General features: G+C 45.6%; 2 protein-coding genes across 4 annotated transcripts in view; one reads left to right on the top strand and one right to left on the bottom strand.

Moving 5' to 3' along the window:
• The window catches only part of NMNAT2 (nicotinamide nucleotide adenylyltransferase 2), a 225,398-nt gene extending 154,565 nt beyond the window's left edge, over positions 1–70,833 (top strand). For both annotated transcript variants that reach the window (XM_027565547.1, XM_027565546.1), the window contains 10 exons: positions 33,076–33,164; positions 33,952–34,019; positions 36,198–36,276; positions 39,917–40,043; positions 41,287–41,367; positions 42,507–42,551; positions 47,700–47,776; positions 63,283–63,384; positions 63,522–63,589; positions 66,146–70,833. In XM_027565547.1, the coding sequence (XP_027421348.1) occupies positions 33,076–33,164; positions 33,952–34,019; positions 36,198–36,276; positions 39,917–40,043; positions 41,287–41,367; positions 42,507–42,551; positions 47,700–47,776; positions 63,283–63,384; positions 63,522–63,589; positions 66,146–66,248 (839 nt within the window). In that variant the 3' untranslated portion in view covers positions 66,249–70,833. The remainder of the gene's footprint in view (positions 1–33,075; positions 33,165–33,951; positions 34,020–36,197; positions 36,277–39,916; positions 40,044–41,286; positions 41,368–42,506; positions 42,552–47,699; positions 47,777–63,282; positions 63,385–63,521; positions 63,590–66,145) is intronic.
• A 1,935-nt stretch (positions 70,834–72,768) lies between these two features.
• LAMC2 (laminin subunit gamma 2) lies at positions 72,769–140,514 on the bottom strand. Of its 2 annotated transcripts, XM_027565543.1 has the most exons (24): positions 140,427–140,514; positions 140,096–140,313; positions 117,870–118,058; positions 111,388–111,523; positions 108,315–108,413; positions 104,696–104,832; positions 103,781–103,903; positions 101,741–101,930; positions 98,385–98,497; positions 95,512–95,730; positions 94,691–94,873; positions 93,586–93,831; positions 91,183–91,328; positions 87,484–87,640; positions 86,979–87,184; positions 85,719–85,798; positions 83,831–83,980; positions 83,166–83,310; positions 82,328–82,477; positions 81,552–81,666; positions 79,979–80,178; positions 77,955–78,113; positions 77,762–77,861; positions 72,772–74,760 (listed from the first exon to the last, which is right to left on the bottom strand). In XM_027565543.1, exons 2-24 carry the CDS (start codon positions 140,172–140,174, stop codon positions 74,507–74,509), a joined length of 3,576 nt encoding a protein of 1,191 aa, XP_027421344.1. In that variant the 5' UTR covers positions 140,175–140,313; positions 140,427–140,514; the 3' UTR covers positions 72,772–74,506. The 2 variants fall into 2 exon arrangements, with proteins under 2 accessions (XP_027421343.1, XP_027421344.1); XM_027565542.1 differs by lacking the exon at positions 140,427–140,514 and having other exon boundaries at positions 72,769–74,760; positions 140,096–140,423.
• Positions 140,515–144,179: the final 3,665 nt, after the last annotated feature.

Here is a 144,179-nt window from a genome sequence, read left to right as displayed (position 1 = left end):
TCACAGAAAGCAAGGCTGCCTCGTGACCCAGTCCTGACACGGTGATGTACTCAGGGAAACAACTGTCAGATAGACAAAAAGTAATTCACAAAGAAATCTTAGTCTCAGCTAAAATCCCTCAAAGAATACCAAAACTGCATTCAGCTCAAAATAGAGCAACACTTTTAAAAAAATCTGTCTCACCATGTACATTTCATATACAACTCTCTCTCTCAAGAACCATCACCTCTCTCCACACTCCTAAAATTCTCCCTAAGCCCAAATACTCGCATTTTTCCTTTCTTCTCATCTCACTCTCAGGGTCTTTTTATTTCTCTTCCACCAGTAACACAGAGAGTTACTTTCCAGAGGAAATCAATCTACCCAGTCTGGTTTCTCTAAACTCCCTCCTTTCCCTTTACCCCAATTCAGCAGAGAATACAGTGTTGTCCCAGAATTCTCCATGATAGGCAGAGAAGAGGAGAGGCTGTTATTAGAGATGAGTAATGATTTTCCTATTACATTGGGACATATCCAGGAAAATGCGAGAGCATGGGAACTCCTTCACATCGCAGACACTCAAAGACAGAGCAGATGGTGGAAAACTCTCTCTGAGGTCTTCTTAGGTTGTATATCATCCTGAACTCCCCAGATGAAAAGTTCCCCAGTTGCTTACTGTTGTCGGATGGGTCCCGCCACCAAGGACCTCTCTGGACACACATAGAACAGTGGAAGAAGGAAGGAAAGAAAGAAAGGAAGGGAGGAAGGAGAAAAAGGGAAGAAAAGGATGGCCCTGTCACCATCCTAGGTGGATGGAGGCACTGCTGAGAGGGAAGAACTGCTTTGAGATTCTCTGCAAGAGTTTCCCATCCTGTTCTTGTTTCTCCTTCCACTCCTAAGAGAGCTGGCTCAGCCTCGGGGAGATCCGGGTAACCCTTGGCTTTGCTCAACGCTTGCATGTATCATCTCATCTCAACTTTAGTACCGCCTGGGCATTGTGTAGACACTGCACTGAGATGATCTGTGGGTGAGTCTTTCTTCCACACTGGTATATAAACTACTCTTGGCAGGACTTTGATTTTGTAGATCCTTGCATTCCTGGCACTCAGCCTAGCCCACTGGCACATAATAGTAGATGCTCCATGCTGGTGGAATTAAAGTAAGCAGAGCAAATATTTTTTAAGTGAGTCAACTGAAATCCAGAGCCACCAACCAGTTTCAGGCTGGGTCATATCGTGTAGAGGTGTGCACACACCTGCATCCCAGTGCACGGGCTTCTGAGTCCAGACTTGGTGTGATTCCTGACTCTGACACTTAAAGCAAGTCTTTAGCTTCTCATTTGTAAACTGTGCTTAATGATCCCTGTCCCAGTAGAGCAGATGTGATGATAAAATAAACAGTAACAACAAGAAGGTGATTTTAAAAATCCTTAGCAGAGGACTTCCCTGGTGGTCCATTGGCTAAGACTCCCAGTGTAAGGGGGCCCAGGTTCGATCCCTGGTCAGGGAATTAAATCCTACATGCCACAACTAAGAGATCCTGTGTGCTGCAACAGAAACCTGGCACAGCCAAATAGTAAAAATAAATATTTTAAAAATCTTGGACTTCCCCTGGTGGCGCAGTAGCTAAGAATATGCCTGCCAATGCAGGGGACGTGGGTTTGATCCTTGGTCTGAGAAGATTCCATATGCCTCGGAGGAACTAAGCCCGTGCACCGCAACTACTGAGCCCACGTGCAGCTGTCGGAGCCCGTGTGCCCCAGAGCCCACACACTGCAATGAAGAGTAGCCCTTGCTCACTATGACAAGAGAAAGCCCGTGCAAAGCAATGAAGACCCAGTGCAGCCAAAAAAAATTATGAAAAAAAAAAAATTCCTTAGCAGCTTTCCACTTCTTGGCCCTTCCCTCCTTCACCCCAGGCACCCGGACCCCAGAACACACTGTTCTGTGTCTGGATGACCAACACCCTCTGTTCCTGGATCTGATTTTAGAAAGTCCAGTGAAGGTAAAAGTAGAGATCAGCAGTTTGGGGCTCGTCCGGTGGTATGTGTATCTACAAGGTCTCAGCAGATGGAGCCCGCGGCCTCTGGCTCACCCAAGGCAAGACGGACTTAGGCCTTTTCCCAGGGGGAGGAGGCTGGACTGTGTTCTGCTGCCCTTTCTTTCCCCAGCCCTCCCTTCCCTGATCAGGAGATGCCCGGCCCTCAGAAATTCCGCCCCCTCCACCCTCTTTGGGGGATTTCCTTTCTCAAGGAAAGCAAGATGACCTCGCTCCGGTTTTGGAATTCCAAAATCAAGCGGGAATAAATCTTCCAGAGCTGACCTGTCTTCTAAACACAGAACTCAATGCAAATGCTCCTTTCCTTTGGGCATCACCTCTGCACGCCACCCCCCACCCCCACCAAGTAAGAAGCCAGCTCCAAAGACGCCCTGATTCTCCATCTGACCCGGGCTTTTCTCTCACAGACCGGGCTAGTGTCTGCAGATAGGTAGGAGAGCTTCATGATGGGGGACCAGAAGGCCCAATAAAGTCAGAGTGAAGGGAGCTCTTGGGATCCAGGGCTGGGATCCTGGGGCCTGCAGGATAGGTAAGGCAGCAACAGGGTTAACCTGGGCCCAGTGCCCAGGATTAGAGGCTCAATTCCCTGCTGTCAGTGGCACTCAGCTCCCATAGCTCCAGGAGCTCACCTCTGTCATTAAAATAGTGATTGTAAAGCCTGTAGCACAGCGCTGGGCACATATTCAACACTCGGAAACCTGGCCTGTTGTCATGACTCTTACAACACTTGCTGTGCTTGTCTATTATGTATCTCTCGCCCACACTGGGTGCTCTGTTTGTATCTCTTGCGCTTAGCAGAGTATCCAGCTCACAGTTGATACTAATTAAAACAAAATATTTTGGGACACTAGTCAAGACTCTTTGAGTAACTCTTAGCATTGACTTGGGCAGAGGCCTGTCCCTTGACGAGTGACGGCATTTCTGGGGTTAATGAAAGGTAGGGAAACTGAGTCAACCCTAGCAGGGCTTCCCTGATTCCAGAGACTGTCTGAAGGTGAGTTGATTGCAGGTGGTAAGGGCTGGGGAATCTGAGTTTTTAGAAAACCAGGGGTCAGGCTAACGCGGGGGTTGGGGATATGAGGCTGAGAAATGCAGGGTGAAGCTGGGACGACTGTGTGTAGTTAAAGGGCTGACCAGCCTGGCCACACAGCCCTGTGGCTGCTACTTTTGAGATATGACCCAAGGGCCCCAATTTCTAGAGAGAGCTGCCTCACCTTGGCACAGGTTCCTGAATTTCCCATTGTAGAGTCACTTTTCTAGAGAGAGACGCCTGAGGGCTCTTGTCAAAATATATGTGTTACAGATGGATTGGGTAACATTTATGAAATCCACACCTGTCTAGTGATTAGCAGTTCCAGAATCCTGGGTGGCCACTAGCCAGGCCAGAGGGAGGCTCTGAGGTCTGGATCATGGCACCCACCCAAGAAGGTGAATGAAATTCCAACATGCAGAGCCAGGGCCCAGCGTGAGAACTGCTGTGAAAAACCTCAGTTTCCTCAGGTGGGAGGAAGGAGGATCAGAGTGGGCACTATTTCCAACTAGTGTACAATATACTGGTTTCCCAGGTAGCACAATGGTGAGAACCCACCTGTCGATGTGGGCAAGGAGACACAGGAGACACAGGTTCAATCCCCGGGTCGGGAAGAGCCTCTGGAGGAGGAAATGGCAACCCACTCCAGTATACTTGCCTGGAGAATTCCATGATGGAGAAGCCTGGTGGGCTGCAGTCCACGGGGTCACAGAGTCGGACATGACTGAGTGCACACACACACACACACACACACACACACACACAGTATACTGTATCCCCATAGGGCCGTGCGTGCTAAGTTGCTCAGTCATGTCTGACTCTTTGTGACCCCATGGACTGTGTAGCTCGCCAGGCTCCCGTGTCCGTGGTATTCTCCTTGCCTTCCTCCAGGGGGTCTTCCCGACCCAGGGACTGAACCTCTGTCTCTTTCGTCTCTTGAATTTATTCCCTCCCTCCCCCACCCCCTTAGTGTTGGGTGTCAATACTGAAGATGATCTGCTGAAGGCTGGGGGTGGGTGGGCAAGGCGGCGAGCCCGATGAGATCCAGTCCTGCCCTCCAGAGCACAAGTGCAGCATCAGCAGTCCTGGACACTCCATCGGAGACCCGTGGCCGACCAGCTCCAAGGCCCAGGATGCCCAGCGGAGCTGGCCTGCCCTGGGTCTGCGGCTGATATTAACAGCAGCCTGGGAGGAAATCCGGGGCTGTTTTTTGGCTCAGCACATGATCTTCACAGACACAAAAGAGAAAAATGGGTCAGGAGGAATGCACTTGGTGTGAATCCACTCCCTTTTCAAGCTGGAGAGCCTGCAGGAGAGAAGGGGCCAGCCCCGCTCCCCGCTCCCCTCTGCTCCCATTCCACAGTGGGGCTGCTGGTCTCAGGGAGGAGTTAGGGAGACAGACGCTCAGCCAGCGCCCACTCCCTCCTCGTTGTTCACATGGCTCTCCATGACCTGTGTCATAATGAGTTCCAGATTCCAAGGGGGACATCCCTGGGAACCCGAGCACACGGTGTCAGAGGGGACCCTGGGCCTGTGATGTCACCAACATTCCCAAGGAAAGCTGCCTCCAGCCCCCACCTGCAGATGGTGTCAGGATGGGCGGAAACTGAGCCCAGGAAGAGAAAAATAGGCTGAATCCTCCCCCAGAGCGGGCCTTCTTTCACTAATCACTGAATTAGAAACCTCCATGTATCAAAGATTAAAGGCTCTGGTTACTCTGAATTTGGTGGTTCGCTCAGTTCATAGGCTCCTCTCGTATATTAAAAGCCGTCAGGATGTGATGTCTTTAATTTGCCTTGAGTTAAATGCACACACACTCCCACAGTAGCTGTCCTCAGTGGTACAGCGCCCACTAAAGGACCGCGGGACTAGTCACATACGTGCTACCAAACGCATGATGCACGGACGTGTTCGCACGGAGATGCTGTGTCAGTGGGGAACTTGGTGCTTATCCTTTATTCTGTTAAAACAGTTGAAATATAAATGGACCCTTTGAAAAGCATGTGCAAAAGCATTTTGTTTCTGTCTTTCTGTCTGCCCCGAGTGATTTCAGCCAGGGGCAGATGGTCATCACAGTATGAGGGATAGTCCATTAAATATGCTCTTCTATTTTTTTTAAATGATAAGCAGCATCTTTTTGTTGAGGTAGGCGAATGTTCTAGATAACAAGAGAAAAAACTTGGATAGAATATTAAGATAGAGTGTTAATTTAAACTTTTGACTGAATTATTATAGTTTTTAATCTCTTAAAATCTGTATGATGTGATATTAGGATTTTAAGTTCTCAAAACTATCATGTACAAAGTATAGAATTTTGGTAATTTTCACTTTCAGACTGGAAATTCTAGTTTTTAGGTGCTTGCACTTTTATCTATATCTGTGCTGCAATTCCGCTCAGAGCTGTGTATATGACGAGTATCTAAGAGTAGTATCAAGTGTTTCAGTTGGTAAGGAGGGGCCAGGTACATAGAGATGTAAAAAAAGAGTAAACCATAGCCCTAAACTACAGTTTCACCAAAGAAAATGGGATCAGACTTGTTATTGGTGATATACACAGAGCTGTGGAAAGAATGAATTTTGCTACTAAAGGCCCAAGGAGGTGGCGAGGTGAATTGGACTTTGAAGGGTGGGCAGGTGTTACCAGCAGGGGAAGGACATCTGAGGCAGAAGGAACACAGGGGTGAAGGGGCTGTGTTCACGGATCCACATCGCTGGGGACGAGGGCATGCCTGAGGCTGCAGCAGAAGCAGAGGAGGAGGGTTCATATTTAAGGGCCAGATAGGCTCTACTTGGGAGTCTGGGCCTCATCCTGCAGGCAAGTTGTGAAAAGTTTGAAGGCATACTGAAGGCTGAATGGGTGACCCTGGAGACTGTTAAAAGGTCCCACATGGGACACCCTGCAGGCAGCTTCTGACTTTCAGCCCAGATCGCTGCCTGCAGAGTCTGCCTCATAAACAGAAGGCCCAGAGCTGTAGCTCAGCACAAACCACCCGTTCCCCATAGCTGCTCACCCAGCAGGGCCCTGGAGAGAAAACCCAGCCGTGGCTGGCGCCAAACCACAGCTTTCTGATTCAAGGTGTTTCTTCCAGCCTTCCCCTTTGGGGCTGCCGTTCGTAATAATTAGTGATTAACTCATACGCGATTGTTGTTGGATTTTAAGAGGTATGTTTCTCAAAAGGAGATGCTTGAAAGTAGAAATATCTAAGTATCTTGTGAAAATGGCAGGAACACAGAATGTTTTGAACATTGTGTGTGTGTGTGTGTGTGTGTGTGTGCACGTGCGCTCATGTATATGTGTGTGGGCACTCAGTCATGTCTGACTCTTTAAGACCCCATGGACGACCGTAGCCTGCCCGGATCCTCTGTCCATGGAATTTCCCAGGCAAGAATACTGGAGTGGGTTACCATTTCCTTCTCCAGGGGATCTTCTTGACCCAAAGATTGAACCTCCTCTCCTGCATCTTTTGCCTTGGCAGGCAGGTTGTTTGCCACTGCACCATATGGGAAGCCCCATATTTTAAACATTAGTTTTCTTTTTTCCTTACTAACCAAATACCAAGTTATCCATGCCTAGAGAAAGACAGTAAGTACCACTAGTTACCCAAATATCCAGAAGCCGGGTATCTCAGTCTCTTTGTTGGTAATTACTCACATTGCTGTCTGTTGCTCCTTAAAAGATGTGATCAAAGACATGCTTGAATCTCTGTGGCTGTCCCACTTTAAAGCACAGTATTTTTATAACTTTACAAGAAATGAGTTTTGTTCTTTTCTATTCCATAGTATGCTCATAAATTTCTAAATTTGTCATAGTTAAATTGAACAGAGCACTGATGGGGGTGTGTGTGTGTGTGTTGGGGGAGGGTCGCTGGCAGTGGAGAGGGAGAAATTAGGACAGTTATACATTTGTTGCCAGTGTCATCAATGAAAACTGTGGGATTGGGTTTCATAGGAAAGGACCCTGGTTGGAGAATAGCTGGCAAGTAACCATTCTGAATAATTACAAGCAAAAGCACTATTGTTATTGAGCTTTGTGTCACTTTAAAATAGATTATTTCTCAATAATATTTGCATGCTCAGCCTGTCCACTATAGGCCTATTCTGTGACTTAGTCCATTTGATCCTCATACCAACCTGTGAAAGAGATGCTGGCACTGTCTCCATTTTATAGATAAAGAAACTGAGACTTCAGAAAGTAGTCATATTCCTGGAGAGCAGTAAAGCCAGGGTTAGGACCCAGATATTCCAGGAGATCCTTGGAAAAGACTGTTTTGCAGGTTCAGTCTTTGAAACCACATTCAGCCTTCCTTCAACAGGAAAAATAGGAGTTTAATTGTCACTAAAATGTCCTTTTTGTTGGGAAATAGTTGGTGTTCTTTGGAAGGAATGATGCTAAAGCTGAAACTCCAGTACTTTGGCCACCTCATGCGAAGAGTTGACTCATTGGAAAAGACTCTGATGCTGGGAGGGATTGGGGGCAGGAGGAGAAGGGGACGACAGAGGATGAGATGGCTGGATGGCATCACTGACTCGATGGACATGAGTCTGAGTGAACTCCAGGAGTTGGTGATGTACAGGGAGGCCTGGTGTGCTGCAATTCATGGGGTCGCAGAGTCAGACACGACTGAACGACTGAACTGAACTGAACTGAACTGAGACATCAATGTATTTAGGAGAGCAAAAAGGCAACTTACTATCAAAAAGTTTAAAAAGTAATAATACTATGCTTGCTCCTTGGAAGAAAAGCTATGACAAACCTCAACAGCACATTAAAAAGCAGAGACATCACTTTGCTGACAAAGGCCCGTACAGTTAAAATATGATTTTTCCAGTAGTCATGTATGAATGTGAGAGTTGGACCATAAGGAGGCTGAGTGCCAAAGAATGGATGCTTTTGAACTGGTCCTGGAGAAGTCTCTTAAGAGTCCCTTCGATTGCAAGATCAAACCAGTCAATTCTAAAGGAAATGAACCCTGAATATTCATTGGAAGAACTGAAGCTGAAGCTGCACTACTTTGGCCACTTGATGCAAAGAGCCAACTCATTAGAAAAGACACTGATGCTGGGAAAGAATGAAGGCAGGAGGAGAAGGGGATGACAGGGGATGAGATGGTTGGATGGCGTCACCAGTTCAATGGACATGAGTTTGAGCAAACTCTGGGAGATAGTGAAGGACAGGGAAGCCTGGCGTGCTGTAGTCTATAGGGTTGCAAAGAGTCAGACACAACTTAGCAACTGAACAACAATACTATGAATATACAGAAAGAAAAAGTAATAAAGCAAATGTGGTAAGATATTAACAAGTAAGGAATCTGGGCGAATGGTATATGGAGTTCGTTGTACTATTCCTACAACTTGTTTCTAAGTCTGAAATTAAAATTTTTAAAAACTACACCAAAACAACACAAGCCTGTGGCTAACATGCCTAGAAAAAATAATTCTGTCTTTTTCTGTTTTATAAAATGCTCGAGGGTTTCTAAATGTGTTTGGTTGAACTGGGCAGAACACCAAGATGATAACGGTGATGGCGATGATGGTGGTGATGAAGGTGGTGCGTGGACGTAGGGCCTGAAGTCTAAGATGTATCATACAACTGCTTACTCTGATCTGGGCAGCAGCCCACTTCTTGGGGTCCACGTGACAAAAAAAAGTCATAACTACATTTCACGGCTGTTAGTCATCAGATTATAAAGCAGCCCTTCTGTCCTCCAACCCGAGACAGAGTCAGTAAGCAGGTCCTTCTGGGGAGCCTCCCTAGGGACAGGCCTCTTTGTCCACTCCTGCCAAGAGGGTGCAAAGAGGTTCATGTCATTTGAACTTTCAAAAGAAAAATTCGTTACCAGGAGTGTGCTAGGAAATAGTGCAGTTCGGTTAGCCTGATGATTATATAATATTATTTTCAGTCTAGAAAATAGGTTGCTGAAAATTCCTTTCGATGCTGCTTGTCTGAACTATTCCCTCACAACTTTTCATAAAGAGCCAATTAATTAATTAGGACTTGCAAGGAGAAAGGGTCTCTCTCCCTTGATCTCTAGCTAGGAGTCCCTAAATCTTTGCTTCTTCCAAAATCCTGTGCTCTTTAACTACTGTGCACAGAAGCCATTCGTCTGTCAGCTCAGGGGGATATTTGAAGCTGAGATGCAGGACTCCCTAGAGGAATTCAGTTTATGAGAGCAAAGGGGATGGAGCTAATAGAGAGGAAGAAGGAAGGCAGGTGAACAGAACAAAGCGTGTCCCAGATCCCTGTCCTTCACTCTAGCAGGGACGAATCTCTACGTGCAGCCTCTTGGGGTGAGCAGGAATCGTAGGCCTAATCACACAAAACCCTCCTGAATGGCTTGGAAATCCCTTTGTCACGCAGGATTTTGTCATAATGGTATTTGACTTGGTTGTTTTTTCCAATAACGGTCCCTTGTGCTAAAACCAGCAGAAAGGCAGACTGAAATCCCATCGCCTTTTTTTTAGCCTCTTGGGGTTGTAATTTTTCCACCTGGGTTACCATTGTTAGTTTCTACTTTACCAAAACAGAGGCCTTGTTTTGTTTATCTAGAACAGCTTTCTCAACCTTGGTACTAATGATATATTGGACCAGGTCATTCTTTGTTGTAGGAGGTGATCCTGTGCATTGCAAGATGTTTAGCAGCTCCCTTAGCCTCTACCAACTAAAAGCCAGCAATCCCCTCTTTCCCAGTGTTGTTGTTCAGTCGCTCAGGCATGTTCAACTTTTGTGACCCCATGGACTGCAGCACGCCAGGCTTCCCTGTCCTTCACTGTCTCCCAGAGTTTGCTCAAACTCATGTCTATTGAGTCAGTGATGCCATCCAACCATCTCATCCTTTGTCACCCTCTTCTCCTCCTGCCTTCAGTCTTTCCCAGCATCAGGGTATTTTTCAAGAAACTGACTCTTCATATCAGGTGGCCAAAGTGTTGGAGCTTCAGCTTCAGCTTCAGCATCAGTCCTTCTAATGAATATTCAAGGTGGATTTCCTTTAGGATTGACAGGTTTGATCTCCTTGCTGTCCAAGGGACTCTCAAGAGCCTTCTCCAGCACCACAGTTGGAAAGTATCAGTTCTTCAGCGCTCAGCCCTCTTTATGGTGCCACTCTCACGTATGTACCTAACTACTGGGAAAACCACCACTTTAGCCATGTCACACCTTCCAAGTGTGATGATCAACAAATGTCTCCTGGGAGCAAAATCAACCCCAGTTATAAACAACTAATCTAGAAACCTCCATAAGAATCAGGGTCTTTCTGACCTTCTTGGGAAACCACTGGGGACAGGCGAGGGACGGGAGCAAATTGGAGGGAGTTTGATTCAAGGTTGGGCTAATGAGGGGGGAGAGGAATAGCTGTGACTTGGTATCAGAGGCATTCTGGAAGTCGGGGTTTGCTGTATGACACTGAGTCCTGGTTCTAAAGCATTAGGGCGGTGTCATATTCTGCACTGGCTGTTCACACGGTGTTGGAAAGAGGTCCTGGGAGCAGGGCGGTATGGGAAGCTGACTTAGACATACTGAGATTCAGATTGCCAGGTCAAGGGTTTTGAATAATCAGAAATATGGCATCTTAAGAATGTTTGGGAGAGTCCATCTGAACCCCACCTAGGTTGATTGCAGATTTACCTGATTTTGGTGGGCTCTTTCCTCTCTAATTAGAGCTGCCTTCTCTGTGGAAGATCACGAAACTCATCTTTTACATTCCAAGAACAGAGCTATGGGCCACCCGGGGTGAATTTCTATGATTCTTTGAATGTCTGCTTTATATTTTCAGAAAAGTGCTGAGAAGGTTCATCCAAGAGAAAGTATTGGCTATGCTTAAAACTAGGATTAAAAAAAAAAAAAAGTCTGGCCTTCTAGAGGGCACTGTAACTTTAGCTAAAAAAAAGGAACAGAAGCCAGAGAAGTATGCTTAAGCTCATACAGAGTGCATGCAGTTAAGAGCATGAGACTGTGGGACTTAGGAATTTTGTACAGGTTTTCCTAAGTCCTGGGGTCTCCTTTTGTTTTTGTTTGGGCTTTAATATTTATTTATGTGGCTTCACCAGTCTTAGCTGCAGCCTGTGGGATCTAGTTTCCTGACCAGGGATCAAACCCGGGCCCCTGTGTTGGGAGAATGGAGTCCTAGCCACTAGATCACCAAGGAAGTCCCCTGGGGTCCCTTTTGACTCTTGGGTTAGGGGAACAGTCCTGCTACCCATTTCATAAACTAACAATATAATATCAGGTTGTTGAATAAATTGCTGTGTTCTGGGGAAAGGATTTGACCAGATCAAGATAGGGTCCTAACAAAATAATCTGCGTAATTGATTAACAAAATTTAATTCTCCTATATTATTTTCCTATAATTATTACTATAATTCTCCCATAATATTTCTCTCCACTTAACATAGGTCTTTTTACTTTTAAAAATAATATTGTAGTTACCAACAGCCTTGTAAGATGCAGACGAACATATCTCTTCCAGAAGTACATGACAGGAACCCTGGTGGTTGGCAGGGCCGTGTCTCCTTCTCACCTGGACTCCTGTGGCTGTCGCTTAATTGGCCTCACTGACTCCACTCTTGCCCCCTCACTATTCATTTTCCACCCAACAGCCGATCCGTAAACTTTCAAAAATGTGACTCAGATTGTTCTCCTGCCCACAGGCCTCCTGCCCACAGGCCTCCAAGTACTTAGCATAAAAGCCCAAATGTCTTCCCTACTTACAAGGCCCTTCCCCGTGGGTCTCCCTCAAACCTTCTGACTTCAGCATCAGCCTGGCTGTTCCATTTCCAGGGCTTTGTACCAGCTGCTCTCTCTGCTCTGCCACACACTCCTTCCAGATCTTTGTGTGGCGGATGCCTTGGCATTCACTTCTCTGCCCCATTGTTACTTCTGCGGAGAAGCTGCCCTGCACCATACCCTCTCTGTTTCATCTTCTTCCCTTCTCTCCTCATCATTAGCTGAATTTAGTTTACACTCCTAGAGTCTAATTCAAATGTCACCATACTCTAGGGATCGTTCTGTGCCTTAGTTTCCCCACCCCCAACAATGTGTCTTAGAGAGCTTCCATGTCGGACTGGATAGGCCAACTTCATTCTTTTAAATGGCTGCATAGTATTCCTTTTACTGTACCTCCACCACCGTAATTTGTCTGACATCTTCCATACAGATTTCTGATTTTTTACTGTTGCAAATAATGCTAAAGTGGAACATCTTTTTGAACAAATCTCTGTGCACATGTGCAAGTTTTTTCCATAGTATGAGTTCTTTGAGGTGGAATTGTCAGGTCAAAGGTTATGTCCATTTGTCCTTTTGATAGATGCTGACTGCCGTATTGCTTCCTAAAAGGCTTTATTAAATTATCCTCCCACTAACAGTGTGTTAGAATGCATACCTCCCTTCATCCTCCCTGACATGAATTAGTATCATTTTTTTAAATTGCCTTGAGGGACATACAGCAATGGTGTCTTATTTCACATCAGAGTCCTAACAGCCATTTTAAGATTGCTTCATGCTGGTGTCCCCTGGAGTCATGCCTCCAAGTCAGCTCAGGGAGAAGCAGCAAAAATCTCTGTGAGCTCTGAACCTTTTAGAATAGTCTCATCCATTGCACCAGAAGCCTCTGTCCTCCCCGCCGGCAGGGCTTAATCAATAACCTGGAGAGCAGTGGGCCAACCTGACATTTCCTGCACGCAGCTCCCTCTCCCATCCATCATCCGAACACACCGGCAACGCAGCTAATGCTCTACAGTGAGTGAAAATCTGCCCAAGAGAGGTGATGAGCACCAAGAGAAGCATCTAACGGGGCACCGACAAGCACTGCAGGTCAAAAGGAAGACCTCTTAGACTTCCTACTCCCATGTTGGCAAGCTGCGTATTTTCAGAGATTTTGAATTTTCCTTGTCCTGGCCTCACTTTGGCTATAAGGAAAAGTCTCAGTTTTCCACATTCCTATATAGGGGAATATCTGATTCTTCTCTGCTATGAGACCATTCCTTCCTTCCTTGTGTGTCTCCTTTACTCCTCGTACAAAACATACTTCTGCCACTTCTGGTGAGCAAATGTCTGCAGGGTTTTCTCCACAACCAGCAGTTCCTGCTACACCAGACTGATATCTTACAATGTATCTCGCTTCTGACGCTACCCGTCCTGAGAGAGCAGCTCCCACAGGTTAAGGGCTCAGTCCCACCAGAGTGTCCCCTCCCTGCAAGCGCCAACCCTCCCCTGTCCCCCACATACTTCAAACACCAGTAGAAAGCTCAGATGCTTTCGACCAAACTCTACAGATGGGAGGTTCTAAAAACTCCCTCCTTAGTTTCAATTAATTTGCTACAGTGGCTCACAGAGCTCAGGGAAGCGCTTACGTAAGGTTTACTAGCTTATTAAAGAATACGATAAAGGATACAGATGAACAGCCAGGTGAAGAGATACATTGGGTGAGATCAGGGTCAGTCCTGAGTGAAGGATCTTCTGTCTCCGTGGAGTTGGGGTGCGACACCCTCCTCCCGGTGATGTGTTCTGGCTTGAAAGTTCTCCGAACCCCCTACTGCTGGGATTTTTATGGTGGCTTCTTCACTTGAAGTGAAAGTGAAAGTGAAGTCGCTCTGTCGTGTCCAACTCTTTGCGACCCCATGGACTGTAACCTACCAGGATCCTCTGTCCATGGGATTTTCAGGCAAGAGTATTGGAGTGGATTGCCATTTCCTTCTCCAGGGGATCTTGCTGACCCAGGGATTGAAGCCAGGTCTCCCGCACTGTGGGCAGATGCTTTACCATCTGAGCCACCAGGGCACAATCAATTATTGACTCTGTTTCCAGCCCCTATCCCCTCTCTGGAGGATAGGGTTGGGGTGGAACTGAACCTTCTAAGCTTTTAATCTTGGCTTCGTCTTCCTGGTGATCAGCCCCAACGCAGGAGTCATCTGGGAACTCACCTGGACTAGAGTCACCTCATTGGAACAAAAGATGGGGACTTTCCTGGTGGTCCAGTGGTTAAGAATCTGCCTTGCAATGCAGGGCACATGGGTTCGATCCCTGGTCAGGGAACTGAGATCTCACGTAGGGGCAACTAAGCCCACTCACTGCAACCACTGAGCCCCCACACTCTAGAGCCCACATACCATGGCTAAAGAAGTCCGTGTAGGGTGGGGGTGGAGAATAGAAGATGTTACTTGTGCTCTTATTGCTTAGGCATTTACAAGGGTTTTAAGAGCCCAGTGTCAGGGACAGGGTCAAGGACAAAGAGCGTACAAAACGTGCAAACCGACTTTTTGAGCAACTCAATAGCACCAAAGATGCTCCTAGTTTTCCCATCACCTAAGAAATTACAAGGATTTTAGGAGCTCTGTGCCAGGAGTGGGGGCGCAGACCAATATATGTATTTTCTATTATCTCACACTTTCCTCCCCAAAGGAATGCTTAGGCTTCCCCAGGCAAGAAAAGCGTGGCCACTGTTTCCTGATACTGGTGCTCTCCTGAGCTCTCTGCACCTATTGTCTAACAGCCCCATGAGCTGGATAATGCTATTATATTCAGCTTAGAGATGAGTTGGCAGCCAGAGCAGTTGAGTAACTCACCCAGCTAGTAATGCCTGGAGTGGGATTTGAACCTAGAGCCTATAAGCTTGTGCTCTATTGCCTCCTAGGTGGGCTCTGTATCTTAATTTAGGGAATTATAAAGGCTTTATTTTGGGGTGTTTATAAATTATTGTACATTTCTTTACTTATGCTGCTGCTGCTACTAAGTCACTTCAGTCATGTCCTGCTCTGTGCGACCCCGTAGACGGCAGCCTACCAGGCTCCCCTGTCCCTGGGGTTCTCCAGGCAAGAACACTGGAGTGGGTTGCCATTTCCTTCTCCAATGCATGAAAGTGAAAAGTGAAAGTGAAGTTGCTCAGTCATGTCTGACTCTTCACAACCCCATGGACTGCAGCCCACCAGGCTCCTCCGTCCATGGAATTTTCCAGGCAAGAGTACTGGAGTGGGGTGCCATTGCCTTCTCCATTCTTTACTTGTAAGTGTCTTTAAAGAGAAAATTCAAAATAACAGTGGAATTGCTGTAACAGTGTGTCCTTTCTGTGACCCTGGAAAAGTCCAACACGTACATCTTTTGCGAGCCGATTTCTTTTCTCTACGTCTGTGGGAGCTGATACTTGTTCTTTGGCCCGTGTATATGAAAGGAACAAGATGGCATGGTTCAGTGGTTCACCAGGCACCCTGATCATTGCAGGGGCAGGGTGACAACTGTATTGATTCACTTCTGTTGCTATAATCAATTATCACGAACTTCTAGGCTTAAAGAAACACGAATTTATTACCGGATAGTCTGGAAGTCCTAAAATTAAGGTGTGTTCTTCCTGGAAGCTCTGAGGGAGATCTGCTACTTTGCCTTTTCCAGCTTCCAGAGGCTGTCTGCACTCCTGGCCCCATGGTCCCTTCCTGCATCTTCAAATCTCTTTCTGCTCTCTGTTTCTGTTGTCACATCTCCTCTGAGTCTGACCCTGCTGCCTTCCCTCTGTGATTTCATTGGACTCACTTGGATAATCCAGGATAATCTCCCTATCTCAAGATTCTTAATTCAAGTCACATCTGCAGAATCCCTTTTGCCACAATAGGGTAACATATTTTCAGGCTCCGGGGATTAGGACATGAACATCTTTGGAAGGCCCTGATTTAGCATTGCACACAGACCATCGCCATTTGCTGGGGACCGAATGGTCTTCCCAATGATAGAACTTTTAGTGCTAAAATCAGGAAAGTTTTGGGCAAAACTGGGCAGCCAGTTGCCCTTAGCTAAGCGCACCTTGGTTCCAGAAGGTATTTCTGCTAACTCTTGGGGAAGTGGAAAGGGAAGATGAACATAGATAAGCTGTAAAGGTAACAGCATTTAGCAGTAATGATCTTTAGGACAAAAGCAACCTTTAACCTTTAAGAAATCTCACCCTGCACCCCCTCAGCAGGACCACATCCTTAAAACAAGATGTTCTCCACTTGGTTGTTTTTGGGCTGCACTGGATCTTAGTTGTGGCGTGTGGGATCCAGCTCCCCGGCCAGGAATGAACCTGGGCCCCTGCATTGGGAGCGTGGAGCCCCAGCCCCTGGATCACCAGGGAAGTCCCCTCCGGTAGATCTACCTGATAAAGGCAAAGCTATTTCCTCAACAAACTCCACTGCAAAGCCTGGATTATCCTTGAATAGGAAGCCTGTTTGGCGAACTTACATTCAAAAAGGTTAATGGTTCCTACAGTGTGGAGTAACAGACTTCTAGTTAAAAATAGAGCCTGATTCCATGCAAATGACAGAGACTTGTCACCTGGATATGAAGCCACAGCGGGTTTTCTACATCATGTGTCCTCTTCCTGCCTTTTTTCCTTCCCCCTCACCTTCCAGTCTACCCACCCTCCCCCGCCCCAGTCCACCCACCCAGTTATATTTAGTGTTACAGTCTGTGGGTTTCTGAAATAATTCTCTCATGTGTTTATGAGTCTCACTGAAGGGGAGGCCGGTTCATGCCATATTTTTATGTATATATCTAGCTCTCTGCTTCTGAGGAAATAAATAGAAATGAGTCTTTTTCAATAATAGGTGAATTCCAAGAAGCTTGTAGCCCGATTTGAGAAGGGTGATGGATGGCGATCTGGGAGGGGAGGGGGTGGTTTCCAGTGGAAAGGATTTGAATGGAGAGCCCTAGGGTGGCACATGGCACTTGGGGAGTATGAGAGGGTCACCCTGCATGGTCCGTCAGAAGTGACAGTTGAAGTGAAGATCATGAATCATTTCCCAGCTGTGAAGACAGAGGAACAGAAATCCTCCCAAGCCAGAGGCAGTGGAGCCAGTAAGATGAATGGGAAAGAGGGTGCCCGTGCTACTCTACTTCTCCCCGACGACCAGTTCAGGGACGCAAAAGCCAGACGAATGGATGGAAAGCCAGGGACTAGAGGAAAGCCAGGCATGCAGAGGCATCTGGGAAGCACTGGTGACGTTCCTTGGTCAGTGCAACCTGACGCATGCTCAGTGGGGGTGGGGGCAGCTGGTGGGAGTTGACCGATGGTCACCAGGAGACTCTTATGTCCAGGGGAGCTTTTCAAGGTTTGCAGGGAAGCTCCGCACATGAGCCTGCTCAGGGAGCTCAGCTTTATCCCCATGTGGATCCAAGCTCAGACCACCCCTTCTGCTGGCCAGACACTGAGCAGAAGAATGCACTGGATCCGGGCCCTCTACCATCCCCTCGGGAAATGTAATTTCCATCACATGCCTTCCTGAGTCTCAGTGGCAGGACTAAGATGCTGTCTTTCACTGTGAGGAAAAATCTATGCTCTCATGACCTCAAGGGGCTTCATATGTCATTGCTTCTCCTAGAGTTGCAGGTAAAGGGCATGAAGGAAGGGAGAGACCTCTGTCCTGGGAAATCCACATCCTCTCCCCTGGTTCTGCTGAGGTGTGATGGCAAGCGTTTGTAGGTGGCTGGTGAGGGCAGGGCTGATTTAAGAAGAGCTAAGCTAATTGCTCCCTGCAGGAGGTCGTCTATAACTAGTCTGCAATTATTATAGGGGGCTCTCAACCCGTTCAACTAATGATGTCCAAGGGATGGCATGGTGGGCTCCCATGGTCCCACTCATGGATCAACGTCAAAGGCAATGCCACCCTTTCATACCCATTTCAGACTCAAGTAGCTGTCTTATGGCTCGGAGAGGAGCTGGTATGATTGACTGTCTCACTCAGCCAGGGGAATGTGATCACCCAGCCTCTGCTTCCCAGATGGATTGAGACTGGAGAATTTTGGACTAGAGGAAGATCCAGAAATATGCCCAGGCTGAGGGATGATCAGACATGCTTAGTGTGGGTGAATGAAAGGGGTATCATGTCTTTTCAAAGAAGCCAAGCCATAGAGCCTGGAGACTCCGTTCCTGACTCAGTTCACCTGCTCAACATTGCCTTGTGCCCCTGGAATGAGTGCCTTCCTTCTGTTTCAAAATGTAGCCTTCACTACTATTTAGATGTGGCAAGACCTACAGATTAGGAGATGATTGCCATTGAAAAGTGGAGAAGGCAATGGCACTCCAGTACTCTTGCCTGGAAAATCCCATGGACAGAGGAGCCTGGTAGGCTGCAGTCCATGGGGTCGGGAAGAGTCAGACATGACTGAGCAACTTCACTTTCACTTTTCACTTTCATGAATTGAGAAGGAAATGGCAACCCACTCCAGTGTTCTTGCCTGGAGAATCCCAGGGACAGGGGAGCCTGGTGGGCTGCTGTCTATGGGGTCTCACAGAGTTGGACACGACTAAAGCGACTTAGCAGCAGCGGCAGCCATTGAAAAGATACGTATACTCACAGATCCCAAGAGGAGAGGACATGACATGCTGAGGGGTGGGGACCACTCAGGGAAACACCAGGGCCAGTCAGGAGGCAGACAGATGCGGGAACATGGGTAAGAGCCTTTACTGTGGTTTCTGTAGGAAGAAATGGTGGGGGTGGGGATCTGGGTAAGCAGGCTTAGGATTGACTATGTCTGTATGTTATTCGCTCAGTCATGTCTGACTCTTTGCGACCCCGTGGACTATAGCCCACCAGGCTCCTCTATCCATGGATTTCCCAGGCAAGAATACTGAAGTGGGTTGCCATGTCCTTCTTCGGGGGATCTTCCTGACCCAGGGATCAAACCCACATCTCCTACATTGCAGGCAGATTCTTTACCTCTGAGCCACTTGGGAAGCCCTTGGGGGTGATTAGGGCAGGGCAATAGTGGCCCTGAGTGTGAGAACCAGATGGAGGAGGGGGTAGGGGATGGGTGCAATCTAGAGTTTTCTATCTCTAGGATAAGTTGTTTATTATCTCTAAGAATTGATGAACTCTTGGAGAGTGGCCCTTCCAAGGTCAGCAAGGCCACAGATGTTAAAGCATCAGAAAACAGAAAATAAAGAGTAAATAATCCTCTTCTCTGCTGTCAGAACCTAGCTCAAGTCTCATCTGTTCTAGGAAAGTTCCCAGGCTGTTAACCAACCAAGATTCTTGGCCTTCCCCAATCAATAGAAATTGATCAGAGGCTAGACAAGAAAATCAGCCACGGCTTTTCTGGGGCCTCTGCCGCAGCAGCAGGGAACAAGAACAAACAACAGTTTCCCTTGCTGCTCTCTCTCCAAGGTGGGGGGTGAACTTCCTTATATGGTATCCCATATAGGGGAGTGTGAGGGGAAAGACCAAGGGGTGACTTAGGTGGTGTGCCCACCCATTAGGTGGTGTTATGTGTAGGGGGCATGCACAGCACCCGGCTTTTGCTCTCAACACCATGTTTTTGCTCCAGGCTCTTCAAAAGTGCCAGTTGGGTTTTTTGATCACTTTGTATCTTTCGCATCCAGAATTTGCCCCAACTGGGCTTGCAGGCAGTTATTTTTAGTCCCATATAATTTCCTTGTATTTTTTTTTTTGCTCCCTGAGAAGTATAGTAGTAGTAGTGTTAGTCGCTCAGTCATCTCCAACTCTTTGCAACCCCATGGGACTGTAGGTCTCCAGGCTCCTCTGTCCACAGAATTCTCCAGGCAAGAATACTGGAGTAGGTAGCCATTCCCTTCTCCAGGGGATCTTCCCAACCCAGGGACTGAACCCCGGTCTCCTGCATTGCAGGTGGATTCTTTACCATCTGAGCCATGTGCAAGCATTGCAGCACTGCAGGGAAGGGTCTGAGGTCCCAGGCCTGTCTCAAGGGTACTGCATTCCACAGGGATTTCCGCCCCCCGCTCCCCAAAGTCCTATAACACTTAAGGTCTCAGCTGTTCATTTTGGTATTGATTAAGCAAAGGATGCTGTGTGTATTGGAAACCTAAGCTCCCTGGAGGAGGGCATTGTGTCTTTTACTTCTCTGTGTCCTGAATAACACCTGGTACAGAGCCTTGAACGTAATACACACTTCATTACATTTTTGTCAGGGAATGCCTAAGGTTCAGTTTGCTAGGCCACAGGATGGTTCCTTTAAAAATCACATATTTTTAACCCCTGATGAGGAATAACTCTGCCCAGAGGGATTCACTCTTTGGCTTCTTCCTTTATTAGCCAAAGCTTTCTAAGACTTAGAATGTTTACAAATCCAGACTGCCTCTGTGAAATTCACAAACAAGGCAAATGCCAGCAGCTTCAACTGTGAATACAGCTCAGAAGGGGTCATTTCTGATTGCAGCTGAAAAGGAAAAATCAGGTTAGTGTAGATATCCTGACCACAGTGTTTCCTCCATTAACTTCCCGGAAGAGGAGAGTAGATCACACACCATCCAGGCTCACTGAGCAGCCAGGAGGCAGACGAGACATGTCTGTCTCATGAGTTATTATTAATGGGCAAATCATCCGTGTTGTGTCTATCCTCGTCTGGTGGGTCCAGCACAACCTGTCAGGAAGGGAGATTTACCTGGTTCCAAGCGGCCTGGAATGAGTTGTGAGACACAGTGGATCCTTGGGTAGCGAGGACAGGACGTGACGATGCTACTGGCAGCTTCGGCTCCTCCTCTGTGAGGATAGGAGCAAGAAAGGTGGATCAAATGGAGGGCGGGTCAGACCTGAGTGTAAAATCTGAGAATGATTTGGCTGTGTCCCTGGAACAGAGCTGATGGACAAAAATAGACCACATCTTGGGAAGCTTGGCATGAAATTAAATTCCAGGGCCCTAGATAACAGCTTTGCCAGTAGGCTACCTGCCAATGTCCAGAAATGCCCTTGTCATGCAAAGTGGATGTAGCGGTGGAGTAGAAGAGGGAGGAAGGATTGTAGGGCGTGTCCTACCACTGAAGGACTGTTCTACCTGTGTGTGTGTGTGTGTGTGTGTGTGTGTGTGCATGCTCAGATGTTCATTCATGGCTGACTCTTTGTGACCCCTGGACTGTAGCCTGCCAGGCTCCTCTGTCCATGGAGCCCTCCAGGCAAGAATACTGAAGCAGGTTGCCATTTCCTTCTCCAGGGGATCTTCCTAACGCAGGGATCGAACCCGGGTCTCTTGTGTCTTCTGCATTGGCAAGTGGATTCTTTACCCCTGCACCAGGTCCCTTGCTATTCAAAATATAGTCCACAGATCAGCAGCATTGGTCTCATTTGGAAGCTTATTAGAAACACTGCATCTCAGGCAGGGCCCAGAATAGGATGAGACCGAGGAGGATGGCCCCCTCCAGTGCAAAATTTAAGGGGCCACCCCCAAACTGAGTAATCAAAATAAATAATGTTTTTTAAAAATAAAAATTAATGCAAAAATCCATGATGAGGATAATATCATAATTTGAAATGAAGACAGGATCTGACCTCACACTTGAATGAATGATCCTCCCCCTCTCACCTCTCCCTAATCCTGGCCCTGATCTCAGGTCCCATCCCAACCCTTGGAATCAGAATCTGCATTCTAACAAGATCCCCAGAGGATTCACATGGACATTAGCTTGAGAGGAACTGCTTTCAACAACATCTGCCTGGCCACAACAACCCCAAATCTTAGAATCCAGATAGTAACAAAACTAGAAAGAGATGAGGAGATAAATTTCCAGAAGCATCTAACCCCTGAGATTGCTTGCCATTCACCTGGATTTGCACACTGCCGCCTTAAAATGATACCATGTTTCGTGGTTTAGCATGACCCCTTTAAAGACATTTTATTTTGAAACAATTATAGATTCAGAGGAAGTTGCAAAGATAGTATGGAGAGGTCCCATGTGCCCTCTGCCCAGTTTCCTGAAACACTTACATTTTGTGAACTACAGTACAATATTAAAATGAGGAAATTGACATTGGTATAAAGTATATGTATTATAAAGTTACACATGACTTTATCACATGGGTAGATTCATGTAACCAACACAGTTAATATACAGAACTCATCCATCACCACAAAGATCTCCCTGGACTAGACCTATAGCTTCAGAGTCACTCCCACCTCCCTTTTCTGTACCCTCACCCCAACCATGGGCAACCACTAATCTATATAATTTCTGAGAATATTATATAAATGGAATCATACAGTATGGAACCTTTTAAGATAGGCTTTTTTTCCCACTCAATGTGATAAGCTATTGATCTATTTTAATTGTTGCATTTACAATTTTTATCTTTTTGTTTGTTTCAAATCAGTTTGTTCCTTTTTGTTGCTATGTACTATTGCACGGTATGGATGTACCACAGTCTAACTGTTTACCTAAGCTGTTAGCCTAAAATTGTAGGCTATTTTACTTGTTTACTGTATTTGGTTATTATAAGTAAAGCTGATATGAGCAATCGTACACAGATTTTTGTGTAGACATGTTTTCATTTCTTTGGGATGAATACCCAGGAGTGCAATTGCTGAGTCATATGGTAAGTGGATATTTAGTTCTTTAAGAAACTGCCAAACTATTTCTTAGAGTAGTTTGCCATTTTACATTTCCACCAGCAATGTATCAGGAACCCAGTTTCTCCACATCCTTACCAGCATTTGGCATTGTCATTCTTTCTTCTTTTAGCCATTCTATTAGTGAATAGGGGTATCTCCTCCTGGTCTTAATTTACGTTTCTTAATGCTTGCTGCTGCTGCTACTGCTGCTAAGTTGCTTCAGTCGTGTCCCACTCTGTGCGACCCCATAGACGGCAGCCCACCAGGTTCCCCTGTCCCTGGGATTCTCCAGGCAAGAACACTGGAGTAGGTTGCCATTTCCTTCTCCAATGCAGGAAAGTGGAAAGTGAAAGTGAAGTTGCTTAGTGGTGTCCGACTCTTAGCGACCCCATGGACTGCAGCCTACCAGGCTCCTCCATCCATGGGATTTTCCAGGCAAGAGTACTGGAGTGGGGTGCCATTGCCTTCTCCATTCTTAATGCTTAGGGATATTAAACACCATTTCCTGTGTTTCTTCACCATCCATTTGTCCTAGTCAGTGAAATGTCTTTTCGTGTCTTTTACCCATTTTCTAGTTGGATTGTTAGTTTTTCCACTGCTAAGTTTTGAGTCCTTTCTATGTTCTAAATATGAATCTTAAGACATGTGGATGCAAACATTTTCTTCCAGCCTATAACTTGTTTTTTCATCCTGTTAGTAAAGTCTTTCATAGAAAAAAAAGTTTGTTTTATTAAAGTCCAGTTTATTGTGGTTTGTTTGGCTTTCATCCTGTTGAAGAGTCTTCACCAAGCCCTGGACCCAAAGATTTTCTCCCACATTTTCCTCTAGAAGTTTTATAGTTTTTCATTTTACGTAATTTAAATCTATGATCCATTTGGTTTTTTTTTTTAATTATTTATTTATTTTAATTGGAGGCTAATTACAATATTGTATGATCCATTTTGAATTAACTTTTGTATATGAGATTTAGGTCAAGTTCAGTTTGGGTTTATTTTGGTTTTGGTCTATGGCTGTCCTGTTGCTTCAGCACCATTTATTGAAAAGACAGTCCTATCTCCATTGAATTGTTTTTTCGCTTTTGTCAAAATTCACTTGGCCTTCCTTGTATGGGGCTATTTTTAGATTCTCTGTTCTGTTTCATTGACCTTTGTGTCTAACTCTCTGCCAATACCTCCCACTTGATTTCCGTAGTTATATAATAGTATTTAAAATTTGGACAGATTGATTTCCCTACTTTATTATTCTTTTTTTTTAAGGTATTAACTATTTAGCTCCTTTACCTTTCCATATAAATTTTAGAATTATTTTGTCTTCATTTATGCAAAAAGAAATCCTTGCTGAGATTTTGATAGGAAGTGCATCAAATTTATATATAAATTTTGGGAATTAATATCTTTGCTATGTTGAGTCTTTTAATCCATAAACTATTTTTCAGAGTAGCTTGTCATTTTCTGTTGTATGACTCAACATTTATTTAAATCTTCTGTAATTCTTTCATCAGCATTTTGTAGTTTTTAGCATATAAGTTCTATGTAGTTTTTAAATTTTGTTTAATTTTTAATTGGTGGATAATTTCTCTCCAATTTTGTGTTGGTTTCTGCCATACAACAATGTGAATCAGTCATAATTATATATGTATGACCTCTCTAGGTCATCACAGAGCAGCAGGCTGGGCTCCCTGTGTTATTCAGTAACTTCCCACTATCTCTCTGTTTTACTCATGGTATGTATATGTGTCAATGCTGCTTTTTCAGTTCATCCCATCCTCACCTTCTCCCACTGTGTCCACAAGTCTGCTCTCTACTCAGTTCATCAGCACCATTTTCTAGATTCCATATATATTTGTTAATACATGATACTTGTTTTTCTCTTTCTGACTTACTTCACTCTGTATAAGAGGCTCTAGGTTCATCCACCTCACTACAATGGACTCAAATTCATTCTTTTTACGGCTGAATTAATAGTCCATTGTATAAATGTACCACAACTTTTTTATCCATTCCTCTGTCGATGGACATCTAGGTTGCTTCCATGTCCTGTCTACTGTAAATATTGCTGCAGTTAACACTGGGGTACATGTGTCTTTCAGAATTCTATATATGTTTTATTATATTATTCCTAAGTATTTTATTTTTGAATGGTTATGTCATCTTGTATTTTTTTTCATTTATTTATTTGGCTGCGTTGGGTCTCAGCTGTAGCACACAGGATCTTTGTTGCAGCAAGCAGGCTTCTCTCCAGTTGTGGCACATGGGCTCCAGAGCGCCCGGGCTCAGCAGTTGTATCCCGCAGACTTGGTTGCCCCAAGGCATGTGGGATCTCAGTTTCCCAACCGGGGATTGAACCTGTGCGCCCTGCATTGGAAGGTGAATTCTTAACCACTGGACCACCAGGGAAGTCCCAGTCATCTTATATTTTAAATTTCAATTTCCATGTACTTTTTGCTAGCATATAGAAATGCAATTGATTTTCTTATGTTGATTTTTTCTTAATATGTGTATTTTATTGAAGCATAGTTGACTTACAGTGTTTCAGGTGTTCAGCAAGGTGATTCAGTTTTACATGTACACATATTATTTTTGAGATTATTTTCCATTGTAAGTTATTACAAGATATTGTCTGTAGTTCCCTTGCTATACAGTAAACCTTTATTGCTTGTTGTGTATATATATATATTTTTTTTTAATTAGAAATGCCTCAAATTCTATTCATACTAAGTCAAACAAGTAGAGTCAAAATGTCATAAATTTTTAAGCTAGGCAAAAGTTCATAAGTTTTCTAAAATGTATATATTATACATATTATTTATATGTATGTATACAAAAGCTTTTCTCTATCTCTTCTTTTTTTTCTTGATGTTCTTTCCCAAGCCTTCTTATGTTGATCTTTTACCTTATGATCTTATAGAACTCACTAATTACTTCTTGGAATTTTCTTATAGATCTCTCAGGATTTCTAAGTAAGACTTTCATGCCATATGCAACAGAGATAGATATTTTTCTTTTTGATCTCTTAGTCTTTAATTTCTTTTTCTTTCTTTACTGAGCCAGCTAGAACTTCCAGCACCATGTTGAATAGCAGGCGTAAGGGTAACCATCCTTTCCTTGTTCTTGATCTTAGGAAGAAAGCATTCAGTGTTTCATCTTTAAGTATGATGTTTGCTCTAAGTCTGATGATGTTCTTTATCATGCTGAAGAAGTTTCTTCTATTCCTATTTCTCTGAGTTTTTATCAAGAACAAATATTGAATTTTGTCAGCTGCTTTTTGTGCATCGATTGATATAATCATGTGGTTTTTCTTCTTTAGCCTGTTAATGTGATGAATTACACTGAATGGTTTTTCAAATATTGAAACAGCCTTCTATCTCTGGATTACATGACACTTAGTCATGGTATATAATTCTTTCTATATACAACTGGATTCTATTTGCTAGTACTTTGCTAGTGATTTTTGCATATTTTGTACTCTCTTTGCCTGATTTTTATATCAGAGCAATACTGGCTTCATAAAATGTTAGAAAGAGTTCTTTTTTCTATTTTCTAGACAGATGCTAGGATTTTTTTTTAATTTCAGCTGTATTAAGGTATAATTGACATATACAATTTTTAGATAAAGTGTGCATTGTGGTGATTTAAGTACACATTGTCTAAAGATTCCTCTCATCTAGTTAATTAACATATCTGTCAGTCACCTCACATATTTATTTTTTGGTGAGAACATTTAAGTTCTACACACTTAGCAAATTTAAATTATGTAATACAGTGTTATTGCCATGCAGGGATTGCAATGTGCAGTGATTTATAAGAAATATGTATGTGGTCATTCAGATGTCCACATATACATTTTTCATATATATTTGCTCTTTGTGCACAGCCTCTTTCTTACAGCTCCCAAAACTCTTGGACTTTCCTGAGTGATAAAAGCAACGGGAGCATCATTTATTTTAATGCTTACTCTCTTGTCTCAGTCCCTTTCCACCACGACTAGGCTGCTATTGATGAGGTGACTTTTGTAAAGCAACTGAGAATAGAAGGCAGGGACTTTCAGTTCCACCCTCTGATTTCTGGGGAAGAGATAGGGGTTGGAGGCTGAATCAGTCATCAATAGCCAATGATTTAACCAATCATGCCTAAATAATGAAGCCTCCATTAAAAACCCAAAAAGCCAAGGGTTCAAAGATCTTCTAGGTTGGGGAAACAATGCTTCCACATACCACTGTGCCATGTCCCAAATTCCATGAGACCCTAAACTCCATGAGGACAGAGGCTCCTTTGTTCTGGACCTCACCTCATGTATCTCTTCATATGGCTGTTGACTGGTATCCTTTAATATCCTTTGTAATAAATTGGTAATCTAGTAAGTAAACAGATTTCCTGAGTTCTGTCAGTTGCTCTAGTAAGTTAATCAAATAAAAGAGGCCATCATGGGAGCCTCTAATTTATAGCCAGTTGGTCAGAAATACAAGTTAACAACCTTGACTTGTGACTGGCATGTGAAGTCCAAAGACTATGTCATGAGTAACTTCAGTTTGTAGCCCTTTGGTCGGTCAGAAGCATAGTAACATGTGAGCTTGGAATTTGACATCTGAAAGGGAGGAGGCAGTCTTCTAAGACTGAAGCCTTAACCCGTGGGATCTGATGCTATCTCCAGGTTGATGGTGTCAGAATTGAGTTGAATACTGATGTGGGTAGCCTTTCCCTTCTCCAGGGAATCTTTCCAACTCAGGGATCGAAGCCAAGTCTCCCTCATTGCAGGTGGATTCTTTACCAGCTGAGCTACCAGGGAAGCCCTAGAATCATTTTACTTATCAATCAATTATAGTCGCCATGTTTTACATTAGATCTTTCTGTAGCATTAGGGTTTTTGGTTTGTTCATTTGTTTTTCTGGCTGCCCTCGGACTTCGTTGCTGTGCACAGGCTTACTCTAATTGTAAGGTGGATTACAACTAAGGTGGTTACAACTAATTGTAACCCTAGGCCAGGGATTGAACCAGTGTCCCCTTCATTAGCAGGCAGATTCTTAACCGCTGGGCCACTAGGCAAGTCCCAGTAGCATTGGTTTTAATTCTTTAAATGTTTGCTGGACTTCTCCAATGAAACCACATGGGCATTATGCATTTTTTATATTTAGAATTTGATTTGATCTTCATAACAACCTTGCAAAGAAGGCATTTTACAGATATGGAAACTTAAGGCTCAGAGAAATTCAGTGACTTACCCAAGATCCAGAAGTCTTATGAACCCAAGTTCAGTGTTGTTTCTACAGTATTATAGTTCCTGAGTTACTAATAGATACTACTAGATAGACTTTTCCACTGTATAAAATCTCTGCCGCTACTGCTGCTAAGTCGCTTCAGTCATGTCCAACTCTGTGCGACCCCGGAGATGGCAGCCCACCAGGCTTCCCGGTCCCTGGGATTCTCCAGGCAAGAACACTGGAGTGGGTTGCCATTTCCTTCTCCAGTGCATGAAAGTGAAAAGTGAAAGTGAAGTCACTCAGTCGTGTCTGACTCCTAGTGACCCCGTGGACTGCAGCCTACCAGGCTCTTCTATCCATGGGATTTTCCAGGCAAGAGTACTCGAGTGGGTTGCCATTGCCTTGTCCAATAAAATCTCTATGGGGGGGTGGGGGAGAAAACGTAATTGTATCTGCTCCTGGCCATTTTTGTTTAGCTGGGTTCCAGTTTTTTTCTTGCCTGACATTACATTCAAATTAAAGGATAATAAGGCAAAAGTGAATTGCAGAGTATAAAACCTAGTGCTGTTAGTACAGTCATAAATGTCTGGTCTGAAAGATTGATGACATGGCATTGACACATCCAACTGAGGAGACCCAGATGCAAAGCAAACAAAATGTCTAGAGAGAGGAGGAAATCCATGGTCCCTAAACATTCCCTGAGAAGTTTTTGATGGGTCTTCTTCCTTCGGGTTTCCCTCGTGGTTCAGACAATAAAGAATCCACCTGCAATGCAGGAAACCCGGGTTTGATCCCAGGGTCAGGAAGATCCCCTGGAGAAGAAAATGGCAACTCACTCCAGTATTCTTGCCTGGAGAATTCCATGGACAGAAGAGCCTGGTGGGCTACGGTTCATGGGGTCACAAAGAGTCGGACAGGACTGAGCAACTAAGCAGGCACACACGCATTTCTGCCTTCATTCCTCACCACCTGGCCCAAAAGTTCCTGCCAGGAATGACTCTCTCCTTTAAGGTAGGATTTTTCACCACTTCACTATTTGTTCTGTGAGTTTCTCTTCTAGTTCAGAGCAGATCATTCCCCGTGTTAAATAGCCTTCAGTGATTCCTTACTATCTATACTTCTCAACCTTATGGTTATTGTCAATGTATGTCTGTTGTTCTCAAACTTTAGCTATCAGAAACATCACCTCAGTTCAGTTCAGTTCAGTCGCTCAGTTGTGTCCGACTCTTTGAGACCTCATGAATTGCAGCACACCAGGCCTCCCTGTCCATCACCAACTCCCGGAGTTCACCCAGACTCACATAGGGATACTAATTTTAAAAGTGAAAGTGAAAGTCACTCAGTCATGTCTGACTCTTTGCAACCCCATGGACTATACAGTCCATGGAATTTTCCTGGTCAGAATACTGGTGTAGGTAGCCTTTCCCTCCTCCAAGGTATCTTCCCAACCCAGGGATCGAACCCAGGTCTCCTTCATTGCAGGTGGATTCTTTACCAGCTGAGTCACAAGGGAAGCCCAAGAATACCGGAGTGGTTAGGCCATCCCTTCTCCAGCAGATCTTCCCGACCCAGGAATCGAACTGGGGTCTCCTGCATTGCAGGTGGATTCTTTACCAACTGAGCTATCAGGGAAACCCTAGATAAGTCTCATTCCCAGAGATTTTGACTCAGAACTTGAGCAGGACCTAAAAACCTGCATTTTAATAGCCTCTGCCTGCATTTTAATAGCCTCTCCCTGATTCCGACACAAGTGGTCCACAGAATACATGTTGACCAACACCAGAATACGTGTTGACCACACTCCTTGGTCTGGCTTTCAGGGCCCTCTCAAGTTTGATGCCCACTTGCTTAGCCAACAGTATCCCTCCCTCACCCTCACCCCACCCCTACCAGCCCCCCACAGCCTAACCCTAGTGACTAAGATTAAACTAGTGGATGAGCTTTCTTTACATTGTGAAATTTCTGGATATTTGCTGGACTTCTCACTCTCCTTGGAAAGATAAAATTATCTCTCCTGTCCCTTCTCCCCCTTGCCCTAGTGTCTCATAGAGTTGTTCAAGCAGTAGGTTGCCACACATGCCTAGGTTGTGAGCAGCATTTTACTTAAATTTATGACTACCAGAATGAAATACACTAGACAATATTGTAGCAGTTGTTTCAGTTAATTATGCATAAACATACATATGTATGTATTGCGTCAGGATATAAAATGTGTTTCTTACTGTGGCTTATAGTAAAATACTACCACCGACAACAACATTGAAAGCCATGGCTACGGCACTCACCCAATTTGTCTCTCATTAGAGCCATCAGTATAGCATTCTGTTTCTCCATTATTGTGAACCTGTGGAGAATAATAAATAAAGCCACTCTTATCCCTTTGGCATCCATCATGGTATTTTGTGCTCAATAAATGTTAAATGAATTGAATTGCCTGCATGATCACTATCATGACTTTTCTGGGTTTAACTACTTCAGATCAAGAATCCTTCTTTCAGGGTTGGGGCTGTTTCTTTCAGAAATTGCTTCTTTGTGAGGCAGTGAGCAGTGGAGCATTGCCAGGGGAAGTGACCGCTCATCTTGGCCAGAGGAAAAGGGTAGTGTTTTCTAAGACAGTGAGGTTGCTTGATGCAACCTATTTCTTTTGGAAACTCCTGTGTATAGTCTGAGGAACAGAGCTTGGCTCTCTGGATCAACGTGGCCCAGTAGAAAGAACACCTAAGGGAAGGTGGCTACATGAGCCTTCTAGGTTTGAGGACTTGTTGAACATGTATTGCTCAATGAACAAGCCACTGTACCAAGTGCTTAAGAGCCTAAGAAGTCTTTGGCATGGGAGACAGACTGAGCAACTTTCGGACCGTGGATATGTTTTCGTAAGCCTGCACAGTGGCAATTGAACAAGCCAAGGTTGTTTGAATGTAAATCATCTTATTCTCAGCTTGTTCTCACATGCATGTTAATTGCCCATCTTATGAGTCTGGGACCTCTTCTCTACAGCAAAGTCCCCTGGCTTTGAAGAATTCTGTACAGAAGATGAGCAAAGACATACACTCTCAGAAACAATTTCTGGACCAGGTCCCTTGAACAGGGTGATCAGGGAGCTAGTAGGTCAGTACGTCTAGCAAAGGGAGATGTTGCCAGGGCAGGCATGCTGGACATGGGGTAGAGCTGAGCTTCAAACATAAAACTTGGGAAAGTGGAGAGTAAAAAGAGGACACTTTCTGTAAGACAGGGAGAGGAAGGAAGGTCTGGCTTATTGCAGCACAGGATCTGTGATAGCCAAAGGCCAAACGAAAATGATCCTAAGGAAGACTGGGGTATAAAGGGCAAAGGGAAGAGGGGAGGCTAAAGAATTTATTCAGATTTCAAAAAGGTTTTGTTACAAGGGTCTTCTGTTTATCCTTGACCTCGAAGTAAAATTTGGAAATTAGTGAAATAATATCAGTCATCTTTTAAAAGGCAACAGTGGCACACTTTTAAGAATGGTTCAAACAGGAAAACAAAATGGGTAATATTGAATGCTGGTGGAGCAACAGGAACGCTCATTCATTGCTGGCGGGAATGCTAAATTGCACACCCGCTTTGGAAGACAATTTGGCAGCTTCTTACAAAATTAGACATACTTTTACCATATGTTCCCACAATCATGCTTCTAAATATTTACCTGAGTTGAAATGTATGTTCACTCAAAAATCTACACGTGAGTGTAACATCAGCTTTACTCATAATCCATGAAAACTGAAAGCAGCCAAGATGATCTTCAGTTAGTGAATGAATAAACAAACTGTGGTCTGCCCAGACAATGGATTATTATTCAGCAATAAAAAGAAATGAGTTATCAAACCAGGGCAAGACCTGGAGGAACCTTAAATACAAATCGCTACGTGAAAGAAGTCTGTCTAAAGAGGCTACATGCTATATGGTTCCAACTATTTGGCATTTTGGAAAAGGAAAAACTACAGAGTAAAAAGATCAGTGGTTACCAGTGGCGGTGGGGAGGGAGAGAGAGGAATAGGCACAGATGAATAGGCAGAGATGAAAATCCACAGCACAGTGGATTTTCAGGGGGAGAAACTATTCTCTACGAAACTGTAATATGGACACGTGTCATTATGCATTTGTCAAAAGCCATAGAACCTTAGAACACAAAGACTGAATCTCAATGTAAACTATGGCCTGTAGTTAATAATAATAGGTCAACACAGGCTCATCAAATGTAACAATTATACCACACAAGCGCAAGGTTGTATAGGGGTATAAAAGGGGAAATGGGGTGTGGGGGAGGTCAAAAGATGGGGGGCTGAATACATAGAACTCTGCATACTATCTGCCCAATTATTCTGTACATCTAAAACCATGCCAAAAAATAAAGTTTACTATTATTTTTTAAAAGATCTCTTAAAAAAAAAAAAAAACTCCAAGATTTCACACTGAACGAAGGAAAAGGCAAATGTGATAAGACTTATTTTTTTTAATTATTATTATTTTTTAAAGAGACCATAGAGAAGATACAATTGGGGGCGGGGTGGGGGGTGGGCTGTGCCAGGTCTTCATTGCAGTGTGTAGACTTCTGTAGCTGCAGAGTGCAGTCTGTAGAGTGCACACCTCAGTAGTTAAGCACGCGGGCTGATGAGACGACTTATTTTTAAGTTGTAAGAGAGCCAGCAAGGTAATCCCGGAACCTTGCTTGTAAACGACACAGACAGCTCTGCTGCCCAAGCCCCTGCTCCCTTACAGACTCCCTCACCTGTGCAGTAAATCCATGCCACCTTCCCTCAGCTCTAGATGCTCACTGCTATTGGATTTGCACAATGAGCTGCCCTAGAAGAAAGATAGAACCCAAAACCTTCATCCCTTCTTAATTAGCTGTATTGGCTCATGAAAATGAAATTGGGCTTGTCTGGAAAATTGAAAAAGCAACATCACAGATTCTTTTCAGCAGAAAAAAAAAAAGAGGGGGAGCTTTTCTTTGGTTGAACTTTTCTCAACCAACTGTAATGACAGTTTTCTGGTCTGATTGTTAATTCTCCCTAATTACGTAGAAGGCCCTTGAAATTTATTTTGATGGATTTCCTCTTCTGAATAACTAGATGAAGCAATCAGCCCACCTTTCATCTTATAAGAAGGTTCTTCTTTTTTCTTTTTTAAAAATGACTCCTCCGCTTCGGAATAATTTCTGCTAGTGATCGCAGTGGTAAATTCCAATCAGTCACTGTGAGGCAGGTGCTTGTTTTAAATCTCTCTAAACTCATCCAGCACCGGACCTTTAAACCTGGATTAATCCCCTTGAGTTCTAGATCATTTTGCTTTGGGAGCTGAAATCTGGTTCCAGCACCTTTTGAATCACCCACGTTTGCTTTGAAAGTTGGCACTTTCCATTTAAATGGCAAGAAAGACGGGGAATAAGCCTTACAGAGCTGAAGGTATTGATTTCAACGATCACCTTTAACCCACACCTTTCCTCTTTGTAATGTGAGGTTTTCTTCTCTTAATTAGAAAGAGCCAGGGATTATCTGCACAAAACTGGAAGGTTTATTGTCATTGGCGGGATCGTGTCTCCTGTCCACGACTCCTATGGAAAACAGGTGGGTTTCTCCTTTGTCTCCATCCTCCCTAACCCCCTTTCCTGACCTGATGATGCCCCTGGCCCCGCTGTCATCTCTGCTGCGATTCTTAGAAACGCAAAACCCCCAGTAGCAGGTGTCCTGCTTCCCGTCTCTGGACCACAGTCAGACCTGAGCCAGAGGGAGCTGGGCAGCAGCTGGGAGAAACAGCTGTCCATGCCCAGGCCCAGTCAGAACACACTACAAGAGGAGCTGGCCCCCCTGCTGAGGGCCAAGGATGCCAGACTGGTGGCTGGTTATGGGCTGGGCAATCTTTCCTAGGATTTTAGGAGAAAAGGCCTCTGCCTCTTATAATCTGGTTTACAATTCATGTTCCCTTTCCTTCCCTCCCTGCCACACATCTCAGGAAATCTGGATGCTGTCAAAGTCCTTCACCTCCTCCCCCAGATACACCTGGTGGGCTCCGGGGAAGTCACCCAGGCCGATGGAGCCGGGAAACCAGGCAGCACTTGCCATGTTGTCTCATCTCTGTGCTGGGTGCACCCTGGCTGCTTCATCCGTCTGTGGAGGCTCTGACTCTGATGGGGAGGGGAGCGTACCGCTCACACCCTTCTTTCTCTTCTCCTGCCTCCAGCACATCCACTCCATGGCTGTGTGTGGCAGGTGGCCACGTGGAGGGCTCCCACTCTCATTCTCCGTCAGCCCTGAAAAATGCTGCACCTTTATAACGGGCTGGCTTGGGATGGTGTCTTGGGGAGGCTGTGGGGAGCAGGGCCGGCCTCCCAGCAACCGCTCCGTTGCTTCCTAGGGTCTTGTGTCAAGCCGGCACCGTCTCATCATGTGTCAGCTGGCCGTCCAGAATTCTGACTGGATCAGGTAGGGTGGGCCTGAGGATGCCAAAGTGGGCGGCCCTGGGACTCCCTGGGGCTGGGTGGGAAAGAGGAAGGGTCCCCACAGCAGTTCGGAACCCACAGGAGTGGGGAGCTTGGGTGAGATATTAGCCCCATGCAGGTGATAATCATGTAAACATTTTGGGGTGGGCTAACTGGTGACTTATTTTTTAACCAAGCCATGGAGCCCGTGAAACTAAAGAGGGAGCTTTCAGTGTTTCATCTGCCCTGGCACCTGTAGACTCAAGAGTCTGTTCAGAGTTTCCAAAAATATCATGGGGATTGGGGTGGAGCAGGGCCAGAAAACTCCAAATGCCTCTCCACTTCCATCCCCATTCACTTCCATGAGCTCTTCACTACCTTTCAGGGAAGATTCCCGGCCTTGGCTGTTTTCCACTCCTGTTCAGGCTCCCTAGGGCCCCGTGCCGAGGGTGGGACAGAGGTGTGTGTCGGGGGCTGGGGGGGGAGGTGGGTATGAGTGCACACAGCCTTTCCCTCAGAGGGTCCCTGGACGGTCCCCTTGCTAAGATGGCAGACACCATTATCCGCTGAGCTGGCGGTGTAATTAACGCAGGCTTCCACTAATTATGCTAATTATGCTCCCCAAAGCTCCTACAGTTATAATTTGCATGAGAAGATGATGATTTAAAAAAAATAACGACACACCATGTGTCCCGTAATTCCCCCTCATGAAAGAATAAGCAGCACCTAGAGGTTTCCATGAAAGGAAGGAAATGAAGGGCCGCTGACCTCAGAATGAGGGCTGCAGAGAGTTAGCAGGGGAGAGATGGGGTGGGCGGAAACGAGAGCGGTGAAGGGAAGCAAAGATGATAATTAAACGGTGATCCATGCCATTTGTGTGCAGGGATTTGTGGGAGCAGCGCATGCCCTTTATAGACTGTCTCATCCCCCCATCCACCCACCGCTGCCCCGACATAGAGGTGAGGTCAGGAGACGGCTCAGGAGAAGTCAAGGAGCTTGCGAGGAAAGCGCATCTGTGGTCAAGTCTGGGTAGAAGCGAAGCCTCTTAGCTCTGCCCGTCATGATCTCAGGGGAGAGAAGAGTCCAGTGGGGGAAGTGTGGGACAGGAGACGGTTCCTGCTTGTCTGTGATTAGAAGACCCTGAAATAATTCCCTCTTTCCTTCAACACTCCAGGGGCTGGGAACATCAGAATTTTGAGAATTGAGGTCACCAGAGAGGTCAGAGCTAGCTCTGAAGATGGGGGCTGGGCCCACAAAGCCCCTGGGCACCGGGGAACCTGTTCAGCCAGGTCCAGGGTCTGCCCATCTCAGAGAGGATGCCTGTCTCAGGTCAGGGATCTGAGAAGGTCAGGCTCAGGGCAAGCCGGGCCTCTGAAGGTTTTCAGTTCGTGAGGTCTCGTCTCTGGGAACCCTACTTGTGCTGCCTGGTGGGAGGTGACAGAATGCTCAGCTGCTAAGAACATGTTTGAGAAACGTCCCAGTTTAGCAGCTCATTAAGTTGGTAATGAAGCCCGAGCACTGCCTCCCTCTGGGCCTGGGTCCCGGCTCACGTCCCGTCCTGTGTGAAGCAGGAGTGGCTGGTCCGGGGACTGTGCCTTCTGGTATGGCTGCCGCACCCACCTCCATGCCCACTGGGCACCCCACCACACGCAGAGCCCGACAGGGGCAGTTTCCCCAGTTCAGGTACCTGCAGTCACCACTTGATGAGGGCGTGGCTAGTTTCATTCTTATCAGAATCCTATAAGGTCCAGAAGAGAATTCCCCAGAATGGGAGCAAGATGCGATTCTAAGCACTCTGCATGTACAACTCACTGACCCCTTTAATAACTCCACAGGAGAGTTATTATTGTTATTCTCGTTTTACAAATGGGGAAAGTGAGCACCAAAAATCACATAACTTACTCAAAGCCCCACAATTGGGAGGGTCTGGTGCTGGTATTAAACTCGGCCTGACCAGTGCCAGCATCGGTTCATGTAAGCCTGTAGCATTTTCCTCTCATTTTACAGAGGGGAAACTGAGGCTCAGGAAGGTATTTCAAGCTCATGTTTTATTTGATTTGAGATCTAAGGACACAATATGACCAAGTCTGTGTAAGCTTTTTGAGCTATGCCTTTGGAAGGAACCTGTAAGCGAAGAGTGTGAGAATGGAAACCAAAGGAAATTTGTCTTTCCGATCGTCAGGGTGGACCCATGGGAGTGCTACCAGGACACCTGGCAGACGACCTGCAGCGTCCTCGAACACCATCGGGACCTCATGAAGGTGAGCTGGGCTGGGCTCTGGGCCCGGGGGCCCATAGCAGCCAGGTGGCCCGGGAAAGGTGGACTGCCCCAGTTGTTCCCGGCTTCTCCGCCAGCTGTGGGGAGACCAGCTCTGAGCAGCATCCAGGAGGGCAATGAAACTGGGAACCCAGAGCAGCCCCAGAGCCTACTCCCTGCCTTGAACTCCTCCTGAATATGACTGGGGGCAGCTTTCATCTCCCGGCAGCAAGTTCAAGGCAGGATTCAGAAACCCCGCAGCTGGGAAACTTCACAAAGTGATGAGAGAAGGAGGAGAGAGCAGCGCTGGGTGGAGGCACAAGCGGCCAGGTCCGCCCACTGCACCTCCGGAGGACCCAGCGGTCCCCTTGCCCCGTGGTATGCCAGGGCTGCAGCACTGCACTCCTGCAGGCACTGTACATCAGGACACTCTTTCCTCCTCACAGGAGTCCACGCACAGACAGTGTCTTCTCACCTCTGATTTATTTGTGGGTAAAAGGAAGCCTGGGCTTCCGTCTTGGCTCAGTGCTAAAGAATCCGCCTGCCAATGGAAGAGACAGGGGTTCAATCCCTGGGTGGGGAAGATCCCCTGGAGGAGGAAATGGCAAACCACTCCAATATTCTTGCCTGGGGAATCCCATGAACCCACCAGAGGATCCTGGGGGATGACAGTCTGTAGGGTCACAAAGAGTCGGATACGACTTAGTGCCCAAACAACCAGGAAGCGCAGAGAGGTGAACCAGGGTATCTTAGGACCCACAGTGACTGCCTCACCCACCCTGACAGCTGCCCGGGCCTGTGGCCGGGTGCAGCGACCAAAGAGCTGGTTGCTAGGTAAGCACAGGGTCCGCGCCAGCCAGCAGCACCTGTCGGCATGTGCAGAAAGTACCCTTCACACATGGATGCCAACCCATCAACTCCACCTTGACAGGGTGAAAAGCAGTGCCACTGACGGCAAGAAGCCCGGCCCACCAAGACAAGACGCAGGGCTTCCCACTCGCCTCCACTGGTCCTGATGCAGAGCCCTCCCCCAGCCCCAAACAGTGATCAGAGTGGCATCATGCTGACACAGGGAGCGCCCCCGTTCCATCTGTGTTCACGGTCAGAGGGCCCGTCAGAATCTTCTTGGGGAACTCTCAGCGGCCTCAACCATCCCCCCACCCCCATTCTACCCGCTTTATTTGAACAGACGTGGACCTGGGACTCCAGACCATCCAGGGAGTTAAGAGCGAGAGGAGCAGAAAGGACAAGCTGGCTGGTGCTTCATCTATTAAGCTAAAGAAAACCCAACCCCCTTCTTTCTGCTTTGAGAACCCTTCTAAGACATCCTGAGTCTTTCCTGGTCCCCTCGACAGGACAAGGTGGCCCTGACCTGCTCCTCTGGGCTGGTCTCAACAGCAGCAGTAATAAAAGACCTCCTGTCTTACTGTATAAGGATGTATCCGTCAGGGCAGGCTAAGATACACAAATATCCTTCAGATCTCAATGGCTTCACAGAAGCTTATTTCTCACACTACAGGTCAGCTAGGGGCGCTGCTGGGGGGGCTGCGCTCCTTTCAGTCACCAGGAGCCTCAGGCTGCATGATGGAATGAGGACTCAGGGACCCTGCAGGCATTCCTGAGCCCTGGCTCTGCCCAGCCAGAAAGCCTGGCTGCTGTTCTGCTGTCTAAACGTCTGGGCTTCCTGAACCCTCCCTCTGTTACTCATGCCCAGAGGCATCTGTCTGGGCCTGAGATGCTTGGCCAGGAGCCACAGCGTTGAGTGATGGTCACAAGCTGGCAGAGAATGTCAGTCCTGATGGCCCCCCACCTTGGATCAGGAGCGGGAGCTTGGAGCTGCTGGTAACTCCCGGTCTCCCCGGTCCCAGCATCAGGCCGGTGTTCCTGGCATGGAAAGTGGACCTGTCAGAGAGATAGACACGGGGCTTAATAGGCGAGGCAAGGCTGTGAGAACGTGGGAGCCTCTGGAGGGCAGAGCGGGGCAGGTGGCCAGCACGTTTCTTCTCCAGCACAGAACAAGTCGAATGGGACTAATGATGCGTGCAGCGAGAGGAAGACATTCCTCGGCTCCCAGACTGAGAACGTGGCGTTTTTCTTTTCTGGAGGTGAAATCATAATAAAAGGGAGGCAGGCTGTCCCTTCCACTCGACCAGCCGCAGCCGGCCAGAGAATCCCACAAAGCAGGCTGAGATGATCCCGTGGTCCCCAACCTCGGCTGGCTCCCAGATGCAGCAGGATACTGTCGTGCCTGTCTCCCCCCATCACAGAAGTGACAAGTCAGCCCACAAGATCAACGCCTGCCCTTCCAGGGCTCAGAAAGACTCATGTGCCACTCTGCCTCCGGGGTGGCGTGTGGAGGATGCCTTTGGAGGGTCACCCCAGCCCTGGGACCTGGGGGTCCCCTGGCAGCCTGTGTGCTCAGTCGTGTCTGACTCTTTATGACCCCATGGACTGTAACAGCCCGCCAGGCTCCTCTGTCCATGGGATTTCCCAGGCAAGAATGCTGGAGTGGGTTGCCATTTCCTCCTCCAGAGGATCTTCCCAACCCAGGGGTCAAACCTGCATCTCCTTCTTGGCAGGCAGATTCTTTACCCTTGAGCCACCCGGGAAGCCCTCCGGCAGAGGGACTCGGTAATCCAGAAAGGGTGGTGGGCCAGGGATGAGGGGAAGCTGGCTCTCAGGGAAGGGACTTTGAATAAGCAACAGCCCTGTGAAGCTCAGCAGATTGAAAATTCATCCTTTGTTTTTCTGTGGCCCAGAAGCTGCTCTTCCACCCTCCACGGGCCAAGGCTGGGGGTGGGTGGGGGGTTGTTTCTGGGTCAGCTGTGAAGAATGCTGCGTTATCAGCTCTGTGTTTGCTGTGGCACCAAGAGAAGCAGCAGGCCAGATAACACAGCACAATGGATAATGCACAGAGCATTTCCGTTTAGCTCTGGAATGTGTATTTACACTCTGAGCAGGCGCAGAGTTCCCAGAGCCCCGCCTCCCCCTTCCTGCAGCGCAGACATCCTGCTCCGCCCAGCACCACTCCCCAGCCTGGCCCTGTCGCTGGCATCTCTGGCCTGGCACCACTCCCCAGCCTGGCCCTGTCGCTGGCATCTCTGGCCTGGAGAGGCGGCAGGTGGTGATAGCGCCTGGTGTTTGTGTGACCTTTCCCGAGCTTGCACAGCCCTTCTGCAGACATGACCTCATTTTGAGTCCCATGAAGCAGGCGGGAAAGGCACACGCATTCTACGGAAAGTCACAAAATGTGCACAGTTTCTGCCATGTGCCAGATGTTCTAAAGGTGCTCCATGTATGGTCGCTCGTGTAAGCCAGAAAGATGGCCCTTGTTGCCGCTGTCAGTGAGGCATTCAAGCTGAGGTTCAAGACCAGGTAAGTTAACTATCCAAGGTCACGCAGCCAGAAGGGGACAGAACTCAAACTTGAACCCAGGTCTGTTCAACAACACATCCGATGCATTTCCCAGGGAGCCATCTCGCCTCCTACCAGTCTAGTGTAGTCTAGCGCACACCTAGGGTCTGGAACCCTCCCCCAGTCCTCTTTCTCAGCTCTGGGACACCTCTCCATGATGGCCAAGCAGATGAGCGTTTGGGGATAACTAGAAAAGACTTCAGTGACTATGCTCTTCTTCCTCCCCGCAGCGGGTGACTGGCTGCATCCTCTCCAACGTCAACACACCCTCCATGACACCTGTGATCGGACAGCCCCGAAATGAGACCTCCCAACCCATCTACCAGAACAACAACGCTCCCAGCAAGCCCACTGCAGGTAGGGAAACGCTGGCGTAGAGCAGAGGCTCTCGAACTTCAGAATCGCCCGGAGTTCTTGTTAAAACCCAGATCACTAAGCATTGTCCCAGAACTTGATTCAGTAGGTCTGGGAGAAGGAAGAGAATTTGCATTTTTAAAAAGTCGATGGTCCAGGGACCATGCTTTGAGAACCCATAAGAAACAGCATCAGAGAGAAATAGTCACAGTGATAGAGACGGATTCAGGGACAGAGAGAGACAGGAGTTGATGGTATGTGTTTTAACATAAATATGACTGCCTTAACTGGGAATTAAAGGTACCAAAGGGAACGTTTTCCTCTGCCTTTTCTAAGGAGGTTGCGCATTCTGCCAAGGTCACACGGTGGGAAGTAGCAGGGACAGAAGTCAAACCCGGGCAGTCTGCGGCCAGCCCGTAACGCCAGCCCCCCAGCCAGCTTCAGTCATCCCTTCAAGGGCCCCCAGCACTTACCCAACACTTAGTAGTGTCTGCTTGCACAGTGCTCCGTGCATTACACAGATTCTCATTTAATGCAGTAATTCTGTGACATAGATATTATATTCCCACTTACAAAAAGAAAACAGCTCCAGAGAAGGTAAGTGATTTGCCAAAGTTTACACAGCTCATAGGTCTTTCCCGCGTGGTTCATCAGCAAAGAATGCGCCTGCAACGCTGGAGCTGCAGGAGACTCAGGTTCGATCCCTGGGTCAGGAAGATCCCCTGGAGTGGGGCATGGCCACCCACTCTAGTATTCTTGCCTGGAGAATCCCACGGACAGAGGAGCCTGGTGGGATACAGTCCGTGGAGTTGCAAGAGCCGGACATGACTGAGTGACTGAAATGAACTGAACTGAACTGATGCATAATAAAAATGGAAGAAAATAAATAATATATGACTACTTTAGTGGCAGTTACCTCTAGCGGTAGAATTATGGATACTTCTTTTCCTTTTAATATGTATTCTTCTTCTATATTTTCCAATTTTTCAACACTGTCATAAACACCACCAGAAAATAGATTCCGGTCTAGGGCTCAGAATGCTTGTTCCTTGGACTGGAAATGAGAAGCAGAAATGGGGCCGTCACCTTTCTGTTCTTTCTCTCCAGCCTCCTTCTGCCTCCATGACCCAGTCCCCACCCCTCCACGCAGTCCTGTGTTTCCAGGGCCCCAAGGCGGTGCTGATGAGAGTGTGAGTTATGAGTGGTCCTCCCTATCTGTCCCTGTCTGTCTTGCTCTCTCCCGTAGCCAAGATCCTGGGAAAGGTGGGAGAAAGCCTGAGCCGGATCTGCTGTGTCCGCCCGCCAGTGGAGCGTTTCACCTTTGTGGGTAAGGGAGCAGCCCCCCTCTTTTTCTATCCCTCCTCCCTCTTTCATGCAGCAGACACCCCTAGCACCTGCTGTGGCCTGAAGCACTTATAGCGCAATGATTGAGAGAGAATGGAAGATGTCACCGGGCCTGCAGAGCCCATCTGTGACGGGAGCCCAGGAATGCGGCCATCCTGGCCTGAGGCTCCCGGAGATCTCCGGCACTCACCGTCCTTCTCTGGGCTGTGCTGGTCGCTCCCTCCATGGAAAGTGTCCACCCACCTGAGAGTTCTCAGGGGCCCAGCGGCCCCTCTCAGGTCTTCCTGGCTCTGCCCATGTCAGTACTTCTGCTGAGAGGCTAAGAACATACACGTCCTTTTCTTAATTTTCTCCATTTTTTTGGAGAAAAAAAATGGATCACTCAGCATGGATGAGAATACCCACCTTTGGGTCTCTTTTTCCTACAAACCCAAATTTGACTCTGCAGGAGAGCGGTCTAGCCCTCATTCTTTTGACTCTGGGGCTGACTACTGCCATTTCTCAGGTTTCCAACTTCCAACCTTGAACCAACAGAGATGGTCGAGGAGGAAGGGAGGCAGGGGGCCAGAGTGTCATCTCTGTGGTGCTGTGCATACCGTGGGCCCCATGCGGGGCACCCCTTCAGCACCCACGGCAAAGCCTCTGTCTCTTCCACATCTTCCTGGGGCTTTGCCTTCTGCCATATGAAAAATCTCAGCCTGCTCAGCTTTGCTTGTTCTCTGAACCAGGTAGCCCTGAACAAGAGAGGGCCACCTCCTTGTGACTCTGCCAACTGCCTCCCTAGGTTTGAGGATGCTGCTCTTGTGGCCAGCCTCCTCCCACTCCAATACAAAAGGAAACAGAAGGCACTCGGCGTGAGTGCGTGTGTGTCCATCACTGGCTACCCAGCCAGGTGGTCTAGTTCTGAATTCCCAGAAGAGTGAATCCTGCCCTGGAGCCTGAGGAAGTGTTCCCTCTCCATTACAAGCTGGACCATGCTCTCCACTTATGATACTCAGATGTCCCTACTCGCACCCACCCATCCCAGCCCGTGTTCTCCCTCTGAGAAGCCCCTTGGGCAGATTGAGAGTCAGGTACCAGGAAGCTGGTTCCCTGATTCTGCATTTCCTCTTGCCTCCCTAGATGAGAATGCCAACCTGGGCACGGTGATGCGGTACGAGGAGATCGGTGAGTGGGGCTGAAAAAGCGGGAATGTTCAGGGCCTCCTGCCTCCAAACAGGCACAGTGGGGGACGAGGGAGGCTTGCAACCCCTGGGGGGTGTTTGCAGCAGGGTCTGCTCTTGGAAGGGTAATTAATTGCTCTCAAGCTAAGAGCATGTTCTTAGTTATCTCACCTGTACCATCTCCCTGGATGTAGATGTACCATCTACCTGGACTCCGGCAGGATCCCTGGAGGTAGGATGGGGTCCGTGGGCAGTTTCCCCTTCAGAGCTTCTTCATCTCATTCAAAAGATACGGAAGTTCAGTTCATTGCCAGCCAGAGATTCTTCTCTTGCCCGCAACACCGTGCCCACAGAAGATCCCCTACCTTCCCCAGTGGAGGGATCCAGTGCTTGGAGCCATGTCTGCGATCTCCCCCACAGCCTTGGGTGGACACTAAGCCCCTGACTGTGTGAAGGCAGTAAAGGCCCCAGGCCAGAGCAGGTGGAGGGGGTTGCACGGAGCTGTCAGGATGGGAAGGCGCTGACTCCCCTAGAAATGAGATGAGTCCTGAGCAGCCCTAGGAAACAAGCCGGGAAGCACATTTTCCCAAGGTTCCAGAGTAGCTTAGAGACAGAAGTGTCTGAAGCCGGAAAAGCACAGACGGACGAGAATGGAGCTCGAGCTGCTGCAGGTCCCAGGTGACAAGGAGGGTCAGTGACAGCTGGAAGTCCCCAAAGGACTCAGCATCAATGAGAATATCCATCTTTGGGTCTCTCTCTCCTACAAATCCAAATTCAACTCTGCAGGAGAGCTGAAGATCCAGCCCTCGTTCTTTTGACTCTGGAGCCAACTAATGCCATTTTGGAGAAGGAAACAGCAAACCACTCCAGTACTCTTGCCTGGAGAATCCCATGGACAGAGGAGCCTGGTGGGCTACAATCCATGGGTTTGCAAAGAGTCGGACACAACTGAGCGACTAACATATACACACTGCCGTTTCTCAGGTTTCCAATTTCCAACCTTGAACCAATAGGGATGGTTGAGGAGGAAGGGAGGCAGGGGGCCAGGGTGTCATCTCCATGGTGCTAGGATCGGGGGCAGCTGGGTGTCCAGCGGGCATGCTCAATCTTCAACTTCCAGCTGCAAAGATACTCCAGGCCCCCCTCCTAGGGATGAAGGGGCAGGGCTGCACTGGGTTCTCCCAGGAGGCCTAGCAGATGTGACATCATTTCTAGGAACTTCTCTGGGTCTTGTCCTCTGATCCCTGGTAGTGATGCACCTGAGTTGACTCATACTGACCTCCTGAACCATTTGAAAATTTTCAGAAATTTTACCAGTTGGTTGTTAAACTCAGTCAAAAAAATTAAATTATACTAAGTAGCAGTTAAATGGGCTTCCTGGGTAGCTCATCTGGTAAAGAAACCGCCTGCAATGCAGGAGACCCCCTCAATTCCTGGGTCTGGTAGTTCCCCTGGAGAAGAGATAGGCTACCCACTCCAGTATTCTTGGGCTTCCCTGATGGCTCAGACAATAAAGAATCTACCTGCAATGCAGGAGACCTGGGTTCTGTCCCTGGGTTGAGAAGATCCCCTGGAGGAGGGCATGGCAACCCATTTCAGTATTCTTACCTGGAGAATCTCCACGGACAGAGGAACCTGGCCGGCTGCAGTCCATGGGGTCCCAAAGAATCGGATGTGACTGAGTGGCTAAGCACAGCAGTTAAATACCTTGTATTAAAAACAGAGGTAATAAGTACTCGAAACTCCTTGATTCTTTAAGTTTTAATAGTTTTTATTTACCAGCACATGGCTGTCTGAAGGCCACAGGAAAGAGTACTTCTGGATGCTCCCCAAAACCAGCAGGAGCATTCACCCACAGGTTCCACAGCCACAAACACCCAAAAGCCTTGTACTCCCCCTGCCTGGCGGTTCCATACCTGGCCAGTAACTATCGTCTCGGGGACAAAGTCTTCTTGACCAGCCGCGCTCAGAGCAGTTTTCAACCTTTCAACTGTATTCCAGTGTGTATTTTCCTCCCATACCTTGTTCCGGGAAGAATGTATTGTGAGCCAGCTTCATCTGGGACCTCATTCACCTCCCCAGCACCCAGGGTCCGTGTATCAGGTTGCAGCCTGGGGAGTCCCCCGTTGGACAGAGAGGGAATGCAGTGGGTGTTTGCATGGCCATGCTTCTAGCATTCCTTGTGAAGCTTGGCCCCATCTGACCCCCTCTCTCAGAGAAAGGAAAGCTGAGTGGCCACAGTTGTGTGGATGGATTCGTGGCCTGGCGTGGTACAGGTGGCTGCTGCCTCGGTGTGTGATGGGAGCTGGAAAGGGGCTCGGGGCCTGGGGCTTCACAGAAGCAGGATTGCTGAGAGGAGAGTGTGACCGAGGAGGGCTGACTCTGGCTCCCTGGATCCTGAACTGGGGAAGGAAGTGGGGCCCAGAGGAGCAGCCTGGCCCCCAGACCACTGCCCTGTGAGGCCCTTTGGCTCACACCTCCTCTTTCTGAAATCCCCTTGCACGCTTCATGAGAAGGAAAAAGCCATTTCTCCTAGCTCAGTTAGCATCTATGGCGCCATTTCCACTTTTTTAACCAGGCCTGCCCCAGACTTGCAGGCTGAGAACTTGAGCCTTCATCTCCTAGGGCAAACCGGAGAATCCATTGCTGCCCTCCAGCGGCCACACATGGGATTCCCAAGCCTTGCTGGGGCCTCTGCTGCTGCTCTGCTGCTGCGGCTAAGTCGCTTCAGTTGTGTCCCACTCCGTGCGAGCCCATAGATGGCAGCCCACCAAGCTCCCCCGTCCCTGGGATTCTCCAGGCAAGAACACTGGAGTGGGTTGCCATTTCCTTCTCCAATGCGTGAAAGTGAAAAGTGAAAGTGAAGTCGCTCAGTCGTGTCCGACTCTTAGCGACCCCGTGTACTGCAGCTTACCGGGCTCCTCCGTCCATGGGGTTTTCCAGGCAAGAGTACTGGAGTGGGGTGCCATTGCCTTCTCCGGCTGGGGCCTCTGGTCTGTGACAAATCCATCCGTTCCGGTGCTGCAAGCAAAGGTGGAAACCCCCCGCTTTAACTTGCTCTGCTTTGGCTTTAAAAATAATCCCACGTTATACTCGAGTGAGAAAGTGAGTCTCTGGATAGGGAATTGAAAAGAGATTCATTTCCGTGGCCGCAGAGCAGGGCTTCTCAACCACACCGCCGTTGTCATAGGAAACAGGCGTAACCCTGAGGTGTGGGGGCTGGCTGTGTGCCCTGTGGACTTTTGAGCCGCGTTCCTGCCTTCCCAGCACTAGGTGCCGGTAGCACACCTCTCTCTCCAGCCTTGATGACAAAAAAACGTCTCCTGACCGTGCCAAATTCTGGAGGCAGAATTGCCCCCGGTTGAGAACCACTGATGTAGAAAAAGCTGAGGGCCAGCGTGTCTCCTGGACATGGCCTCCAAACCGAAGTTTTAGGCCCACAGTTATAGAGCTGCAGCCTTTCAACAGATCTGACCTGGAACTCTGGGCGGCTCCGAGCAGGGGACAGGGAACATCAGGAACCCCAGAGTCAGCCCGGTCTGGCTCCTCTCGGCCATCCCGAGGCTGGAGGCGGACCATGACCAGGGCCTCCATGCTGCAAGAGCCGAGGCCACACTCACCATCTGGCACTGCCATCCCGGGGTACCCAGAAGGCTCTGAGACAGCCTCTCTGTCGTTCGCTCATTCAACACGTCCTGAGCACCTACTGTGCACAGGTCACTCTGCTAGGCCCTGGGTATATAAAGTTCTATTAAGGTCCCTGGATGTAAACAGAACATTAGATGACAGTGTGACAGGGGAGGGGGAGGTGGGAGGCTGCAGGAATATGTAGGCGTTAAGACTCCGGTGCTGCAGGGGACTCCCTGAGGGTGAGCTGTGCCGACCTGGGACTGTAAGATGCTGACCCTGTCAGCCCAGCAGTCTCCCACTGAGCCTGCACCCAGGGCGAGCTCACCACCTGAAAATCCTCCGCAGGTCCCTGAGCTAGCTACGGGATCTGAGGAGGGCAGAGCTGCCGGCCCTCAGCCTCTGGGGCCAGGGTGGCAGCGGTCTCTGGAGGCTCAGAGTAGGGCTGTGTCACTGGTTCCGACAGGATGCCCACAGTCACAGCCCCCTGATGATAGAGCCTGGTGGCTCCGACCGTAAAGAATCCTGCAATGAGGGAGACCTGGGTTTGATACCTGGGTTGGGAAAGATTCCCTGGAGGAGAGGGTGGCCACCCACTCCAGTATTCTTGCCTGGAGAATCCCATGGACAGAGGAGCCTGGTGGACAACAGTCCATGGGGTTGCAAACAGTTGGACACGGCTAAGCAATTAAGCACAGCACCTGATGAAAGAGCCTGGGGAAAGTACTCGGGAACCAACACATGACCTGAATCTCATCCCAGGTGGAGGTCTCTCCCCACGTGGTTCTGAGAATCCCAGGATTCTTTTTCACCCCTGTTGCTCAGTTTTCATGCCTGAGTCAGTTTGCTGCCTGTTTTAAGCGACAGTGGCCTCGCTGGGATAATTCAGACTGGGCTTAACAAGGGAAGAAAAACTAGTGATAAGCTGGAAACGTGCCTGGGAGTTGGAAAGGTGGGGGCAGCCTCGCTTCTCAAGCCGTTTGCTGAGGACAGTGGCCCATGTACAGGGAAGACGTCTGATGAGCTGAGCCAGCTGGTGAATTGAGGGTGCACTCCATGTCCCCTGCCCCCATCACGTCACGCTTGTGATGGAAGACAAACCCCAGAGGATGCCCAGCAGCAGAGAAGTCACACTCCACGGGCACTTTGGTTTGACATAGAGCAAAAAAGAGAGCCTCTTAGACCTCACACAAGGCGTGTAGCTGCCTTAGACTGTGGGTGACCAGACATCCTGGTTTAGCATGAAACCCACCCTGGAAATCCTTCAGTCCCAGCAAACCAGGACAGTTACTCTCTGTCTGCTCCATTCCGCAGGAGAGAGGTTCCTCCTGCAGGGAGTGAGAGTGGTCTGTAAATGAGCCTGGGGGAGGGCTGAGCAGAGGATTCAGGGCAGCACACAGCGTGCTGCCTGCTGGAACTGGGCTCTGGAGCCCCAGGGATGGGACGCTTCTGTGCTGGTAAAAGGAAGAAGGCTGATATTTGAACGCTTCCCTCTCCCTTTGCTAACTTTGTCCCCCCTCCTCAGAGCTACGGATCTTGCTGCTGTGTGGCAGTGACCTTCTGGAGTCCTTCTGCATCCCAGGACTGTGGAACGAGGCAGATGTGAGTAGCAGGGTTATGGCCTGAGCACAGCTGGTATGGGGCAGGATGGGGAGGCGCACTCGACTCTGACCCCTGGTCTTCCCTCCCCACCTAGCCTCCCTCCCCAGCTTGAGTCTCCCATCTCCCTTGAGCTCCCAGGAGGGCAATCGTTCACATCATGATGGGAAAAAATTCTCACTACCCCCAAGCTTTATCTCCTCCTGTATTTTTACACTCACTCCCCCTCATGCTTGCTCCTGGAAAGCCCCTGGGAAAAAAGCAATCTGAGTCATAGAATACCTTCGCCAAACAGCACTTGGAGTATGTGTGCTGGTGGGGAGAGGTGGGGGAGAGAGGTCTTTTTAAAAAAGAAAAAGCCTTTGCCCTTTTGAAATTATTATGTGCTTTGTTTTCCTTTGATTCTTTTTGAAGAGGTGGTAAATACCACCCTAGAATTTCCTTAACAAGAGAAAAAGGGTCAAGAGGGGAGAAGTTAATGATAAAAGGTCAGTAGGATCCTTCTGGCAATTGACTTGGAATTTAGGGAACCAGGAATTGAAACCTATACCCTTTAGAAGCTCAGTGGACAAGTTGTTACCAAATCTGGCTGAGATGGTCTTAAACTAGCTAATTCATAAGTTCCTCACCCTTTAGACATACATTCATTTTTGTTATTTCATGAATTCATTCATCTGTTAGTCAGACCTAATGCTAGCTCCCAAGCCCATGGCCCTTTGCAAGTGGGTTTCTCATGGCAGATATTCTAGACTTAGTACATTTTTTGTATTATTTACTGTGTGACCCCATGCAAATCACTCAACTCCTTTGAGCCTTGGTTGTTTTTTTAAACCTAAAGAATGTTATCTGTAGCATTCTGAGATTTAAAATCTCAGAATGCTACAGATAAAAAGCAATATACAATACAGTCTCTGCCCGGAAGTATTAGGTGGCGAGATGTCAGCTTGTGAAATTTTCTCATGTACATATATGTCTCTGAAGAGAAAGAGAAAAGAGACAACCTTCAGGGTGAAACTCAAGATCTCAGTTCTACTTCAGCACAGCTTGTGACAAGATATATTACAAGCATCAGTTTTTCCCATCTCAGAAATGGCCATCGTAATAGTACCTTCATAGGGTTTGGGAGGAATTAAATGAGATCGTCCCTGTAAAGTGCCCAGCCTAGCACCTGACACACAGTGACGTACAACTGTTAATAAGTGAATCTACCTAAAAGACACATCGATAAACAGAGATGTTCAAGGTGAAGGGCATAAATGCTAACACGCTGTGTGCTAACCAAGCAGGGAGGGAGAGTTTCAGGGGAAACGAATTATACTGTGTAAGCCCTTTCCTCTCCACGCCTGAACAATTTCTTGCAGGTGAAATTTTAAACCTCTTTTCAATTCTGGATTAAGTGGCTTAATTAACTTTTACTTTCCTCTCTACTTCGCAAGCTGCTTTGAAGGGAAAAAGTAATGCGGGCGAAGTTCTGTACAAGATTTCAGCAAAGCTCTTTCAAGAATCCGGGCAAATCCAGGCAGTAGCCGGAGGCCCCTTCCCACGGGGAGGCCCTGGCAGCCAGGGAGGGGATTTACAGGGATAAAGTGACAGGGCAGCAGCCTGAAGGGCCAGCACGTGAGCAGGACGTCTCAAGGGCCTCCTTGCTGCATGTGACTTGTAATGTGGGCCTCTCAAGGGCAGACACGAGCTTTCTGGAGCCTGAAACGGACACAACTGGGGGCCCCTGAAACACAGCCAGCCTCTCTGCGCTGACAGCAGAGCCTCTAGGTTCTCTCCGAAACAGCTGCTCCTGACCTTGTCAGGTCCAACTTGTAGTGACCAGGGAAAAGAGCCCCAGGTCACTTCTCTTCCGGGTGGTCCCTAATGCTCAAGTGGGACCAACCGGAAGAGGAATGCGTTGGTTAAAAGAGAAAAGTTGAGAAACCGAAAGCTGTTGATGTACTGGGGCTGTGGCAGTGGAGGCAGACTTGACACCCATTTATTCAATCATCTTCCCACCTGACCGTCACCCTGGGGATCAGAGCACCCAGCCTGGCTACTCCCAGAAGCGCAGCAGATCCAGACCAAGCGGGGACCCCACGTCTGTGCGGCTGAAGGGGCTGAGAATGCCCGTCCACAGCACGGGCAGAAGGGCGATTGGGTGAAGCAGCCCCTCAGGGTTCACTCCAGAGGATTTTCTAGAGCCTGGAGTGCCAACCTCCCTACCCTCGAGCACCCACGAAGACTCTGTGGAATCCTTAGAATCATGCCATCTGAGGTAGAGGAAAAAAAAAAAACAGAAAAATCATGGAGTTGTTTCCTTACATAATGAGTGTGACTCTCAGGCCACAACAGAGGTGTGCCAGAAATATCACATGTAATTTATTCATACCAAATGAAAATTCAACTCCAAATCACTACCCCCAGGGATGATGGGAAATAGGTCTCAGTCACTGCTGACGAGCAGAACCTGAGAGGCTCTCATGGGCTCCGAACACGAGCATCTCTTCATCAGGGTTGCCACACACATCTTCCCTCTCGGGACCTGGAGGTGGGTGGCCCTCCCCTCTGTGCCCACCTGGAGAATAGGATTCCTGACTGAGTCTGGAAGCCCGGTGCTGGACCCCACCCACCTATGATCCTGCCCCTGTCTTCTTCTGAGGCTTTGCCCTTAGGGCAGCGGGTGGGCTTCACAGATCTCTGGCTTCTTTCTAGTGTGGAAGGAGCAGGGGGCAGTGGGACCTCTTCTTTCTCCTCTGAAGATAGCGCCCCTATTGTCTCTTCCCTCCTCAGGACCTCAAGGAACATCTTGTCAGTGTGTTTAAAGCCAGTGGCTTCAAAACGTTCTGCTTTCTGCCCTGCAAATTCCTTTCATAAAGGCTCTGGTTCTCCGCTAGAAATAGGGTGGGGATTGGACAAAAGTGGACACAGGGAGCATGAAACTAGCTAGCCACTCAGTGATTTATCCCACTGTCCTTACTGGGGGAAGGTTGGAGCTTACGGTCTAGGAAAGAAAGGTCCTTCTTTCAAGACTGGTCCAGGGTGAGCTCTGGTGATTCTAATAGGAAGTTATGATCTCAGGTGGCCTCAGCCGGCGGTGGCTTGAAGCAGGGTTTCGGTTCCTGGCCAGAGACTGAGGCCGGGTCTCAGAGATGAGAGCACCAAATCCTAGCCGCTAGATCAGTGGTCCGAGACAAGACCCTGGCCCTTCAACTCTGCAGAAAAGAATTCCCACAAAGACAGCAAGTAGTGTAACAAGCGAAGTGTTTATTAGGAGGAGAACACAGTACGTGTGGATAGACACATGGGCGGACTCAGAGAGCCGCGCCCTCGTGATAGTTTGAATCACCTTTATGAGACATTTCTTCCAGGTTTCCTTTGGCCAGTCATTTCAATCTGTCTGGCTCTGGGTGTGTATTTGGTATATATCTCAGGAGCCTCCCATGTCTATGCACATCTCTCAGCCAAGATGGATTTCACCCAAGAGGCCTGTGGGTAGTTGGCGTCACTCCACTTTTGACCTCTTAAGGAGATTTCTAGTCGGGAGGGTTTCCTTGACTTTGAGAATGAGAAATGTGTAGTCTCTTATCTCTTATCCAGGCAGGGCTCAGCCTCCTCTCTTGATTGTACTGCTACTGATGTTTCAGAGTTTCTGTCCACAGGGAATGAATTCCAGTTGCTTTCCCTGGTGGGTGGTGGTGGGGTGGGGGCATGCTCCATTTACCTCCTGCCTCTGTTCTACCCTCCAGAGTTTGCCTGGAAGCAGCTGGTTTTAGGGATCTCTGTTCCTAACTATGAGATTACCTGGGATGAGGTATGTGAGACCCACTTCTGCCCCCAGTTTCATTCATTTAGTGAACCCTTTATCAGAACACACTTTTCTTTACACGGTGTCCCGAGTGATACTCGATGGCCACAGATCTGTGCTCAGTGACCATGAGCCTGAAGCTCTGAATCTGCCAGTGATGGGACAGAAAGGTGGGGAAGAGAGCCAGGTTTCTTGGAAAAGTCCTATGTCCTTGCTCTCCATTCCAGCTTCCCATGTCATCTCCAGAATCCTCAGAAAAAAAGCAGGGGAGAAGCCACTAGTTCAAACAGGTCTGTGGGGAACATAGGAGCCTCTCCACCCTTCTATAAAGAACGCTCACCAGAGGCCATGGAGCAGCAATGTCCCCACCCAGTCAGAAGCAGCTGGGACAGTCTGTTCCACAACAGGGCTGCCAAGGTCTCTCTCGGCACAATCACAGACTCTCCAATTGAGTCAGTCTTGCTCATTCTTTTGCTTTGGATTCCTGAACCTATGCTCTCCATCCAGAAATGTAATTACACAACCACTCACCCCAACCCAAGCACATCCCTTGGGCATTTCCCAATAGACACAAAGATCCATTAGCCCTTAGTGAATTCTGACCTTCTCTGACCAGTGACACACCCCTTCTCCTTACATTCCATGGAGAGAAAATGCCATACATATTCATCACATTTCTCTCCATGGAACACAGAAGAGTTGCTTCTGCATGGTCTGGCACTTGGCATTTTCATTCTTGATTCGCAAGAGAAAGCAAGATCCAGTTTCCTGGACCCGCTTTTGGAGATGGTGACCCAGTCCCCACCAGTCCATCCCATTCCCAAGCTTTTAATTAGGATAATCTCCCCCAGGAGACTTGATCTTTGCTGTGCTGCATCCTGACGCTGGGCTTCCCTGGTAGCTCAGGTGGTAAAGAATCCACCTGCAATGCAGGAGACCCAGGTTTGATCCTTGGATCAGGAAGAGCCCCTGGAGAAAGGAATGGCTACCCACTTTAGTATTCTTGCCTGGAGAATCCCATGGACAGAGGAGCCTGGTGGGCTGCAGACGACAAAGTCACAGAGTCAGACATGACTGAGTGACTAAGCACACAGCAGGCACACATCCTGACACCAGCAGGGAAGCAGGTATCCGGGCCTGGACCAGGGCCTGTGAGAAGGCAAGGCCAAAGCCGAAAGGGTCAAGTCATGACAGATTTGTGAGACAGGAAACTCGCATCCTCCTCCCCTCCCTCAAACAAACCCATCGTCTAGTGATCTTATGTGGCCAGCTGCTTTTTCCATTATAGTATAATGGAAGGCAATCTGGCAAATTAATTCTGATTCAGGCATTCTTTCCTTCCATCAATCTTTCAGCTAATACTGAGTGCCCAGTATGAATGTAAGTACTTTATTTGTCCTGGCAGCACTTGCTAAAAATATCTTACAGTTTTTATTCTATTAGTTCATTATAGTACATGAAATGAAACATACAGAAAGTTTGAAAGAGTTCTTGAACTAAGTAAGCAGTCAATAAATGTTGGCTGTTATTTATTCATTGGTTTTAAAATATTTATTGAGTACCTGTCATGTCCCAGACACTGTTCTAGGGCTGAAGGAACAAAGAGAACAGAATACGTCAAGTTTCCGACCATGTGCACTTTGCCTTCTATGGGGGAGACAGACAATAAACACTCTTCTTGTTTCTCATGGCTTATCTCAGTTAACCCCCCGAGCCCTCCTGAAAGTGGAGTCCATTTATGGATATGGACACCAGGGCTCACTTGGACTGGACTTGTCCGAGCGTGCATGCGCGTGTGCATGCTCAGTGGTGTCCAACTCTTTGCAACCCCATGGACTGCAGTCCACCAGTTTCCTCTGTCCATGGGATTTCCCAGGCAAGAATACTGGAGTTGGTTGCCATTTCTTCCTCCAAGGGATCTTCCCAATCCCAGGGATCAAACCCTCATTTTCTGCATTGGCAGGCAGATTCCTTACCACTGTACCATCTGGGAAACCAGACTTGTTCAAGACCACTTAGCTATTAACAGCAGAGCAGGACTTTGCATATGTTCAGTTCCCTAGTGCAGGTAAGACAGACAAGTGGGAAGAATGGCATGAAGTTCATAGTAGCCCAGCTTCCCTGGTGGCTCAGACAGTAAAGCGTCAGCCTACAATGCGGGAGACCCGGGTTTGATCCCTGGGTTGGGATGATCCTCTGGAGAAGGAAATAGCAACCCACTCCAGTACTCTTGCCTGGAAAATCCCATGGACAGAGGAGCCTGGTAGGCTGTAGTCCATGGGGTCGCAAAAAGTCAGACATGACTGAGTGACTTCACTTTCACTTTCTTTCAGCAGCTTGAGCTGGGCTTTGAATGATGGGCAGGATTGGATTTAAGTGAGTGCAAAGAGAAGGGCTTTGGGGGTTGAGAGAAGGCTGTCAAAGATCCAGTGGTAGGAATAAGACCTTTTGGGGAGATGGTTCTTGTTGGCTGAAACAGAAGGTTTATCTTGGTCTTTGCCTGGGAGGCTTCTGACTTTTCAGCAAGCAGACAAAATCATTTCAGTTTAATGATTACATGTATTTGCCACTTGAAAATGGTATTTGCATTTCAAATGAGCAAGGGTCAATATTTAACTCAAAGGAATGAACACCTGGAGGTGGAACATCAGGCACCAGAGATGGGCTAATGAGGAAGTTTTAATTTTTTTCTTTTTCTTTCTTTTTGTACTTCTCAGTCCAGCATTCCATAGGCTGGCTGGCTCTAATTGGCTGTGTTCTACATTTTTCCAGCCAACCAGGCATGGGCTAACTGCTTCCTACATCCACCAGCTATGGGAAAACAACCAAAGAAAATAAACAGAGGAAGAGCCTGGGGCACTGGCCACTCCAGAAGAAATCCCAGGGCTCCAGGACAAATGGAGCAAAGACAAACATTTGGCTTTTCAGGCTCAGATGGTTTTTATCAGACAGTCCCGCCCCAGCCAGGAAGCCCGATGGACACTTCCACCCCGGGGATTAGGCCCCCACACTGATAAGCCTGTTGCCGCGTTTCCAGCCCAGGGAAAGGCAGCTTACCCCCTACCCTGGGAGATAGGGTTCTCGTGTGAAAGGCGCTGTTGCTTTGGTTTTCAGGCTTTTGACTTGAGGCTGGAATCCCTTGCCTTCCCACACCCCCAAGCAGATTGGAAATGGGTGTGGGGTTCCTCTGGGAAATCCCCTGGAACAGTCATTCATTTATTTGCACTAAGGAAGCCATACTGAAAATGCATTCCCGCAGTAGCGTCTGCTCAGCCCTCCCTCCAGAGAGAAGCCGGTGCAGACCATGGGTGGAGGATTCTTGCCTGAATGGGAGGAGCATGTTTCAGATGCCCCTCACCTACTGCGTGGCTTCTGCTGGATGGTCTCGCATCTGGTTTAACCTACTCAGAAGTACACAAAATTACATACTGTAGAGGGCGATGTGGAGTAATGAACTGAGGACATGGCTCACTGTAAGCCTGGAGAAAAAAATGAAGATAGATTATATTTTCAAACCAAAAAATTTCAAGTCACTAAACTGCGAGTCTTAAAATGGATCTAGAACTTATTTACAAAACAGAAACAGACCCAGACTTGGAGAACGAGCTTATGGTTGCCCGGAGTGAGGTGAAGGGAGGAGTGGAAGGATGGAGAGAAGGGACAGTGAGGGAGTTCGGGATAGATATGTACACGCTGCTATATTTAAAACAGATGAACAACAAGGACCTGCTGGAACACATGGAACTCTGCCCAATGTCATGTGGCAGCCTGGACGGCAGGGGGACTTGGAGGGGAATGGACCTATGTTTATGTATGGCTGATCCCTTCGCGGTTCACCTATAAACTACCACAACATTGTTAATTATCTATACCCCAATACAACGTAAAATTTTTTTAAATGAATCTAAATTAGGCATGATGTGGTAAAAAAAAAAAAAAAAAGAGAGAGAGAGAGCCTGTAAAGCAGACAAGAGTGGATTCAAATTCACTCACTAGCTGTGCAGCTTGGACTGGTTACTATATCTCACTGAGTCTTGGTTTCCCTGTCTATAAAGCGGGAACTGAAGCACATATCTCAGAAAATGGTTGTTGTAAGGATTAAATGCATTAATAAATAAATCTCCTTGCACTATGCCTGGTGCATATAGGTACCCTGATAAATGCTGCTTCCCCTTCCTGCTGGTAGTCCCTTGCTCATCCCTGAATATTCTCATCTGGAGAACAAGTACAAGTGAGCCCGAGAGATTCAGATCCTCTCCCTTGAGAATGAAGAACTGTTTGGGGAGATGGTCAGGATTTCAAACTCTGATCTCAGAATGACTCCACAGAGGGTCTTAGCAGTTAGACTTGCCTGGGCAGGTCAATGTAAATTGGATTCTGCTGCTAAAGGAAGTCAAACCCTCTATTTAAAATCCTCTAATGGTTTCTCTTTGCATTTGGAATGAAATCCCATCTTTATCATGATCTGGTTCTTCTGTACTTGCCCTACCTCTCTGTGCTCCAGTTACACTTGATTCCCTTGTTTGAATAGTTTTTCCCACCTCAGGGGCTTTGCACTAGCTGTGGCCTCACGGGGAATGTTCTTTTCCCAGGTATTTCTATGCCTGGCTCCTTCTTGCCATTTAGGTTTGGGCTTCAAGGTCATTTTGTTTTATATTCAACATTGTACTTAGCTCCACTTGATGTTTTCTTACTTACATATTTATTTGTTTATGACCTCTCCTGACTGTAGGTGAGTTCTGTGGGCACACTAAACGTGTCCATCTTATTGGGCAACACCGAGACAGTGTCCAGTTCACCACATACACTCAACAGAAGTTTTGAATGAAAGAATGTAAGAGCACCTGGAAACAGCTTGGTTGGAGGAGTTCAGCCCCCACAGTAGGACGTGGCCCAGACTTTTGTCAGTTACCCGGAAGACAATTAGCCACTACAAGATTTTAATAGTGGTACCACTTACTGGTAACCCACCTTATCTTTCAGAGCAATACGGGTGAAATCATTCATCATTTGTTTAATGTCTCCCACTAGATAGTCATTGAGCCAAGAGATGAAGCCATATCTGTCATGCTCAGCCCTGGGGTGCTGGGAAGCTCCCAACTAAGACCACAGGGCATCTTCCCGGCCAGGTATCAGTGGAACCCAGTAAGGCAGGTCTGGAAATTCTGCCTCCTGAGGGAAGATGGTAATTCCACATTCCTTCCAAGAGATCTGCTGCCCAGTTGCCCGGAGTGTTCTCCCTCCCAAGGCCAAGCTGCTTCCTGCCCCAACATGTGTCATATCCTTTCCTTAGATTCCCCACGTGGAAGGGAAGCAGAGTCTGCCCCCTCCCACTTCCTCTCCCCAGCCCTACCCCTGCTGCCCCCAGGGACCCTTTGCCCCGGAAGACTAAAAGATATGATCAAAGCTGAGCCTGTGAGCAGGAAGTTGAAGCAGGATGAATGGCACAGACCCCACAGGCACAGACAGAACACAGGCCAGAGCTACCCTGAGAGACCACTGTCTGCTGCGGGCGGGGGAGAAGACTGTACCCCGATCCTGCTCACCGCGGTGTGGTAGAATGAGGTCACAGCAGTCACGTCAGGAGAGGGACTTGCCAATCAGAATGCCTCTGCCCACCCACCTCCCCTCCCCCAGGCAAGACCAAGACCAGCAGAGACATCTCCGTGAAGACATAGGAGGTGTTGGGCCACTCAAGCTGGAACAGACGCTCCATCCCAGGGCTCCATGGGCAGGGAGAGCTTGAGAAACTCTGTTTCCTAAGGTCAGATGTCTGCCCTCATCGCTCTAGGGCATAGGGGTGGGGGGATGTCCTCATTTTTGCTGGAGTTCCCAGAGTGCCCATCCCACAGCTATCTCATTTTGACTTCATCCTACACCAAGCCAGGGTATTAGCAGCTTAGGCAGTTGCCTATATTGTTTTGTAAATTTGTGTTTATTTATTTATTTTTGGTTGCACTGGGTCTTCATTGCTGCGCAAGGGCTTTTTCTAGTTGTGGCGAGCGGCGGCTGCTCTCAGCCGAGGTGCGTGGGGCTTCTCATTGCAGTGGCTTCTCTTGTTGGGGAGCACTGGCTGTAGGGCAAGTGAGGTTCAGTAGTTTCAGCAGGCAGGCTTCAGTAGCTGTGGTACGCGGGCTTAGCCGCCCTGAGGCAGGCGGAATCCTCCTGGACTAGGGATCAAACCCATGTCCCCTACATTGGCAGGTGGCTTCCCATCCACTGTGCTGTGCTGAGTCACTCTGTTGTGTCCAACTCTGTGACCCCATGGACTGTAGCCAAGCTCCTCTGTCCATGGGCTTTTCCAGGCAAGAATACTGGAGTGGGTTGCCATTTTCTTCTCCTGACTCAGGAATCGAACCCAGGTCTCCTGCATTGCAGGCAGATTCTTTACCATCTGAGCCACCAGGGAAGCCCAAGAGTACTGGAGTGAGTCGCCTATCCCTTCTCCAGGGGATCTTTCCGACCCAGGAATTGAACTGGGGTCTCCTGCATTGCAGGTGGATTCTTTACCAGCTGAGCTACCAGGGAAGCCCTCCCATCCCCTGCACCACCAGGGAAGTCTCTATTGTTAAAAGCAACAATAATCCCAAAGTGGGTGGACCTCAGGAGGATTAGGGAGCTTTGTAAAGACAGAGAGATTGTAGACATGTTGTATCAAAATCCCTGGGCCTGTTATTGTTTGTAAAGCTCCCCCAGGGGATTCCACTGACCAATCAGATGAAGTTTGGGAAAGTTCAGAAGTAAAATTACCCATGCTTTTCATGGAGACCTGCAAGTCTCTAGAGTCACTTCCTGGAGCCTCTTAGAGTTCTCATTAGGTACACTGGGGCTGCTTTCCACATCCTAAAGTGGGAGAGTATATCAGCTAACTAGTCCTCTTCCTCAACAGTATATATTGAGCATGTATGATCCTCTTCACCCGGGAACATGGCAATGAATGAAACACAAAATTCCCTACCTTCATGAAGGTTACCTTCATAGGGGAGAGAGAAAGAGGCAAAATTAAGATTAAACAAAGAAAATATACAAGGTGTTAGATAGAGACACATGCAATGAGGAAATGAAGAAGAGTTAGGACATGGGGACTGAGAGGGTGTGGGGAGGGTGAGGGTCTCTATGCAAAGGGTTGGAGGTTGAAATAGCGTGGCCAGTGGAAGTCTCTGTGAGAAGGCGGTATTTAAGTGAAGGGTTTTGAGCCAAGGAACCACATAATTTGACTGATATTTCACATTATCGGTCTGGCTGTTGGGAATAGACTGGAAAAAGGCAAGAGAAAAACAGACCAGAGCAATCCAAGTGGGAGCTGATGGAGATGGACAATTTCTGTGGCTGCAAACTTGGTGGCTTAAAACTACACACATTTATTTTCTTTCATTTCTGGAAGCCAGAAGTCTGAAATGGGTTTCACTGGGCCAGAGCTAAGTCGTAGTCAAGAGCCGAAGTCCCTCCTCAGGCCCTCAGGGAGAATCTGTTTCCTTTCCTTTTCCAACTTCTTGAGCTGCACTTGTTGCACGCCATGGCCCCTTCTTTCATCTTCAAGGCCAACAGTGTAGCATCTTCTCTGCTCCATCTTCATATCACCTTCTCTCTCTTGAGTTAAATCTCCCTCTCCTTCTTCTTGTAAGGACCCTCGTTATTACATAAGGGCTCACCTAGATCATTCAGGACAATTTCAAGACCCTTAGTTTAATCACATCTTGTAACATTCAGAGATTCCAGAGATTAGGACCTGGGTGTTTGGGGGGCCCATTATTTAACCCACCAGAAGAGGCTTGAAGGTAGAAGTGATGGAAATGATGAGGAATGAGCAGGTTCTTGGATTTCTTTTGAAGACCAAGTCAACTGAGTTGCTTTATGGACTAAATGTGGGATGTGAGAGAAAGAGAGGAATCAAGGAGAATACCAAGATTTTGGCCTGAGCAGTTGTAGAAAGAGTTTCCATTTACTGAAATGAGAAAGGAATAGCATTTTGGTGTGTGTGTGGGATGGCAGTGGAGGGGACTGACTGATGTCAGAGTGTTCAGGGGCTTGTGGAATATTACTCTTGAGACACCTCATCCAAGTGGGCCTGTTGAAGAGCCACTGGATATATGAGTCTGAAGTTCAGGAGAGAAGTCTATGCTGGAGATATCAATTTGAGAGCCTTCTGTATGTCTTTAAAACTTTGAAATGGAATGAAATCATTAAAAGTGCAAGCGTAGATAGAAAAGAGGTCCAAGGACTGAGCCTGGGGGACTCCAGTCATTCGAGATCAAGGAGATAAGAAGGAACAGCACAGGGACTTCCCTGGTGGTCCAGCAGTTAAGACTCCACATATCCAGTGCACAGGGTGCAGGTCTGATTAGGGAAATAAGATCCCACATGATGAGCAGCTGGAAGAAAAAAAAAAAAGAAGGAACAGTACAGGGAGAAACTCCAAAAGAGCAACCAGTGAGGTAGGAGGACACAGGAGAGGGTGGATCCTGGAGGCCACATGAAGACAGGGGTAGGGATGAGGGTGGGGGTGGGCAGGGCAGCCAAGCCTCTGGAGGGAGATGGGCACCCATGGGATGAGGGCAACCTCGCCAGCTCTAGCACCCGGCACCTCCTATCACCCCAAAACACACACCCACGTACACCTTCCAGCATGAAAATCAAGCCTGTGACCTCCAGTCTGGCCAAAGGAGCAGAAAAGGTCTGCAGTCTGGTCTAGACATCTGCAGAGATGCTCCTGGGATGTGGTAAAGCTGTGTGTCTTGTCTGGTAGACCTGTCTTCTCCGCCACATCTGTTCCCAGGGGGTACATCTGTCACCTGTTTCTGGAAAAGGAAACCATCGAAATCAGCGAGGCCTCCATCTGCCTGCCACCACTGAGCAGCCTGTGTGGTTACTGATTAGGTGCTCAGGTCATCAATTTCTGAGTAGAAAGCAGCAGCTGCACTAACGTCACCCAGAGGGCCATCCCCATGAGGCCTGACTGCCATTCTGAGCCGTTGTTTTCATGCTTTAAACTAGAAGGCTTACCTTTTTTTAGGTTTTTAAATTTTTATTTATTTATCTTAGGCTGTGGTGAGTCTTCATTGTTGTGTGTGGGCTCTTCTCAGTTGCGACAAGCTGGGGTCCACTCTCTAGTCGCGGTATGTGGGTTTCTCATTGTGGTGGCTTCTCCCATTGCAGAACACGGGCTCTAGGGCATGCAGGCTTCAGCAGTTGTGGCACTTGGCTTAGCTGCTCCTCGGCATGTGGGATCTTCCCACACCAGGGATCGAACCGGTGTCCCCTGCATTGGCAGGCGGATCCTTAACCACCATCCCTGGACCACCAGGGAAATTCCTGGAATGCTCACTTTAAATAGACCACTGTTTCATACATTACACATGAAACATCCATCAGATTCTCAGAATCAAACTGAATTCAGATCCTATGTTATACAATTGGCACCAAATATCTCAAGACACCTGCATAGCAAGGCAGTTGAGGAATCTCCATGTATACCAGCCGGATGGATTCTCTTCTCCAACTTTTCCCTCCCATCCCCTTCTCTTTCCATCCCTTCTCTTTTCTCTTTCTCTACGGTAATAATTCCCCTGGAGTTTTTTTTTTTTTTTTTTTTCCCCCTGGAGTTTTAATACAGTACTTAGATCACTGCTGGTTCTTAAACTTGGTTAAATATTAAAATTAAAATCTAGGGAGTAAAAAAAAAAATACTAATCCTTGGGCCCCATTCCCAGAGATTCTGATTTAATTGATCTTGGGTATGAGCTGGGCTTTGAGGATTTTTTTAAGCTCCTCACATGATTCTGATGTTCAGCCAAATTTATGAGCCAGTGTCTTCGATTACCTTCTAAGTAGTGGTGCAATATTCTAAACGTTATGGCAGGAGGCACTGGATCCACCTCCACTCCCTGCCCTGCCCCTCCCTAACATTCCTGGTTCATAGGACAAAGACTTGGGGCTAGTTTACCTCATCTGAATACCACCAATAGAGGCAGCATGTTGTGTAATGTTCTGTATCTTCCAAACGGCATGATCCAATGGGGGTTCAGACATGGTACATCCACAAATTCCCTCCTGGGGCACCTTCAGTCAATCTTTAATTGCAGCTCTAGCTCCAGCTATAAGCAAAGGGAGAAGTAGGGTGAAGGTGGCTGCAAATAGCCAAGGGCACACTCGTGCACACCGTGCGGGCACGCACATGCACAACCAGTGAATCAGGCTTGGAAGGGGAATTCTGCTGATACAGAAATCCTCTAAAAACCTCAGCAACAAAATTCTGTACAGCAATTATCCTTCAATTAAAAAATTAATAAATTTTTTAAAAAAGAAACCCTCTATAGGGAAGAAGTAGCCATAATGCTCTATAATGTCTGTTTTTGTGGCACTTGGCTGAAGAATTACAAGGAAAAACCTGGTTTCTTTGCCCCAAAGCAGGTCTTGCCCAATAAGCTGCATGCTTAGAAGAAGCCTGCCTCTCCCCACTTCTCCCTCCATCTGGGATCCTTAATTGGCAAGATCTAGACAGTAATATGCCCAGACTAGATCCAAGTCTATTAAATGCTACAATTTGCAGGCTCTTTGAAAATAAGAATTGGCACAACTTTCCAGAAAGCAGCTTGGTAATATGTCTCAAGAGCTTGAAATATGTCCAGTTCATATCCCTTCATCCAATTATTCTACTTCCTATCCTAAGGAAATAATCAAGAGATGTGGTAAAAGACTTATGTATACAGATCTTCAACAAATGCTTATTATAACTGCAAAAATCAGAAGTGACTCTATATTTTCTATAATACAAATTTGTCTTAGTATGTCATGGTATATGACGGTATAGTCAGGCAATGAAACACACAGACTGGAGAAAACACACTTTAAAATATTTTTAACTATATGAGAGAATGTTCACAATACAATGCTAAATGAAAAATATATATAGGTATTTAATAAAATGATTAATTTTGCAGTTCAGTCCAGTTGTGGACATACACCCATAGAGAAGAGAACCCTGGATAGAAATACTAAGATGTTAATTTAACAATGATTAACTGGATTGTGTGGTTGTGATTTTTTTTTTCTTTTTCTCACTTTCCCAAGTTTCTATTGTATCTATAATTGGGGGGGGGGGTAATTTTTAAATGAAAAGGTGTCATTTCTCATGATGGCAGCAGGCTTCTATCAGAGGCTGATTTCAGAAGTGACCCCACAGTAATCCTCCCCTGTCACTGCTTGTGTACACACTGGGGCTTTCCAAGCCCTTCCCCACTTGTCACCACCCTGAGTCCCACAGCAGTTTTGACATAGGTGAGCTCAGAGAGCCTTCCAGCCCCTCTCAGTAAACCAACCAGGGGCTTGGGTCTGGTTGCTGAGCAACAGGATCTGTGTCACCCAGGAGGATATTACCAGGTAAGGACCATGTTTTATGCTGCCCTTCAACACTATGAGCTCAACGGGAGCCTCAGGAATTGAAGAGATCTTGCCCAGACATGCAGGAGTGCATTATTAATTCAGTCTCTAGGTATTTATTAAGTGTGCCAGGTGAAGTTCCCACTCATTCCACGAGCACAGTTTCAGGTTGTTACTTGAAGGAGCTGACTGGTGGGGCTGAGAAGGCAGGTTTGGGACTAAAGCTTAGGGTTCCAACAGGAGGTAGCTCCACCTTGCTAGTTGCTTGGTAGGGGTTTGGAGTCAAGGTCTCACCAAAGGCTACTTCCTCTCTTTCTCTCCCCTCCTTCGGTTTCTTCAGATGGAGGTGATCGTTGGGGACTTTGGGATCGTGGTGGTCCCCCGGGACGCAGCCGACACAGACCGAATCATGAACCACTCTTCAATACTCCGCAAATACAAAGTGAGTCCTCCAGCTCCCTGCTGGTGTAGTAATGTGATATGGCCCTTCTCTGAGAAGCCTGGGGGCTGGAGGCATGAGGACAAAAAAGGAGTTTAGTGTGAGGGACTGGCAACCTACTCTCTCTGCTCTGTCCGCAGAATAACATCATGGTGGTGAAGGATGACATCAACCATCCCATGTCTGTGGTCAGCTCAACCAAGAGCAGGTACGTTTGACAAAAGACCAGAGAGACCTTGGTCAAACTGGCTTTCAGGTTCCCATACAATTCTCCTCAGTCCAGGCTGACTGTTAGGTTGGCCGACACTGGCTACCCCAATATGTAGCCTTCTTTTTAGACCTCATTTATTTGTTGCTAGTCCTTGATTTTTAAAAGGGAGACAGGCTGTTAGTTTTAGGTGACTTGAGGGGAGAAGAAGTTATTTTTAGTTTGGACTCTAGTTTGAGGTAAGGAAGGTCTCCTGGAGAAGGGAATGGCAACCCACTCTGGTACTCTTGCCTCGAGAGTTCCATGGACAGAGGAGCCTGATAGGCTATACAGCCCATGGGGTCGCAGAGTCGGACGTGACTGAGCGACTAACACTTCCACTTCCACTCTGAGGTACCCACAGATTTAGTAAGGGTTTAGGTTAACTGCCATAACAAAAAACCCTAAATAGTTAGAATTTTAAATGAGAAATGTTATTCAGTGTCAAAAGAGATTGAATCTCTGTTCTCTTCAGCATGAAGCCTCCCTCTCTGAGTCCACGGCTGCTGCAATGACTTCTCTTCTCAGCCAGTGGGGAAGGGCAAAGAGCTTTGTCCTTTAGAAGACGACCCAAAGTTTCACCCGTCACTTCCCGTTCATCCCACTGGCTAAGCATCAGTCACGTGGCCATGCCTAGCCTCCAGACAGGCTGGGAGTAGACTTTGAGGCTTGGCAGCCATATGTCCAGCTAAAACTTGGGAGGGTCTATTACTCAGGATAAGAAAGAGAGACTGGATACTAGGGACCAGTTAACAGTTTCCACCATAAACTTCAAGTGGAAATATCCAATGGAAGGATAAGACATGTGGAATACAGAGGTCTAGAACTATAATAAAACTGAAAGCCATGAGCACCTAAGTGTAAATTAAAGTTTAAGGGTATGGCTGAGTTCACAGGGAGAGTCAGTAAGAGCAAAGAAGGCTATGGGAATATTTAAAACATATTAACATTTATTTAAAGGAAGGCTGAGGGGTCAATTAGAAGTTTGGGATTAATATATACACACTACTATATATTAATATGTACACACTACTATATATGAAATAGATAGCCAATAAAGGCCTACTGTATAGCACAGGGAACTCTACTCAATATTTTGTAAGAATCTACAAAGGAAAAGAACCTGAAAAAGATTTATAGCTATAAATGTGTGACTGAATCACTTACTGTACACCTGAAGCTAACACAACATTGTGAATCAACTATACTCCAATTTAAAAAGTAATAAAAAAATAAATAGAAGAAGACTAAGGAGCAGTCAGAAACCACCAGAATTGGTGGCCCTGGAACAAAAGCAGCAGAGGGTACAGAGGGAGAGAACACTGTCATTTGTCATCTGTGTCATATGTTTCAAAGAAATCAAGTGAGCCCAAGGTTTTAAAAGGTCCACTGGACTTCTTCCCTGGAAGGTGATTATGCACGCCCTTGAAACGGTAGCATCAACTATGAGGTGAGAGCAGAAGTGGCAGTGGCCAGCGAGGGAAGAGGGGAAGATTGTGGGTCCAACCATGGCTGTATAATAAAATTACTGTGAAAACTTAAATGGCAACACAAATTTCAGTGTCCCATTCATTCCCACTGAATCAGAATTTCGGGGGGTTGGGTCTCTGGGGAGCTGCTTTCTGGGTGATTCTCGTGAAATTGGGATTGGCATTTGGAAACCACGGATGTAAACCACTTTTTCAAGAAGCCTCCCCATAAACTGTGTGGGGAGGCACTTGGGGACCTAGTTTGCTGGAAGGTCAGGACACTGTGTGCATTGCAAAGGCCCTGAGCCAGCCTTCGGGGAGATCTCACAGCACAAGGCACAGATGCATTTTAGAATCAAGGTGTCCAGAGGAGTGTGTGAATTCTTACAAATGGCTCCTTGGGGCCTGACATTCCCAAGACCACCATGTGCATAGAGAATGGGAAGCAGCCAGGCCAAGACTGGAGCAAAACTGTGCTGAAACTGAAGTGCATGAAGAGAGTCCTGTACGTGGTAGTGCTTCCCTTCACCAGGGCTCGTGAGAAGAGCCTCGTGAAGGAGGGCCGCTTCTTCTCCCTCAGAGCTTCCTTAGGAAGGAAAAGAAGGAATCAATCATGATATTCCTTTCCCTGAGACCTTGGTGTAGAGAAACACAAAGAAATGACATAAGAATGGCTAACACCTTGACATGCCTTCTGTGTGCTTGGGCTTTTCTAAGTGCTACCTGTATGACATTTAATCATTCTGATAGCTGAGCTCAGCCCCAGGCCCCAGTATTACCCCTGTTTTACAGAGAAGGAAATGGAAGAATGGATGGGTTTAAACAACTTGCCAGAGGTTCTTCAGTTAGGAAGTGGCACAGTCAGGATGGAGGAGGAATTAGAGGGGAAAGGGGTTTTTTCCTGATAGGAACGCCATGCACTTAGCCTAAGCAAAGACTGGTAATGGGTGTTAGGTAAACCCTTTCCTCAAAAGTGAATGGGCTGGCCAGTCCTCTGGCCTTGCTTTCAGGAAAGCATGCCTACTGATTAGCGTCTCTTCTCAACCAGGCTGGCTCTGCAGCACGGGGATGGCCACGTCGTGGATTACCTGTCCCAGCCGGTCATCGACTACATTCTCAAGAGCCAGCTGTACATCAACGCCTCGGGCTAGCGGCCACGGGGCGCTGTGCTCCACTCTCCCCTGGTCCTCCGCCAACACACCGGCCCCCCGCCGCCTCTGTCCATCCCGTTTCTCTCCCGACTCCGTTTTTCCGTCTCCTCATCTTGACTGTTTTCCCCACCTGCTGACTCAACCCCCCACAGTGTGGGGGAACCTGCAGAGAACACCACAGCGTACCCCTCCTCCGCAGCCATCTTTGGACAAACTCTCCTCTCGTCTCCGGGTTGGGGGTGGGTGACGGGGTCGGGGTGGGGGAAGTGCGGTCCTTGGAGATGTGCGGGTGCCCGTCTCCCAGCATGCTCTGGGGAGGCGGCTCTGGCCCTCGCCTTCCCAGCATGCCCTTTACCACAAAGGGCTATCTTTTTCCTTTCTTTCTTATCTTTCGTTTCGTTGTTTCGTTTGTTGGTTGTTGTTGTTGTTCACTCCTCATAGAACTTGGATCAAATCCGTGTCCGCGGTTCTTTATGTCTGTCGCCTTGTTGCGTTTCTGCGGCATTCCTTCCCTTTTGACAGGATACCGCAGCCAGGCCTCAGCTCTCAGAAAGTTGCCTGAGGGCTACGACCGCTGAACCAGGCCGAGACAACCCCCACCCACCTACCCGCTTTCTCCCCGCCTCCGCCCTGCACACACACAGCAGTCTGGGGTCAAGACTGAGACTTTCATGTTCTGAAACCTGGGACGCAAGTCTGGGAGTAGTAGGGTTGCTCAGAAGGATTTGAGTCCATTTCCTTAGTTTCCGAAGACCTCTCTTTTTTGATGCTCTGGGCTTAACGATCACTTAGAGCCGGTTCCTTCTCACTTCTTGGTGGCATCCGTTCAGTTACTTATTTGAGCTGTGACTGATGGCAGAGCGTGGGTTGTTCCCTGCCAGCTCCGATGTTACCAAGGGACCTTCAGATCACCATCACAGCCCTTGGAGGCCAGACTTAGTCGCATTCCTACATCTGAAAAGAATCACGTATGCAAGGCCGAGTCCTAAAAATGCAGCCAATTCTGAAATAAAACATGCTAAGAGTTCACTCAAGCTAGAGATCTTTGCTAATTGGAATTATTTATTGCCTGTTTGGCTGGGAAATGTCTCTGTCGTAACGTAAATCCAGGATGACCTAGGAGAAAGTGATTCCCATTTCCCCGTGGGAACTAGTGATTCTCACCCACTCTAGTTTGGTAACAGAGATGGTGTCTGAGGTCAGTTCCTTCTTGAGAAGCAGAGCCTCAGCCTTTTTTGTGGGTTTAGGGTTACGACTCATGCTGAACCCAGAAGCCACAATCGTAGCCTGAGGAAGCCTGCCTGGCAGGACCACGATTCTCAGAACAGACATCTGGAGGGATTGTCAAGAGCCACTAAACTCATCCACCCCTTTTGTCCCCAGTTTCCCACCTGCCTCTGGCGCTCTGGAAACAGTTTTGACAGACTCTGTTCTAGCTGTTCAGGTCCTGCCTGGAGAACCGAAAGGAAATTACTCTCTTCTGCTCTGTGTCTCTCATCCAGTCTCTTGGCTCTTGGGTGTTTGATTCTTTGAGAAATGGTCCCCAAACTGTAGGATAATTTTGTCGATATCTAGTACCAGCCCTGGCCCGGGAGGTATTGGGTGGGATCTGATGCCAGAAACATCTGTAGCATCCTTCAGCAGCCTCCAGGAAAATAAATTCAACAGAAAATAGCATGGTTGCAGGGGGAGGGCTTATCCTCTTGAATTATGGAAATAATCTCCAAAGGACAAAAGTAAGATACTGTTCTTGGCTCTCAGTGTTCAGTTAAGAATCATGGAATCTGAGAAGATCTTTAGAGATTAATTGAGCCAAGGTTTCTTTTAAAAGATGAGGAAGCAGAGATCCACTGGATTAAATGATTCGTCCAAGGTCACACAGCAAGCGTAAAGCCTGACAAAAGGCTAATGTTTCCCTGACCATTAGGTCATCACACCACATAATCTCTGCTCCTTTTGTTCCCCATGATACTGACCAGATAAGATGCAGCTTTCAGTCTTTACCTGGCATCTCTCTCTTAACTTACGTCTGTCCCAGGTGCTCCCTGTATACAGCCTTGTGTATGCTAGTCCTGGGGGGAGGATGTGATGGTGAGGAAGGCTGTAGCTAGGTTTCCCTTAGAAAGGAACTGCTGGAAATGGCAATGGCTTAGAGGAAATCTGAATCCAAGAAAGGATTGCTTTGTGGAAGGCAAAGACCGAGAAAGTGCTCAAGATTGCACTAGTGCTAGGGAGAGAAAGACAGAAGTACCTTTGTCTAGGCAAGGCATTCAGAAGCCAGGAAATGATACAAAGGAAATGAGGGAGCTGGATTCCCCGGGGAAGCACGCATCATCAGGGATATGAAGTTTATGGATAGAGTTCATTCTGAAGATCCACGTGGACAGAGCCGAGAAAGACCAGCTGTCTTTTGTTCCTTTGGTCCACTTTTTCTTTACTGGGCTCTGTGGTCAAGCCCCATTTCATTCATGACCCTTGAGAAGAAACAGGGCTGACTCTCGCGGCATTCAGTGTTGGGGTGGAAAGCACGTTTATAGGGAGAGTGAGATGAGCTAAAGAAAATAACAGGGATAGAAGTAGATTTCTAGGAATGAAATGAGGCAGAGTCTGTCTTGGTGAATCGATCGCAAGGATCATGATAAAATAGCTTTCCTTTAATACAAGGAAAAGTGACTCCCCTTTTGGATGGAAGTCCATTTCCTGCCCTGCCCCCTTCTTCACTTGCTACAGGGAGGTCAGATCCCCTCTTTCAATCCAGGGCAGGACACGTGACTGTGACCCAGCCAAGGCCAATACCAGAGAGATGACTCAGAGTTGGAATGGTGGCCCCAGGTGCCCACAGGATGACCTCCAGGTCCTGACTTCCAGCCTGAGGTCCTGCTCCTTCCTACAATGGCTGACCCAAAGGTTCAGAGATCGTGAGAAAGGCATGGGCTAGAATGACTGTCTCAAGAGGGGGTCTGGAGCCTCATTTTCTGCCTACCAATAAAAATGTCTCTCCCGCTTGCATGAAAGTGGCTGATATGTAAGAAGAGGCACGAGGGAAACCCTTCGTGTCAATGACTCTCTCCTCAAGGAATGGCCCTCTGGGGGGGTGGTGTCTGTGCTGCTAGCGGGTACCTCATTCACCTCTCTCCCTCTCCCCCCACCTTTGGGGCCTTCTTGCTTTCATTTTCCTTGAATGTACATGGGAACAGGGGAGGAAAGTCTCTTCCTGAAGTGCCTGAAACCCAGAACTGGAGCTTCTAGAGAAGCTGTTCTTCCTGTCCCGGCTTGGCCAACCTTTCTCCCACATTCCCTAGTCTCCTGCTTCAGCTTCTCAGAAAGAACAAAAGAACATGGTCTTCTAATTAAATTGAAAGTGAGACTCCATAATCAAACTACAGCAAGAGGCAGAGAATTCAGGGAGAAATGACTTATATTTTACTAGCCCAAATCTACTCCCCCAAACAGACAGATAGATACACACAGATACACTCTCCCTTACTCTCTCTCTCTCAGATTAAGAGAGAGAAGCATGTTATTATATTTTATTCCTCAAAAGAGTAATTCAAAAATAAGTCAGTATGTGAAAAGCTCAGGATCTTTTCCAGTGTGAAGGCGGGCAGGTGAGAGGGGAAGGATGGGTCCAGGGATGGATTTTGTAGCTCATCCAATTCGGACACCTTAGGAATAGCATCATGGTAAAGACGATGAATGTGTTCAGTCCATTATGTTCAGTCCACCTTCCTATAGCTGCCCAGTAAATGCGATTTTTCATGTGGTTTCTTTGTTGAGTATGTTTGGAATGTTCTATTAGCCTGTAACAGTCAGTTAGGAATGAGTTACTCTTTTTCCCTCCTCCTTCAGTTTAGGCCTGGGGCCCAAACCTCAGCTTGATCCTAGCGGTCTCAAGGATTGGCATGGGAAGGGGGAAGCTTTTTTGAATCACTTTTTTGGTCACTGAATCTGCCATTTTAAGAATAAGATTTGCTTTATGGAAATCAACACATTAATAAATACTACATTGAAGTTGCAACACCATCTCACAGTGCAATATTTTGAGTAAAATTTTGCTGCTAGAATAGTCACAGACAAAAGTTTTATCAGCAAAATGGTTCAACTACATTAATAAATAAGATGATGCTACTAGAGCCTTGTGTCTTGGTCTAGAATCTTCTCTGTGAGTCGCAGAATTAATCACTTTTTCTTCACAGTCTTACTTGACGGGAGCCAACAGTTGTTAATGCTCTTAGAGCAGGAGATTTTCTGCTTGGTTTAGCTAATGTCGCATGTGTAATATGAAAGTGTACACAACCACACCCATAAGCAGGGAAGAATAATTAGCAAATTTGTTCAATTGTACCTAAGTTTTCTCAGTTTTGTTTTTTTTTTAATGAAATCTTCAGTTCTACCTAACCTGCACAGTCTGGTATTGGTTAGCTCTGGATCCTTGAAGAAGTTAGTTCTTTGTGAATTAAATATGTATTTGTGAAAATTAAAAACTTAAAAAACTTACTTCTTGACATAAAGGATATCAAGTAAGACAGAAATTGTTAAACTCATAATTGGTTTTGTTTGGCAAAGTAAACAAGCTAAAAATGAATAAGTTAATTGTTCAACCCCGCCGTGACTATTCAATCTTTTTTAATTTTTAATTGTGACAAACGTTATGTATGGGTTTAGGTCTGAATGGTGATTCAGAAGGTAAAATAACAATTCTCCACTCTGCGAGCTCACTTAAGGTTTAGCTACTGGTTTGTCAGATTAGTTGTGTGTGTGTGTGTGTGTGTTTATCATTTTGGTTCTTGGTATCTTTTTTTGTTTAAGGCTGAGATTAGTCAGCTATGTGGGTTTGGTGGCATATCATTGTGGTACTTGATATGACTTATAAATTGATGGTTTGTATTTATACTTGCTACTTTAGTCACAAAGCGAAATACTTTTTTTCCCTCTGTCCTGAGAGTATGTAATGATGAGCTCTTGTTTAATATTGGGTATAAACATTGGTTTATTTTGCTTACTTACACTAACTTACAAAATATATACTGTATCTATAAGTTAACAGACATGTACATAACACAGTTTTTCCCTTATGACCCGTAAGTAAACTTCAGATCTTGGAATTTCCTAGCAAGTTCCATGTAGCCCATAGTATAAAGAAAACAGAGGAAAAAGAGTCTAATCTCTGCTTTCCAGGTGGGAAAACTGAGCCACAGCAAGAATTTACAACATTCCCATGACCATGTGAAACATTAAAAAAAAACAATGATAAACACATTCCCAGTCCTTGAGACTTGTTCCAAACATTGGACATTACCAAGTATCCATCTTACATTTTGTCCAAGCATACTGAAAAGAAGTCCACATCCTGGGATAAGATCAGAAGTACATTGACTAAGAAGTTACAGTCCACATGCATTTCATTTCTACCCACTTCTCCAGACAGAAATCCCCATGAGTCAAAATAGATGAAAATATGTGTGATAGCTTACCAAGGGCACAATTAGTTAGATAACTCTCAGAAGCACAAGCGAGTTTCCACTACAAATCACAATACTGATAAGAAAGAGGAAGGAAAGTGCCCTTAACTTGGCAGGGTCAGGTCAAGACTGGTAACAGTCTAAGTCCTGGGGAGGCTATTTCTAAGTCACATACTCCTTCTCTCATCTTAGGGACAATCGACCACAACCTCAGAAATGAGGGAATTATTTCTGTCCAAAGAGAGTCACATGAGTCACTTTTCCATTTCCCATCTCTACATAGGGATCATCTCCCATGTGTCAGGGAAGACAGTCATATGACTCTCTTAACAGTCAATCCCACGAAGGAATCCTTTTATGATTGCAGGCACCCTCAGATCCCCCACCAAGTACCCTGGAATATGTATACTTGACAGAAACAGATAGCCAATCACTAAGATGCATTCTCCCCTTTCATAGTAGAGAACTGTCAGAGAATCAACTTCCTTCCTACCAAGGGACTCTATTTCCCAGACACCTTACAAGTTAGAGGTGGGCATAATAATACTGGGTTCTGGACCATGAAATGTGATAGAAAGTGATGTTCAGCCTTCACCAGGCCTGCCTCACAAAAACTTCCATGTATCTCCTTCTTCAATGTCTTTTTTCCTCTCCACCCATTGGAAGGGAGATGCTGCCTAAGGCAACCTTAGAAGTCATGTTATAAATGGCAGGGCCTCTGAAATGAATATGTGGAGGGCTACTCTACCAACTGTCCATCCAGTATGTGATGAGAACGAGAAAAAAAGTCAATCATGAGTGAATTTTGCATATTTTTAGGTCTGTGTGATATTGTAGTTAATTGAATCAAATTTGTAAGATGTGATTGAGTATGCCAAGACAGGATTAAAAATGCACTTTCAGAGAAGGCAAAGCATAGTGATTAGATCTGTCAGAATTTGGGGGGTCAGTGTAGGCAGAAGCAGAATTCTGTCCTCAGTCACTTGGGTAGATGGCCAATTCAGGATCTCCATTTATTAAATTTTAGTTTATTAAAAAGCATGACAATGTACCACAAATGATTGATTTTTGCCTTTATTTTTTTATAGTTGATGAAAAAAAAAGCCAAAATGTTAATTATCACCCTCACCCTGCTCAGGTTGTTCCAGAAATAAATCCTTCTTTATGCTTAGGAGACAAAACCAGTTAAATTTCATAACATGCTTGCCTGGTTGGAACAGGCAAACAAGATACTCAGAAAAAAGAATTAAAGATGCTAATTCTGGGGGCTCACATCTCTCTCTGAAGCATTTTTTGTTTCCACTGCTTTGGTACCTACACCTTAAGCTTATAGTTTAACAAATTAGAAACTGACCACAGGCATCTACGAATTGTTCTTTATTTAAAAAAAAAAAAAAAATAACAGGTCCATGAAAAGCCAAGGAAATACAGAGGTGAGGCAGTACCAAAGTCTACTGAGTCAAGGCTAGAAGGGCCTCTGATTTTTCCAGAAATTCCCACTGGTGTTATGACTCAACAATCTGTTGCAATCAGTTGTAGAAAGGGGCAGAGCAACAGCTGAAATGCAAGAAAGGGTGCACAATCCAGAGTCATTTCAGCTATTTACCAAAATTCAAGTGCCCCATGGGAATGTCTTGCAACATATGTTCCGTTGAAAAATGAGGTTGCAAACCAAGGGGTTATTGCAATGACTTGTGAGGAACAGGGTTTGTAAGTTTAATTTTTTTTTTAAGGTTTGTCTTCCTTACTATTCAGTCAACTCCACGAGGATAGAGACTATATCACCAATGTACCCCAGCCCCTGGCACACAATTGGTACTCAATAAATATATGTTGTAAGGATGGATGGATGGATGGATGGAAGAATGGAAGGATGGATGCTACCCAGTTCAAGTATGAGTAGGAACATTGTCTGTTATCAAAAGAGAGAGTGAGAACAAAACCCACAGGGGCATATAATTTTTAGTGTTTGAAAATGGCATTGAATTAGGACTAATATCTCTTCTTAGATAATTGCACCTCTTTGCGAGCCCAAGCTACATTTTTCTATCACTTTGAAACTCGAAAGTAAGTACGTTCCCAATGTTTGCTCCACTGCTAAGAAATGCTTTAATAAAAACATTGTCTCTAAGGTGCCTGGCATCATCAAGGGAAAGGTGGTCACTTCCAGGCCCAGAAGAACTCAAAGGTAGCAGGATACCAATGCTCCAAACATGCCAGGCTTACGGTTCGTCACTTCCTCCGGTTTGAAAGTGGAGTACATGTCATGGATCGGGCAGTAAGTGGGAGGAACTCTGATCAACAAGAACACATTGAACAGTATGAGGCAACAGTATTTTACTGACCACAGCATGACTTCAATTCACTCTCTGTTCTGACATTAGGAAGAATTTTATGTGTGGGCAAAGTCAAAAAAAATTTCCTTTGGTCACATTTACTCAAAGAATAAGCCGCCTACGACATGGCAACACTTGTTCATACTCCAGGAGTTGGTTTATGACTATCTGCCAGTGCAGTTTGTCCTTCCATCCGGTCTACCCTTTGGGTGTCCAGGCCCTTGATGAGTCTCATACTCAATGCTATTTGCCTCGTTGCCCCACATCAGGAAGCAAAGAGCATCACACTGGTACAATACACTGATCTTGGCCAAGGTCTCGGGGTGGGGCCAGGTTCAGTTGAGCTGAGAATGCCCATCAACACTTCAAATGGCCCCATCCCACCCCACCCGCATGAGATGGCTTCTGAGCCTGAGGTCTCCATCCTAAGAACCCCCGTTGGGAAATCTCGAAGGCAGCTTCAGTGTTGCTCAAGAGCCTGGGTATTGTAGCAGCCCGGGGGCAGGTTGTCCCGAATGTTCTCCAGGTTCTTCACATCAGCCAGAATGCCATCTATGCTTGTCTCCAGTGAGTGGAGGTGGCCCCTCTGCCAACGCACTCTCTCCTCCAGCTCTGACATCAGCGGCCGCAGCTGGCTGTTGATCTGGGTCTTGGCTCGAAAAAGCTTCTGCTCCAGTAAGATCAGCCCCTCTTCATCTACACTGCCAGGCTGGTCTATTTTTAGAGGACAAGAATGGAGTTAACAGAGGAAAAAGTTGTGATTGAATCCCCTTGAACACATGCAGGCCCTTCTGTAACTTTAACTTCTGTTTTTACCTGCTCAGAGTCAATAGTATGCCATTCTTTTAAAAAGGCTTACTTTAAATTAGAAATAATCTAGAAAAAATTTTGAGAGCACAAGCCTTGTTACTAGGTTTTGAAAAGCCCAGTTTAAGCATCTGGGCTCTTTAGTTAAGCAAGATGAAGCTTGGGCTTCGGTTTTCACAATAGAGTCAACAGCTTCTGCTCTGAAAAGATGAAGGCTGAAGGTCACAGGGACTGAACACTGTCCAAGGTGTCTGCCCAACACAGCTCATCCCTTTAGGATCAGAATCAACTCCAAATTCTGCTCTCTGAATCACCCTTAGGAAATTTCTTGCTGTTTTCTATTAGAAGACCTTTAGAAACTGGCTGGGTTTCAGGGCTTAGGGAGGCCAAGGTAGGCTTTGCTATTTAAGGGATGCATTCCAGCTGTATGAAATGATGGAAGACTTCATTCTGGCCTGGAACAGTGGAGATCTGGCTAGACATTAGTTTATTCCAATATGAAATGTGGTTACATTTGTTCAGGTATGCTTTACTCATAAATGATCGGACACGTCAGCATGAAGGGCACCTGACCCTTCATGTGCAAGCAAGACCCGTTTGGTCTGAATAGGTTTGAGTGGACAATTCAAGGTCAGATCTATTTGACTGCAGAAGTTTTATCCCAGCTAAAGAGATTAAACTGTAATTTTTCCAGGACTCAAGAGACCAGACAAAGTAGAAACAGCACAATAACCCAAATGTTGATCCAGTAGATCAGTCCTTCCCCTGGGGACAGAGGAGGAGTCTAGAATTTAGGGCTCTAAGACATGCAGGAGAAGTGAAGCAGGCTTGCAGGCAAAACGTCCGTGGGAGGCAGCATGAGCTTCTTGCAAACAGCAGGAGCATCAGACACGGAGACCTCGGGTGGAATCCTGTCTCCCCTATTTACTATGTGATCTGTGGGGCAGTATTAAACTCCTTGAGCTTCTGTTCACTATTCTATGAAATAAAATAATAAAACCCGCCTCATTAGTTGTTGCTTAGTTGCTAAGTCATGTCCGACTCTTGTGCAACCCCATGGACTACGCAGCTCCTCCATCCATGGGGTTTCCCAGGCAAGAATACTGGAGTGGGTTGCCATTTCCTTCTCCAGGTGATCTTCCCTCATCTCCTGCTTGGCAGGCAGATTCTTTACCACTGAGCCACCACATAAGCCCTAAAACCCACCTCACAGAACCTTTACAAATTTTACACAACCATTCACCACAAAAAAATCTGGCTCAGTGCCTGGCACACAGAAAGTGCTTGACAGTTCTCAGCCAGCCTCCCTGCCCATGCTCTTGTTTCCTCTAAAGGCCCTGTTAGTTTCATTGCCTTTTTCAGAACACTAAACAAAGCTGCTAAACTCTCAGCTGGGGATTTTTTTTTTTTTTACCTTAAGAGGGTATTTTACTCTTTGGGACTCATTGGATCACAAAGCGGACCCATCAGGAAAACAATGCAGATGATACTTGTCTCTCAGGGTGATGATGACACTCCACAGAAAAGCCAAGTTTGAAAGTGGCTCTCCCAAGTATGGCTGGAATCCCTGACTGAAGCCCTACTTCCATATCTGGTGCAGCCCAAGCTTGATAAAACAGGCCACAGAAGGTTTGATATCAGTTCTACCCAAATCCTGGATTTTAATTTATCTGAACTTTCTTTGGGGAGGGATGCGGTGAGGTAACTGGAGCTGCTGCCATGGGGTGCCATCAAATCTATTTTAGCCTAAAATTTCTATAGTGTCTCATGGACCTCCCTCTTTGACATTTCATCTGGATCATCTACCAGGCAGCTCAAGTTTCCACAACCAGTCACAGCACAGTGTAACTGTGGTTTGTGTGTGTATGTGCACCTGTGTGCTCAGTAGCATTCAACTTTTTGCACCCCTATGCACTGTGTATCCCACGAGGCTCCTCTGTCCATGGGATTCTCCAGCCAAGAATACTGGAGTGGGTTGCCAAGCCCTCCTCCAGAGGATCCTCCTGACGCAGGGATCGAACCCATATCTTATGTCTCCTGCATCGGCAGGTGGGTTCTTTACCACTAGCGCCACCTGGGAAGCCCCAACTGTAGTCTGGGGAGGGACAAACAGCAGAATCAGCAAGTAATTCTTTTTTCTTAGTATTTATGTATTTATTTGACTGTGCCAGGTCTTAGTAGCTGCACACAGGATCTAGTTCCCTGCCCAGGGATCGAACCTGGGCCCCCTGCATTGGGAGTGGAGCCTTAGTCGCTGGATCACCAGGGAAGTCTCTCAGCAAGTGATTCTTGATCTCACAGGCTGGGAGAGTCTTTCCCCTCACCACTCCTACAGTCTTAGACCTCTCTCACCTCTCAATTACTACAACTGTCTCCAAAATGATCTTATCCTGCCTCTTGTCTAAGCCTCCTGCAAACTCTCCTCCACCCAGCTGCTCCAGTGATCTTTCCGAAATATACAGTACGGACGCCATTCCTCTGCTTGACACTGTCCACTAGATTCTCGGGATCAAGGTCAGAATCCGTAGTGGGGCTGTCAAGCCATCCAGTATTCTCTTTCACTGTGAAGTCCGAATCCTACCTCCACAATTTACTGTGTGATCTGCAGAACATTATTAACCTCTCTGAGCCTCAACATACCTTCCCCAAGTACACCCAGTTCTTTGACCTACAGACTTTCATCTCCAAGGGCAATAGGCAGATGCCCAGTGACCCACCTTAGAGATGGTAAAATAGACCACAGCAAATGAAAAGCAACCTGCCTAAGGTATCTGAGCCTGGAAACAAAGCAAATTTCCTGACACCCTTAAGGGAAGTTGAGATTCCCACGCATCGGGACTAAGTCTAGTTAATCTTCTGGGGAGAAGCCCTGGAACACAGGTTGGAAGGTTGTGGATACTCCACATACCTATTAGATGTAGGATGCCATCCAATGTGTTGAGTGTGTCTTGGATCGTAACTCCAGCATTCTTGGCTCTGCTGTCAACTCTCTGGGCTTCTGTAATTACCTGAGGAAAAAATAAGCACAAGCCCATCTGGAAAGGGTGTTCCCACAGTGGCCAGGTTACAGGACTCTGCCGTGGAAAACCATGGGAACTCACCATCTGCACTGTGTCCATATCCACGTCAAACTCCCGCTCCTTCCTTGCCAGCTCTCCTTCCACTTTCCTCATCTCACTCTTGAGAGTGGCCAGTCCCTTCTCCATGGCCAAGGCTCCATCTGCTGTCACGTTGGCCTCCACGTTCAGACTCCCAATCTCCTGGGGGAACAAAAGGAGCCAGGGACGGAAGGAGAGAGGGGTGAGGCACAGAAACATCCCAAAGACGACCACAGAAAAAATACAGCTGTGGCCGGGCTCTGATGGAGTAAGTGAGATGAACAACGAGACAGTCAGACTTGGGGACACCCCCTTCCCCAAGCTCTGCCTCAAACAAATGAATTTGGGGGTATGTCTCCAGAGACTCTAATGGTCAGCTGTGAGACCCTGCTTCCCTCCCGGGTCAAGCTCAACAAACAGTGAGTGAATCAGGAACCAGCTGGGAAAACCCAGAGGGTGAGAAACTCAACTCCTTCTTTGTCGTGTTTCTTTACTGCCATCATCTTTTGAATGGCTTTGTTCCCCCAAGACACTTGAGTTTGGGGTGCAGAGAATGAATGGGCTACAGCTTTGAGTTTTGTTTTTACCAGGATGAGTGAATCTTAATATCTTTATCAACAAGCTACTATTAGGCATCATGTCACAGGTATCTCTGTGCTAGAAGCCATATAAAAAGACGCATAGAAAATTGGTCTCTACCCTAAAGGGACCTAAGATTTGAGATTATTTTTGGAAGTAATCCAAGAGTGAGGCCACACAGTCTAGACACCAAAAGTCCCCTCTGGGCTTTCTAGAGTTGCTTATGATTTCTAAAGTGAAAGTGAAGTGAAGTCGCTCAGTTGTGCCCGACTCTGCGACCCCATGGATAGTAGCCTGCACCAAGCTCCTCTGTCCATGGGATTTTCAAGGCAAGAGTACTGGAGTGGGTTGCCATTTCCTTCTCCAGGGAATCTTCCCAATCCAGGGATTGAACCCAGGTCTCTCACATTGTAGACAGACGCTTTACCGTCTGAGCCACCAGGGAAGTCCATGATTTCTAAAAGTCACACTTAAATCAGAACTAGGAAGCTCTCTTCCAGTTGAGAAGCACTCTTTCTACTGTAGCACTTAACATTTGTGCTGTAAGTGCAACTAGTCTGTCTTTCCCATGACACTGAGTGCTCCTTAAAGAGAAGGACTGAGTTTTCCCCATCTCCATATCCCCAGCACAGTGCTGGCACAGAGTGGAAACAAAGTGAAAAATGAGTAAGTGGAGCTTAGACCCAGAACTCCAGAATTTCACAATCTCGAATCAAAACACTGGGATAGTTGCTGCAAGTTGAATTGTGTCCCCCCAAAGAAGATGTGTTGAAATTCTAACCCCTAATACCTCAGAGTGTGACCTAATTCAGAAATAGGGTTGTTGCAGATGTAGTTTATTAAGATAAGGTTATGCTGGAGGAGAGTGGGCCCCGAATCCAACCAGTGTCCTTATAAGAAGAGCTGGAGAGATGCAGGAAGAAGAGCCCCAGGTGATGACAGAGGCAGGGACTGGAGAGAAGTGACTGCCAACCAAGGAACACAAAGGATTGACAGCCACCGCCAGAAGCTAGGAAGAAGCACGGGAGCTTTCTAGCCAGAGTCTCGGAGGGAGCACCGTTCTGCTGACACCTTGATTTCATACTTCTAGCCTCCAGAGCTCTGAGAGAAAAAATTCCTGTTGCTTTAAGCCACCCAATCTGTGCTGCTTTTTGATAGCAGGTCCAGGAAACTAACAGAATATCTAAATAAAAAGCAATCTTGCATGGTTCTTCTCATGGTGTTCTCTAAAAAGGGGGCTGAAAATGGCGGGGGTGGGGCTCCAGCCCTCAGTCAATGACAGGCTCGTGAACCACCCAAACCAAAAGGCCAGCCAAGTGAATCTGGGAACACCATGGACCATAACAGGACGCTGAGTCTTACAGGTCAGAATGAGCCCAACGCTCTCGCTCATTCAACATGACCGGTATGTTTGAAGCTGCTCCTGCTGACCTGAGATTTCTCTTTACCTGTTCTATCTTGCCCGCGATCTTCAGGGCCTCCCCGGCTGCAGTCTTTGCCCTCTGGGCGTCGGTAGCAGCACCCCCCAGGGCTGTTTCTGCTCGCCTGGTCTTGTCGCTGGCATCTGCAACCTTCTGGCTGATGTAAGAGAGTCTCTTCATGGCCTCTTCAGCCTCTGCTTTTCTGTCTTCAACCTGCAGATCAAACTCTGAAATGAAGATAAGAAAACATTGCCATGAAGATGAAAATTAACTTACAACTGAAGATGAAAGGGGCTGATGCCTTTAAGAAAAATCAGAGAGTTAATAGCACCCAAGGGATGAGAGAGTGGAAAGTTGTGGTCATGACTCTTTCTTGTCCAAGAGAAAGTATTGAACTGACCATCAACAATCAGCCTGTCCTGGGTCCCCATCTTTGCAAAAGTGAACCTCCAAATGAATCAGAAACAAGTAGACTCTTTGAAGCCCAAAGTTTCAACCCAGAGCCTTAAACCCTAAGCTGCCAATTAGCAGTTGAATAGAAGGGGTAGAGAGGTACTTCTGTGAAGAAGAAAATCCCAAGACTTGAAAATGTCTTTATTGTTGTTCTTTAGTGAAGAAGTCTGAAACTTTAACCAAATCTCTGCAAGGCTTCCCAGGTGGCGCTAGTGGTAAAAAAACACACCTGCCAGTGCAGGAGACAGAAAAGAGTCGGCTTCGATCCCTGGGTCAGAAAGATCCCCTGGAGGAGGGAACCGCAACCCACTCTAGCATTCTTGCCTGGAGAACCCCATGGACAGAGGAGACTGACCAGCTACAGTCCACAGGATCACAAAGAGTCAGAAACAACTGAAGCGACTTAGCATGCATGCACTGCAAGGCACAAACCCAAGTTTCCTGGAATCTAGATGCTATGACAAAGCTTGTTCGATATCATTTATCACAAGGCAGCCTCACTGACTCTATATTGGAACCAACCAGGCCAAAGAAAGAAGGGGAGAGAAAAGAAAACTATCTATATGGCAGTGAGATAGCAAATCTCTGCAGGACCTTTGAAGCAGTTTAGTTGAAATTTCTTCTTTTAGAGATGAGAAAATCAGAGTCTGGAAAGGTTATGTGACTTGCCTACAGTCACACAGCCAGCTCAGCCTAATCACACGATTGAGCACAGATCAGAACTCAAGCCTTTTGACAGTTAGTACAATATGGGCTTCCCTCGTGGTTCAGATGGTAAAGAATCTGCCTGCAATGTGGGAGATGTGGGTTGGATCCCTGGGTTGGGAAAATCCTCTGGAGAAGGGAATAGCTACCCACTCCAGTATTCTTGCCTGGACAATCCCATGGACAGAAGAACCTAGCGGGCTACAGTCCACTGGGTCACAGAGAGTTGGACGCAACTGCGTGATTAACACTTGCAGTTTTCATAATTGTTTCTACTGTATTAAATATTTTTAAACGTTTTTCTTTACAAAGATATTTATTGAGTGTCTATTAATACCTCAACATGCCTGCCACTTACAGAGATTTATGAAGATTCAAAATAAACCAAAGTCACGTTTATACCTTTAAAATACTCAAGTGATCTGAACCCCGAAATACTCACCTCTGAGGTTCTTTAAGATATTCTCAACTTCATAAAAAGTGGCATTGCCCATGCTTAGTGCTTCTTGGGCTCTGCTTTTAGCAAGGTTGGCACGGGAAAGCAGCTGATCTGATTTCTGTAAATGGGCAGGCGGAACAAGATTAGAGTAAATATAACACACACCCAGGCAGAGCCCTCCTGCCAGCATAGCCGCTCTGACACACTGCTCTTCACAACAGAGAACTTGATTCCTGGAGTCTAGGGGGTGCTGCAGCAACCCTCCACAACCTGAGACCACATAGACTTTATAACCCGATGACCCAGTAGGATTCCACATTGAGGACAGACTCGAGCTCTACTCAGGGACAAGAACAGTTTTACAAATCCTAATTTTAAACCCTGGATACTTCCTGAAGTATGGACATACACTTCATAGACACATGTCATATATACCTAGAAAGTATAGACATGTGTCTTCATAGACAGCTAGATCAAAATTGGGCCCAGAAGACCTCAGTCCTATTCCTACATTGGAGGGCTGAAGGAAATGGCAACCCACTCCAGCATTCTCGCCTAGAGAATCCCGCGGATGGAAGAGCCTAGTAGGCTACAGTCCATGGGGTTGCAAAGAGTCGGAAATGACTGAGTGACTTCACTTTCAGTGAGTGGAACTGAGGTAATCACATTAAGGTCTCAATAAGCAGCAATACCATGACCTTTCGAGAGTTTCTGATGGCTCCTCTTACTGGTAGCCTTTCAACACGGGTCTGCTGAAGGAACGAAGAAACAGAGGATACCTGTCTCTCATTCTTCCCATCCTGTAAGAGCTTCTGGGTTTCTTCTTCCCAGTTTCCCAGACTGCTTTGCACACGCTTGAATTCATCCATTCGCTTAGTCACCAGGCTTGAGAGAGAGTCAGCTTTTTGTCTGATCTTCTTCGCTTCTACCTGTGAGTCCCCAAAAATGAATAAGCCTTACTTTCTGCTCGCCAGTTGCCACACCAGTCTTCCCATGACCTGCCATCATTGTCTGAAAACAACAATCCAGGCCCAAAGTCCAACAGAAATGAGGCAATATTCCTCATGCAAGTCAGGCAGCATGCCCCCCAGCTAGCAAACGAATTTTATGTCTGCTCTGCATTTTTTTATTATTATTATGTGTGAAAATCATTGTGAATGCTTTTTGCTGTGGGTAGAAAGCTGAATCTTAATCCAATAAATTTGGAATAGTTAAAGGAATTGATGACAGAAACAATGCAAACTTTTGAGGGAAAAAAAAAAAAAAAGCCTTCCAAGTGGCTACACATGAAAATATATAGGTTGGACCCAAAGGTAGATATCAAAAGTTCCATGGTAATTTCTCACAGGTTTCAACAGTCCCCCAAACTAGGGAAGAGACAGAAAACTTGTATTCACCAACAGAAATAGGTTCAGAATATGAACCAAGGTGTTATCAGGGACCACGATTGGAGTTTAAGAATAAAGAAAGAGGAGGATAAATGCTCTTCTTAATTTAAAGCAAGAAAGGTAAATATGGGGAAAAAACTGGATGATTGAACAATTCAATGGAATCCCCTGAGAAGAAAGCATTATGGCCCTTCTTCTGTACATCACTGCATAGGTTAGATGCTCTTACCTGGAAGGACTGATCATTGACCCCCTGAAGCTGAGTTGCTGAACTGAGAAGGCGGAGACTATGCTGATATGACGTATCTGCTTCATTGTCAATTTGAGTGGCCTCCCTCGATAGCTGCTGGGCCAGAGACTTGATTTTCTCCAATCTGCAGGGAGTGAAGAGAGCGGACTTTGAGAATTCGCTCTTTTTATTAAAAGCGAAATTTCATTCTGTTAAAACTATGTCGTCAGGATTATCCAAAGAACCAGACGAGCATAAATGTCTGATATGTATCTCTTTCCATAATTTAAACACAGGCATTAAAGTTTATATAGGTTGGGTCAGAAAAATTCAACCCAAGTTTTCCAATTCTTAATCACATGAATATATTGTTTATACGCTCCATGCCACCAGATGGGTTTCTTCACCTCCTTTAAACACCACGGATGGTACCATATCTACAAATATACAATCTATAAATCAAAACTGAAACTTTACTTAGAGTAATTGACGTTTTTCTTCCAGTCTTAAAGGCATCTGCTTTCCTCCAAAGTAACACTCTCATTTCTTGTCCTTCTCACTATTGATACTTTTAAAGGAACACAGCACTCCTCAGACCTGGTTTGCATTGTACCCTGGGAGGGAGCAGATTATATTGGCCCGTGTGAGGACCTGCTGAAACGTACTTTCCCCCAAGCTCTTGCACCACGGAGCCACGGAGGCTGCCACTGCTGCCTCCTTCAGCAGCAGCCTTGCGCGCCAAGGTCAGGGCTTGCTTGGAGTAGTCTTCAGTTTCCCTGACCAGTTGCTCCATGTTATTGGCTGACTCGACATGGCTGAAAGGATCAAAAAGAATGAGTTTTTATAGCAAAGGGCTTCCTTTATTATTTTTAAATTTTTTTTTTTTGCCATACGACAACACTTTATTTTGTATTAGGGTGTAGCCGATTAACGACATTGTGATAGTTTCAGGTGAACAACAAGGGACTCAGCCATGCATATATATACATGTATCCATCCTCCCCTAAACTTCCCTCCCATCCAGGCTGCCACATGACATTGAACAGAATTGCACGTGCTATACAACAGGTCCTTGTTGGCTACCCATTTAAAATATAGCAGTGTGTACATGTCCATCTTCAAATCTCTAACTACCCCTTCCTCCCAAATAGAGCTACCATATGACCTACAATCCCACTCCTGGGCATATATCTGGAGGAAAACATGACGAGAAAGGATACATGCATCCCAATGTTCACTGCAGCCCCACTTACAGTAGCCAAGCCATGGAAACAACCTATATGCCCATCAACAGGAACAGATAAAGAAGATGCAATACATATATACAATGGAATATCACTCAGCCATTAAACAGAATGATATAATGCCATTTGCATAAACATGGATGAACCTAGAAATCGTCATACTGAGTGAAGTAAGTCAGACTGAGAAGGTGAAATATCATATGACATCCTTTATATGTGGAATCTAGAAAGAAATGATATGGAAGGATGAAAAGGGCTTCCTTTGGCCTTTTATTTAAATAAGGGGAGAGGAGTAAGAGAACTACTTTGACTCAAAAAAACAAATAGAATTGACCCAGATGAGATGGAGCTCCTCAATTAGAAGTGCTATCAAGAAGCAGAAGGTGTTCTGAGACATAGCCTCACGTCCTAAACTTTTTTGATGATCTACTCCATTTCTAGCATAATCAGAGCAAGTGATGGAGATGGGCAGGAGAAGTCTCAGGGAAATAAATACTGCATTTATAAACTTTTCTGCAGGAGAAATCCTAGGCTTTATTTTATCCAGGATCCAACTCCCTCTCCACTTTTTGCTGCATCTTTAAACTTAGCCCAACATTAAGGGGGACAAAGCCCATCAAGAACAGTTCCCCAGTTGTTTTTGTCCCCTTGGTTCTAGAAACTGATGAAAACAAATCCAGGAGGCAGCTCACATTATGAGAGCATGAGCCAGCCCCCTCTGCTGACTGAATTCCATTCAGGATTAGCAGAGCCTGCCACCTTGCTGAGCCCTCTGCCAGGAGCAAACCTCTTCAGCATCAATCCTGATTGTAGGATTTGCAATCAGGCAAGGACTAAGGAGCTGCCTGTGATTACCAGGGCCCTGCAGAGCTGGTTTTCAGGAGGGAGTTCTCCCCCTCTGCACTCTTGGCCCCCACAGGCTAGCAAACAACTCGTTGCGACTTGTTCCCAGGCTTGGTGTGGGAGCCTGGAGTCCCTCAAAGCTGCAAAGTACTCTTTTCCAAGGGCTGATTCATTTCACAGGGCCCAAGGAATTACATCTGACATACACTGAAGCCATACCATGAGTCATAGAGAAATCTGGAAAAGAAACACCCCACCCTCAACTCCTGCCAAATGACCCTGCCCAGTGGCCACCGACATACACTGAAAACCAAGCAGTTAAAAAATGGCTTCAGGGCAGGGGAATGGCTGCAAAGGAGTCTGGAGGTAATCAGTATGGAGCTTTGGTCCTGAATACTCAGCAGAGTTGTTCAAGTCTGGCCTCACAGAGGTGTCTGAAGCAGAGGTGCCCTCCAGAAGTACTCACCTGTCTGCCAGTCTTGTGGCCTCCTGAGCTAGACTTTTAAAGCCATTTGGCCCTGTGTAGTGTTCTGAAGGTGGAATGTTCTGTGGGAAAAGGACAAATGGTTAAGGCTTTGCTGGCAGCCATGGAGCCTAAGCAGCTTCTGCAGCTGTCCTGTCTGAACCCCTTGTCATTAGTCACACAGAATTCCCCAACCTGACGCATCAAGAGTCCCTGGTTTACCATGGTCATTACATTAAAAAAAAAAAATGTAGAGACTGAATCAAATAGAAATCCAAGTTCAAAAAAATTCTGTATATATAAATGGATTTTAAAATATATGCATGTTTATATCTTCATATATATTTAAAGTCCAGAACATAGGCCAAGTTTTAATGGTAGTTATTTCGTAGCAATGAGATCATAGGGGACATTTATTTTCTGAATATTCTACAAAAGGAAAATCAATACACAGTATTTTTAAATCCTTCATTTCCCCAGCATTATATCTGATTATCTTCCAACTTTCTTTATCCACCTCCCATCTTACATTATTGTCCCCATTTCCTCCTTTATTCGGAAAGACAAGAGTGTTCATTCAAATCTCTTCTTCCTATCACACCACAAGCTACATCATTAGGAAAACCATACTGTAGTTAAAGTTTTTCCCTATTTTCATCACCATGTTTTTATTGGTCTCCTTCCTTCCCTCTTCATTTTGTTCATTCATTCTTTCATACAGCAAACATTTGTCAGAGCCATACTTGGTGTTATGGGCTGAGAAAGTAAAGATGAACAAAACTCAATCCTGCCCTCTCAGAGCTAACAAGCTAGAAGATAGGAAGAAAGAAGGGAGCAGACAATGCTACAGGTAGCAAGAAATGAACTGGTGAAAGAGAAAGGCTGTCACTAAGTCGTGTCCGACTCTTTTGTGACCCCATGGACTGCAACCTGCTGGACTCCTTTGTCCATAGGATTTCCCAGGCAAGAATAAGGGAGTGGGTTTGCCATTTCCTCCTCCAGGGGATCTTCCTGACCCAGGGATCGAACCTACATCTCCTGCTTGGCAGGTGGATTCTTTACTACTGAGCCACCTGGGAAGCCATAAAGCATAAAATGGGAACTGGCAGGAAGTCAAAGAAAGCTGTGACTGCTGCAAGGAAAAGAAGTCCTACTGACTACCAGAGAGACCAGAAAACCCGAGAGAAAAAGTGAGCCCATGACATGTGCAGTGGGCCCCCCAGCTCAGCAGGGACTCTCACCCCCTAGCCCAGCACCACCTACAGTGTTCCGCAGGGCAGCCTCGCTCTCCTCCAGGCTCAGGCGCATCTGTGTGATGAGCCTGCGGGTATCCTGAACTCGGTCCTGATGCTGGCTGCCCAGGGTCCGAAGTCTCTCCACGGTCATCTTGAGGTCATCCAGGCGGGTCTGGTAGCTATTCTCTTGGCTCCTGGCCTTGGCCAACTGGAGATTGAGGGATCTAATAGCACCTGAACACCAACAAGGAAAGGGAGGATGAGCACGTTGGGGGGTCAAGTCATCAAAAATAGAGGGCTGAAAAAGTGACTTTGACTGGCTTTCGGCAAAACAGTAAAAGCCCAGTATGTGAATGCATGCTTTTTTATCTCCATCATTTCAAATCTCAGGAAAACATCACAGACAGTTCTGCCACCTCCGCAAGGGCTAGGCAGAGACATCTGCTGAACTGTTACCACCAAAGATTCTGTAACCCAGGGGACTGCTTTCTAAGCCTCTGAATTCTCTCCTGTGTAAAACGGGCCTCCATCACCTTCTGAAATCTGGGCTTCTCTCAGAAGGTCCTGCAGGGCCTGTTCAGCCTGCTGCATCCTGCCCTCCAGTTCTGTGTCAGGCACTGCTCCTCCGCCAGCCTGAGCCTTCGAAAGCAGTGTCTCCAGGCTCTCAAGTTGCTGCATAAACTGATCCATCTGAAACCACGAAAGAAAGAGGATTAGAACAGAGGATGGGGTTCACGGTGGAATATAATATGCCAGGTATCCAGGGGCTAAGGCTCCCCAGGTGGCACTAGTGGTAAAGAACCCACCCCCCAACAGGAGACAAGAGACACCAGTTTGATCCCTGAATCGGGAAGATCCCTTGGAGAAGGGCATGGAAATACTGGTTGCCACTCCAGTGTTCTTGCCTGAAGAATCCCATGGACAGAGCAGCCTGGTGGGCTACAGTCCATAGGGTTACAAAGAGTCAGACACAACTGAAGCGACTGAGCACAAACGCATGCATCCAGGGGCTAATGGCTATAAGTCCAGAAAGGCTTGGCATGTCATGGTAAAATTCAGACTCTAGACCCTAGACTTTCTGAGTCTGGATCCTGGTCCCACTACTCACTAGCTGTGTGACCTTAGGCAAGTCACTTTCTTTATCCATAGGATGAGGATAATAATATCGCACAGACTTATTATTTGGACTAAATGAGTTAGTATTTGTAGAATAGTGCCGGGAATAGAGGAAGTGCTACAGAGGCTGGTTAAATAGATAAATTTTAAAAAACAGGCTGAGTTTGTTCTGCATTTGGGTTCTGTTTGGACCCTTCGCTCCCCCGCCCTTCACTCCAGTAAAAATAATAATTCACAACTAACAACAACAACATCAATTTCATTCTTCTCTGGAATTTGAATGAAAAATTTCTAGAGGCCATTTCTGTTTGGACAGCCCTGACACCTTTAGATTCCTCTTTTATGGAATAAAATATAACAACATATCTTTTATGTTGTTGTTGTTCTGTTGCTAAATCGTGTCCAACCTTCTGCAACCCCATAGACTGCATCATGCCAGGCTTCCCTGTCCTTCACTATATCTCGAAATTTGCTCAAACTCGTGTCCATTGAATTGCTGATGCCACCCAACCATCTCATCCTCTGTCACCCTGTTCTCCACCTGCCTTCTACCTTTCCCAGCATCAGGGTGTTTTCCAATGAGTCAGCTCTACACATCACATGGCCAAAGTACTGGAGCTTCAGCTTCAGCATCAGTCCTTCTGATGGATATTCAGGGTTGATTTCCTTTAGGATTGACTGGTTTGAACTTTGAGTCCTCAAGGGACTCAAGAGTCTTCTCAAGCACCACAATTTGAAATCATCAATTCTTCGGCTCTCGATCTTCTTAACGGTCTCACATCTGTACGTGACTACTGGAAAAACCATAGCTTCGACTACATGGACCTTTGTTGGCAAAGTGATGTCTCTGCTTTTTAATACGCTGTCTAGGTTTGTCATAGCTTTCTTTCCAAGGAGTAAGCATCTTTTAATTTCATGGCTGCAGTCTCTATCCGCAGTGATTTTGGAGCCCATGAAAATAAAATCTGTTATTGTTTCTACTTTTTCTCCTTCTATTTGCCATGAAGTGAAATTTTGTTGTTAGCAATGCTTCCTAAGGCCCACTTGACATCACATTCTAGGATGTCTGGCTCTAGGTGAGTGACCACACCATCATGGTTATTTAGGTCATTAAGACCTTTTTTTTGTATAGTTCTTAAGTGTATTCTTGCCACTTCTTCTTAATCTCTTCTGCTTCTATTAGGTCCTTACCATCTCTTTTATCGTGCCCATCCTTGCATGAAATACTCCCTTGATGTCTCCAGTTTTCTTGAAGACATCTCTAGACTTCCCCATTTTATTGTCTTCCTCTGTTTCTTTGCATTGTTCACTTAAGAAGGCTTTCTTATCGCTCCTTGCTGTTCTCTGGAATTCTGCATTTAGTTGGGTATATCTTTCCCTTTCTCCCTTGCCTTTTGATTCTCTTCTTTTCTCAGCTGTTTGTAAAGCCTCCTTAAATAACCACTTTGCCGTCTTGCATTTCTTTTTCTTGGGGATGGTTTTAGTCACCGCCTCCTGTACAAGGTTATGAACCTCTGTCCATAGTTCTTTAGACACTCTATCAGATCTAATTCCTTGAGTCTATTTGTCACCTCCACTGTATAATCATCAGGGATTTGACTTAGGTCATACCTGAATGGCCTGATGGTTTTCCCTACTTTCTTCAATTTAAGCCTGAATTGGTAATAGGGAGCTCATGATCTGAGCCACAGTCAGCTCCCCAGTCTTGTTTTTGCTGATTGTATACAGCTTCTCCATCTTTAGCTGCAAAGAATACAATCAATTTGATTTTAGTATTGACAATCTGGTGATGTCCACGTGTAGACATCACATCGTCTCTTGTGTTGTTGGAAGAGAGTGTTTATTATGACCAGTGTGTTCTCTTGGCAAAGCTCTGTTAGCATCTGCCCTGCTTCATTCTGTACTCCAAGGCCAAACTTGCCTGTTATCCCAGGTATCTCTTGACTTCCTACTTTTGCATTCCAGTCCCCTGTGATGAAAAGGACATCTTTTTTTGGTGTTAGTTCTAGAAGGTCCTGTAAATCTTCACAGAACCAGTCAACTTCAGCATCAGTGGTCAGGGCATAGACTTGGATTACTGTGATGCTGAATGGTTTGCCTTGGAAACGAACTGAGATCATTCTGCCACTTTTGAGATTGCACTCGAGTACTACATCTCAGACTCTTTTGTTGACTATGAGGGCTACTCCATTTCTTCTAAGGGATTCTTGCACAGACCGTTTTAGATACAATGGTCATCTGAATTAAATTCACCCATTCCCATCCATTTTAGTTCACTGATTCCTAAAATATCAGTGTTCACCCTTGCCATTTCCTGCTTGACCACATCCAATTTACCTTGATTCACGGACCTAACATTCCAGGTTCCTATGCAGTATTGTTCTTTACAGTATTGGGCTTTACTTTCACCACCAGACACATCCACAACTGAGCATTATTTCCACTTTGGCCCAGCCACTTATTTCTTTCTGGAGCTATTTCTCTGCTCCTCCCCAGTAGCATACTGGACATCTTCCAACATGGGGGGCTCATCTTCTGGTGTCATATCTTTTTGCCTTTTCATACTGTTCATGGGGTTCTCAAGGCAAGAATACTGGAGAGATTCACCATTCCCTCCTTCAGTGGACCATGTTTTGTCAGAATTCTCCACTGTGACCCATCCTGGGTGTCCTTGCACAGCTTGGCTCATAACTTCATTGAGTTATGCAAGCCCCTTTGCCATGACAAGGCAGTGATCCATGACATCTCTTTTATATGTTTAGGTTTCCTTTGTTTGTTTCATAAGGACATTTCTTGGGAAAAATCCATTGAGAAAGTGGCATATTATAATAGAGCACTGAATTCAGATTCAGTGGACATGGGTGGCATTTTCAGTTCCACCTATGTGACTTTTAAAGAATAACACATTTTTCAAAAATGGTAAATATAAGAACCTAACTCTGAAGTATTATTACTACTACATGGAAATTTTTTAACATAACAATTTTTCAAGAGAGAAATAGTAATCCCCACTCCTGTCCTCAGGAGACTAGGAGGAGCCTGGGTTTGTGACAGAACCACCCAGAAGATACTTCAGGATTCTACTTGTGAAGGTGAGGGCTGGCTAGCATGCACACCTGACTCTTCACTTGATTATAGCAAGCTGGACAGTTGGTTAATGCTGCATGGTCACAGTTGAGGCCGTCAAATCCTGGCTTGCAAACACAGCTGCCATCACTTCTACACTCCACGGGCTCCGAGCCCATTGGGTTGCAGTTGCAAGCTAGAGACAAAAGACAAACAGGAAGCTTTCATGTCAAACTAATTCTGGAACCTGGAGGTATAGCAAAGATAAAAGGAAGATCCAGTTACCCAAGCAAAGAACCCTTCTTTGCCCTTGTTGATTCATATTGTGTTGGATTAGTTTCTTGGCTATGTCTCCAAGCACATTCCCAACACAGAGAGGTCTTGGGAATCATCTGGCAGGTCTGTTTGGTGTGTGTGTGTGGATGAAGAGACACTTCAACAGCCCATCCTTTCTAGTGACACTGATTTACTTCCCCCCATTAAATTGTAAGTCTCTTGGATATTCCACAGATACTCTGGGTTTGCTCACAGGAAGAGTAACATTTCTTCTGGGCCTACAATATGCCAGATGTAGACACCTCCCTGCATATTACAGATGAGAAATATGGGCTCAGAGAGGTTGAGTAATCTGTCCTAGGACATGCAGCAAGAAGATGGCAAGAATGAGAACTTTGGAAGAGCCAGTACTGTTGTCCTTCTGCTCTGCTGCCTTTGACGTAGGGAATGCAGTAAAGTAGTACCTTTATTCAATCAAACTGATTCAGTAGCACTGGGTCACATTCTGTTCTAGGAGCTGAGGATATACCAGTGGGTGAGACACTGCTCACATGGAGTGATTCTCTGGGTACTCCAACTTCAGTGATCACAAAACTCTTGGAATAACATCTGAGCATATGTTATTATTTGCTTCCATATTTCTGTGTCTTCCTTATTAGCATATGAGCTCTTTGCTGAGCTGGGCTGACTTATTCATTATTATAACATCAGTATATAGCTCCACACTGCACACATGGTGAGAGCTTGATAAAAGACAGTTCAGTGAAAAAATTATATTGTCTAAATGCAGTGAGATCTATGTTAATAGCACTTTATAGATATGGGCTTCCCTGGTGGCTCAGACAGTAAAGAATCTGCCTGCAATGCAGGAGACCTGGGTTCAATTCCTGGGTTGGGAAGATCCCCAGAGAAAAGACAGCAACCCATCCAGTATTCTTGCCTGGAGAATCCCATGGACAGAGGAGGCTGGTGGGCTACAGTATATGGAGTCGCAAAGAATTGAACATGACTAAGCAATTAACAATTTCACTTTTCTTTTCAGATGGAATTATATAGTTTACAGTGTGCTTTCTCATATGCTATTTTATCTTTGCAACTACTTTGAGTAAAATATTAATCATCCGTATGAGGAAACTGAGACTCAGAGAAATTAATTGGCGAGATCAGAATAATACAAGAGGTACGTTAAAAAACTGGACTTAAGCTCATACTGCTGATGTCATGGGAATGCTTCCTATCATATGACATCACAGCTAACCCACAAGCTGGGGTCAGGGCAGGTGGAATTTGTGCCCCTGGGGAGAAGCCCTAAGTTGCACAGAGGTCCTCAAGCATTTCCAGGGCTGGGCACTCTGGTCTGAATGAGGGGCTCTGGGCGCCCTGCAGACCTCCTGGGGAACCTCCAGTCTGGGTCCCCAGAGCCACTCTGGACCTTAAAACAAGCAAGTTCCTGAGTTCTGGGCACCAGGCTGGTCTGGGACCTTGGTGACTGAGCGGTGAGTCTAAGTGGCAGGCCAGCTCTCTTGAACTGAATTTGCCTCTAGAACAGAACACATACAAAGGCTTGAAAGAAGGGCTGAGCAAGAGGCCCGGTCTGCACATTCGTGCTTTGATCTGATCTGAAGCAGCCCCCAGGAATGCTCCACGAGAGCTACTGCTTTGAAGCCCGACCTCCTTAGGAGACGTGTGGACTGTCACCTTTCTATACATCAATCACACTGACTTCCTGAGAGGGTCTCTCCAACTACTTTACAGCCCACTCCCCTCCCACTTCAGTGTGTCCAGGCTTCATCTCGAGTCATTTATTACCTCCCTCTTACGGGTCTGGCGGCCACTTGCCTGCCTACCAGCCTGGGGACTAGCATAGGAGGCAGCCCCATTTTATCTCCTCTTCCACTTTGGAATGTAAACCTGGCCCTTTTCACTTCTCCCACTCAGCCTTAACCCTTTCGACATCCTCTGGCTCTGACTGCCAGAGCCCTGCTGCAGGGGAAATTGGTCTTAAGACTTCTGATCAGTGAAAGGTCCAGGCAGGTCAGAGAAGCCAAAGTAGCATCACAATATTACCCGTGGTCAGCCCTGCCCATTTGTATGTTCTCACACGTGTACATGCACACACGCACACACGCACACACACACACAGAACCTGGCCAGTCTGCCTCGGGGTGCAGTCCTACCTCGACACTTGTCCGCTGGGTTGGGAGCCAAGGGGTCCCCATAGTAGCCGGCTTTGCACTGGTCGCAGTGGGCACCGGTCGTGTTGTGAAGGCACTTCAGACACCTGCCTGTCAGGCGGTCGCAGTTCCCGGGGGCACTGGGGTCCACATTGTCGCTGCACTGACAAGGTTGACAAGGCCTCACTGGACCATGTTCCCCAAAGGGGTCCCCAAAGTAGCCGTCGGCACAGAGCTCGCAGCGGGCACCTGGAAGGAACCAAGTCAAGCCGCCCACGGGATCATCGATTAGAAGCAAAACCAGAGGCAGAGGCTGAAATTATGCTACTCCCCAAAAGAGCTTCCCTAACCTGGGACCCCACAAAAGCAGGCTCAGGAGCAGGAACCCACAGCAAGAGGCTGACTCTTCCACTCCACGGTGGTCACAGATTCTAGAACACAAGCACCACCAGGGGCCTTCCTGCCAGTTAACAAGCTGGCTAGGGAGAAGTCAGATGGAGCACCAAACCACCAAGGCTGCGGCTCAAGACAAGCTCTTCTTTGAGACCAACCAGCAGAGAGGTGTGACACGTATAACGTTACTAAGTTTCCTTCTTTAGCTTGGTTCAATTTTTTTTGTTTGTTTTTGATGAGGACCTTTTTTAAAATCTATATTGAATTTGTTATAATATTATTTATCTTTGGGTTTTTTGGCCATGCGGCATGTGGGATCTTAGACCCCCAACTAGAGATCAAACCTGCACCCACCCCTCAACCCCTCATCCCATCCCCAACCCCCATCTTCACCCCACTGGAATGTGAAATCTTAACAACTGGGCCACCAGGGAAGTCCCTCCTTGGGGTTCATTTTTTTAAAACTTAGTTAAATTCCATATTTCATCTGACAACTTCGCCTCCTAATTACAAACCTCTTAAAACAGCTTTAGATGTCTCCTCCCATAGCTCTACACCCTGCCCTTCTTCAATCCACTTCAGCTCTTGGGCATCGATCTCTCCTTATCTTTAAAATGAGCCCATTGAGAATAACCCTGAGTCATGAGCAGTCCCTGGAGATCCCTTGGATTGGACAGATGCATGGCAGGAGAACAGGGTGGGCAGCTGGCCTCACCAGTGATGCCGTGGGGACAGTTATTGCACACCACCTCCTCTGTCTCGGGCATCACGGAGCAGCTGAACCCATTGCGACAGGGACAGGGCTTGCAGCTGCCTGGGTCATGCGGGTCGTTGTAGAAACCGATGGGGCAGTCCTCACACTCAATGTCAGGGTTCTCATCCCCTGAGTAACAATCTCCTGGGAGGCAGAGGGAGAACGGAGGGCAGAGAAATGAGCAGGTAAAACTATCCACTTTCTTTAATACAGAGGACGACGCGTGGGAGGCAGGGGTTAGTAATTCAAAGCCTCCCTGTCTGCAGCTTTCCCCAGAGTGCCTGAGCGCTGGCCCTCCCCTCTGCCCTCCTGCCAACTCTAAACATGGCCACGACCCTGAATCTCACCCTCCCTCTCCCAGGCTAAGCAGACACGCACTCCTTTTACCACCATCCATAAGTTAACACCACTCCCCTCTTCCCCACGGCCTGACTACACCACTTGTCGGCATACTCATTCCGGTCCTGACACTGCCTTTGATCTCCCCAAACAATTCTTGCAATGTGACACCAGCTCCCCGACCCAGCACTGAACCGTGACAGCCATTTCCTGTAACCTAGCACCTTTCTCACAATCTTGTGGCATTTCCATCGTGAAAAGGATGGAATGTAATAAAGCGCCGTGTCCATCTTCCCTGGAGTCCAGCCCTGCTCTCCTTAATCCTTTCCCATCTCTGAAATGAGCTTAGGCACGGCCTTTCCTGCACAGCTCTCTCTTCCACAGGAGACCCTGGTCACCTGGCTGCACCCCGAACCGCCTGGTCCCGGTGTCTTTTCACTCACCTGTGTCTGGATCACAGGCCCCTCCCCCTTGGCAGTTACAAGGAATACAGGTGCCAAAAGGTCCCAGTCTGGCTGAATCTCTTTTGTAGCCAGAAGCACATTCGTGGCAGAACTGTCCCTTGTACCCAACAGGACATACACATTGTTCAACCCAGGGTGCTGGGGTTCCCGAGACGGGGCGGGCTGAGATCAAGGTCACGTTGTCGAGGTACCCAGTGCCTGCAAGAAAGAAGACAGGAGGGAGACAACAAGTGGTTAGGTCCAGGGATCTAAAGTCAGGCCTCACACTGGATTTGTTTCTTAACTCCTTAATAAAAAGAAATACACATTTTAAGGCAAGACGAGGAAAATTTAGACATAAAACTTTCTCTCTGCCCTTTGGCTTCCTTCCTCCCTTCTACTTACATTGTGCATCTGCATTATGTGTTAAGCAGAGCTTCCATGTGGCAGAAATACCTGCTCAACCACAAAGATCAACTTTTCTCCTTCTGGCTCCAGCCATGTAACTCCTTAGACATAACATTCCTTTGTCAATCCTGGAAAGGGGTCACAGTGACCTCCTGCTTACTTGCCTTGTATGTGCAGACATCATTGGTGAACTTGATGTCAATGCCAATATATCATTTCCCTTAAAGACAGCGATTGGTGCAGAACTGACTAGTCAGACAACCTGGAGAAACTGGGTCATGCATAATGGAAGTTCTTACTTTAAATACTTGCTTATGACCTTATTAATGTTACTAGTTATATTATATGCTGCCTATTTTACAAGATTAAAGTTCTCTGCAAATGTAGGCATGCACGCTCAGTCACTCAGTTGTGTCCGACTCTTTGCAACCCCATGGACTGTAGCCTGCCAGGTTCCTCTGACCATGGGATTCTCCAGGCAAGAGTACTGGAGGGGGTTGCCATTTCCTCCTTCAGGGGGTCTTTCCGACCCAGGGACTGAACCCATGTCTCTTACATCTCCTGCACTGACAGGCAGATTCTTTACCACTGAGCCACCTGGGAAACCCACCAAATGTGTGCCTGAGCCTCAGATAAAATTAATGATAATTAGGTGACTAGAAACAATTTGATCAAATACATAGTTTTACAAGATCAGTGATTGTAATAATGTACAGTATGGGAAGAAGCAACAAAAGGGAACTATTCTGAGGACTGTAACAGACTAGTAAGACAGGTGGTCCAGAGGCTTTTGGTTACTGTTAACAGAAACTGGCCCAGTAACAGCACTTTCTGTGGCCTGTCAAAAAAGTCCTCACTTGACTTGGGAATGTGCATTTCTAGCGCTGTGGGACAAAGTGGTCACAAAATACCTCCCAAACCATGACTGAAATTAAGACAGAAGGGAAAGGACTGTAAAATAAAGAACACTGCCCACTATCCTGTTCTACAAGAATCAGGTCTTTAGCCACTGTGGTCGCTGACCTACAGCACATCCTGAAAGGAATTCAAGACAAAGATCAGAATGAAGTACCTTGTGCTCTCATAAACCTGACAAAACCGGCCCTTAGACAGTCAGATATTTTCAGGAAAAATTCTATTGATCCAGTTTATTGGATCTTCTCATACTTAGAGAAGCACTAAAACCATTAATTAAGATATCTGTCCCCTGGGAATAGCAGTACCCTTCTACCAAGACATGTGCTTAACTGCACACACTCCTTCCAAGGTCACATACATACTGGCTTCCCCTTTACCACTTTGGAACAGTTCTCAGAACTTTCCGAGAGACAGCCTCCAGGCTCTACTTCTTATATTGGCTTGAATAAGACTTTCCATTTCTTTCTTAGATTGACTTTTTTTTTTAACTTTTTATCTTTTATTCGAGTATAGAGTGACTACTGATTAATTTTTTCAGTGATAGCCCAGATGACATTCACTCACTCTGGCGTGCATAATGATGTAGCACTTCATCATCGCTGAGTGCACTGGTTCTGGTGTCAGAAAAATCAGGATTTGAATTCTGGCTTGATCCTCACTAGCTCTGTGAATTGGACAAGTCACACAATACCTCTGACTGTGTTTCCTCAGCTACAGAAGAGAAATGACAGAGGTATCCACCTCCCATGTTGTCATGAAATTAAATAAGACAAGGCATGTATCCTAGTGCGCTTGGCACATAGTAAAGATTCAATAAATTGTGCGTAAACATCTTTTCCACTTCCTGCTTTATTCACTGTATCAGTCACATGGAAATGGTGCATGTTAGCCATGCATCCTTTTTACATGGATGCTAAAAAAGCTTAAGCAGTCTCATTTAAATAATTCCAACCGCGATAAGGAGAACGCAACGTAGTACGTAGTATGTAGAAAGTTCAATAATGGGAATTTACAAAATACACGGTGATGTCCAAACACGGTAGTACCGAGTATAATCCCAAAGGGAAACTACTCAAGAAATAAAGAGAACAGTGTTGTAGATGCCACTTCTGAGCTAAGGGAATGTGCCCTTTTGCTATAGGTTACCTTCTTCAAGTAATCGGCTTCAATCTAAATTCAGAGACTCTTTAGCAAGGCAGCATCATTTATTCTTCATTGATGTGACCTCTTTCCATGAACTACTCCTTCTTAACTCTTTATTGACCGGGGGATTTTTGCAGAAACTAATGGTTGTGGTTGGTGATTTGTTACATTGAAATACTCTGGTCAATAACGTTTGGGTAACAAAAGATGTATTAATACATCTCTGGTCAGTAATGTGTTAACAACGTCTTGTAGAATGTAAAAATGTAGACCCAATCAGAGATTCTACATCAAAACCATTCATAGTTTGTCTACTTGTTTGGAGACTGTCACCAAGTTAGAGAGCTGAAGTAAGTTAAACGAAAGCCTAACAAGGGAGGAATTCCTTTCTTTTAGTCACTTACTGTATTCTCCGTAGGTAGCTCGGATCCTCAGGGCTGTGAGGTTCCGCAGTAACCTCCGATACTCAAAGTAACTCAGCTTGGGTCTCCAATTACTGCTTGGATGTTCATTTAATCTGCATGATTTAAAACCAAAAGGTGAAAAATCCAACTCTTATCAAATCTTATAATGTGTATACCTGATTCAATTATGCCCGAGAGTGCAGGAACAACTACGCCCCTTCACAGCCCTGCTTAGAGGGGGATAAAGGACAGGGAGCCATATCCCTGTAGGCACAAGCCTGGAGCTTTCCCACTCCGTGGGCAATGCAAGCCCCACAGGATGTGATGGAGTGTAGGAAGCTGAACTCCAGGGGTTACGGCATCCAGTGTGGGTCCAAGTCCTCAGAGACCACTTTCTATTCTTAGTCACACGAAACCTAATAGCAGGAACATCTCTGAGTCCAGAAGCTCTGATTTTTAAGAGCTGTCATTCATGTTTGGTTTTGTTGTTTAAATGATTTGTTATCTGAGCATGTTTCACCTCCTCTTCTCACAAGCCAGTGTCCACCTTTCACACTGTCCACATCTAATACTTCTTAGTTTTGGCATCGTGTTGCCTCGGTGTATCACATCACCAGCCCCTGTACCATTTTTTTATTTTAATGTTTTTTGGTTTTTACTGGAATAGCTCTTCCAGGAACAACCCTAACCCTTTTGCCTCATCCACTGATTCATGAAATAAGTATTTACTGTGCACTTGTTTTGAGCTAGAAGCTGTGTTAGGACAGAGAATACAAAGACAAGTAGAGTGAGGTGATCAATGTCTACCCAAGGTGGTGGGTAAACGTGTAATTATGATACAATGCAGAGAGTGCTATAACAGATGCGTGAACAGCATGCCGCAGAAATTCACGATGGACTGTAACTTTACCTGGGGTTCTGAGAAGGCAAATACAAAGGGAAAACCTGTAAGCTGAATCTCAAAGAGTAGTTCACCAAGCTGAGACTGTGGGAATGGGTGTTCCAGCATGGAGAGCTAAGTGTGTGCATCAGAATAAGCTGCAGTTGGTTACTGAAGAACACAGTGTGTGTTGTGGGTCTTCTATACATTATTGCCTTTAGTTCTACCCTGGGGTAGGCCCCCAACAACCTTCATCTGAACCACTGTGAATGTGATCCGATGGTTCAGTTAAAGACTCTACCCAAACTGTCCTCCACACAGGATTTGCACCCAGCCTCCACATCTGATCACGTCGCTCCTCTACTTCTAATCTCTCAATAGATTTCCATCATCTTGCAGGCATGGGCCAGATCTCAGCACCTGGACATGACGTCCAAGAACCACCATGCTGGGTCTCTTCCCAGCCCTTTTAACTTTATCTGCCCCTCTGCCCTGTACTAGCTATGTTCCAGCCGTAACTACTGCTCACCAATGCCCTATACTATACCTGTGCATTCCCACATATACTCACACGTGCAGGTTGTCCTGATTTGTCCCTGGCAAAGCCTGGTGCTTATTTCTGTTCTCAGTCCACACAGTTCTCCTAGTGAAGCTTTTCCTGACTTCTTCAGACAGAACTAAGCCACTCCTTCCTTTCCTCCCAAGTCCCCATGAGCATGCACCACCACTGAAGTGACTTTATACTGTATTATGTTGGCACAAATAATAACATGCTCTACAAGACAAGAGCTCTTAGAAGACAAAGACCATGTTTCTTCATCTTGAATTCTTAGCCTCTGATACACTATTAAGCATGTGATAGGCACATCCCCTCCCCTGAACTCTCTGTACCCACCATTCAAAATTCCCGTACTAGAGAGAAATATTTGCAAGTGATGTACTTGATAAGGGATTATTATCCAAAATATACAAATAAGTTACACAACTACTCAACATCAAAAAAATAAACAGCCCAATTAAAATATGGGCAGAGGACCTAAATAAACAGTTTTCCAAAGAAGGAATACAGATGGGCAACAGGCACATGAAAAGATGCTCAACATCACTAATCATCAAAGAAATGCAAACCAAAACCACGATGAGATATCATCCCACACCTGTCAGAATGGCTATTATCAAAAAGACAACAAATAACAAGTGTTGGCAAGGATGTGGAGAAAAGGGAATGTTTGTGCACTGTTGGTGGGAGTGTAAATTGGTTCAGGTGCTATGGAAACCAGTGTGGAGGTTCCTCAAAAAGATTAAAAATAGAACTACTATATGATCCAGCAAGTCCACTTCTGGGTATTCTTCTGAAAGAAACAAGAACACCAATTCAAAGAGAAATACACCTATATGTTCACTACAACATTATTCACAATAGCCAAGATATGGAAAATGTCCATCAATAGAAGATACAGAAGATGTGGAGTGTGTGTGTGTGTGTGTGATGGAATATTACTCAGCCATAAAAAGAATGAATTCTTGCCATTTGCAGCCACATGGATGGACCTAGAGGGTGTTATGCTAAGTGAAAGAATTCAGACAGAGAAAGACAAATGTAATATGATTTCATTTACATGTAAAATCTAAAAAACAAACATAATGAAACAAAAACAGAGTCATAAGAAGGGAGGGTGTGGGGGGTGAGTGAACGGTGAGAGAGATTAAAAGGTAAAAACTTCCAGTTATAAAATAAATGAACCACAAGGATGAAATGTACAGCCTGGGAAACACAGTCAAGAATCTACTAGCACTGTATAGGGCCAGGTGGTAACTAGAATTGTCGTGATCACTTTGTAATGTATAGAAACATTGAATCACTATGTTATGGACCTGGAACTAACATAGTGTTGTAGGTCAATCATACTTCAAAAAATCTCCCATTTCACAGGATAACATGTAACTTCCTTAGACACACACAGGACCATCCATGACCTCACCTCCGCCTCTTCTCTGACCTCACTTCTCACTGTATTCCTCTCCCCTGTTCCATGTTCCACTCATGCCTAATCACTTAGAATTTCCTAAATGTACAAAACTTCCTCAAACATACTTTTTCTGCCATGGTAACCTTCACTCCTTTTCTTTCCTTAGAAAGCTACTCTTCATTGTCACATCTTCTCAGTAAGCTTTCCTAGATCATCACTCCAATGCAAGTTACTGATGCCTCCTGCATGTATTCAGAACACTGGTGTCCACTTTGTCTCTTACAAGCTGCGCTGCAATGATCAGTTTATTTTTCTCCCCCATTAGCCTGTCAGGGACTGGTGGGCAGCAGTCATGACCTGTCTCAGCACATAACACCATATTTGGTCCATAAAGGTGCTCAGAAACGCTTGTTGAATAAATGAATGATCACTGAATGAATAAACAAAGGAATCAGACTTCAAACACCGTTTGCTCTATTTGACTTACTTGCAGTCTCTCTCTTTACCTGAATGTGTAAGTCTTGGTGATCCCACAAGGCAGTGTCTTGTCACGCGGCATCAAGGGAGCTGTGATCTGTAGACCAGCACCTTCCAGAATCACGTCATGGGCAGATGGGTGTCTGCCTCCCCTGTCCACACGGTAGTCAAAAGACAGGCTCTGCCCATAGCTCACCTGTTGATTCCCAAGAAATTTGGCTGTGAAACAGATCAAAAAGACTAGGATCAGCTGGGGGACTAGAGAAGAAAAGGAGTGAGCAGGTTTGCATGGATGTTGGCAATTTCTCTTGGAGTTCTGTATTATTCACCCATCACTCCCCACAAACTACTCTTTGAGAAGAGCCAGTTCATGGCACTGGACATGGCCATACTGCTATTGACTATGAAGAAGGGTTAGTTAATGAAATGCTAAAAGGGCCTCATTATAAGACAATTCCATCTATTACATGATTCACAGCATGGCCCTTATCACTTCAGTTCAGTCGCTCAGTCATGTCTGACTCTTTGCAACCACATGGACTGCAGCACATCAGGCTTCCCTGTCCATCACCAACTCCTGGAGCTTGCTCAAACTCATGTCCATTGAGTCAATGATGCCATCCAACCATCTCATCCTCTGTCATCCCCTTCTCCTCCCACCTTAAGTCTTCTCTAGCATCAGGGTCTTTTCAAATGAGTCAGCTCTTCCCATCAGGTGGCCAAAGTATTGGAGTTTCAGCTTCAGCATGAGTCCTTCCAATGAATATTCAGGACTGATTTCCTTTAGGGTGGACTGGTTGGATCTCCTTGCAGTCCAAGGGACTCTCAAGAGTCCTCTCCAACACCACAGTTCTAAAGCATCAGTTCTTCGGTACTCAGCTTTCTTTAGAGTTCAACTCTCACATCCATACATGACTACTGGAAAAACCATAGCTTTGACTAGATGGACCTTTGTTGGCCCTTATGACAGACCAATATGTAGAGATTCCCAGGTCTATCAGCAATAGTACCATCTGGTACATAGTGCTTTCTAGTTTATAGAATACTTGCACAAACATCATCACATTTGGTGGCAATAATTCTTGGAGTTAGTCATTATTCTTCCCACTTAATAGCTGAGGGAATTAAAGTTTGGAAAAGTTAAGAGGCCACCTTGCCCAGGAATCACATATCAGCTAAGAATATGAACTAGAAATTCTAGCCAGAAGGACTTCCTTGGTGGTCCAGTGGCTAAGACTTTGCCTTCCAATACACGGGGTGTGGGTTCAATCCCTGATCAAGGAACTAAGATCCCACATAATCTCATGGTCTGCTGCTGCTAAGTCACTTTAGTCGTGTCCGACTCTGTGTGACCCCATAGACGGCAGGCAGCCCACCAGGCTCCACCGTCCCTGGGATTCTCCAGGCAAGAACACTGGAGTGGGATGCCATTTCCTTCTCCAAGGCATGAAAGTGAAAAGTGAAAGTGAAGTCGCTCAGCCGTGTCCGACTCTTAGTGACCCCATGGACTGCAGCCTACCAGGCTCCTCTGCCCATGGGATTTTCCAGGCAAGAGTACTGGAGTGGGGTGCCATTGAAAGCTAAAACATAACACAGAAGGAATATTGTACTAAATTCAATAAAGACTTTAAAATGAGCCACATGAAAAAAAAAAGAAATCTAAAAAAAGTTTTAACCAGAGCTTTCCCATCCAACTTTTCTGATTTTTATATTTTTAAAATTTACAATTGGTTTAAAGCTTTGAGAAATGCTTTGTCTTCACCTTTCCATCTGCTTCCTGATAGACCCACAGATTTGACCCGAATCCTTATTTCTTGTCTTGGTGGGAAACTTAGAAATTTGCCATTTGACTGAAGCAGGAACCTGCACTGGGATCTGACCACCTGGACACCCAGTTCTACCCTACTGGGCCATGACTTTGTCAATAGGACAGAAGCCCCAATTGTCTTCTGGAGATGCTACTGCCCTGGACACTAAGTGATAAGATTTTCATGTTTTCTAACCCCATTCTTCTATCCTGACTTCCTAGTCTTCTAAATTGACATCTACAGGAAAAACACCACACGTACCAGGAGCCACAAAATAGACAGGGTCTGATCGTCGTGCGGAGCTAAACACATCTTGATGGCGCTGTGACCACTGGAGCTTTGCAGGAAATCCATTTCTCTGGACAGCCTTCCAGCCATCAACATCTGGAACATAAGTAAAACCACTCTTCATTAGAACAAACCTTATCATCTGTTGAGTTAAACAAGGCAAGACTTGATTGCTACTCACTAGCAATGAGTGAGTAACAAGTGGGTTTTCTTTATATTTCCACATTCATGCACCATCCTCAGAATTCCCTATGCACCTCTCTACTTGGCTTTCACCTTCACCTACTCCTGTTTACACCTGCTTTAACTTCTTGTCTTTGAATCTGACTCTTGGAATAAGAGAACATGTTTTCATCTGCCTGTAATTTGCATTTTTATTTCATTTACATAAACACGGTCTGGCCTTAGTGAGGTTAGAGGGTCCAGTATGTCCAGAGAGAAACTCAGAGTTGAGATCATATTAATCTCCCATATTTTTAGAGTGCTTTGTAGCTTGGTAACTAATTTCACATAAATTAACTCGTTTGGCATACATGAAAGAAATAATATTAGTGAATGTGAATTCCATTCCAAGACTTGTGTTAAGCCCCTCAATCCAATGATTCTTTTGTGGTTTTAAAGTACATTAATAGGAAATGCAGGGAGTTGAAAATCTGTTCTCTTTTTAGTTATTTTTATAAGTCATTCATAAGCTGGTCTGAGTATAACTTTTCCAAGACACGAGGCTCTTTCTTATTGCCTGACAAAATAACGTACATTTAAAGCTAGAAGAGAGTCATCCTGTTAAAGGTGACTCAAGGACCCCATCCTGCGGACAGAAGTCTACAAGCACAAAGCCCTGTACAGCAGTAAATAAAAGCAAAACACCTAGAAAACAGAATGCTTTACCTTGATGGAAGGTAGATGTGATTTTATGGACACTGTAGTCTCCGGAGCTTTGGCAGCTGGCTGAATGCCCATAGCAAAAACACTGGGTGCAGCCCTCAGGGTTTCTCCCATCCAGGTGATAGTAACCTGGTCGGCACCTGCAGGGGCATTTTGGAAATTGTGACAATATTATAGGCTATTTCTCATCCCCACAGAGAATACGGTGACTGATCATTTCTACTTTCTCTCCCACCCAGCCCATTAATTCCCAAAGGTGAGAAATACTCAGTTGCACATACCACTCTCACTCCCAAACCTCCGGATGGACAATCACAGGCCCCCATTAAGAAAGCAAGAAGAATATTCACTTTCTCTTGCTCTAGTAGAGCAGCAACAAATTGGGCGTGATGGTCTGGAAACGGTGATTTTTCCCATCCTTGGTAAGGAATTCAGTGGGCAAGATGGGGAGGGGTCAGGTAGGGCTGTGTAGAGTTGGCCCAGTCCTAGAGCAAGTGTTTAAAGGGGATAATAGGGTGGGAAGTGGGGGCCATCAAAAGACAGGCAAATGCCCCTGGATTGGGAAAATCCCCTGGAGAAGAGAAAGGCTACCCAAACTAGTATTCTGGCCTGGAGAATTCCATGCACTGTATAGTCCATGGGGTCACAAAGAGTTGGACATGACTGAGCAACTTTCATTTTCACTTCACTTCCATTGTGCAAAATCAGAAAGGCAGGCTAGCTGTGAACTGTAGATGCTACATAAAACAGCAGTAAATAAATATCTTTTTTTTCCTCTATAGATCAAGGGTTTAAATACTCATTATAGTTTCTGTGGAGGAAAACTGCAGATTAAAAGAGATTAAAAAACAAGGAAAGAAGGAAAGGGGGAGGGATAAGTGAAGGAAGAAGTGAGTCAGAGAAAGGGTGAAGAAAGAATGATGAAGGCAGAAAGGGAAGGGAGGGGTGTGCTTAAGGATATACTTGGGAGATAAATTATGAAGAATGGAGGTCACTTCTAGGAAGGAGGGAGGATATTGTGGGGCTGGTACATTTTTAGCAAAGGCCAATTTCATAAAAAAAGCAAGAGAGTTGCAGAAAAACATCTACTTCTGCTTTATTGACTATGCCAAAGCCTTTGACTGTGTGGATCACAACAAACTCTGGAAAATTCTTAAAGAGATGGGAATACCAGACCACCTGACCTGCCTCTTGAGAAATCTGTATGCAGGTCAGGAAGCAACAGTTAGAACTGGACATGGAACAACAGACTGGTTCCAAGGAGTTCGTCAAGGCTGTATATTGTCACCCTGCTTATTTAACTTACATGCAGAGTACATCATGAGAAATGCTGGGCTGGAAGAAGCACAAGCTGGAATCAAGATTGCAGGGAGAAATATCAATAACCTCAGATATGCAGATGACACCACCCTTATGGCAGAAAGCAAAGAACTAAAGAGCCTCTAAAGAGGAGAGTGAAAAAGTTGACTTAAAGCTCAACATTCAGAAAACTAAGATCATGGCATCTGGTCCCATCACTTCATGGGAAATGGATGGGGAAATAGTGGAAACAGTGGCTGACTTTATTTTTGGGGGCTTCAATCACTGCAGATGGTGATTGCAGCCATGAAATTAAAAGATGCTTGTTCCTTGGAAGGAAAGTTATGACCAACCTAGACAGCATATTGAAAAGCAGAGACATTACCTTGTCAACAAAGGTCCGTCTAGTCAAGGCTATGGTTTTTCCAGTAGTCAGTCATGTATGGATGTGAGAGTTGGACTATAAAGAAAGCTGAACACAGAAGAATTGATGCTTTTGAACTATGGTGTTGGAGAAGACTCTTGAGAGTCCCTTGGACTCAAGGAGATCCAACCAGTTCATCCTAAAGGAGATAAGTCCTGGGTGTTCATTGGAAGGACTGATGTTGAAGCTGAAAGTCCAATACTTTGGCCACCTGATGCAAAGAGCTGACTCATTTGAAAAGACCCTAAAGCTGGGAAAGATTGAGGGCAGGAGGAAAAGGGGATGACAGAGGATGAGATGGTTGGATGGCATCACTGACTCAATGGACATGGGTTTGGGTAGATTCTGGGAGTTGATGATGGACAGGGAGGCCTGGCATGCTGCAGTTCATGGGGTCACAAAGAGTTGGGCACAACCGAGCGACTGAACTGGAACTGGATGTGAAGAACTGACTCATTGGAAAAGACCCTGATGTTGGGAAAGATTGAAAGCAGGAGGAGAAGGGGACAGCAGAGGATAAGGTGGTTGGATGGCATCACCGACTCAATGGACATGAGTTTGAGTAAACTCCAGGAGTTGGTGATGGACAGGGAGGCCGGGCACGCTGCAGTCCATGGGGTCGCAAAGAGTAGCACACTGCTGAGTGGCTGAACTGAACTGAATTTCATATAATTAGTGCGGCTGACAACATTTGTTTTATTAGATTTTCTATTTCTCTGTTCTATTTTGAAATTTAGAAGGTTTTCAGAAAAGGACTCCTCTTGTATCACTTAAGCTATGTTTCACCACCCCCACTCCAGTAGCAAAGAACTGGCTGAAAACACAAGCCAGGAATGTACCTGGCATTGCCTCTGCCCAGGTATAAGTGATTGGCTGCATGCCAAAGAACTGCTTTCTTTCTTTGAAGGAAATATGGGGGAAGGTTTTACCTCTGGGGCCCACCTCACAGCCCTCCGCTTACAATAGTCTCAGGGGAGCGAAGAGTTTTAAGTCCAGGCTCAGTTTGTATTTAAGGAATTTCCTGCAGCAGCAACTGGGGGCGGATCGGCCTCACTGTACCACCTGCCCCAACGTGGCTCTGACATCCTCCCCTAGTTTGTGTGTGTGCACATAATCACCATCCCATCGCTGGGCAGGTCCTCGTCTGCACACAATGGTTATTTATGACCATATGCTGCAGTATTTCCACTGACTAAGATTTTCCCAACATGTTTACTTAGGCCAGGCCTTCCCTGGGACTGAGTTGAGTCATGAGGCTTCATCCCTGCATACCTTGTACAGAGCACCTGGGACTGAGAGCCAGCTGGCCAGGGACTCCCCAGGGCCCTGTCACAGCATACACAGAGAAGGCACCCAGAGCAAAAGCGTGGAGTCTAGTGAGATTTGGGGCCTTGCTTGTATTTTTAAAAAATTATTTATTTATTTAGTTGACTGCACCGAGTCTTAGCTGTGGCATGTGGGATATTCATCTTCATTTTGGCAATGTAAACTTTTAGCTATGTGACATGTAGGATCTAGTTTCCTGACCAGGGACCGAACCTGGGCCCTTTGAATTGGGAGCATGGAGTCTTAGCCACTGGACTACCAGGGAAATCCTTTGCTTGTATTTTTTTTTTAAAGCCTAGTTTTTGCAGGAGTTCCCAGTGGTTAAGACTCTGTACTTCCAACACAGGAGGCTCGAGTTCCATCCCTGGTGAAGGAACTAAAATCACACATGCCGTGCAGTGTGGCCAAAAAGATAAATAAAAAAAACTAATAATAATAAGGTCTAGTTTTTAAGGCCAGGGAGCAGGAAGAAGGTCATCAACATTGGTTAAGTGTCCCTTTTCCATGAACCGCACTCATGCTGGTTGTCAGGGGACCTCCTGCTGTGTCCAGAGGGCCACAGTTCACACAGACCTATCACAGCGCTCTCCCGTGACAGCTGGCTTGCAGACACAGCGGCCCGTGTCACAGGGCCCCACGATGCCGGCTGGATCACAGTCACACTTGGAGTCTCTGGAAAGAAGAAAAAGAAAATTAGAGCTTCGTTTCCAAATGCTCTGAACTACACACATGAAGATCAGGCACTCATAAACAAATGTCACCAACTTGAGTCAATCTTTCATCTTCAGTGAGGCCTCTCTTAGCTATTCTTGTCCATGCTAATCTCTCTCAGACCCTTTAAGAATTCATCTGTCCATGCTACTAGCGCTACTCAAAGTGTGGTCCGTGGCTGGCAGCCAGTCCAAGAACTGTTTACTACCCACTGCTAGAGAGAGGAGGGGTTCGCCTCAGAATGTAAACCAAACTCATCCACTCCTAGAGAGAGGAGGGGTTCGCCTCAGAATGCAAACCAAACTCATCATGAAACGGTTTAGTTTGGTTGACTGTTTGCGTCAGTTGACTTAAAATTTTTTTATCATTTGTTTCTCTATTGTTTAATCCAGGGGTGTCTGCTTTCATCACGGTTGATTCCACCTATTTGCTTCTTGTTCATTTAGTTCTTCCTTCTGGTAGCACTTCTATTTCACAAATAATTCATACCCTGCAATTCATTATTTAAAGTATACGACTCATTGGGTTTTAATTGATCCTCAGAGTTATGCAAACAGCACCACAACCAACTTTGGAACATTTTTATCACTCTACAGAGAAAGCCTGTTGTCCTTTAGGGATCACCCTCATTGCCTTCCCCCAAATCCTCAGCAACCACCAACCAACTTTTTGGCTCTGGAGATTTGCCTGTTCTGAATGCTTCCTATAAATGGAATTGTACAACATGTGGCCTTCTGTGTTTTGATTCTTTCACTTAGTATGTCTTCAGGATCCATCCATGCTGTATCATGTATCAGTAGTTCATTCTTTGCATGGCTGAATAAAATCCCATCACGTGAATATACTACATTTTGTTCATCCACTCATCAGAATGCACATTTAGGTTTCTACTTTTTAACTATTATGAATAATGCTAATTATTCATAGTAGATAATTTGTGTACATTAATGTGAAAATTTGCATATGAGTTTTTGTGCAGATACATATGTTTTCATATCTCTCGAATGTATATCTAGGAGTGAAATTGCTATCAGTTTCACTGATATTTTTTTCTGGTTGCAAGACTTTCCTTGATTAAAAAAATCAGTATTTTCATTATTTAATTTTGGCACAATCTCCTTGTCTTGTGCAGACTAGCACTTTAACTGATGACTGGTCTCTGACTAACCAAAGTCCTGGTCTCTATGACCGAGCTTGCCCCATAAGCATATGTATTTATCTCATGCATCTAACACCAAGTTTGTTCTCTTCCCTACTGACCTGCTCCTCCTGACTGCCCCATGACCCCATCAGAGCCTGCCCAAACCTGCCTCTGACTCCTCCTCCTTCACATTTCTCATCTAATCAGTGCCAAGTCCTATTGGGCTTCCTGAAGATTTCTTTTCCAATCTCCACCTTTCAGTTGCCATGGTCTCTTCCCTATCCCGGCCCCTCTGAGAAACACATATTTAGCATCTACTGGTTGCTAAGCACTGGGGATAGTAAAAAATACGAAACAGTCCTGCTCTCTAGGAGTCGCAAGGCAGGGCAGATACATGAACAGCAATGGCAAGAAAGTGCAACTGCAGCTGTAGCCGAGCTGGAACATGCTCACGGGCCTCTCCCCGCAGCAGTGAACACGACCAAGCCAAGACCAGACTTCCATTCTAGGGGGAGAGACAGACAGATACATACATAAAGTAAGAGACTGTAAAACAACAGAGTCAGCGCGGAGTGGTGGGGACTGGTCCGGAAGGCCCCTGAGAGGGGACGGACAAGGTGGGGATGGAACCTATGAAGCTCTGTGTGGCTCTGTGGGAGGGAAGAGGACTCCAGGCCAAGGCCAAGGTCACATCACTTGGCTCCTTTGAAGAAGGAAAGGAAGCCTGGGAGGGGGTGAGAAATGGAGCAGAAGCCTCAGGTGGCAAATGGAGAGGGCAGGAGGGTCTTGGAGGCCCTAGCTGCCTAGATCGGAAGTTTCGATCTCATTCTAGGTGGGAAAGGAGCTAATGGAGGTTTGGAGCAGAGCCATGATGTCATCTACTTCATAGTTTACAAGGATTACCAAGGGAGACAGGGCCTAGAAGGGGTCAGGGAAGGCTGGGAGGGGAAGAGAACCGGGGATGGTGGTAAGAAGGATGGCACAGGCAAGGCTGGCAGGTGGGTCTCGCATGGACAAGGGGCTGGAATCATGGGTGATGAGGAAGCGGTTTCTCTGTGGGCAGTCTTCTAGCCCATGGCTTCACTGCCAAGCTGCTCCTCCCCAAAGCCAGCCCAGCACCTTGTTGGCTCTGCACCGCTGTGGGCTGGCCATGTGACTTATAAGGTACGCTTCACCTTTTTCCAGAAAAGTAAGTTGAGGAGGACTAGAGAATGCTTCAAGCTAAAGGAGATTTGAATTATGCAGGAAGTTCTTCTACTCTAAATTCACTTATCTGAAACAAGTTCCAGGTTAAAACATAAACTCTTAACTTCCGCCCTAGTTTGTCTATAGGAGGGGTAGTTGTCAGGGTGATGAGCATGGCCTCCACAGACAACATTCTGAGCCTGAGTATGAAGTCCACCCGCAACACCGGGCACCTTATTTATCCTCTCAGGGTTTAAGTTTCTTATCTTTAACACAAGTATAACACTAATCCAAAGTTTTTAGGGTTATTGTGAGGGTTAAATGAGATAATGCACACATAGTCCCCAAAAGACTTCCCTGGTGGCCCAGTGGCTAAGACTCTAAGCTCCCAATGCAGGAGGTCTGGGTTTGATCCCTGGTCAAGGAAGTAAGATCTCATATGCCACAACTGAGACTCGGTGCAGCCAAAAAAAAAACATTTTTCTTAAAATAGTGTTTCCATAACTCAGTTACTTAGTAACAGTTACTCAGTAGTTGTAAGTGGTCCCTAACGTTGACACGATCGCCACTAGTCACAGTGGAACCAGCGGTGGTGGCACAGGCACTTACAGGAGCTTCCGGTCTTGGGTGCACCCAGCATCGGTGAGGGTGTGGAAGCCTGGCAAACAGCGGTCACACCTGTCCCCTGTCACACCTGGCTTACAGCTGCACCGCCCAGTGTTGTCACATCGAGGGCTAAGAGAACCTATAACCACAAAGGAGGGGAAAGGAAAGAAGAAAAGGAACTATTTCATTCATATGACATTAGAGGGCAACTGTCACCGTATGGGAGCTCAATAAATACTAAGTAATGAGTGTTCATTGGAAGCACTGATGCTGAAGCTGAAACTCCAATACTTCGGCCACCCGATGCGAAGAGCTGACTCATTTGAAAAGACCCTGATGCTGGGAAAGATTGAGGGCAGGGGGAGAAAGGGACAGCAGAGGATGAGATGGTTGGATGGCATCACCGACTCGATGGACATGAGTTTGGGTGGACTCCGGGAGTTGGTGATGGACAGGGAGGTCTGGCACACTGCAGTCCATGGGGTCACAAAGAGTTGGACACGACTGAACAACTGAACTGAACTGAATCACCATGACCTGCTCCTTGGGCGATTCTTTCACATCATTGGGATACGCATCCACCACTAGGGAAAATTCTGACAGCCAAGGATGGCTTCTTTGGGGAAAGAAATAGAAATGACTCCGGAAAGCATTATTATTTATATATCTGCTCTGGTTTCAACATTAAGTCATTTGTCAAATCCTTGAGATCTTAAGAAGGAACATTTGTGAAAGAGCACATGAGCCTCCACAAAGACAGGATGCAAAAGTGAGCCACCTTCTCCCTTATCTCTGGCAGGCAAACAACATCTGTCAAGGGTCAGTGCTCACATGGTATGATTGCAAGAGTAGAAAAAAGCCTCTTAACCAAAAATATCTCTACCTACCTGGAGCAGTAGAAATTCTCACCTTTGGAGCATCACCTCTTGTGAGGAGTGAAGACTCTGTGCATCTTACCTGGTTTGGGGCTCTAGAGTACTTTCCTATGATTAATTGTTTATAGATATGCTCTATAAAATGACCTCACAGACTGTTGCTGAAAGGTGAGAGATGCTCAGGATAACAAAGTGTGCCATCCTGGAATCCAGCCACCTTTAGCACCTCCCCTTCAACCACCCCCAGTTCAAGCTTCCTCCTTCTCTCACCTGGCCCCTACCTCCATCCTGACTCCATTCTCTCTATAGAAGCCAAAGTGCTCCTTTCCAACGGAGTTTGAATCATCTGACTGGTCTGTTTAGGTCTTCTGATGGGTCTAGGTCTTCTGATAGGTCCCTGCTATTAGCGGAATAAAGTGCAAACTCTGTACCATGACCTACAAGCCTTGGCCTCTCTTGCCTCACCTTCTGCTCCTTCACTGAGGTCCAGCATCCTAGCTCCCCTCCCTGTTCCTGGAATATGCTGATTGTTTCCCTCCTCGGGGCATTTGCACCTGCTGCTTCTTCAGCCTGGAATGTTCTATCCTGAGAACGCACCCTAGTTGGCCCATTCTCAGCACTTACGTCTTGATTAACTTCTCTAGAGAAACCTTCTCTAACTCTTATGTCTATAACATTCAGCCCACTGCTCCCTCAGTCCTTAGCCCTGCTTACTGATAACTCCCTCAGCTTGTGTTCCCTGCTGAATTCCCAGTGCCCGAAGCAGAGTCCTAGATGTCTGTTGCATTAATTAGCCCTCAGGAAGGAGGATATGGTTATTGTGAAAGGAGGAGGAAGCCAAAAGATGAGGTAGAATGTGGTTCACCCACTTGATAATTTCCCTAAGGCTGGCAGTATTATAAATAATACTATATCTGAACTGTGATAACAGGCTATTCATAATCTATAAAGCCAACAGAACACTAACCAGTTGTTCCTTCTTTCTCCTAATCTCTTACTTGACTGTGAACTTTTAATTCACTTATAGATACAAATCAAATCAATAAAGGTGTTTGGCTCTGTGTCTATAGCCGCAGGTGGAACATGAAATAAACTAGTTACATTCACAGTTAGAGTCTGTAAGAGTCTCCGTGTCAACCTTGCAAGGCTTGAAAGGACCCTCAGTGATAAGAACAGAAACTACCTTTTATGCTCTGTGTGAGACACTGAATTGGGCATTATATATATATATTAGTTCACCATATTTATTGGTGAATTAAGAGCTGATAAGATATCAAATCCATTTGTGGATAATTGGGAGCACTCAGAGGATCAGACAGCTCACACCGGGAGCAGATAGAGAGAAGAGGGGAAGGCACCTTGGGTGGAAATTGAATATCACTGATTAAGCAAAGGGAAAGGGTGATAGGAATGGGAAGAAGTCTCCGAATAGTGGAAGCCAAGGGAGGAGAATTCCAAGGAGGGTTAAGGGAGGAAGAAGATGGAATAGTTTCCAATATCTAAGACAAGAGAGCACTTAAGATGAGAGTGAGAAGAGGCCACTGGGGTTGGCATTTAGAGACACACAGCAGACGGAGCTAAGAAGGTAAATTCCTGTTTAAATTTATACAATTTAATTATTTAAACATAAATGAGTACATCTGGGACCCAGAAACATGTTTTTTTTTCCTCCATTCAAATTACTGGAAATTATGTTTTTAATTTAAGAAAACTCTCCCCCAGGTCTCCCGCACTGTAGACACACACTTTACCGTCTGAGCTACCAGGGAAGTCCAATTTAAGAAAACTCTCCCTACAATAGTTTTTCAGAAGCAACTCTTACTAGTCCATGGTCTGTAGCCTGCCAGGCTCCCTTGTCCATAGGATTTCCCAGGTAAGAATACTGGAGAGGATTGCCATTTCCTTCTCCAGGGATCTTCCCACGTCAGGGATCGAACTTGAGTCTCCTGCACTGGCAGGTGAATCCTTTACCACTGAGCTACCTGGGAAGCCCAAACTAAAGTAAATGAAGCACCTAACTCAATGTCTCCCAAACTAAAATAAATGAAGCACCTAACTCAATGTCTCCCAAACTAAAGTAAGTGAAGCACCTAACTCAATGTCTCCCAAACTAAAATAAATGAAGCACCTAACTCAATGTCTCCCAAACTAAAGTAAATAAAGCACCTAACTCAATGTCTCCCAAACTAAAATAAATGAAGCACCTAACTCAATGTCTCCCAAACTAAAGTAAATGAAGCACCTAACTCAATGTCTCCCAAACTAAAGTAAATGAAGCACCTAACTCAATGTCTCACACATAGTAAGTGCTCACAAAAGCAGTTTATGCCTGAATCTTCTAGGTCTCCTTCAAGCCTTGCAAAGTTGACATGGAAACACATACAGGCTCTTACTATCAACAGGATTGATTTATTTCATGTTCCCAAACTTCCAAAATAATAGCACTGGGTTTTCAAAGTATCTCATTAAAATAAAAACACCTGTCCCAATTCCTATATCACGAGCTACTCTTAGGAATTGTGAACAAATGGGCCTAAAGGATAGATGAAGAAGAGCTTCTTGTTTCAAATGTGTCCCCAAAAAGCACTTCAGGACTTAGGTAGTACTGTCTATATGCATTAGAGGACTCAGGAACATATTCTAAAATGACTGAGAGAGCTTGCTTCCTTTTGAGAATGCTTAAAAAATATAGACACTTGCATTTTTAAATAGCACTATATTATTGTTATCCAATCACTGTATTTAATAATAATTAAATTATTATCTAAGACATGTTTCAAAACAATAACTCAAATGTTATAGTCTGAGTAATTCACTGCATGGCTTGTACATATTTAAAAAAAATAAAATTAAGAGAACAAACCCAATATCATTAATGTCTGTACAGATCTCAAGAATTTAGGTATCAGGGGAGGAAAACACAAACACGCAGTGAGTTTCAAAGTATCCACAGAAAGCTATCAGGGTTACGAGAACTGAGGATAATTCAGCCCTGTTGCTGAGCCCCTAAAATCATCACCTAAAAATAAGTCTAGTTGGTATATTTAGAAGAAACTGATGTAACTGAATATACAACAAATTCCCTTGGGAAGTTATATTTTGAAAGTGAAAAATACCCTCTGGCTGATGGGGAAACTGAGAAATCACACAGAGAATTAAATTCTTGCTACTGATTTTGTGACCTGTGCAGTCAACAGGTAGCTGGAGATGGCACACAGTGGGGACAGCCCCGGCCACCAACGTGCCACTCAGCCCTCGACAAGTCCCATCACCTCCCTCTCTAAGCCTCTGCTACCTCATTGTAAAATGAAAATAATAGCACTGTCTTCATAGGGTTATTTGTGAAGATTAAATTAATTAGTGGATGAAAGTGTTTAGAAAAGTGCCTGGCACAGAGTAAGCGTGTAATTCATGTTAACTATTAATATCATACAAGACATAAATCATCACTGGGCTCCACTGCTTCCTACTGGGTTGTTCACCCGGAGTCCAAGATGTCTATTCCCCCAAAGAAAGGAAAGAACCAGGCTCACTGTTGCTGGGTGGCAACAAACGAGAGTGGAGAAGAAGAGACGGCATGGTAAAGCCTCTTCACCATCTAGCTTCACCACGCAGGCTCCTTGTCTACTCCCAGACTAATAGCCTTGTCTTCAGGCCAGGCTTTCCAGCTGAGCCAATTGCATTTCGCATCACATTCACGCTGATTATTTTCCTGGGATGACCCAACTCTAGTGACTCACAACAAAGCCACATCACCTAAGGGGATACGGGCTTGTCAGAGAGGTTAAATGCCCATTAAAGTGAAATCATTTTTCTTTTAATTTTTCTTTGGTTCAGAGGGAGAATTACTAAACCCCAAAGATTCTGGATGCTGAGTCAAAGCCACAAGACTGAGCAAATCTGACTCAAACCATATGGTAGCAGCAAGTCTGGTGAATCTGAGAATGACTGCTGATGTATGGGTCTGTATCACCATGGGGTCACCCCCGTTTTCGAAGGCTCCCCAACACACGCTACTTGCAAGTCATGGCTGGGCCAAAGCCTGCCCATGTTTAGATTCTTTCAGCTGCTGCTAAGAATCGGCTCCACAGAGTTATACTGAGTCATAAGGCTATACCTTTTTGGTAAATTAACATTGATCACATTATAGTATTAAACACTTTTTGGCAAAGAGAAATAGATATGCCAAGGAAGACAATAGACAAATAAGGTAGCTTTACAAAGTCCCAACTTCAGGGACTTCCCGAGTGGTCAGTGGTTAGGACTCCCCACTTCCACTACAGAGGGCACTGGTTCAATCCCTGGTTGGGGAAATAAGATTCCGTGTACCTCATGGTGTGGCCAAAATAATTGTTTTTAATTTTTTAAGTCCCAAATATTTATCTCTCTCTTCCTCTTTATCTTTATTAACTTGTCTTTACTGTCTGCTCATGACTATGATGGTAAAGAATCTGCCTCAGTGAGGGAGACCCCGGCTCAATCCCTGGGTTAGGAAGAGTCCCTGGAGAAGGGAATGGCTACCCATTCCAGTATTCTTGCCTGGAGAATCCCCATGGACAGAGGAGCCTGGCGGGCCACAGTCCATGGGGTCGCAAAGGGTCAGACAGGACTGAGCAACTAACACTTTCACTTTTCATGATGACCTCAGCAGGACATGTGCATCTGTGTACACATAAACTGCCTATAGTTCTGAGAATACAGCAGTGGGTGATACATTTAGAACAAGAACAACAAAAACAGACTCTCCTAGGAACCAGCCACCCTACTAGGTCTTCTTATTTATTGTTCTATTTTCTCTTGCTCACCACCCTGTGAAGGATTCTAATCTACCTATTCTGTGTCTGTCTCTTTTATCAGTCTCACTTTATCTTGCCAGCACCCAGCATAGCACCAGAAACAAATCTTTCTAATCTCTTATTTTTGAGAGGCTGGTCAAAGGGATAGTTATGGAAATGAAGAACTATCACTGGAAGAATACAAGCTTCTTTGTGGGTAGCCATTTCCTTCTCCAGGTCAAAGACTCATCTGCTGGGAAAAGTCATCGGGTGCCTCTCTTGGGGCTGGAATTCCAACTAATGGGCCCTGAAGACCACAGCTAGTTCCTACAACCTAGCCTTAAAAGAAAACATATTTCCTTTAAGATTGAAATTGCTAAAAAAAAAAAAAAAAAAAAAAAACAGTGTCTAGTAGATTCCCAGTTGTTCTAGAAATTTTTAAATAAACTTTATTTTTAGAATTATATGTTCATATGTTGAAAGGAAATTATTAGTTTTGCAATATATTTTTCTGTTCTGTTTGTTTACTTTTGGCTGTGCCATGGGGTACCTTAGTTCCTAGTCCAGGGATTGAACCTGTGCCCATGCATTGGGAGTACTGTGGAGTCTTAACCACCGGACCAACTGGGAAGTGTCTATTCAAGAAAACTGAACATCTGCCTCTTGGTCTGCTCTCTCTCTCTTTTCCCCTGCTTCCCTCCCTCCCCATTGTCTCCCCTCCCCCTCCCTCCCTTTCCCTATTCTCTCCCCTCCCCCTCCCTCCCTCCCCCCATTCTCTCCCCTCCCCCTCTCTCCCCATTCTCTCCCCCCAATTCCCCCCCTTTTATCAGACTACCTTTGGAGTTGCAGTTGCAGGGCAAACAGCGGTCTCTCTCCCTGTGTCGGTAAAATCCTTCCTTGCACCTCTCACAGTGAATGCCACCAGTGTTGTCACTGCAGTGGAGGCAGCGGAATCCATTTCCTGTCAGTCTGTGAAGTTCCTGATCAAAGATGCATTGCCTGGACTTCCCATTGCAATCACAGACTAGGGATTAGGGGGGAAAAAAGAAGACATCGTCAGCAGAAAACAAGTTGGGGCAATTCTCCTAGGTGTTTTATTATTATTATTAATAAAAATGATGCCCAGGGTACTACATACTAGTTTAAACTGCTCGGTAGCAAAAGGTAACGGGGTGAAATTGGCCGCACGACAATGGAGGGAGTTCTCGGTTTACCTAAAGGAAGCGTTGCTGGAGGAGTGTTGCCTTGGAGAACACAAAACGATGTGCAGTCAGGGTTGCAAGACTGCCAGACCCCTCAAGACAAACCAAAGCTCTAACATTATGTATTTTTATGTGAAAAGTCCTGATTTAAATATATGCAAGGAATTCATCTTTAAAATTCTGTGAAACCCCACAGTACAAGTCTGTGGGCTGGAGAAGACCTGAGGACCGCCAGGATGTGCACTCTGGCACGACTGTGAAACAGCTGAAGGTGTTATCTGTTCAAGACCTATAGCATCTGTCCTTCCAGTGATGGTCAAGGAGCTAATTTTTTTTTAATTTACTTTATTGAAACACAGCAATTTGCAGTGTTATATTAATTCCTGGTGTTCAGCAAAGTGATTCAGATATACATACATATATACATTCTTCTTCATATCCCTTATTATGGTTTATTACAGGATATTGAATAAGTTCCTTGTGCTATGAGTAGGACCTTGTTTATCCACCGTATATGTAATAGTTTGCATCTGCTAATCCCAAACTCCCAATCCTTCCCTCCCCAACCCAGCCCCCTTGGCAACCACAAATCTGTTCTCTACACCTGTGAGTCTGTTTCTGTTTCATGGATAAGCTCATTTGTGCCACATTTTAGATTCCACACATAAGTGATATCATATAGTATTTGTCTTTCTTCTTCTGACCGACTTCACTCAGCACGATAATCCTAGGACCATCTGTGTTGCTGCAAATGGCATCATTTCATTCTTTTTGTGGCTGAGTAGTGTTCCATTGTGTGTGTGTGGATCACGTCTTCTTTATCCATTCATCTCTCGACCCACATTTAGGTGGTTTCCATGTCTTGACTACTGTGAATAGTCCTGCCATGAACACAGGGGTGCATCTATCTTTTTAAATTACAGTTTTGTCTCGGTATATGCCCAGGAACAGGATTGTTGGATCACGTAGCTACTTCAGTTTTTTGAGGAACCTCCATTCTGTTTCCCAAAGAGGCTGCACCAATTTATACTCCCACCAAAAATGTAGGAGGGTTCCCTGTGCTTGAGGAGCTAATATGACTATCTGGACAGGTATTTCCTCCCCTCTCACTGTGCCATAAGGGTCTCTCCCAAAGCCAGGAGTCAAAAAGAACCACAGTCCCATTAAGAAGGACTTTCCCCAGGTTTCTAGGAAAGTTTACGTTATGCATGTTCCAAAGAGACTCGTGGGGTGACTAACATGTCCATGCGGGACCGAAACAGCCCATGAGTTAACAGGGGAAATCCTTAGTGTTGTACCTGGCACACAGCAGACCCCCAGCAAATATTTCAGCCACGGTTTGGAAAAGATGATGAGCCTTGGGGTAAAAAGAATGGTATCAAGTACCAGTTCTGCTAGTTCCTCAGGCAATCACTTCAACTCTCTGATTCTTTTTTCTTTTATAAACGTAGACTGCATTTTCTACCTCCCTGGATTGTCGAAAGGATTCCACAGACAAAAGAAGATCAAGTCCTTCATCTATGCTATTTCACCCCTCACTCACAGGAGAGAGGTATTGCCTCAGATGAGAAAAATGCAGCTTACAAAAGTTAAGTAACTTGACCCAGTGGAAAGCTGGGATTTGAACCTCTGTCTGTTGCCAAAACCCACTTTCTTTCCCCCAGAGACACTGTCTCTGTTGGCCATGCGACCCTAGTGAGAACTTGTCTCTGGCAATGCCCAGGGCCGTGACTTACCCTGGGGACTCATTTTAAAAGTCAGCAAATGTACCAACAGATACAGAGCAGCTGCCCGTGCAGGCCTTGGCAGCTCTGACGGAACAAAGGTGGCCAAGGTGGCTGAGTACAGCCGCTGACCTTCGTGAGGGACTTCTTTGCAGTAACTCCTAAAACTCATTCTCTTACTCCTGTGGCTGCCCCTAATCTGAGCAAAGTCAAGAACCTATCCAGAGACCAGTATGTTTCTGGGATTTTACATTCAGCAGCTCAGTGAATTCTTGCAATAACACTTTAACATGGGTTTAATAATTTTCATTCAACAGATGAAGAAATGAATGCATAGAGGGGGTGGGTGTCTCACCTCAGCTGACACAGCCAAGTGGCAAGGGTGTAAATGCTCCCAGGTGTGTCCAATCACAAAGCTCTAGCCTTTCCATGTTACTCTTGCGTCTCAAGGCTCTGGTCTGCTCCTGTGTGTAGGTATTCTTTCTGTGACTCCCTCATGGAAAGTTATTCAGCCTCTTCTCCAGTTCTTCCTAATCTGGCAAGATGTCCCATCCCTCCTGAGACAGCTCTGGTTGTTACACATTATTTTTATGCAATTTTATTTTTTAAACTATCGTTTTTTTAATTGTTTCCCCTCCTTTTCTCACTCATCTGATATTTTATTTATTTTTGGCTGCACTGGGTCTGCATCGCTGTGCCCAGGCTTTCTCTACTTGCAGTGAGCATGGGCTTCTCATTCTGGTGCTTCTCTTGTTGCAGAGCACAGGCTCAGAGGCTGTGGCACACGGGCTTAGTTGCTCCGAGGCATGTGGGATCTTCCCAGACCAGGGATGGAACTCATGTCCCCTGCATTGGCAGCAGATTCTTATCCACTGAGCCACCAGGATGTCCCTGCAATTTTAAATGTGCCTCTGTCCCTATAATTTTATCATGCATTCTGTTCTTCTGTGGAAAACAACAACACATACACAGACACACCTACTCTCTTCTCTATTTATTGACTCATCAGACATTTCTCACATTTACATTTATAAGGCGCTGCATTAGCCAAGCCCTTGAGTATCTGAAGATAGGACCATCTTCATCTTTAGCCTTCTCTTCTTCAGGTTAAGCTGAAGATCTGTCACCTCCAGAACTTTCAACCATTTCCCAAGTCACGATTTCTAGGTTCATCTTGACTCCCTTCCTAGGAACAAACTCTCATTTTCACTGCTGCTGCTGCTGCTGCTAAGTCGCTTCAGTCATGTCCAACTCTGTGCGACCCCATAGACAGCAGCCCATCAGGCTCCCCCGTTCTCCAGGCAAGAACACTGGAGTGGGTTGCCATTTCCTTCTCCACTCATTTTCACTACCTTTCTTTAAATGACCAGAATTTATTACAGCTCTTCAAATGTGGTTTGAACAGCTTAGCTTACAGCAGGACCAGATATTATAATTCCACAGATGAGCCTAACATTTCACTAAACTCACAGCCCATGAAGTTTGCATTCAGTTCAGACTCCCAGGGCTTTTTCACAGAACTGATGCCAAGCCGAATCTTTCCCAACGAATGTTTGTGTAACGGATTTTTCTGGATCTCCAACAGATGTGCCACACAGCTGCCATGTGCTGTGAAATTTCTGCAGAGCAGCTCATTAGGCACGAACAAGAGCTAAATCCACCAGCCAATGATCCTTGTGAGGCTGTCCAGTTGGATCCCACACTGAGCCAGTGCCCTCCCTGCCCTGGATGACCTTTGTGAACAATCTCGAAATAATTTCAAACGTCTCATTGCTTTTTTTTTTTTCCTGCTTTTTGTGTGGTCTCTGTTTTCTTTTTTGTATTTATTTTATGTTTATTCTGTTTATTTATTTGTCTGCGCTGGGTCTTGCAGGACCTTCGATCTTTGTTGCAGCATTCGAGCTTCTAGTTGCAGTTTGTGGGATCTACTCCCTGACCAAGACTCAGCTGCATTGGGAGCGTGGAGTCTTAGCCACCCGGACCACCAGGGAAGTCTTTTTTCATTCAAAACAAACTTTTTGCTGGTAGAAGTTAATTTCATTAGGAAGTGATGTATTTTTAGAGCATTATTTTAAAAATAGAAAACCCCGTTATCTTTTTTTAACCATTTCCCTTTCCTTCTGTCCCTTCTGCTTTAAAGCTCTGTTATGAAAGAAATGATGTTCTTCCTTTAAAATTCACAGCCTTCGATGGAGATGCCTTCATATAATTCCAATACAGGAGGCCTTTAGGCAGCATTTCTCCACTCTGGAACTCTGTGGCAAACCTATTGTGAGCTACCCTGCTCTCTCTCAGTTGGGCTTCTCTTTAAGCCCAGGGTTAGGTACGTTTCCCAGGTGGCGCAGTGGTAAAGAATTCGCTTGCCAATGCAGGAAACACAGGAGACACGGGTTCAGTGATTCCGTGGAGTAGAGGAAATAGCAACCCACTCCAGTATTCTTGCCTGGAGAATTCCACGGACAGAGGAGCTTAACGGGCTACAGTCCACGGAGCCACAAAAAATCAGATGTGACTGGGCACACACACCTATAATACATTTTAAAACAAGAGGAAACTCTAAAAATGTTTTTTTATTATACTTCCTTTTTTATGTTTAGCCTTGTTCAGCTTTAAATCTGTTATAGAATTTTTTTTTTTTTTTTGAAATCTACTTGCTATTCTTCTAAATTTGGGGCCAGCTGTAAATTTTGTAACTATATTGTCTAGTTTCCATCAGGGAGCCTTGACACAAAAGCCAGTAATACAAGTATAAAGATGGGGGTCCTGGACATGTCCTGGGTCCATTGGGAATAATTTGTCAAATCCTTTCATCCAACAAATATAGACGGAGCATCTATGTGCCATACCCTGTTTTCAGGAATTTAGCGGTAGCCAGAAACCAACAGATGGGACTACCCTGGTGATCCAGTAGTTAAGAATCTGCCTGCCAATGCAGGGGACATGGGTTCCATCGCTGGTCCTGGAAGAGCCCACATGTTGTGGAGCAACTAAGCCCACGCAACACAACTACTGAGCCCACACAGCTAGAGCCTGTGTTCTGCAAGAGAAGCTACTGCAATGAGAAGCCCAGGCACAGAAATGAAGAGTGGCCTCGGCTCACTGCAACTAGAGAAAGCCCACATGCAACAATGAAGACCCTGCACAGCCATAAATAAATAAAATTTTTTAAAAAACAATAGCTGTCCAAGACTTCATGGAGTTTTCGTGATACTTAGAGGAAAAGACATACATTTCATCCATTCATTTAGTAAGTATCACTTCACATCTAACAGGGGCACTGCCCTGGTGCTCGGACACTGGGCTTTGTGAGCCAGCAAGATTTCAATAAAGGGAATCATAATGTTTTATATGGGCTTCCCTGGTGGCTCAGCCAGTAAAGAATCTGCCTGCAATGCAGGAGACCTTGGTTCAATCCCTGGGTTGGGAAGATCCGCTGGAGAAGGAAATGGCAATCCACTCTAGCATTCTTGCCTGGAGAATTCCAAGTAAGATATTAAATATACACTTATTTGAGATATATTGGGCTTTGTCACATACACATCTTGGACATGTCCTTTGTCGCATACATATCATGTTATCACGGTTTTCCTCATTCTATCGTGGACAGGCATAGGTCCAGTATCTGGCATTAAGCTATTACTGTATCAGAAAATACAGAAACAAATCAGACTCTGACCCTGAACAGACCTGAAGACATATAGGGTCTAGAAATTAAGAGTGGCAGAATCTTTCTCCTTGTCTCACTGATTCTGTATCACAGGAATCAGGTCCTACCCACTACCCTTATTTGACTATTCATTTCTATGGTACTCTTTCCAAATTAGGGACATCTTTTCAAGGTTTTGACTTCCCTGGTGGCTCAGACAGTAAAGCATCTGCCTACACTGGAGGTGACCCAGGTTCGATTCCTGGGTGGGGAAGATCCTCTAGAGAAGGAAATGGCAACCCACTCCAGTACTCTTGCCTGGAAAATCCCATGGACTGAGGAGCCTGGTAAGCTACAGTCCATGGGGTCGCAAAGAGTTGGACATGACTGAGTGATTTCACTTCACTTTCAAGGTTTTGTCCTGTCCCCTCACCATCCCCTCACTCCACCAGCCTAAATCCTTGCCCTGTCAGCAGGGATGCTCCTTAGGAGCTAAAGAAAGGAGACTCAGCAAGTTCACCTCAAGTCCCGCAGAAGCCCCACAGAAACCAAACATGCCACTCAGACTTTTTTGTATTTCTCTCAGTCTAGGAAAACGTGGGTAGTAATTGTGTCTGACTGCAACGTATGCTGCTTCTTTGGCACTTAAGCATTTATTATCAAAACAGCTATAATAGCACACCATCGCTGACCCTCAAGGTACTTCTTAGAAAAGTCCGCCAGGCAGCCAGAGGCAGGCTGATCCACCCACCACCCCCCAGGCTCCCCACCAGGAAACACAGTCCAGGAGCTGCAAAGTCTGCAAACAATGCAGCAAGGTGTGCAGACCGCCTCGGGCCCACCTAACACTCCCACCCTCACTCAAACACACAACTCCAACCGGTTGGGACAGGAAGCTCGGGGCCAAAGGCTGTTTCCAAGCTGTATCCTTCAAAGAATGAAAGGAAACTGAAAATATTTCCTAGGGTTGTACTGGGGCAAGGTCTTGGAATAATCTGCATCAGGGGCTGCAGTTCATCAAGACCTCATTTTAAATTCTCCAGAGGAAATGTTGAAAGCAATTACGAGAACGGATCAACAATTTGGCATTCCTGTGACCATTTGTATACAAGCAAGTCCTCTTTCTATTGTTCTAAACATAAAAAGCCCGGCTCTGCTTTTCACCAAGCTGATCTAATTTCCACCTTCACATGCTGGACCCTTGTGCTTTTTAGCGCTCTAACAGTAACAACAAAATTTTAAATCCAAACTCCTTTCAAAACCCTCTAGATCTGGCCCTGCTGACCTCTCCATCTTGACCTTGGTCCTCTTTCTATCTCTCGTTCATTGGACTCCAACACATAGACCCTGGCATGCCCTAATCCTGGGGTGCACAAGCTATTTCCCTTTAGGCCTTTAGGCTTGCTGTTTCCTTTGCCTGGGCACTACCTGCTCCCACCCTCTCTGAACTCACTCGGCAGAAGAGCAATCTTAGGAACAAAAAAATTAGATGGCATTGGTCCATAGTGATAACCGGTTAAGAGCTTCTCTTTCTGATTGCCCACAGGTCTTCATCTCCATCTCTCTCATGGCACTTATCACTTTCTATCCTGAGTCATCCCTATTTGTGTACATGACTAACTTCCTCTATCGCACTTCGCACTTTTGTATCCGAGAAAAGGAATATTACTTGCCATATCAGTAAACAAGCAAGTCACAGTCATTCATCAGAGATTACAGCCCTCCGATGTGGGCCAGTGAACTGTAAAGGAACTCAGGAAGGAGAACACCAGCCATCTAGAAGCCATCAGACTGCAGCCACTCCCTACGCTGAGCCCTAAGGAAAGGGAGCTCAGGATGTGAAAACACAGGATACTGGCCCCAGACAGATGAGGTGCACATCAAAGGAATGGTTTCAGTGAGTCTTGACTCTTGCATCTTTCCATACATAGAAAAGTGCTAAATTCCTTAACACGGGATATCTGGTTTTCTTTAGTTTACAAAAAAAAAAAAAAACTTTTGACATTCTGGCTACCTGCCCTTTGTTACAAAATTTCTATATACCTGCTCCTGCCACCAACCCACCCACCTACCCCACCTCCTGGGAGCAGTTCTCTTAGGGTTACTTGAGATGCTGCCTCCTGGGCTTAAGTTCCAAAAGATTCCACCAAATAAAACATAACTCAACTTATAGGTTGCGTGTACTTTTTTCAGTCGACATAGCCCATCGTACCTAGTACAGGGCTTGCAACTGTGACTGTTAAAGGAAAGCCTGGCTGAAAGGAAGGATGGATGGAAGCACAGACAGAAGGAAGGAAAGAAGGAAGGCAATCTGATTCTAAGAAAAGCCAAACAAGAACCGGAACATAGAGAAATTTCTCAGGACTCTAGGGACCCAATATGAAATTTTCTCAACATTAATACATAAAGTTTTCATTGTTTACATATAAGGCATTCAGTGTAAAAAAAAAAAAGTTAATGTTTGTACCCCAAAAAATAAAAACTATGGGGAAATGAGAACAGCATGAATTGCGAGAGGAACATGATACTTTTGTTAGAAGGAGCGTATGAGACTTCCGGGTTGCTGCTTTCATTGGACGAACCATTTCAGCGCCAGGATGTCCCGACCTCTGCGTGTGAGCCTGAAGCTGCCATTGCAAAGGGCAGCACGCCTAGGACTGCGTGCAAGGAGGGGCAGGGGCGAGGCAGGTGTGAGACCATGAGATCAGTTTGCCGCCACCAGGCAGTCTTGACAGGCAGTGTACTTGGCCCCTGTGCGGGACTATCTCAGGAGCTAGGAATCTGAGCGTCATGTTTGAACCTGACAGAGTGTACTGGCTCCTGTTACGTAGAGCCTTGCTGCTCTTGTTGCCATTTCAGCTGCTAAGAGCACTAATACTGAATCACTTAAACAGCAGCAAGTTTAGAATAAGTGACCTGGAATCTCCTGGGGATAAGTCCACATATAAACCGCTTAAGGATGGTGCTTAATTCTCTTCCTAATTTAGAGGATTAGACAGGTATGTGCCTTGTTTCCTTTCTTGTATTTTCTGTCTCTCATTCCCTTTCTGAGACATCGAATCTTTTCTTCTGCTTCCTTGTTGAAACTCTCTTCCCTTGGATACTATGATGCCATATTGCCAGGTTCCTCTTGGCTTCTCACCTCTTCCCTTACCCATTCAAGTCTTTGTGGGATCCTCTCCTTGCCCCAACTCTAAGTGTTGGTGCTTCTCACGTCTCAGGCCTGAGCCTCCATGCCTCTCATGATAGAACTCTAGAACTCTCTCATCCAAGCCAAGGACTTCAATAACCACAACAGGTGTGGACATACCAAGATACTTCCCTGGCCCAGAATACCTTCTCAGTTTTAGATCCTCATGTCCAGCCATGCACTTTACATGTTCAACTGGTTGTCTCAAAAGCTCTTCACACAAAGCATATAAAAACTCAATTTATAAATAATACTGCAATGAACTTTGGGGTGCATGTGTCTTTTTGAATTATGGCTTTCTTAGGGTATATGCCCAATAGTGGGACTGCTAGGTCATATGGTAGTTCTATTTTTAGTTTTTTAAGGAACTTCCATATTGTTCTCCAAAGGAAGCAATCTAAATGTCCATTGACAGATGAATAAAGAAGATGTGGTACACATATGCTAGGGAATATTACTCAGCCATAAAAAGGAATGATATCGGGTCATTTTTAGAGACAAATATGGACCTAGAGTCTGTCACACAGAGTGAAGTAAGTCAGAAAAGCAAATATCATACATTCACACATATGTGTGCAATCTAGAAAAACGGTACCTCTTTGCAGGGCAGGAATAGAGATGTAGACATAGGGAATGGACATGTGGACTGGGTGGAGGGGACGGGAGGATGGGATGAGTTGGGAGAGTGGAATTGACATATATGCACTATCGTGTATAAAACAGACAGCTAACGGGAACCTGCTCAAGGAGCTCAGCTCAGTGCGCTGTGATGACCTAGAGGGGTGGGATGGGAGGGCAGTGAGAGGAAGGTCCAAGACGGAGGGGATATATGTATATATACATATAGATGATTCATTTGTTTGTACAGCAGAAACCAACACAACATTGTGAAGCAACTATATCACAATAAAAAAAAATTATAAAAAAAACCCACCAAACTTTTGTCATCCCTTCAAGTCACAAAGCTGAGAGCTATCCTTATAGGGTCTCCATCTTCTTCATTTGCCTATATTCTATTCAATGGCCAATCGTATTGATATAATCCTCTAAACAGCTCAAGCCCATCCAAGTCTAGCTCCACGACAGCCACCCAAGACCAAATCCCAGTTGTCTCTTGTTGGCATAGCTTCCTAACTGAATCCTCTGCAACTTCTATTGCCTCCCTCCACTCAGTATAGTCAGAAAAGCTTTTTCAAATACAAATTTTACCAATATCTCCCTGTGAGATATTTACCAACATCTCTCCTCTATAATGCCTTTTTTAAAATTTTTAGATAAAGACAAGAACTCCTAAACATTGCTTACAAAGACTTCCACTGTCTAATCCTATCTACTTTTCCAGCCTAACTTCATCTCTCTCCCATTCATTTCACTTATGTTTCACTTTATGTTTTTACTTCCTCTGCTTCTTAATATTCTTGCTTTAGAGGAAAAGCATCATAGTGGGCAGACATGAGTTGGGGTTATCAATCCCAACCACCCTCCTCCCTTTTGTTTGTTCAAAGAAATTACGCTAAAAATTCAATCTTAATTTATTATTATTTAGATATCATCCCCTTCCTCTGAGTCAAAGAACTGGCCTCATGTACTGACAACTCTTTTCTGCTCAAAGACAGCAATCACCACCTCTGGGAAGTCAGCTGTAATGAGGCTCTTCATCAAGAAGTCCAAATATAAATAAATAGATAGAAAATGATGAATAAAAGTAAAGGTGAGAATTGTATACTCACTTTAAAAAGCTGGTAAATGCCTATTTTTAGAACAAAAACAATTAAAGCGGATGTCCTTTAAGTAGCAATCTATAATAAAGTATTTTTAAAATTATTTTTACAAATACTCCAATTGCACATTACTTATGAAGTCTGAAGCAAGAAAAACCTGACACATCTATCAGTTTGGTATCAAGGGCATTGGAAGCTATCATCCTATTTGCAAAAATTGAAAGTCTCCATGTCTGTGATACTCAAGATGATGAGTATTTTTATTGTAATTTTTAAAAAAGATGATAATGATAATGCTCATATTTTCCAGTTTTAAAATCTTCTACATGAGATTTTTCTTTCCAAGGTTTCATTTGTTTCTCAGCTTGGGTAAATACTTTAAAGCAAAATCTGAATACTTCATAAGTTATTTATTTATTTTTAAATATTTGTTTATTTGGCTGCATTGAGCCTTATTTGCAGCACACGTGATCTGCGTTGTGCCATGAGGGATCTTTTATGACGCTGTGCGGAGTCCTCTCTAGTGAAATGAGAGCTCCAGAATCAGTAGTTGCTACATGACGGGCTTAGGTGTCGTGAGGCATGTGGGATCTTAGTTCCCCAACCAGGGATGGAACCCACGTCCCCTGCATCGGCAGGTGAGTTCTTAGCCTCCGGACCACCATGAAGTCTCCATTTCATCCTTTAAAGTGATCTTGAATTTTATGTTTTTATGTGTGACTGCTTCTAGTTTTAGCTTCTTCAGGTATGTCGCAATACGTTTTCTAATTAGAATAAGAAAACTGAAAAGGCACTTCCCTCTGTAAGAGCTTTTTAACTGAATTCCGTTCTCTGCCTCGCCTTTGTCACAGCTTCCTTTTATGCCAACGCCGCTGGAACCACTGGTGCTGTAACCTGCCCGATCATTTGTTTTCCAGGACATGTAAATGCCCAAGCAGTACATGTACGCCTGCGATGTAAGTGCTCTGAGAGGACCGACAGTAGCCAGCATTCTAATCCCATGGAAAATTTTGAATGATAGAGTACAGACAAACCTTTTCAGTTCTAAGTGGTCTAGCCACTGAAAGCCAATGAAACTGTTTACCACGTTTTTTCAATGATTAGGGCTTACAAGGAGTCACCTACTTCCATCACGAGTTCATAGCACACTGTTTGTAATCTAGACTTAGAAATGGCACAGGCGGATATGGATGACTCAGCCAGGGAGGACTAGACCAGGGAGATGTCTTCCCTAACACCCCACCAGGATCCCATCGGACGATGGGGACAGGGAAAGAGGTCTCAGTGAATAGGAAGGTTGGGGAGGCCAATTTCTGCCTGACTAGCAAAGCTGAGAAGGAAGAGAAAGTTAGGACGCAAAGGATACAGAAGAGGCTCCCTTCTCTTACACATGGTATCTTTAAAGGCTTGACTCCAAGATAACAGGAGTCAGCTACAGGGTGTGATCAGTAGTGATTGCAGCGAGGATTCGGTATGAAAGTTCATCACCCTCTTGTTACTCTACAACCTTCTGACCACAGACATTCCTGTGAAAGTGAGTGTTAGTCGCTCAGTCATGTCTGACTCTTTGCGACCCCATGGACTGTAGCCCACCAGGCTCCTCTGTCCAGGGAATTCTCCAGGCAATAATACTGGACTGGGTAGCCATTCCCTTCTCCAGGAGATCTTCCACACCCAGGGATCGAACCCAGGTGTTCTGCATCACAGGCAGATTCTTTACTATCTGAGCCAATTGCTGCAGGAATGTCTATTTTTCATGAGATCATCAAAGAAAAGCATCCCAATACAGAAAGCACATCTGACTATTACTTAAAGAGCATAGTGTTCTTTCAGCACTTGCTACACGGCCCAGCGAAAGGTGTCATCTGCCCCTTTAAGAAATGGCTAAACTAAAGGACATTAGAGAGTCCACGATAGCTAGAGGTGACCCCTGGAGCGATGAGGACTAAAAGGAAAGAAATCACGTACGAGGACTCTGAATAAAGAAAAATTTCAAAGGAAATTCTGATTTGCACTGAAATGCTTTGTGGAGTATACATTAAATGTGGCTTTTCTTTTTCTTTGCTTACATTTGTGTTTTTTTGGCTCCTTAAAAAAAGTTACCTAATGATTCTTCCTCTTTAAACCTTTCGTTGCTTTCATGAACAAGATATTTTTGTACAAGGAGATTAGCCACAGATTTTTTTGCTATCACTACATTCCTTCACAAAGATACACACATTTAGGTATGTGCATGCTTACCAGGCAGGCACCATTTGAATTCTTAGTTTTGCCAGAAGAACATGGTAACTTGTGTGCATTGTTGTTGTTGCTGTTCAGTCACTAAAGTCATGTCCGACTCTGCAACCCCATGGGCTACCGCATTCCAGGCTTCCCTGTCCTTCACTATCTCTCAGAGCTTGCTCAAATTCATGTCTATTGAGTCAGTGATGCTATCTGACCATCTTATTCATGTACATTACAATGTCGGAAAAGGTATGAAATGCATTTTACAGCACTTTCCTTCAAACTTCATTGCTGAAAAAAAATCCACTTGAAAATAGTGAATTAAAATTGTGGTGCTTAAAGTGAGGACAGTGAATTAAATGGTCTTTTAGGAACCCAATCATTTTGATGTATCCACAAAGAGAGGTAACAGTTATTGTAAGAAGAATTTGGACCGTGAAACCTCCAGCAGAAGGTAGGATTGACGTGTCCTACATCCCAGCTCTTAGCAAAGGAAGTGCCTTTTCAGTCTCTTACTCTAATTAGAAAACGTATTGTGATACACCTGAAGAAGCTAAAACTAGAAGCAGCCACACGTAAAACCGTAAAATTCAAGATCACTTGAAAGGATGAAATGGGGACTTCCTTGGCGGTCCAGCGGTTAAGACCTTCCTACAAGGAAGATCCAGTGGAATCTTCAAGGAAGGTCCTTCCCTGTAGAAGGTCCTACAAGCTCTGGAGCCCTCATGCCACAACTAGAGAGAAGCCCGCACAACGCAACAAAAAGTTCCCACATGACACAGTGAAGTTCCCACGTGCTGCGACTAAGACGCAATGCAGCCAAATAGATAAATACATAAAAATAAATAATAATGTTACTTGCCATGCCTGGTCAGCTGTGGCCTGGCCTCTGTCCCTGAAGATCTCAGCCTGTGAAGATCCCCTCCTACCATATCCCACATACAACCCCTCGGAAGAGACAAGAGCCACGCTTTGGGTGCCGCTGGATCCACTGGGCTCACAGAGTAAACCGGCCTATCGAGATGAGAGATGATCTTTAAACATTAGAAATCCCCTTTAACCAACAGCAAAATCAGTAGTGACTTGAAAGAACAATAAGTATGTATAAAGCTTAGTGGTCAATGTTCTAGCCATGAAACAGACAGAATCCCGAAAAACTTCAAAACGTATTCTAATAATCTCCAGCCAGGGAGAGAAAGGCTATGGTTTTTCCAGTGGTCATGTATGCATGTGAGAGTTGGACTGTGAAGAAAGCTGAGCGCTGAAGAATTGGTGCTTTTGAATTGTGGTGTTGGAGAAGACTCCTGAGAGTCCCTTGGACTGCAAGGAGATCCAACCAGTCCATTCTAAAGGAGATCAGCCCTGGGTGTTCTTTGGAAGGAATGATGATAAAGCTGAAACTCCAGTACTTTGGCCACCTCATGCGAAGAGCTGACTCATTGGAAAAGACTCTGATGCTGGGAGGGATTGGGGGCAGGAGGAGAAGGGGATGACAGAGGATGAGATGGCTGGATGGCATCACCGACTCGATGGACGTGAGTCTGAGTGAACTCCGGGAGTTGGTGATGGACAGGGAGGTCTGGCGTACTGTGATTCATGGGGTTGCAAAGAGTCGGACACGACTGAGTGACGGAACTGAACTGAGGGAGAGAAAAATAGGCTCTGGACACAACTATGCTTTAATAGATTCCAAACATTGAGAGGTAGGATTTCCCTGACAGTCTGGTGGTTAAGATTCTTGAGCCACTTGGTCAATTACAAGCTATGTGATAAAAACAAACAGAAGAGGAAACTTGGTAATCTGAAATTTGCTCTCTTGTCAGTTCTCCTAGAAACTGGAGTTTGTGCTTGATTTTACCCTGTTGTTCACTGCCATTTTTAAAGGAAAGGCTACTCTAAGGACTCACATCCACAGAGCTCTGAAAGGTCAGGACACTGATGTCCCAGCTAGAAATGTAAGGGATGTTGTTATAATAGATCAAGAGTCCATCAACTCTGAAAATTTATTTAAAAGAAAATTCTTAAAAAGAATGAGAAATAAGCCATGGAGGTATCTTGCTAAAGAACATTAAACTAGGACTGAAATCCGGTCCTGTTACTAACTGCCCGGCTCTGGTCAAGGCAATCACTTTCCTGTGATTTTCCAATCTATAAATGAGGGTCACATGTCCTGGAGCCCAGCTCTGCTCTAGCCAGTGATGATGATCTGGACAGTCACTTTGTCTCCCTGAGTGTCCTTTTCCTTAACTTTAAAGGAGAGGCTCCGGTGGAGAACCCTTAAGAGTCATTCTCACTTAGGTCCATGATGCTGTTAATAAAAGAAGAAAGTGGTGAAACCTGCAAACCTTCTCATAACAAATGCCCAATATAGGTACAGCTGAAGATATGATCGTTTTTCCAGTGTTTAAGTTAATATGGGAAATGATCTAGCTGCAATTTTATTTTTTCTAGGATGTGAAGATCCATATTCACACAAAGAAAGAAAACAAAATCTGGAAAAGAAACAGTCAGGTTTCTGTAAAGAGGTCAACAAAACTGAAGAAGTCCAGGATACATATGTGTTTGCCCAATTGACTTCCACCTTCTTCTGATAGAGAGGAAGTCCTCACATTGATCAGTGCTGGAAAAAGAGCCATTCTTTTCTTCTTTTATGACATAAGGAAGCCCATGTTTGTTGGGGAGGCATGTATACAGACATACAGTCACCCACAGACACAAAAAAAGACTCAGCTTCTGGCTTTGGGTGTGGCTCAAATATTACATCATATACCTGGGAATTATATTAGAACACAGCTCAGTATGATTCAGTAATCTATTTGGTCTAATTTGTGACTAGAGTATTCTAGAATCTATGGTGTTATTTCTACACTGGTCTATAATAGATTGCTAAATCTTGTAGTGGCAAATTTCTCTAGGAGAAAAAAAAAGTCAAAATAGTTCAGCCACTAAGAACTTAAATGGGAAAAAATGTTCCTAGGATGGCCTCAGCATCTTGATTTCATGCTCCTGACTTTCCCATAAACACTGATCACAAATCAACATTCTTCCTCAGCTTCTTGGGTCAGTGGAGTTAAACCAGTGGCTCCCCCAGTTCGGAACACTCAGAATTTAAACCTACATGGGAATATTCCTACATGGGAATACACTCCAATGCATTTCTATATGCCAATTTATTATACATACTTGAATATAAGATGAATATAAGGCCACATTTAAGTCTTTTCAAAATCTCTGTTATACAGCACTTTCTCAATTGTTTTATTTTTAAAATAAAGTATTATTTGGGGAAGACATGTTAACCTGAAATGACCTCAACCAATGTTTCAGATAATTTTTAAATAAGAAAGAGGCCAAGCTATCAAACACAATTCTCCTAATAGTTCATCTCACAATTGCGAGCACCTGAAAGTTATCCTAAGTAAGCCTTTTGAGATGATTATGCTATGATGATCACAATGAGTGCTTCGGGATAGGTTTTACACCTTTTTCATGTCTTCTGAAAATGGCATACTTTTCAGTGACAGCAGCAAAAGATAAGACAAATAGAGCCATGTCTCGATTCACCTGATCCAAAATAGAGAAAAACTGCATTCAAGTGGCTTTAGGAATGTTAAAAATGGAATTTGAGAAATGACAGGTCATCTAATGTTGGGGTCATCTTATACATGGGCATGTTCCAGAAAGTAACATATGCTGAATCTGTATATGATGAAGTATGATGGTTGACAAAACGTAAGAAGAAATGATATGAAACTGAATCCTGAAACTCCAATCTGCTTTGGGTTCCTTGTGAGTAATTCTGTTCGTTTCATTGGGTAAAATTTAGAGTTCATTTCAGCCTGAGCCAGGGGACTCCTCATCACCTTTCCTGGACTAATGAAAGGAGCCTCTTCCAAAACTTTACCACTTAAAACTCAGAAGGCATTATACTGACATTTGGTACTGGCAGAGCAATTAGTTGTATAACAGTAATACTGAACACTATGAGTGTTTACTAGGCATTGTGCAAAATGCTGTACATGCAGTAATCACAGCAATTCATTATCTTCACCTTAGAGATGAGGAAACCCAGTAACATGGGGGGCAGCTTGTGTCACTCCCTTAAGTGGTAAATGATGCCGCTAGGATTTGAACCTCACTCTGTGACACTTTCCAGGTGATGCAGTGGTAAAGAATCCGCCTGCCAAGGCAGGATTTGCAAGAGATACGGGTTCGATCCCTGGGTCAGAAAGATCCCCTGAAGGAAGAAATGGCAACCCACTCCAGTATTCTTGCTTGAAAAATTCCATGGACAGAGGAGTCTGGTGGGCTATAGTCCAAGGTGTCACAAAGAGTTGGATATGACTGAGCACACACACACAGATAAACACAATCTTACTGCAGAGCCTGTACCTCTGTGCAGGATGCTATACCGTTCCAACAAGTTGTGTGTGTGCTCAGTCACTCAGTTGTGTCCAGCTCTTTGCAACCCTATGGACTATAGCCTGCCAGGCTCCTCTGTCCACAGGATTTTCCAAGCGAGAATGCTGGAGTAGGTTACCATTTCCTTCTCCAGGGGATCTTTCCAACCCAGGGATCAAACCCACATCTTCTGCATCGCCTGCATAGGCAGGTGGAATCTTTACCACTGAGCCACCTGGGAAGCCCACCACTCCACAAGTTAAATAACAGAATCTATGAGAGTATAAATCTCTCCAGGGGTCCTTTCCACCAATCACAACACAATCCTAAGTACCTCTTTTCCAGCATCAGGCTATGGGAGAAATTAAATTAGTGATCTGAATAATCTTGGATGCTGAGTTCAGCATTCTAGAACAAGTGGTTCAAAATTGACCTAGTGGCTGAATCCTCTAGTGTCATCTTAGCCTTCACCCTTTGTGTGTTCATATTTCTACCTCTGAGTAGAAATTATGACTCCTAAAGTAGAAATTTTTGACTCTTACATTTTTTAATTGAAGTATAGTTGAATTACAATGTTGTGTTAATTACTGCTGTACAACGAAATGACTCTGTTAAACAAATATATATATGTATATTCTTTTTCATATTCTTTTCCATTATGGTTTATCACAGGATATTGAATATAGTTCCTTATGCTATACAGTAGGGCCTCATTGTTTATCCATTCTATACATAATAGTGTGCATCTGTTAACCCCGAACTCCCGATCCAACCCTCTCCCACCACCTTCCCCCTTTCACCAGTCTATTCTCTATGTCCCTGATTCTGTCTCTGTTTCATAGATAGCTTCATTTGTGTATGACTCTGATATTGTTGAAACTCTTCCTTGCTCTAACAAAACTCTACTCTTTCTTGATTCTCCCTAGCCTTGATGCCGCCTCCTTCTATTCCTTCACTATTCTTCCATCTCCTTGTTAAGTACTGAGGTTTCTTTTACGTCTTTCTCCCAGGTAGTCTTTATCCGTGGTCATGTATGGATGTGAGAGTTGAACTATAAAGAAAGCTGAGCACCAAAGAATTGATGCTTTTGAACTGTGGTGTTGGAGAAGACTCTTGAGAGTCCCTTGGACTGCAAGAAGATCCAACCAGTCCATCATAAAGGAGATCAGTCCTGAGCGCTCATTGGAAGGACTGATGTTGAAGCTGAAACTCTAATACTTTGGCCACCTGATGCGAAGAACTGACTCATTTGAAAAGACCCTGATGCTGGGAAAGATTGGAGGCAGGAGGAGAAGGGGACGACAGAGGATGAGGCGGTTGAATGGCATCACTGACTGGATGGACATGAGTTTGAGCAAGCTCTGGGAGTTGGTGATGGACAGGGAGGCCTGGCGTGCTGCGGTTCACGGGGTCACAAAGAGTCTGACACGACTGAGTAACTGAACTGAACCCAGGTAGTCTCATCTATTTTCAAGGCTTTGTTGGACACCCAACTTTATATTGTTTTAATTTCCTCTAAATTTCAAAATTATAGTTCCAGCTGTTCACTGGACATGTCCACTTGCAACTCAAACTCAACATATCCCCATGGACGCTCACCTCCTTCTCTTCTACCGCCGACCTTGCTCTCAAATCTGACCCTTTTGTTGAAGTCCTCATTTCCTTTAATGGCATCACTGCCTAACCAATTACATGAAGTTGAAGCCTTGGACCCATCTTGGACTCTTTCTTATTTCTCACAGTTTCGCCTTACTATTATCCCCAACGCACACACTCACTGGATCACCAAATTCTTCCAATTTCACCTTCTAAATGTCTCTGTGATCTGTTTCCTCTTTGCTGTTCCACGACCATGATGAAAACCCTCATCAAGTCTCATTTGGATTATTTCAATGGCCATTTATTTGCCTCTCCTAGCTCACTTCCATCCTTTAAGCCCTTAAATGAGTGACCTTTCCCATGTCCACTCTTCTTAGAAACCACCTGCAACCTGGAGACAGTGCTTTGGAAAATCAAGTGTTCCTTACTTGCTGCAAATTATAAATCCTTCCTTCTCTGGAAAAAAAAAAAAACTTCTGCAACCCTTCTTTGCCACGGGGCACTAACCTAACTGCATATCCTGATCCTGGCATGGAAGGCTCTTCACCACCAGATTCTTGGCTACATTTCTAGTGGCATTCCAACCTCCCTTCTCCAGTCGCACCTCCTCAAGGGAAGTATGCTGCAGACCATTGGAGCTACAGCCACATTCACGCCAACTGTGAGCTCCTGGGGGGAATCTTTACCTTTCTTAATGATCTCTAAGCATCCAAGTTCACTACACTCGCACTGTTGGCATCAGGCATCTTAAAGAAATGTAGTTCTAGGCATTTTAAGGTTCTTCACAATAACATCTCTTCCTTTCAACAGCCCTGCCAGTTTACACAGCACTATTGCCTCCATTTACAGCAAAGAGCCGACTCCAGGCGGCTGAGGTGCCTGAATGGTTACTAATAAGGAACTAGAAAACAAAGCAGTCAAAAATGTAAAGCCAGGTCAGGCTCACTCTAAAACATGTGCTTTAGCTGAGACCAGCTCTGATTATATCTAACACTATAATTTCACCTGCAAGGTAGCACCCAGGAAGCAATGTCCTTGCTTTAGGCTCTCAGAGGTACACAGAAGCAGGTCACTTTGGGAGATGGCAAGCACCATACTTTCAGCCCAACTCTCACAAGATCCCAGCATCCCATAAATGGAAAAGCATGGGTGCTCTAGCCTAACACAAACTTTTCACACTCTCATTGAACCCCAAATGAAGCCCTTTGAGGAGGCAGCTTAATATTTTTAAATGGCCTATCTTTGAAAAAGGGAAAAGTCTAGAAATGAGCCTAAACACTGCTTCTGACTTAACAATTCCTTAAGTCCTTCTGACTTACTGGACACTCTGAGTTTCTCCATCCTTGAGGAGTTAGAGTATAAACTCTTTCCTCCTGACTCTTAATTTTATTAAACAATTGATGTTGTGGTTGGTTAGCCACTAAGTCGTGTCCAACTCTTTTGAGACCCTGTGAACTGTAGCCTGCCAGGCTGCTCTGTCCAGGGGATGTCCCAGGCAAGAATACTGGAGTGAGTTGCCATTTCCTTCTCCAGGCGATCTTCCCAGACCAGGGATAGCACTTATGGCTCCTGAATTGCAGGCGGATTCTTTACCACTGAGCTACAGGAGGAGCACAAAACAATTGATATTTCCCTACATATTTGTTTCTTTTATCTAATGCTAACACAACACACACATGAAAATCCCATAGACGGAGGAGCCTGGTAGGCTGCAGTCTATGGGGTCGAGAAGAGTCGGACATGACTTGAGCGACTTCACTTTCACTTTTCACTTTCATGCATTGGAGAAGGAAATGGCAACCCACGCCAGTGTTCTTGCCTGGAGAATCCCAGGGACGGTGGAGCCTGGTGGGCTGCGGTCTATGGGTCGCACAGAGTCGGACACGACTGAAGCGACTTAGCAGCAGCAGCAACACACACACACATACACTCAACTATAGCCCAAAGGGAAACTGCTTCAACAATTACTCATTATGTAAAACACATGTACCTGTTCCCTTATTACTTTTATAATAAGGTCCCTGAAGCTCCAGTCTAAGTGCCCATGGACCAAGTTTCAGATGTGTCTCTGCCAGTAGCTGCTTCTGTAGCTTTGCACAAATCCATTCCCATATTTTCATTTATTAAGTCAAGGGGTTCTAAGAGTTGATCCATAATCAGTCTCTCTGAATTCTGATACTCAAAGACTATTCTTACTTTTAGGATATTTCTCACTAGGTGAACGCTATTTATTCTGAGGGAATCTAACCTACATGATCATTTTCATAAGTGATTTTTAAATGGTAGTCAAGGATGATGACCTGGAAGTTAATTTCAAGATTATCTTAGACAAAAAAGACTGAATCAAATGCATTCAAATACACGCTAAAACATTTGTGCCATTCAAATACCATTCAGGCTGGCATCACCCAGACTGCAAAGTAATAAATGGAGTATCTAAGATAATTCCATGTACCCATGAACTTGGTCTCATATTCACACATGTTCACATGTGTGAAAACGGATATTGGATATATTGAGATAATTATCCAAGTGCCATCAGATACAAGAAGCAAAAATAAACCCCAAAATTTGAGGTAATCAGGCAAATATCATTGGTAAAATTCAGTGACTACTAAGTAAAAGTTAAGAAAAACACCCGTTATGTTGTCATGGCTGATGCATGCATACAGTATACCGTTGCTAGGTGCCCAGGAAGTTTTGTTTATAGGAGTTGAACTTCTCACAGCGTGACAGCCACTGGGTGCCCTAGATAAGATCAAATGGTCTATGACATAGGTGCCCAATAAATGCCTGTTGAATAAATATTATGTGAAAATACTATAAAAAGTAACACTATGCAAAAGGAAAAGCATTGTTAAGACTCTTAAGGCTCATTTTCCATCCCAAAGAAACGGGAATTCCAGAGGGATGATTAAAGAGGTGCCTTTTCAACCTTCATGGGGTTCAAGGTCACAGAAAACATTCCCACCAAAATTCCATCAATAAAAACACACTGTGGGAAAAGAATTTATATACCCACATGTTACTGATTAAACCAGAGCCCCTTGATCAAAAAATAAATAAACACTCAAGAAGGCACTTTTTAAAGGGAAGAAAACCCTGGTTTGGCACAATCCATTGGCTCCACATTTTAAAATCAGACAGCTTTACATAGTATTGGTAAATAGTATATAATACTATTGTGAACCACCCTCTGGAGGAGCCCCACAGGGCGGAGCAGGGGGAAGCTCTAAAGAGGTTCTTGCAAAGTGGGGCGCCTTCTTGCAAAGTGCGTGCAGCCATCACGGTCTGCAGGGCAAGGCCAGTTCCCGGCCCAGGGCTGCGCTGTTCCCTCCGGGAAGGGACTCACCTGGCGTCCTGGAGTTGGCCCGGGCTGCAGGCAGGAGGAGCGAGAGGCAGAGGCAGCCGCTGAGCCAGAGCGCAGGCATGGCCAGGCCGGGCCGCGCCGTCCGCCGCTGCAGGGGAGCTGCCCGGCGCCTCGCCGCTGGGAGCTTTCACTCTGCGCTCCGCTGTGCCTTCCTTTTCCTTGATCAGGTGGTTTTATCGACTCTTCTACCTGACTCAGTCCTGACAGGAAGAGAGCCTGTGTTTCAGGGTGTGACTCACCTGTGAATAAGGAGGACCCAGCCCTCGGGAGGCAGACAAACACACAGCACACACGGAGCTGTAAAAGCGCTCACCCCTGCTGCCGGGCTCCCCCCTCGCCGCAAGGAGGGCGCACACCTGGCCTAGGCCGAGGGCGTGGTGCAGAGGCTGCGGCCCAGGGATCTTGTGGGAGGAATGTACTAGGTCCCCCAGAGCCCTCCTTTTCTCTCAGGGTGGTCCAGAGCAGCATGGGGAGGTAGCTAGCAGCCCGCCCCTTCCTCCAACTGGGAGGCCCAGTCTCCTGTGCGGCAAACTCAAACAAGTCAGCAGCTCTGATCAGCTCTGGGCTAGAAATCAACAAGGAAAACAGGCCAGTCCAACAGTCACAACAGGGTCCCCTCCACCCTCTGGCCTAGGCTCAAACTCTCTCTGAAATACAGTAACCCTACCCCAGCCTACCCACTCTGCTGACACCTCATTTCTTCCCTCACCATCATCTGGCTGAACCAGGGTTCCTCTACTGGGTCCCCAGAATGTCCTGATCACTAAGTCATCTGTTGACTGGTGGGACTCCCTGACGAAGAATAGGTACCGCTCTGTATCTGTAACAACTGGTATAGTATCTAGCACATAGTTGGTGCTCAATAAATGTTCTGTTGGACTGAATAAGCGGAGAAGGCAATGGCACCCCACTCCAGTACTCTTGCCTGGAAAATCCCATGGACCGAGGACCCTGGTGGGCCACAGTCCATGGGGTTGCTAAGAGTCAGACACGACTGAGCGACTTCACTTTCACTTCTCACTTTTATGCATTGGAGAAGGAAATGGCACCCCACTCCAGTGTTCTTGCCTGGAGAATCCCAGGGACGGGGGAGCCTGGTGGGCTGCCGTCTATGGGGTCGCACAGAGTCGGACACGACTGAAGCGACTTAGCAGCAGCAGCAGCAGGACTGAATAAGAGGATCCAGATTTCATATTCCTTTTATGTCATACAACATATTTCTCATGCCACTCTCTATAGGCCCTTTAGAAAATGTTTGTTGAGTCCAACTTTGAGTATCACCCAAGTTCAATGTCCTAGGTGAGTGAGTGGTGTCTAGAAACTGCAAGTGGTATATCTTACATTGTCACTTTCCCCAGGGAGGCTGAGGTCCATAATTCAAGGAGTTGGCTGTCAAGGAGAAGGCGTTGGTTCCTACTAGAGATTTTTAAATTGTCAGAGGTAGATAGATAGATAGTTCCATAGATGATTAACAACATAGATAGATAGTTCCATAAATGATTAACTACATAAGGCAACTAATAATGCAAGATTGTATCAAAGGGTGTAAGGATTTCAGTTTATGCAGGTAATCAAGACCAGAGTGGGCTGCCTGGACAGCTAGGGATGACTTGGTACAGACCATGGAGTATGAACCAGGTGTTCATGGATACCTGGGTTCTGAACACAGCACCAAGGAACCATAGGAGTGAGGTAGATTACTGCACCTACTCTAAAATCTCCAGCAACAAAAAAGGAGGACTAGAAATGAAGCTCCAATTTTCTTATCCCAAGCCTGATTTTCTTTTACTCTGTCCAGGATTCAAAGAAATGATGTAAAGATTCTTCTCTCCCCAAACTCGTTGTATCTGATCACTGTTAAAGTTTCAGGTCACAGAGATCAGGTATCCAGAATTTTCCCTTCTAGTATTTGGTACGTTGTAGCAGCTGAAATCATGTCCCTGAATCATCTATTCCCTGTGCATCTATTCATCAGTGATAGGTAATGCTCTGCAGGAACAAGGAGCAGAGCCCTGCAAAATAAACTCTTGAAGGTAATTTAATTTTAGTACAGATTACTATAGTTTATTTTATCTCAGAAGTTCATAATATCTCAGGAGCAGATATTTCCACCTACCATAATTTTTAGATAGTACAGGACTGGAAAAGGTCAGTTTTCATTCCAATCCCAAAGAAAGGCAATGCCAAAGAATGCTCAATCTACCGCACAATTGCACTCATCTCACACGCTAGTAAAGTAATGCTCAAAATTCTCCAAGCCAGGCTTCAGCAATATGTGAACCGTGAACTTCCAGATGTTCAAGCTGGTTTTAGAAAAGGCAGAGGAACTAGAGACCAAATTGCCAACATCCACTGGATCATCGAAAAAACAAGAGAGTTCCAGAAAGACATCTATTTCTGCTTTATTGACTATAGCAAAGCCTTTCACTGTGTGGATCACAATAAACTGTGGAAAATTCTGAGAGAGACGGGAATACCAAACCACCTGACTTGCCTCTTGAAAAATTTGTATGCAGGTCAGGAAGCAACAGTTAGAACCGGACATGGAACAATGACTGGTTCCAAATAGGAAAAGGAGTACGTCAAGGCTATATATGGTCACCCTGCTTATTTAACTTATATGCAGAGTACATCACGAGAAACGCTGGGCTGGAAGAAACACAAGCTGGAATCAAGATTGCCGGGAGAAATATCAATAACCTCAGATATGCAGATGACACCATCCTTATGGCAGAAAGTAAAGAGGAACCAAAAACCCTCTTGATGAAAGTGAAAGAGGAGAGTGAAAAAGTTGGCTTAAAACTCAACATTCAGAAAACAAAGATCATAGCATCTGGTCCCATTACTTCATGGGAAATAGATGGGGAAACAGTGGAAACAGTGTCAGACTTTATTTTTCTGGGCTCCAAAATCACTGCAGATGGTGACTGCAGCCATGAAATTAAAAGACGCTTACTCCTTGGAAGAAAAGTTATGACCAACCTAGATAGCATATTCAAAAGCAGAGACATTACTTTGCCAACAAAGGTCCGTCTAGTCAAGGCTATGGTTTTTCCAGTGGTCATGTATGGATGTGAGAGTTGGACTGTGAAGAAAGCTGAGTGCCAAAGAATTGATGCTTTTGAATTGTGGTGTTGGAGAAGACTCTTGAGAGTCGCTTGGACTGCAAGGAGATCCAACCAGTCCATTCTGAGGGAGATCAGCCCTGGGATTTCTTTGGAAGGAATGATGCTAAAGCTGAAACTCCAATACTTTGGCCACCTCATGCAAAGAGTTGACTCATGGGGAAAGACTCTGATGCTGGGAGGGATTGGGGGCAGGAGGAGAAGGGGACGACAGAGGATGAGATGGCTGGATGGCATCACTGACTCGATGGACGTGAGTTTGAGTGAACTCCAGGAGTTGGTGATGGACAGGGAGGCCTGGCATGCTGAGATTCATGGGGTCGCAAAGAGTCGGACACGACTGAGCGCCTGAACTGAACTGAACAAAAATACAGTACCTGTTTGTCATCGATGCTGTAAATGCTTTATACATAACCCTTCAGTCTTCGAAAAATGCTACAAAACATGGATTATTAATTTCCCATTTCACAGATGAGAAAACAGAGGCATGGAAAGGTCAAGTAACATGCCCAAAGTCCCATTGCTTATAAATGGCAAAACCAAGATTCACATGAGGCAATCTAGTTCCAAGTCTACAACCCTTTGTTAGATCAGACTCAAAAGCATCATAAAAAAAGACAAGTTCACAATATTGAATGAACTCAAGGTCCAGGTTGTGGTGATTTATCACCGTCTCCATTACAAGCCAACCAGATTGTGGACCTTTGGCCTACATCAATAAAGCCAAGTCACAGTGAGCTCTGAACAAATACTTCTGATTTCCCTAACATGTTAGCTCTGAAAGGACCCCCAGGGGTCACCTGGACCTGGGGTAGAAAATGGGGAGCAGGCTCCTAGGTACCAGGCCAATAGTACCCTCTTGGATGTGGACAGAATACTGCAGTGCTTCTCAGCTCCTCCCTCTTCTCCTTGCCTTATTCTGGGTCTCCTCATACACCTAA

The sequence above is a fragment of the Bos indicus x Bos taurus genome, chromosome 16 (genome assembly GCF_003369695.1).
Source record: "Bos indicus x Bos taurus breed Angus x Brahman F1 hybrid chromosome 16, Bos_hybrid_MaternalHap_v2.0, whole genome shotgun sequence".
Lineage (NCBI taxonomy): Eukaryota > Metazoa > Chordata > Mammalia > Artiodactyla > Bovidae > Bos > Bos indicus x Bos taurus.
This window is presented reverse-complemented; position numbering and strand designations above follow the sequence as displayed.

Coding starts and splice junctions, on each gene's coding strand:
- LAMC2 (XM_027565543.1), bottom strand. CDS start 140,174: ATGCCTGCGCTCTGGCTCAGCGGCTGCCTCTGCCTCTCGCTCCTCCTG. Junction 87,641..91,182: donor ATAATCAAGTGAAGAGTCAG/GTGTGCATGCTA, acceptor TCGTGGTTTCAG/ATGGATCAGTTTATGCAGCA. Junction 74,761..77,761: donor TGGCATCCTACATCTAATAG/GTATGTGGAGTA, acceptor CTCTAAAAATAG/ACCAGCCTGGCAGTGTAGAT.